This window comes from Myotis myotis, unplaced genomic scaffold, assembly GCF_014108235.1.
Source record: "Myotis myotis isolate mMyoMyo1 unplaced genomic scaffold, mMyoMyo1.p scaffold_m19_p_11, whole genome shotgun sequence".
NCBI classification, from domain to species: Eukaryota; Metazoa; Chordata; class Mammalia; order Chiroptera; family Vespertilionidae; genus Myotis; species Myotis myotis.
In genome coordinates this window covers 14,577,814-14,721,992 of record NW_023416315.1, presented here as the reverse complement: position 1 = coordinate 14,721,992, position 144,179 = coordinate 14,577,814, and the positions used below count along the sequence as shown (strand labels likewise).

Genomic DNA, 144,179 nt, shown 5'->3' with positions numbered 1-144,179 from the left:
ATGTGGGAAAGGGCCCAGGAACACTTATCTTTATACATATTTCTATATATTATATCTAATAATTCTGAGGCTAGTGGTTCATGGACCACATTTCTTTAAGTCCATTTCAGAGCTCTAAGACAATAAGTCTCAAACTTTTGGGGTTCAGGATCTTTTTTTTTTAAATCCTCATCAGAGGGTATTTTTTCCATTGATTTTTAGAGAGTGAAAGGGAGGAAGATCGGGGAGAAAGAGAAAGAAACATTTATTTGAGAGAGAAACATCACTGGTTGCCTCCTGCATGCCCCCTGACCAGGGCTGGGGATCCAACCTGTAACCAAGGTACATGCCTTTGCCCGGGTATTAAATCTGTGATCCTTCAGTCCATGGCCAGGCCTCAGAACCAATTTTTAAACTTTTAAAAAATATTGAGAATCCCCAAGAGCTTTTGTTTTTGTAGGTCATATCCATTAATATGTATTATACTAGACATTTCAAAGGAGACATTATTTTTTTTCCATCACCATTTATCCCCTCTATGCCCACTTCCACCTCCACCTACTCCCTCAGCCCACCCCCACACTCACTACACTGTTGTCCAAATCCAAGAGTTCTCTCTCTTTTTTTCTTTTTTGCTCAATCCCTCCACCCCTCTCAACACCCCTTCTCCTCACCACCAGAACTGTCTGTCTGCTCTCTATGAGTCTGTCTCTATTTTGCATGATAGTTCAGTTTGTTCATTAAATTCCACAATGAGTGAAATCATATCGTACTTGTCTTTCTCTGACTAGCTTATTTCACTTTAAATGGAGACATATAAAATATTTACTTATAAACTTATTTTAAAATAATAAATTAATTAACATATTAACATAACACATTGCTTATGAAAAATTACTATATTTTCCAAAACAAACAAACAAAATTAGTGGGAAGAGTGGCATAGTTTTACATTTTTGCAAATCTCTTTAATGACTGGTTTAATAGAAAACAGCTGGATCCTCATATCTGCTTTTGCATTCACTCTGTTGCAACATGTTGCTTTGAGTATATGAAGAAAATCTGGCTTCACACAGATACTTAGTTGGAAAAGGAGGAACTATTTTAATATTCTTTTTATATAATTGTGGATAGTCTTCTTTGACATACAACAAAACTCAACAGGAAGAAGCTTCCTTTTATTATTTTTTTCTTTGAGTTTAATCACCAGGACATGGGAAGTGGTATTAGCCAGGTTGATGGACACTAAGCTATGGCTCCTGGTGCCTTTCGAACTACCGCCCCAGCACTTGGAGCTTAGAGTGCATAGGCCCTTCAAGAACACCTGGGACTACAACAGCCCTCTGTCTCCCTCAGCCACAATCCCTGCTGGTGTTCACAGCCAGAAGTTATGGGAACTTCTCTTCCTGGCACTGAAACCCTGAGCTGGGGGACCTGATGTGGGGCTAGGACCCCTTGATCTTCAGAAGGGAACTCTGCCAGAGAACAATTCAAGCAGGACAGCAGGGGCTGCATCTGGAAATGGCTGAAGGCATTTCCCCAAACCTGAATAGGACACATTAAATTGATTTCTTGGCTGCCAGACAGCTAAAAGGCATCTTAATCTACATGTTATTGCCTCCTACTGGCCAAACACCTGAACAGCCGTAGGCTAATTCCCCCATTCTGACAATGTTACTGTATACCCTTTGATGTGTAAAACTCTGCCCCGCCTCAGGACAAATTGTGTTAATAAAAAGCATGGGGTTCTGGGGACAGGGAGAACCAAAGGCCTTAGACTTAAGATCTTAGATCTTAGCTCCTTTAGCTAAGCTCCTCTGACCCCCCAATGCCTTTCAAAATTATATTTTATCTCCGGACTTTATTAGTCTCTGGACTCTTATTTAACATCTACGCACAGCCTTCTCCAGATTTCCTGAACCCTTCTTGATCCTGGGACAAGAACCCCGGCAGACCTCCAAAGCAAAGATATCCCTCCTGATTTTTAAGTGCCACACGTGGGTGTGGGACCTCCCCATTTCTCATCTCCTCCCCTTCTACCAGTCTCCACTTGGCTTCTTCTGTATATCCTGTATTATAGGACTTTTGTTCAACTAGACTTCAGGTGGTTCTCTGCGATGATTGCTCTTTAGTTCAGTTGTAATGTTGATGTGGGCATGGGAAGATGCAAGTGCCATTTACTTCTTCTGCCATCTTAACTGGAAGCCAACAGGTAGAAGCTTCTTAAAGGTTGGTTGCAATAATAAGTCTGAAACCATATCAATGAACTCTTCATACTCTGTCACATTAAAGTCCATTGGTCTTGCTTATATTTTGAATATTGTTTTTACCCATTCCTGATTTTGTAACACCACATATTGGAAAATATTGTTTAGCTGAGTTATACATATCTTCCAAATTCTGACATATTTTACTATACAATATTTAAAAATCACACTCATTAATATCACCACCAATATTGTCATAAAAATTGTTAAGTACTGAAACGCTGTCAAGCTTATGGTGGCAGATAGAAACTTTCCAAAACTCTATAATATTCATGTAAAAGCTCAAATTTTATCACTGGCAACAAATATCTAAAGTTAGAGCCAAGATGTATTTGGTTCATTTATGCGAAGTCTAAAATGCCATATTTTATATATCAGTTGTTCAATCAAATTAAAACAGTGTTCAATGAAAAAAGTGGCTAGTTCAGCTCATAAGTCAAACAATTGTACTACTGCTTTACCTCGAGACAACCACTGGACTTTCGTGCACTGTCAGCACTTCCACCTTTGTCATGCAGATTAAAAAGATATGTTCTCAAAGATTGATTTAATAATTTTTACTGCTGCATCAGGGACATTCTTAATTGAAACCAGAGTTTGTTTGTTGAACTGCAAGTGCACAATGACTACTAGGGCAATTTGGTACCATTGCCTCGATTGGGGCTAAGGTGCTGCAGCTTGCTTTTGCAATATCAAGACAAATATCTACACTGACAAAGAAGAAATAATGTCTTAATGTTTTTATTAAACTAGTTTGACCTTGTAGACCTTCTGAAAAGGTCTCTAGGACTCCCAGGATCTGTAGGACATATTTTGAGAACCAGTGCTCTAAAAAAACAGTTTGCTGTCTCTCTCTCTCTCTCTCTCTCTCTCTCTCTCTCTATATATATATATATATATATATCCCTAATATGCAAATAGACCGAACGGCGGAACAACTGAACAACCGAACAACTGGTCGCTATGACTTGCGGTGACCACCAGGAGGCGCACGCGGAACATGGCGGGCATCAGCAGCAGGCAGCAGGGTGTGGAACATGGCGGGCATCGGCTGCAGCGGGATGGTGGAGCAGGTAGTGGGGGTGCCAGACCAAGGCGGGGTGCTGGTTGCTGTCATTGGGGCGAGCCTCTGGTGGTTACTGAAAATTCTTTGCTCCTGTGCACCATGGTCCCACTGGGTGCTCACACCTGCTGCCGGCACTGGAGCTGCTGCTTGCACCCACTGACGGTGCTGGCCCTGCTTACACCTGCAGCAGGTGCCAGAGCAACTGCTCGCACCTGCTGCTGGCGCCCAGCCCAGGTCCCAATTGCTTGGGGTGCAAGCAGCAGCAGCTGCCGGCCCCAATTGCCCCTGAGAGTTTCTCCACCTCCCCCTGCTCCTGAGGGGCAATCGGGACAGCAGTTGCTGCTCGTACCTGCTAATGATGCTGGCCCCAATCGTTCTGCACTGTCAGCGGGTGCTAGCGGGGCCAGTGCCATCAGCGCATGGGAGCTGCAACGGTGGGGGCAGGGCTGCTGGCAGACAGGGGACCAGGGGCTGTGATGGAAGAGGCCAGGCTGGAGCACAGAGGATGGGCCAAGACCCGCCCCTGTGCCTACTGCAGCCTCGTGGCCCACAATTCCTTTCAAGTTGCACAAATTCGTGCACTGGGCACCTAGTTATTTTAATATAATCCAGGCTAAAAAATAAAAACACAACTTTATAAGGCTGTCCTTATTTTTATTGTTTCATCTTTCCTCCAGGAAGTGACACAATGAGTACAATTAATTGGCCCACCATCCCCATTAAACCATCTAAATAAGCTAAGTCTTAGATACCTGTACATACATAAAAATGGAACTAGACTACTTTCTTACACCCTATATAAAATAAAGTTATAATGGATTAAAGACTTAAATGGAATGCCTGAAACCATAAAACTCCCAGAAGAAAAAATAGGCAATAAACTCTTTGATATCTCTTTTAGCAACATTAGTTTGGATATGTCTCCTCGGGCAAGGGAAACAAAAGAAAAAAATAAACAAATGTAACTACATCAAACAAAAAAGTTTCTGCACAGCAAAGGAAACTATTAATAAAATAAAAAGACAACCTACTGAATGGGAGAAGATATTTGCCAATGATACATCTGATAAAAGGTTAATTTCCAAAATATATAGAGAGCTCACACAACTTAACACCAGAAAACAAACAACCTAATTTAAAAATTGGGCCTAGGACCTGAACAGACGTTTCTCCAAAGAGGACATGCAGATGGCCAATAGACATATAAAAAGATGCTCAAGGAGCATTTGAGATCTGCTCCCTGGCATACGTCCTCATTTGGGCTCAAGTAAGCTCTTATAAAACTCAAAAAAGAAAAGATACTCAATGTCACTAATCACCAGAGAAATGCAAATTAAAGCCACACACCTGTCAGAATGGCTGTCATCGATAAATCAACAAACCACAAGTGTTGGTGAGGATGTGGGGAAAGGGGAACCTTCGTGCACTATTGGTGGGGATGCAGATTGGTGCAGCCACTATGGAAAATAGTATAGAGGTTCCTCAGAAAGTTAAAAATAAAACTACCATATGACCTAGAAATTACACTTTTGGGTATTTCCAAAACACTAATTCGAAAAAATATATGCACCCCTATGTTCATTGCAGCATTATTTACAATAGCCAAGATATGAAACAATCTAAGTGTCCATGGATTAATGAGTAGATAAAAAAGAAGTAATACATATATAGAATGGAATATTACTCAGCCATAAAAAAGAATGAAATCTTGTTATTTGCAACAACATGGATGGACCTAGGGGTAAATGAAATCAGTCAGACAGAGAAGACAAATACTATATGATTTCATTTATATGTTGAATTTAAAAGACAAACTAAATGAAAAAACAAATAGGACCAACTATAGATACAGAGAATAAACTGATGGATGCCAGGTAAGAGGAGGTTGAGAAAATGGGTGAAATAGCTGAAAGGATTAAGAAGCACAAATTCCCAGTTACAAAAACAGTGATAGGAATATAAAGTACAGCATACGGAATAGAGTCAATAATATAACTATGTTTGGTGTCAGATGGGTACTAGACTTACCAGGATGATCACTTTGTGAAGTATATATAAATGTTTAATCACAATGTTGTACATCTGAAATTAATATATTATTGTATGCCAATTGTAGTTGAAAAATAAATTATAAAAAATTTTAAAAATAAATATGTAAGTGAGGTCACAATGGCTCTTGAGGCTATTTCATCACAAAGGACAAATATTCCTTAGCTAGGCACACAATGTATACCATAAGCAACACATAAAAAACCTTCACCGTGGGCATAAGTGTTCTGAATGTTGGGGGTTGAGGGAATTGCTATTGAAAAGATAATAATGTGATGGGAGAGATAAAAATAAATTTCCCTTTGCCCCTTAGGCGTTCTTCTGCCAATGACTGGATGTTACCCTTGTATGCTTTTCTCCCTTTAGGCACAAATATGGAAAAGTGCTTCTAATTCAGAGTAAAATTTGAATAGGCCAGACATCTGCCTTCTAGCTATATAGTTATAGCTATAACTTTTGACACAGCCCAAACGGCTAAGAATCTTAGAGTCCCTTCCATGTGACACATTTTAACATAACTACTAACATTTAATGTGCATTTTAGAACCTGAGAGATGTTTAATTACTTTGCAATTAGTTTTTAGTTATTGCCTTTAGTCTGTGGGTCACTGGTTTGGAGAGACGGTAAGAGCCCTGGATATCAGTACTTTCTTATGGCCTCACTAGCTAGTTATATGGCCTCAAGCAAGCCTCAAGTTTACCATCTCATATGCATGCATAGAATCCTGGAGTTTGAAGGTCTTTGGAGAATACTATCTACTTCAATCCCCTCTTTGTTGGAGTGAAAATAGCCATTGCTAACTTACCACTTACTATAGCCAAGTGTTAACCCAAGTGTTTTGCATATATTTACTCACTGAATCATCATCAACCTTATGAAAGAGGCAGTTACTGATATTATATCTGTTCTTCTATATCCATGATATTTGTGTTCCTAAAAATCACCACTCTGTGCAAAATTATGCAATAAAGCACAGGTCTTATGCTTATGGTAAAGCGAGGCTGGGGTAGAACACTCAAGAACCTTTCAGTGGCTCATTTTAAAAAGGGGCACATAATAAAAATGGTAGCGCATATTTATAGATGTGAAATAGTTAAGAAATACATAATTACTACAATAAATACTGTATTTTACCTTGAAAAAGACCTACAGCTTGCTTGAGGGGGTGGGCACCTGCGGTCCCATGGTCTCTCCACCTGCTCCCAGCTTGCCACTCTGTGTGCAGATAACAAAAGAAATACAGGAAAAGAGTGAAGAGAGAATCAGCAAATGGAGAGATAAAATACAAAATAGGCTGAAAATAAAGAGTGAAAGTCAATGAGAGGGAAGGGTGTCTGACTGTGTGGCCCGAGTGCTTGTTATTGTGAAGTGGTGGGAGAAGGGTTATCAGAAATGGGAGGGGAGGCTCTATCTCCAGATGTGGATGGGCATGGCTTCTTGTCTGTGCCAGGTGTGTGCATGTTTGTCTATTCCACTGGGCCTTCGTGCAGCTGGGTGTAGTTTTCTGCATTCATCATGTTTCTTGTATACGCACCAGGGTATTGTACTCAACTTCTTTGAACAAATTTCCCTTTTCTCTTTTTTGTTTTAATTTATTTAACAGGTCTTATAGCAGAACCGACTGCATCTCCATCTTATCTATGAGGAATCAAAGGAGCAGAAAGTTCAAATAAATAGTTTAAGATTAGATGGCTAAAAAGAGGTAAAACCAGTACTTGAACAAAGGCATGTTCACACTCACAGTGCTACAGTGGCCTCTCAGCTCAGAGAGGCAATGACCGCTCCTACAGCCTGCGCAATTCAGTTCCTAGTCTAAGATCTCAAAGCAGGAAAGGAAACAAGAAAAGAGAAAAGATGGCAGCTGATAAATGGTTCAGAGAGAAAGAGAGAAGAAGAGTGAGAGAGAACAAGTGGTCACATAATATATAGTAAGTATATTTTTCCAAAAGTCTGTTCAGAGACCAACCCTGTGAAGCTAAGGTCCATGTTTCACATTCTCAAATGTATGTTCTAAGCCATTCTTATTCTCCTTCAGCCACAACTAAGAAATGATGGTGTGCCCTTAACAACTTGGAAGGCCATAGGAAGGACAAGCATTTTCTGTATCCCTATAGAGTATTTTCTTAGTATGGATGAGGGTGAGGGTGAGGGTGAGGGTGGGCATTCCTCAATGCACAGGGGCAGCAATATATTGAGACGGAGTGGGCAAGAGCTCTGATTTGTAGCAGTGCCAATTTGTTGGAGTAAATACTCCCATCATGGCCAATTTCAAGCTATTAAGATTTACAACCAACTTGCAAAAGTCCTGAATATTTAGCATTCAGCTCCTCCAAGCCAGTAAAAGCAGGCTGGCACAAGCATGGAAGCTCCCTGACTCCCATTGTTAATGGGAACTAGGAGCAAGGCCAGACTCCCAAACAATCAATATACCCACAGCTATAGTTATAGCCAAACCATAAAAACCAAAAGATGAATCCCAACTCCAATTGACAGATGAATACACTGAGGACCAGAGAGGTTATTTGATTTCCCATGATCACACAGTATGATGATTAGATCTCTGGTGTTTACACTCCTATTTCATTTAATAGTGAAGAGAAATTTGGGAAATAAAAAGCAGTCCAAACCAGTTGGTTTAGAGAAAGATTTTATTTTGACAACACAAGTATGAGTTCTTGGAGAGCTTGCTTATGGAGAAAGGAGGCCTGAAGGTTGAGAGGGAGGTCAGAGATGGAGATATGAATATCAGAGATAGCTATGCAATAACCATAGTTGAAACAGTGAACATTGGTGAGATTATCAAGTAAGAGAAGAAAAGGGCCAAGGAAGAACATTGAAGAAGAAATACATTAAAAGTCCTTGCCGAAACCGGTTTGGCTCAGTGGATAGAGCGTCGGCCTGCGGACTGAAGGGTCCCAGGTTCGATTCCGGTCAGGGGCATGTACCTGGGTTGCGGGCACATCCCCAGTGGGAGATGTGCAGGGGGCAGCTGATCGATGTTTCTCTCTCATCGATGTTTCCAACTCTCTGTCTCTCTCCCTTCCTCTCTGTAAAAAATCAATAAAATATATTTTAAAAAAAAGTCCAAGTAGTCTTCTTAGATGTAGGTTAAAAATGGTATCAATGGGTCACGACAATAGTATAAATTCCATACTGATCTGTTGAAAGGAAAGAAACACCGGAGAATATTTTCCAACTATGGTGGACTTTATTCACTTCTAAGTACTCAACATATTAAAAACTTTGGGTGGTGGGCAATACACATATCTTATAACAGAAATCCACACCAGAAACCTATATGATCCCATTAACCAATGTCATTCTCAATAAATAAAAATATACATATATTAAAAGGTTGTGTTATAATAGTAGTCTCTGGACAAAGAGCATGATTATCACCTTGAAAATGTTAGAAATGCAACTTCTTGGGCCCCAGTCCAGACCTAAAGTTTGCCAGTAATCTACTTAACAAGCCCTCCTGGAGATCAGGTTCCACCCTGAAGAGCAACAGTGTGTTAGGAAACAGACGATCATAATAGTTAGTACTGGTTGCAAAGGAAAAAAGAATTGTCTGATCTATGGAATGGGTTATTAGGTTATCAGAAAAAAAATCAATTTAAACATAAGGTCAAACACAGATCATGTTGATAAAATGTTCTCAAAACAGAGAATGTGTTGGTTATTTGAAAATCTAACATCAAAGCCAATGTTTATATGAACATTAGAAAGCAATGGTAATAAAAAAAAAGGACAAGGGGGTGATTGAAAGCCATTAGCTGATCATTATTCTACAAAAGCTCTATAACTGGAGAACCCTAGCTTTATCATAAGATGGCAAGCCTCATCTCCTGGACCATAATACTTGCCCAAGCATATAGTATGCCTCTAGCATATCCCGGTGAAATATAAAGCCCAAGAATTTTGGAAAACCAATTTGCCACATATAAGCTTAGAACATGGCACCTTTAAATGGGTTATATGGGAGAGACTGTCTTTCTTGTGAACACTTGGATTAAATAATTCACTTGCAGGACCTCTTTGAAAGTTTGGTAGAGAAATATAAAGCTCATCAGTCCTTCTCATATGTTGTTGCTGATTTATTATTATCAACATTTTGTATCAGATTTATTATTATCAACATTTTGCTTTTGGCTGAAAGTGAGAGAAAACCCCAACCCAGACAGCTTAAGCAGTAGGAAAATGTAACTAGGAGCTCAGGGGTAGGGCAGTTGCGCGGAGTACCCCAAGGTTCCAGCTTCCCCGCCTTCCTCTTGCATTGGCTTCATCTACAGGCTGGCAGCACAATGGCTCCAGCTGTTCCCATTATCACATCCAGGCATGACAATGCCCAAAGGAAGAAGGACCAGCTCTTTCTTGCAGCTGTCTTGTAGCAGCAAGGACACCTTTCCCAGAAACTCCCTAGCAGACTTTATCTCTTGTGTTACTGTCTAAAATTGGGTGACATGCCAATTGTGGTCTGATTGTGGACATAATTCCCGCTAGATGTCTTCAGCAGATCTGGAGACTTAGTTTATTAAGAGGAGTGGAACTAGCCAGATTCAAGGACCCCTAGCTTTCTAGGTTTCCCTGGGGTTTTTATCAAGTAGAGTTGGCATTTAGGCATTTTAATACAATTATTGGAATCTTTTTTCCTTTTTCCCTTTTTCTATTGGTAAGGATACAATCGGTTACAGTAAGGTTAAGTGTATGACCATGGCTAGCTAGCTCAGTCTAACTCTATGGGGTGCAAGAGATGTTTGAAAGGCCACCACTATTATTACTACAAATAACAATCTCAACTAACAGTATGTGTACTTTCTATTGTACATGTACTATATCATTTAAAAATAGATCCAAGGTAGTTATGCTTTTCATTTTTTTATTTTCAGGTATGTATTTTTATTAATTTCATGTTATACCTGAGGAAACAGGCTGAAGGTGGTGAATCACTTCATATTATACACCCAGTGGATGATGAGCTGGACACAAGCCTAAACACTCCTCAAAAGACCACTCTGCTATACAGAGAAAACACATTTAAAATTACTTTGTAAATTTAAATATACTATTTAAATATCAGGACTATTTTCAAGGCAAGCATGGCATAAACCTCATAAAAAAGGGAACAGGAAAGTAGGAGAGAAGAGACCAAGTAAGCATGGACTTTGTGATTTTAAATCACGGGTGGGGAACCTTTTTTCTGCCAAGGGCCATTTGGATATTTATTACATCATTCGCTCAATATAATTCACAATATAAATGTATGTTGCTATGAAAAAAGCTCCTAGATTTATTGAATTTCAAGTCCCGCCTGCCGATGCCTTGGCAGGACCAGACCAAATGATTTCTCTGGCCTTATCCAGGCCACAGTCGGACGTTCCCCACCCCTGCTTCAAATGCATCCAATATTTCAAGCTCTAAAAATTTTGCGTTAAAACATGGGAAGAATCTGTGTATATGACTTTTGTGATGTCATGGAGAAGGAAAAAAGTGCCAGAAAACTGGAGCAAAGCAAATGCCTGAATTTTCAAGGAGTGAAAAAGAGAAGATTGTAGCCCTGGCCAGGTAGTCATTTGTTTGCAGCAGTTCTCAACCTGTGGGTCGCGACCCCTTTGGTGGTCGAACGACCCTTTCACAGGGGTCGCCTAAGACCATCCTGAATATCAGATATTTACATTATGATTCATAACAGTAGCAACATTACAGTTATGAAGTAGCAACAAAAATAATTTTATGGTTGGGGGTCACAACATGAGGAACTGTATTTAAAGGGCCGGAAGGTTGAGAACCACTGGTTTAGAGCTTTGTCCTGATATGTTGTGGGTTTGATCCAAGTCTGGACACCTGCAGGAGTCAACCAATGAATGCATAAATAAGTGGAACAACAAATCAATGTTTCCTCTCTCTCTCTCTCTCTCTCTCTCTCTCTCTCTCTCTCTCTCTCCCTCTCTTTCTCTTCTCTTCTCTTCTCTTCTCTTCTCTTCTCTTCTCTTCTCTTCTCTTCTCTTCTCTTCTCTCTCTCTCTCTCTTTCTCTTCTCTCTCTCTCTCTCTCTCTCTCTCTCTCTCTCTCTCTTCCAGTCTCTCTCAAATCATCTAAAAAAACAACAACAACCCAGTGATTGTGAGCCAAATAACAGCTAACATTTATTGAGTGCTTCCTCTATGCCTGAGATTGTTCCAACAATTTTGTAATGCGGAATGATTATTCTCTGCATGTTATAGATGAAATACTGAACTCATGGGGTTTCAAAAAGGATTAAATAAGTGGTTGAATAAGTAAAGTATTTAGAATAATTCTTGGCACATAATAAAACCTTCCATAAATGTAGGCTATTATTGTTATGGAGAAATCAAAGTTCTCTTTGTGCCTATGATGACCATCTTTATTTCATTTATACTTATTTAATTTATAGCTGTTATTTTCTTTTCTAATTATTTTTCATTAGCAATATTTTCTAGCTATATTGTGTATCAAAGGAGAGTACAATGTCAGTGGATTCATTTTGCAAATAAAAGGCAAGCAGATTAAGCAACTGATGTAAGATTCTGTGACCTGTGTGGTGGTTGAGCAGGGTTAACACCACTAACATTAGGGCACTTGAAGCTCATCTGTATGACTCACCAGTGTCAACTACATCTGAATCCAGCCTCTTCAGCAGTCTGGGGCCTGGGAGCCAAATTCCTCAGCTGAGCCTAAATTGCTGATCTGTTATTTACGGAACCATTCTCTTTTTCTTCCCTTTGTCTTTCTGGCCTTTGTCTGCCAGTGGTCATAAAAGTTTCATATAATGACAGGTAAGGGACTAGGAAACGATGCAGGCATAGGAAATCTGACACTTGAAAGATGTGTTTGTTCTGGAATATGCTTCAAACAAAGCATTTTTCTGGGCATTAAGACAATAGCAATGAAAGAAACCCAGCCCTTGACAATGCTGAATTATTTTGACACAAGAGTCATTTTGTTTCACCTCATAAAAATAGCTGTGTTCGTTTCTTAGACACACTTAAATCATTAGAATACCTGACTAGTTTGAGAACTAAATTTTTTGCAAATTCTGAAATGTGCAGGCAGTGGTTTATTTGTCTATAAGTCCATCTCTCCATCCATCCATTCATCCACCCATCCATCTATCTGGAGAGGAATTTAGATCTCTTTCATTTTGGGTCTTATTAGCAAATATTTGCTCCAAATGGCTCTGAAGATTTATCCTAATAACAAGAGTGGGCCATTTCAGACTCATGGACCCCTACCTTTTGTAGGACTCATCGGGATGCTTGTCAAGTACAATTGGCATTTAGTCATTTTATAAAATTACTAAAAATTTTTACTTTTTCTATTGGGTAAGGTATTAATTCTAAATTCAATTCCTTTCTTGTCCCCTAAATCTGAAATTAATTCATCAATACTAAATGTATTTGTTTAATTATGTAATCAACAACCACTTCATAAAACAACCTGTAAAACTGATCCCCAAATATTAGAACTAGTGTGTATGTGTGTGCATGTGTCTGAAAATAACCATGATCTGGAAAATATAAAATTAAAAACATTTTAACTTTCATCCCTCAATTGAATGTATATTATTGTAAACAAAAGAGAAGATCTTTTATCAAGGAATGGAATGTTGGTTGGTCCCACTGATGGCTCTCTTCACCCCCTATCCCTTAGAACTGAAAAATCAAAGAGCTGGCTGGTATTCTAGGAGTCAAGGTAAGAGTGACCTACCCACTTCTTCAACCAATTAAATACAGGCACAAAATCCCATGGACTGTTATCTGTTATTACACCAGAGTTAAGAAATAAAGTTTTCTAATCCACCCAGGGGCCTGGAGGTGGCAAAGACTTGCAACTGACTTTCTTTATCTAGCTGGGTTAGCTCTGATTTCCACGTTTAGACACAGGACCTTACTCCTAGATTCTCGGGTAGCTCCAGTGACTTCAATTATCAGAATATTCCCCTTGGGCCCTCTCCCTGTGTCTTCTCGTCTCCCTCAAAAGTACCTGAGGCTCTATAACCATTTCTCTACCCACCCTCAAAGAGCAGACTTGTGCCCTGCTTTTGCTGATGGTGATAGTCACTCTTTATTCCGTCCAGTTCCCCTTACACACTGGGAGAAAAGGAGAGCTTCAAATCCATAAGTGAATAGGAAGACAGAAGAAACTATAAAAAAAGAGCCAACCAGAGAGTGGAAAAATCTAGCAACAATTCAGACACTTCACATCACGAAGGTTAATTCCCTCGGGACATTCCCTGAATCTAGCATGATACATTGGTGTGTGTCTCCTTCCCTTCGGTTACATTAGAAAGAGCTCCTTTCTATTCCCCATTCCCTCTCCAGGCATTGGGAAGAGCTGGGTTCTGTGCAGGGGCGGGGGGAGAGAGGGATGAAGAGTGGGAAGAGATCATCCTTCCCACAATATTATATCACTTCAGGAAACTCTACATTATCATGCACCGACTACAAAATAATTTGCTTTATTACAACATTAAATGTATGTTATACCAAACTTCTACATAAACAAACGCATATGGATAGAAGTTTTTATGTGGGAGTGTGTCCAGATTTCTTTCTCAAGTCAACCAGCAAATATCCTGTAACTTCCATACTTCCCTGCTGCCTTCAGTCTTGTGAAGAGGATGCATTTCTCTCTCACTGAGAGCAATGCTAAGTTTATTTACACAATGTAGGGCTTTAGCAAGAAGTGAAGTGGTAGGTGAGTAAAAACAAAGGTTTTTCTGCAAAGTTCAAGAAAAAATGTGACAGAGTAAATATAGAGAGAGGATAATGGAAAGTGAACTATATATCTGGATTCCTTTCCATGTCCTTTGTAAGAGGCAGGTAAGGTAAGAAGAGTACGTGTGTCTATTAAATATGCTTCATATTTTAAAAACAGCTTTATTGAAATAGAATTCACCTGTCATGCATTTCACCATTTTAAAGTGTACAAGTCAGTGGCTTTTAGCATACTCACAGTTGTGCAACACCACTATTATTTAATTTTAGAATATGTTCATCACCCAAAAAGAAACCCCAGAAATACTAATAATTCCCCATTTCTTCCTCCCCCAGCCCTTGTAACCATAATATACTTGCTATTTCTATGGATTTGCCTATTCTGGACATTTTATATAATGGAATCATATACTATGTGGCCTTTTGTTACTGGCTTCTTTCTCTTCTCATAATAGTTTCAAGGCTCTTCCATGAGGTAGCATGGATCAATATTTTATCCCTTTTTGTGACTGAATAAATATCCACTGACTAAAATACCACCTTTTATTTATCCATTCATCCACTGATGAGAATTTGTTTTTATTTTTTGGCTATTATGAACGCTGTTGCTATGAACATTCATGTACATGACATATGTTTTCAATCTCTTGGGTTTATACTTAGGAGAAAAAATGCTGGGTCATATGTTTACTCTATGTTTAACATTTTGAGAAACTGCCGATCTGCTGCACTATTTTACATTCTCACCAACAATATGTGAGGGTCCCAACCTCACCACATTTTGCCCAAACTTATTATTGTCCATGATTTAGACTATAGACATTCAAATGGTTGAGTGGTATTTCGCTGTGGTTTTGACATGCACTTCCCTAATGTCTAATGAGGTTGAACATCATTTTATGTGTTTGTTGGCCATTTGTATATTTTCTTAGGGCACTTGAAGCTCATCTGTATGACTCACCAGTGTCAACTACATCTGAATCCAGCCTCTTCAGCAGTTATTTTTAAATTGGGTTATTTGTCTTATATATTCTGGATACAAGTCCCTTGTCAGATATATGATTTGCAAATATTTTCTCCCATTCTGTGAATTGTGAAAAGCTTTCAGTGATTTGCCATTAAGTCTAATTTGTCTGTAGGTTATTTTGTAGATTCCCTTTATCAGGTTGAGAAATTCCCTTCTATTCTGTGTGTGTGTGTGTGTGTGTGTGTGTGTGTGTGTGTGTTGTGAAAGTGTTTGGAATTTTTCAAATGATTTTGCTGCATCTGTTGAAATTATCATATTGTTTTTGCCCTTTATTCTATAATATGATATATTAATGAGTTTTGTATGTGGATCCAACTTGCATTACCGGGATAAATACCAATTGGCCATGCTCTATAATCTTTTCATACAGATTCAATTTGCTAGTATTTTATTGAGAAATTTTTATATCTATTTTCTTTTTTAAAAATTTCTTTAAATTGACTTCAGAGAGGAAGGGAGAGGGAGCGAGAGATAGAAACATCACTGATGAGAAAGAGATTCATTGATCAGTGCCTCCTGCATGCCCCTTACTGGGGAACGAGCCTACAACCTGGGCATATGCCCTTGATCAGAATCGAACCCAGGACCCTTCAGTCTGCAGGCTGATGCTCTATCCACTGAGCCAAACTGGCTAGGGCTGTATCTATTTGAGAGACTGATTTGTAGCTTTGTTGTGATGTTTGTCTGGTTTAACTACCAAGATAATACTGGACTCAGAATAAGTTAGAAAGTGTGCCTCCTCTTCTACTTGTTGGAAGTTTGTTAAGAATTGGTGTTAATTCTTCTTTCAATATTTGGCAGACTTGACCAGTGAAGCTTTCTGGGCATGGGATTTTCCAGAGGGGAAGTTTTAAAATGACTAATTCAATCTCTTTGTTATATGTCTCTTCAGATTTTCTTTTTTAAGCCAATTTTAGTAATTTTTGTCTTTTAAGGAATTTGTTCATTTCATTTAAGTTATCTAATTTGTTGGCATATTCTACATGCCATGCACAGCTCCAGGCTCTAGGAATAAGGGGTGAACAAAAGAGACAACACCTTGCTTTTAGGGAGCATATATTCTCTCATAAGAAATGTGGATAAGAAGTTAAAAAATAAAAGTTATCTATCCATATAAAAGGCTAATGTGCTAAGTGTCCAACCATCTGACTAGTCGCTATGACACGCAGGATGACACATCCCGAAACCAGAGAAGAGGGAGCCCGATTCCTCGTGGGGCATGAGATTCCACCTTTGGCCGTGGGTTATGTTGTTGCTGGAGTACTGTCAGCCCTGAACCTGGTTTACTGCACACTTGTGTTTGCGTTCCACACCTTGTATGGCAGCAACTTTTCAGAGTGCCCTCTCGCACTCTGGGACCCCTGAGGGGATGTCAGAGAGCTGGTTTCAGCCCAATCCCCACAGGCCAGGTGGAGGGACCCCACCTGCTGAAGGGACCCACGCTCACTTTGCAGATGCCCTTTGAACCATGGTGCCACCCTAGGTGTGGCCAGCCAGGAAAGGACCGTGGGAGGTTGGCTCCAGGGAGTATCCGGCCTGTCTTGCCCAGTCCCGCCCCACCAGCCACCTTCTAATTAATTTATTTTCAAAGTGCATGAATCTGTGCACTGGGTAACTAGTATAATACATAATATAATGTCAGGAAGAATTTTGATTATTGAATACAGTTTATCAACCCATTGGGAATTATATTCTGATCATAATCCTATCTAACAAAAGAGAAACATGGTAATTAGGGTACGACCGCTACCCTTCCCATTGGCTAATCAGGGCGATATGCAAATTAACTGCCAGCCAAGATGGTGGCTGGAAGCCAGGCAGCTTGAAACTAACATGAGGCTTGCTGGCTTCAGTGACGGAGGAAACCAACGTTCCCCTGCCTGCCTTGCCGGCCTCTGAGCCTACAGTTTGAAACATTGTAACAAATATAGAAGCTAAACAAAACCCCAGAAACCTGCTTTCAGCCAGCCGGGATCTCAGAGCTGGAGTTATACATTGTTTCGATTATAGAACCGAAACAAACCAGATACCTGCTTTCAGGAGCGGAAGCCTAAGAGCTGGAGCCAGAGCTAAAGCTGGCTCAGAGTAAAAAAAAGAAAAAGAAAAAAAGGAGCGGTTTGGAGCTTCCGTCACCCGCCAGCCTGAAAACAGCCCTCAGCCCCTCACCCAGACTGGCCAGGCACCCCAGTGGGGACCCCCACCCTGATCCAGGACACCCTTCCGGGCAAACCAGCCGGCCCCCACCCGTGCACCAGGCCTCTATCCTATATAGTAAAAGCGTAATATGCCTCCCAGCACCGGGATCAGCGGAGCCACGAGGCCTCCCCGCACTGGGATCAGCGTGACAGGGGGCAGCGCCCAAACCCCCTGATCGCCCTGCGGCTCTGTGTGTGACAGGGGGTGGGGCCACAACCTCCCTATCGGCCCTGCTCTGTTCGTGACAGGGGAAGGCACCCCAACCCCCTGATCAGCCCTGCTCCGTGCCTGATAGGGGGGAGCTCCCCAACCCCCTGATTGCCCTGCGGCTCTGTGTGTGACAGGGTGCGGTGCCCCAACCGCCCCCCCCCCCCCCCCCCCCGCCATGGGCCCTGCTCTGTGTGTGACGTGGTAGAGCCATAACCTCCCCATCAGCCCTGCCCTGAGTGTGACAGTGGCGGCGCCCCAACACCATGATCGGCCCTGCTCTGTGGGTGATAGAGGGCAACGCCCCAACCGCCCCCCACGGGCCCTGCTCTGTGTGTGATAGGGTAGAGCCATAACCTCCCCATGGGCCGTGCCCTGAGTGTGACAGGGTGCAGCACCCCAACCCCCTGATCCTCCCTGCTCTGTGTGTGACAGGGGGTGGTGCCCCAACTGCCCTATCGGCCCTACTCTGTGAGTGACAGGGGGGAGCTCCCCAACCCCCTGATCAGCCTTGCTCTGTGCGTGACAGGGGGAGCTCCCCAACCCCTTGATGGGCCCTGCTCTGTGTGTGACAGGGGGCAGCGCCCCAACCCCCTGATTGGCCCTGCTCTGTGCATGACAGGGGGTGGCGCCACAACCTCCCCGTCGACCCTGCCTTGAGTGTGACAGGGGGGCGGTACCCCAACCCCCCAATCAGCCCTACCCTGAGCGTGACTGAGGGTGGCATCACAACCTCCCGATCCGCCCCGCTCTGTGCATGACAGGGGGCGGCACCCCAACTCCCTAATCAGCCCTGCTCTGAGCCCAACCAGGGGTTGCACCTAGGGATTGGGCCTGCCCTCTGCCACCCGGGAGCAGGCCTAAGCCAGCAGGTCGTTATCCCCCAAGGGGTCCCAGACTGCAAGAGGGCACAGGCCGGGCTGAGGGGTCCCCCCTTCCCCCCCCCCCAGTGCACAAATTTTTGTGCACCAGGCCTCTAGTAAGTTAATAAATAAATATAATGCTGATAGGATGTCTAGTAAGTTAAACAGATTCTTATCATGAGTTTCCCTTCATACATCAAACTCATATAACTAAAAAATAATTTTCATATGCATTTTTAAAAATTTAGATGTGTCCACAAAGATATTAACTGGTCAATTAAGGAAAGTAATTGAGGGGAAGGAAAATTAAAACAGCCTTCTTCTTAAGTATCTAGTTGTTTTGGTGGCACTTAATCCCATCATACAACTTATGTGAAGCAGTTTGTCAGTGGTCCAACTTCAAGTTGCTAAGAAAGATGGTCCTACATAGCTATAACCTGACTGGGTGGAAAGCTATCTACTTAATAGACTGTACATACTGTACAGCTCTAGGCAAGCCATTTGCATTGTTCATGTTGTGTCATAATGGACTATGAGTCAGACCTCACCTCAGGACCTTGGACAGCACCTGGTTAAACTCATATTAACACATACAAAAATATTAATTTTCCTTACTAAATTATGTTAAATGTTTTATGAACACAATGTCATTAACTATAATGACACTGTAAGATAGATAATATTATTTTCTTCTCTTTATAGACAAAGAAACTAAGGTTCTGAAACAAAAATCACATAGCTCAGATGAAATTTGAATACAGGAAATTTTATTCTAAGCTGATATGTTTTACCACTGTATTATCCTGCCTTGCTTATAAATAACAGAATATATATGTAAAAAGTACTTACTGTGTCAGTTACATGTAGGTAACTTCATCTTCCTCAAGTTACACTCATTAATAAAGAAATTTACATATGTAACTTATAAAAAATTAAGTTTGTGTCCACAAAGCTATTAATTGGCAGCTAAGAGTATTTAAGGGTTGGGGAAGGTAGAATAAGTAAAACAGCCATTTCAAGCTAAACCACTTCTTCCTAAACACCCATACATCGTATTCTTGCACCCATCCTCAGAGGCAGAATTTTCACAGACCTCCTGAGAAGACATGTTATGCTAGGCTTTGAGATGAATTAGGATAACAGTGAAAATAATGGGCAAAGCTCAAACACATTAGCAATTCCTAGACCTATAGATAATCTGTTGGAATTTAATAGTATCCTAACCCTCTTCAACAACGACAGCATGAAATCATCAGCTTTTCTCCATTAAAACGTATAATAAAAAAAAGATTCAAAATACTATATTCCATTACTGACAACATCTGAAAAGGGAGTAAAATCACTCCATCTCTGTGTATATGGTAGTGTTTTTTGTTTCTTTGAAGTTTCTTAGAAAACAAAGATGGGGTGGCTATGTATTTCTAGAACAGTTAAGAGCAGTCTTGCTGAAGGCCTACTGATCTATTGTTGCTCGTTACCTTTTAACAAACTCAAAGTCTCTTATAACAACAGAGGAGAGATGCTTTTCCCAGAATATTGGAAAATAGCACAGTACAAACCCTTCAGATACTATTGGTAAGCAAATGAATGCCACCTCAAGCATGAGGACTGAAACAAACTGAGCAATCTGAGGTCAGACCACTTCTTGGGATTCATATACTGAGAGGTTCAATTCCATCTCGAGCCGCGGTTCTCAACCTTCCTAATGCCGCAACCCTTTAATACAGTTCCTCATGTTGTGGTGACCCCCAACCACAAAATTATTTTTGTTGCTACTTCATAACTGTAATTTTGCTACTGTTATGAATCATAATGTAAATATCTGATAAGCAGGATGTATTTTCATTGTTACAGAATGAACATAATTAAAGCATAGTGATTAATCACAAAAACAATATGTAATTATATGTGTGTTTTCCGATGGTCTTAGGCGACCCCTGTGAAAGGGTTGTTCGATCCCCAAAGGGTCTCGACCCACAGGTTGAGAACCGCCGATCTAGAGCAAAGCAAACACTGTTTTCATCAAGTGTATTGTGCTTCTGTTACCTGTGTGACTCACAATGACCATGACAGAGGCCCTCGAGTCTTGGTTGCACTATGACAAACACATCTGATGAGCTTGTGGGGAATGTTTACAAGCACCATCAGACATTGTCTAGAGATTTACGATCACATATAAAATCAACTGTCTGGGGCACACTGATTATTTTACTTCTGGGCTGCACCACCTGTCTCCACCCAGGAATCTAAAAGATATATTCGCTATAATGTTGCAGGATCATAGTCTAAGAGGCACTATCAATGGCCCTTCAACCCCTTTTAACTAAAGCAAAATTGACATGAAAGCACTAGCCAAAGAATCTCAGAAATTAAATGACTTATTAAAATTAAATATCCTATCCATAAAAATAAGCTTTCACTAACAGGTTTAGCAAGGGGGCTGGGGTTGGGGGGTTGGAGGGAAAGGTATGCTCCATAATACCTGAAGATTAAATTAGACATGCCAATACCTACTCTGCTCATAGATTTAAGGAGATAAAATGTAAATTCTGAATGCAGTAGGACTGCCTTCCTAAATATAAGCGATACTGATTTAAAACATGACCTGAGAGCTGTCCTTACCAAATACCAATATGTTCCTTCTATGGCAGTGCCTTTAAAAATGATGCTGGGTTTAGCATTCTTTGGGTACTTTTTTCCTAAAGATAAGCCTACACCTGCATTCTGTATTTCCCAATCCCCACTGCAGTTAGGTTGGGGCCATATCACCCAATTGACCAGTGGGCTCTGAATCTGTCTCTTCTAGGCCGAGGCATGTGGGCGCTGATATGCTTTCTCCACCACTCTCTTCCCAGCGGAGGCAACCTTGGAGAGCACGCACAGATGAGATGAAGGACTGCCTGGCCAACGTTGCACTGTGATGAAAGTGAGAAACAAGCCTTTATGTGTTAACCCCCTGAGATTTCAAGGCTGTCTGTTGCAATTGATTACTCTGAATAATACAGCCACGAACATCAGATGGCACTGAGATTTCTCACTATTAAGAACAAATCTTATTTCCACTATCAACCCGAGCATAAGTCTAGAAAGAAGTTTTTTCCTTATCAAACGAGTAAGTTCTGTAGCTATTTTAGTTCTATGGTATTGCCTTTTAAAAGCATGCTGAGCACAAGGTTCTTTGGGTACTTTTTCTAAAGATCAGCCTACATCTTAATTACGTTGAGAGGTATTCAAAATAAAGATCTCTATCCAGTCATTGTTATCCTAGGCTTACTAGTAGGCGGGAAGAACAACACCTAATTCCAGTTCCCTGGACTGCCTGTCCCAACGGCTTCTATCCAAATGGTGGTAAGCCACTTCCCCTGCAAGAGCTTTCATGTCACATACTTCCTTGATCCATCTATTTGGGTTGGGCACATCATATTTACTGCCTGGACTCAAATGCAGTATGGACAGGGTGGCCAGGAAGGAAGGGCAGAGAAACCCACGCTTCTAACAAGCTGCTATCATGAACTATCTACTCATAAAGAATGACTTTTATGGAGAAATCTCATTGTTATTGCAAAAGGCATCAACCACATTATCTTAACCACAATAGGTAAAACACAATGAAGCAATCGCTTATGAGGAGTCCTGGCCATAAATTATTTTGGTGACACAGAATTACAGAATTGTAAGGCTTGTAAAAGACTGTGGTGTATGTAAGAATACTGCCTGTAGCTCATCAGAGGCAACCATCTGTGACATGTGACTCAGAAGTCTTAATCAGGAATATGTATATGTCAATTTCTTATACCAAATCTAGATGGAGAAATCTCTCTCTCTCTCTCTCTCTCTCTCTCTCTCTCTCTCTCTCTCTCTCTCTCTCTCTGAGACTAGGAGCTATATAACAAGTGAGACTCCCCTTTGTTCTCTCCTATTCCTCTCCCTCACTAGATTTTTCATATTGTCTGTTCAGAAGCAACCATCATTGTAATTTAGAACGCATCATTCCACTCAATATTTTCACATATAGTCATTCTATTTTCATCTTCTATGAATTGCCTCATGAGATCATTTGTCCAGTTTGTATTATGTTTTATTTTTCTTACAGATTTATAGGAACTTTATATTTTCTGAATTCCAAAATGTTATCTTAACATATAAGTTACAAATATCTTCCTCAACCTCTTGTTTTTGTTCATGCTAGCTTTCTTGGCATAGAATATGTTAGTTATATGGGCAAATTTATCAAACTTTTTACTTAAAGTTATGCTTTATGTGTCTTCTGTTTAAAAAAATCATCTGTGTTTTGTTTGTTTTTTTCCTGCAAACTCACGAAGACACTCTCCTGCACAGAAATCTTTATTTTAAAAGATGTCCCAAAATGTTTTCCAATTATGCACAGACTTTTTATATGCCTTCTTATTTCCATAATGGAAGCTTACTGCTGCATTAGAGTAGACAAAAAGGGATCTGTGCCTCTGTGTATGTGAAGGACCCAATATTGAACAGGGATTCAGCCATTTTACCAGGCTTGTGGGAAGTATTTAGGATATTTTCTGTATTCTTAGAATTCTGAAATTTCACAGTATTTCTAGTTGTGTCTCTTTTTTCATTCACCCTGCTCTAAATTTGGTGAGCAAATTCAATCTTAATTTAAAATAATCTACTCCAGAGTAATACTAATTTAATTTCAATATTGTATAAAACTTTCCCCAACATTTATCCCTTCCTGCATCCCTTCTTGGACTAGTATTGTCATAAAAATTACATCTTTACATGTCCTAAGTGCATCAATATAGTTTTATAATTATAACTTTAAGCAGTTATCCTTTAAAACAGTAGAAGAGAAGAATTATGAAAACAGCCATTTCAACCTAAAGATCCATGTCTCTTTAGCTCGAGAAATTTTCTTCCATTATTTCTTTGATAATCTTTCTTTTTCCCTTCTGTTTTATTTTTATGAAGCTCATACTAGTGAGATTTGCTGTCTCTGTATTATTTCCTATTATCCCAACTCTTCTATTATTTCATCAATAATGCTTTTATTGGAGAACCAACATGGCGGCATAGGTAAATGCCTCTACTTGCTGCCTCCCACAACCACATCAAAATTACAACTAAAATACAGAACAACTATCATCCAGAACCATTGGAAAGCTGGCTGAGTCTAAGTACTACAACTACAGAGGTAAAGAAGAAAGCACATTGAGACTGGTAGGAGGTGTGGATGTGCTGAACAGGCTGGTCTGGCACCCATGTGTGCCTCTTTTTTAATCAGGAGGGAGAACATATTTGTGGAAGCCACCTGGAGGAGCAAGGGGTCCAAATCCCACACCAGACCCCCAGCCCAGGGTCCCAAAGCTGGAAAAGAAGTCCCTATGGGCAGTAAGAACTACGGGCTGCAAAACCAGTGCAGATTGGGCTGCTGGATACCCAGCTGTTCCTCTTAAAAGGCTGGCATCACAAACTGAACTTACAAGGTCCCACCTCCTCTGAGCTCCAGCACTAGGGTGAGGCTCGGGAACACAGACCTATACCAGGAGGAACTGGATTGTCTGGCATTGGGGAGAAATCAGCTGACAGTCGTATTGTTGATTATATATATAATCAACAAGATTCACTTGTTGATAGTATGTATTGCTTTTACTTTCAAAAGAAGACATACAGATGACCAATAGACATATGAAAAGATGCTTAACATCACCAAGCATCAGAGCAACACAAGTTAAAGCCACAATGAGATATCACCTCACACCTGTCAGACTGGCTATCCTCAGTAAATCAACAAACAAGTGTTGGTGAGGATGTGGAGAAAAGGGAACCCTTGTGCAGTGTTGGTATGAATGCAGGTTGGTTCAGCCACTGTGAAAAGCAATATGGAGTTACTTCAAAAATAATGGTTTTACTTTCCAAGAGCTCCTTCTTGTTCTCTGGTCATTTCTTTTTTATAGTACTTTCTTTTTAATTTATGGATATATTAAATGTTATTAATCTGTTAATAGTAATGTATGTTCCTGGGGCAAAATTCAATAGATAAAAAAAAAAAAAGTAAAGTAACAAGGAAGCTCTTACTCACCCAGTTTCCAGCCCTAGACACAACCTTGTTATTAATTTCTTATGAACCATTCAGAGATATTTCATGAATTTTAAAAACATACATACGTTTAAAACATATTCTTGAATATCTTTGAAAATATATTTTTAGTTTTGCTTTTTTCCTATTGTTTTCTCTCTCCTAAATTACCTCATATTTATTGGGGATCAGATGCTGTTTTTATCTTGGACTTTTAATTTCATGATTCTGGCTTTCTTCATGTGATTTATTGTCCATTAACCTGTAAACATGGATAGATTACTCTTTACAGATAGCAAATTTGGAGTTTCTGCCATTGCAAATGTTAGCATACTTTCTTGCTCATTCTCACCCCTGAGTGGAAAAGCTGCCTAGGAGCTATGTTTATGTGTGGTGATGGTGGTAGAAAGAGGGTGGAGGGTATCAATGCAAAGGATTTGTTTTAGGATAAGTGGCTGAGAGTTGGTCCATATTGGTCAGATGAATGGGTAGAGGCCAGAGTCCGCCCAGCAGCTTCTCTCAGGCAGTTGGTTGTATGTGTTTACAAGGGCTTCCAACTAATGCCGTATTTCCTATCTCCTTGTCACTCCCACATTTACTGGCAGTTCAACTCTCTCCACAGGATTATCCTTCACATTTACACAGAACTGTTTAGGACTACAGCTTCCGCTGGTCTGTAGTAATTAGTATCTTCTACCAGATGAAATCTGTCATCTGCTAGTGGTCCGTTCCAGTACATTGTCCTTGGGAAAAGTTCCGGGCATTTGTCAATAGTGCAGTTCAAATACTCCACTCTAGCCTGTTACCACATTTGTTTAGTGACGTAGAGGGAGAGCCCGTAGTGGGGGAGGGTATTTTTCACTGTGAAGAGGTAGTCAATCTGTTCTTGTGGATTCGGAGGCCTGTCGTGGGAGGAAGAGAAGAGGGAGAAGAAACGCTATTTTTATTCATTTGTTCCTACAGTTTCCTCCACTTTCCATCTGGAAGACTGATATTTTCCTGAGACATCTGGCAGCCCTGTCTATTCCAGGGTTTCTCATTAGTTGAAAAAACAAGGAAAATACACTATAGTTCTTATTTCTTCCTTAATAAACACAGCATCTTGCACTGGCTGTAGCATTTTAGGTATCACCGTGGCTTCACCGCCCAGGGAATATTTTCCATTTCCTATTTGGAGGTGCATTGTTCTCTTCTGATAGATAGATAGGACCTTCACTCATCTAGGCTTCTAGCAACACTATAAAATTAGAAGGAAAAAAAAAAAAAAAAAAACCTCCAGAAGTTGCAAAACAGATGATTAACTGTAGTGCTGTGGCCTTATTAAGTTAAGGATCTCGTGCTGTTTATCCATTCACACATGCTTATTGATTTAATGTTTTGTAAATTTAGCTTTCTTCTGTCTCAGCTGATGTGTGGGTGCATATACCAACCAGACTGATATTTACGCCCTAAGTGAGAAATAACGTGATAATTTATGAGTGGTGAAACCCAAAGTTAAACAGGTTTTCCCTCAGGAAAGGAAGACACACATGCAGCACATTGTAGACAACTTTCTTCTTAGGGATGTTCATTTCAAGAACATATGTGCTTTCTGCTGGGATGTGCGGAGAGAGGATTATGCAATTTAGTCAGCCACCATTTTTCTTTATGAAGTGTCTCTGAGAGACACGTGCCTGCGTGATGGGTTCTTTTCTTGCTTCTGCTCTGTATCTGTGCAGAGGCTGGGCCTGCCGTGATGAGGACATTCTGAGATGTCAGTGGCCACTTGTGGGATGTCTGGGTGTGGTTACTAAGTGTCTGGCCAGGGAGAGGTCATGCTGAGGGAATAATTAGTAAAACAGGTCTCATGCATGGATGGATATGAGCAGCCCTTTTCATAGATGCCCTGTGTTTAACAAAAGAGCTATGGTTTATTTATTTTTTTCTGCCAAGGGCCATCTGGATATTTATAACATCATTCCAGGGCCATACAAAATGATCAATTTAATAATTAGCCTGCAGCCCGGCCAGCATGGTTCAGTGGTTAAGCATTGACCTATGAACCAAGAGGTCATGGTTGGATTCCCTGTCAGGACACATGCCTGGATTCCAAGCTTGATCCTCGGTCGGGGGGGGGCAATGCAGGAGGCAGCCAATCAATGATTCTCTCTCATCATTGATGTTTCTCTCCCTCTCCCTCTCTAAAAATCAATTAAAATATATTTAAAACGAAGAAGGGTGGAAATGAAGAAGAAGGAGAGAGGGGAGAGGAGGAAGGGGAGTGAGGGAATAGGTGTAAGGATGGATGGGAGGAGATTTAGGGAGGGTAAGGCGGTAAGGAAGAAGGAGCGGGGAGGGAGGAAGTACGGAAGAACGATAACAACGAAGAAGACGCTAGAACGAAAGCCAGGGGGGAGGAGGCACTTGGAGGAGGAAGTAAGGAGGGTAATGACGGACGTGCCGGGACGGAAGACTGCGTCCTGAAGTACGTGCGGCAGCAGTACGCACGGAATCCTTCACTCCCCCAATCAGAACTTGAATACTGGACTCCTTCCCCTTACATTCCTACCTATTCATGCCTACTTCCTGCTTCCGTCTTCCTTCTCCTTCCTCCCTCCCTTCCATACCTCCCTCCCTCCCTCTCCCTCCTTTCTTCCTTTCTTCTTCCCCTTCCTTCCTTCCTTCCTTCCTTCCTTCCTTCCTTCCTTCCTTCCTTCCTTCCTTCCATGCATGCTGAGAACATAAAATTATTTTTCACCCAAATAGCATCACAAAAGTTACAGGCTGTAATAATTCAACATGTATTTGACCCTCTTCACCAATTCTCCCTTTTATGTGTTCTTTCCTCTATATTTCCTACTCTCCTCAAACTAGACTTGGCCTTTAATGTCCCATAAAAAATGAGACAAAAGTAAAAAGAAAAGAAAAAGAAAAAGACAAAGCTAGTACTGGCAGTAATCATTATTTATTCAGCACTTGCTAGGTAAAAAATTCTAAGTGTTTTGTTTGTGTTGTATCCACTCATTTAATCAGAACAAGAACGTAATGAGGTAAATAAACCCATTTTAGATATTTAGAAACTAAAGCAGAGTATTTAAGTAACTTATCCAAGGTCACACAGGTAGTAAAAGGCAGGACCAGAACTCAACCCAAACAAGCTAACCATTACACTACACTACACTATAGTGCCTCAAATACGTGCTTACCAAAGAAGCTCTTTTTACTTTTAATTTGGAAGCCATTAATTTGAGAATAGTTTGCAATCTTAAGAGATTAAGAAAAAATATACCTTTATTTTCAAATCTAAAAAGTCCTAGCTCCTTTCTTCAACTTTTGCTTGAAAACTGAACAACTGCTATATTTGTTTTTTTTTAATTTCATTTTTTAAAATATATTTTCATTGATTTCACAGAGGAAGGGAAAGAAAGAGAGAGATAGAAACATCAATGATGAGAGAGAATCATTGATCGACTGCCTCCTGCATGCCTCCCACTGGGGACTGAGCCTGCAACCCAGGCATGTGCCCTTGACCAGAGTCGAACCTGGGACCCTTCAGTCCACAGGCCAATGCTCTATTCTTGAGCCAAACCAGGTAGGGCTAGTTTTCTTATTTCTGTGTAAGAAATTATCACAAACTTAAAGCAACACAAATTTATAATCTCTCAGTTTCTGTGGATCAGGAGTCCAGCATATCTTAGCTGGGTCCTCTGCTCAGGTCCTCGCAGGATGAAATCAAGGTGTCAGCCAGCTCTCCTCATCTTCAGGCTTGACTAGAGAAGATCTGTTTCCACACTCCCTTGGTTGATAGCAGAAATCATTTCCTTGGGCTGTATCACTGAGGTCCCTGTTTCTTGCTGTTTTCAGCTCTTAGCGGACACTGTCAGGTTCTTACCATATGGCCTTTTCATGGCCTGGCTCCACTTCAAATCTCTTCACATAAAGGGACAAGTCCCTTTTAAGGGCTTACCTGATTGGGTCAAGCCCACCTAGGGTAATCTTCTGATTAGCTCAAAGTTAACTGATTAGGGGCTCTAACTACATCTATAAAATTCTTTCTGCCATATAATGTAACCTAATCATGGTTGCAGCACCAAAAGGTATAGATCATGGGGCCATCTTAGAATTCTGCCTGCCCACAGTTCCTTTTTGGTTCATCTCTCTCCTCCCATTTTATTATAGGTAACTAAAAACACAAGCAGAACCACCAGCACTCTTCCTGAAACTTCCTTAGCTAGATCTTCAAATTTATTATCACATTTTCTAGTTTTCATATTCTGTTACTACATAGCAAGAGCCCTTGTTTCTCCAGCTGTCAATAATATTTCCCTTTCTTCCCTTTAGGTTCAACTGACAGCTTCTTTGGGGCCTTTTAGATTTCTGCAAACACTCTTCTCAGGTCCTTTGGGTTTTCATTAACATTTTCCTTGTGTCCATTCCAGCGGCCACCAACCATGTGGCGGCAAAGTCGATCACATTTTGGGTTTTACATATGGCAGCAGTACCCAAATTAGACACAAGTACCAAAATCTGCATCAGCTACCAACAGCAATAAAGCAAGCCACTCTAAAACTTAATGATTGAAAACAGCAAATCTGCCACGAGAATTTCAATCATAGGTGTTTATTGAACCAATTAACACATAAGATGTGATGAGCTTACACCATTAGGTAAAAATTCTCTGGTCTAAGAGTTCTACTTTTTAGCTATCAATAATTAGTTATTTGTCCTGAGCTGGTTTGGCTCAGTGAATAGAGCGTCGGCCTGGAGACTGAAGGATCCTGGGTTCGATTCCAGTCAAAGGCATGTACCTTGGTTGCAGGCTCCTCCCCTCTTTGGGGCCCATGAAGCAGGCAACCAATCAATGTTTCTCTCACATCGATATTTCTCTCTATTTTTCCCTCTCTTCCACTTTTTCTAAAAATCAATGGAAAAATATCCTTGGGTGAGGATTTAAATAAATAAATAAATAATAAATAAATAAATAGTTATTTGGACTGAATAACCCATTGAGAACTAGTAAAACTGGAAGACAGACAGACACACACACACACACACACACACACACACACACACACACCCACACACAGGAAACCCAAAGGTGAGTCTGGCATTTGGCACCACTACCCTTTCAAGAGAGATGGCATTCTTACAAGCAGTAGATAGGAAGCTGAGCAAAACTTCTATCAGACATGGGTCTAGGAGGCAAAAACTGAAGTTGAAGAGATGCCAAAGAAAAGAATTCTATTTTTAGAGGTGCATCAGGACCCCAAAAGGATATACATTTAGAGGAGTAAACTGGAAATAGACAAGCTCTGCCAGATGCTGACATTAGACTTTAAATCATTTTAATTTCTGATTGTAAGGTGACATGGAGGCCTTCACTCAAGGGCGACTTCCAGAAGTAAAAGAAAAATCTCTCTGAAGAAAGATAACATTATCCAGAGCTTCAATATCCTCTCTACATTTTATGTCTGATACCCAATCAAAAATGCCTGGGTATTTAAGAAGATGAAACTTATCTAAAAACCAAGATAAGAAAATATATGGTAAGAATTTATTGTTCTGTCTGATGCAGTTACCAGACATGAACTTCAAAATAATATCTCCAAGAAATTAAAAGGATAAAATAGAGAATTTCAGCAGAGAAATAATAAAGAAGAATGAAATAGATACTCTAGCTGATAAAGCTTAATATTATTAATAACTGATATTAAGAATTTGATGATTAATATACTTGACCTAAAAGCCATGTATAGAATAATATACTCAACAAGTGTAGAATCATTTATCAAATGTGAATATATGTTTTCTTCATCAGTTACTCTAACAAATTTCATAGGAGAGTATTTTCTTTGACCACAGTGGAAATAAGTTAGAGGTCTAAAGCAATACCACCACTAAAAAACAACAACACAAAACTAGAAAATTCCCATATGTTTAGAACTTAAATAATACAATTTTAAATAACCCACGTGACCCAGAAGAAATCATAAATTAGAAAATACTTGAACAAAATAATAATGGAAATCAGACATAAAATTTGTGTGATGAAACTAAAGCAGTGCTTAGTGGGAAATATTTAGAAGCCAAACATATATTTAAAAAGCAAAGGTGCTTAAAATCAGTGGTTTAAGTATCCATCAAGAAGTTACAAAAATAAAACCAAATGAAACCCAAAATAGAAGCAGAGAAATTTTAACTACAAAAGCAAAAATTATTTAAAACGAAAAACATGACAATTAACAAAGCCAAAAAAAAACCTTATTTTTTGGAAGAACTATGAAAATTAGTAACAACTTTGCATGACTGATCAATGAGAAAAAGAGAGAAGGCAGGAATAACAATAATAGAAATGTAAAAGGAAAATTACCATGAATTCTTTTGACAATAGGAAAGATAATATGAGGATATTAGGATTATGATCAGAGATTAGAAATTTAGTCAAAAGGAAAAATTTCCAGAAGAGCACTACAATTGACACCAAAAGGTAGAAGTTGATCAGCTGATTCTAACATTTATATAGACATAGAAAGGGCTAATAATAACAAATAATCTTGACGAAAAAGAATGGAGTTGGAGAAGCTTCACTACTGAATATCATGACTTGTCATAAAGATACTATAATTGAGGCTGTAGTATTGGTACAAGACTAGACTAACAGAGATGAAACAGAACAGAATCTAGCAAAAGACCCACCCACATACGGACACTTGATATACGTGAGAGGTTGCACAGCAGAGAAAGGGGAAGATGGTCTTGCAATGAATGGTATGGGGCCAATTGTATATCCATATTTTTTTAAAAAACCTGATCATAGAATTCAGTGGTTATCTGACTGTTCCCACAGTCACGGTAGGAAAAAAATATAGGAAAATTCTTCATAAAGTGGGGTTGGCAAAGATTTCTTAAATGGACACAAAAAACACTAGCCATAAAGGAAAAGATGAATAAATTAAAATTAGGCACTCCTGTTCCTAAGGGAAAACACACCAATAAGAGAGTGAAGGGCAAACTACAGTGTTTTTTAAATATTTGAAATTTGAAAAATATAACAAGGGGCTTGTATTCAGAAGATAAAAAAGTAATATCTCTAACAATAAGAAAAATATAGATAATTCTATATAAAGATATTCAAATGGTCAATAAACATATAAGATACTCAATTGTATTAATTATCAGGAAAATATGCAAACTAAAACCTCAACAATATACCACTACACCCCCAACAGAATGGCTAAAATTAAAAGACTGCCTATATCAAGTGTTGATTAGAATACAGAACAACTAGAACTTTTATGCACTGCTGGTGGGGATGAAATTGATGCAACCCTTCTGGGGAAAGTGTATAGTACATGTACACATATAGTAAGACCCAACCAGTCTTCTCCTAGGTTTATATTGAAGAAAAATGCTTACATATATGAACTAATAGACATGTATGAAATAGTCATGGCACCATTATTTGTAATAGCTAAAAACTTGAATAGCTAAATTAAAGATCCATTAATTGCCAAATGATAAATACTGTGTATAATAAAAGAACATGTAGCAATGACAATTAATGTGCTACTGTCACACAACATGAATCAACCTCACAAACATAATGTCAAAGTAGTCAACCCCCAAAAATATCCTATCTAATAATAGAGAAACATGGTAATTAACTGTAACTTCGCTACCCTTCCCATTGGCTAATCATCGAGATATGCAAATTAACTGCCAACCAAGATGGCGGCCGGCAGCCAGGCAGCTGAAGCAAACAGGAGGCTTGCTTGCTCCAGTGATGGAGGAAGCCAAGGTTCCCCGCCTGCTGCTGCCGGCCTCTGAGCTTGCACTCTAAGAAACAAAGTTGCAATTATAGAACCTAAACAAACCCCAGAAACCTGCTTTCAGCCATCAGAGCTGGAGCAAGCAGGACCGCAACAGTGTTACAATTATAGAACCCAAACGAAGCCAGATACCTGCTTTCAGCAGCCGAGGTCTCAGAGCAGGAGCCAAGCCTCAGAGCTAAAGCCGGCTCTCAGTTCCAGTGACAGCCAAAGAAGGTAAATTAAAAAAAAAAAGAAAGAAAAAAAGGAAAGGTTGGGAGCTTCAGTCACCCCCCAGCCTAAAAACGGCCCTCAGCCCCTCATCCAGACTGGCCAGGCACCCTAGTGGGGATCCCCACCCTGAAGGGGGTGTGACCAGCTGCAAACAGCCATCATCCCCTCATCCAGGCTGGCCAGGCACCCAAGCGGGACCCCCACCCTGATCCAGGACACCCTTCAGGGCAAACCAGCCTGCCCCCACCCGTGCACCAGGCCTCTATCCTATATAATAAAAGGGTAACATGCAAACTGACCCTAACAGCAGAACGACTGGGAATGACTGGTCACTATGACACACACTGACCACCAGGGGGCAGACGCTCAATGCAGGAGCTGCCCTCTGGTGGTCAGTGCACTCTCACATGGGAGGAGCTCTGCTCATCCACAAGCCAGGCTGATGGCTGCCAGTACAGCGGTGGTGGTGGGAGCCTCTCCTGCCTCCTCAGCAGCGCTAAGGATGTCTGACTGCAGTTTAGGCCTGCTCCCCGCTGGCAAGTGGACATCCCCCGAGGGCTGCCGGGCTGCCAGAGGGATGTCTGATTGCCATCTTAGGCCCAATCCCCCGGGGAGCGGGCCTAAGCCAGCAGGTGGTCATCCCCTGAGGGGTCCCAGACTGCGAGAGGGCACAGGCCGGGCTGAGGGACCCTCCCTGCCCCCCCCCAAAGTGCACAAATTTTTGTGCACCGGGCCTCTAGTATATATTATATAACTCCATCTATAAAAAGTTTGAAAATAGGAAAACAGGATCTTGAGTGGGTTGTTTGGTGGGGTGGGAGAAGCAGAAAGAAAGTAGAGATTGGAGGGTTGGTCTTTCCCCAGGCTCACAGAGCTTCGATTCACATATGTATACACAGGTTGCTACTCAGCCAGACTCAGGGAACCCTCTGCTAATCTCCAGAGCTTTGGACAACTTCCTCCTTTCTGATACTCTGCTCCACAAACCCTAGCTACCTTAGTCTCCCAGAACCCCCCCCGCTGAGACCCTCAGGCTCTATTTCAGTTTCCCCTTCCTGCCCTGAGGCATGGGAACAGCCTTTAGGCAGAACGCTGTAGCAACTGAAGGGCTCACCTCATTTGTTTGCCTCTTTCTGTGGATCATAGTCTTGCACAGTCTGTTACCATATGTCTAAAAACCATACTTTTATATATTTCCACTTTTCTAATAGTTTATGACAGAACTGCAGTATTAAAAGTGCAAATATTTGTTTTCCTATTTTTTTAAAGTGCAAATATTTGGATTTCATTCCTGGAAATTGTGATTCATTAAGTCCAAGATGAAGCCCAGGCATCTGCATTTGGAAAAAATATGTAAAAATGATTCTTTTACAGTTCCCCAGTTGTCTATGATGAAAAATAGGCCATCGACACTATTAATAGGTCTATGGTTCCCTATTTGAAATACTGGTGGTCACATTAATACACACACATACAGATACACAGAGTACATACTCCATTAGCATATATCATTTCAATTAGTATGTACTTATAAATATACTATTTTAACTGTATTGGGCATTGTGAACCTATAAATTTGAATTCTAAAGCAAAAATATATTCTCCATTTTAAACTACAAAGTCAAGCTGGCTTGACATGCATGTCTAACTTTTAAATATCATGTTGGATATCTCCATACAAATGACATCTTTGTTCAAGGCTTTTTATGATCTATTGATCTTTTAAGAAAATTGTTGAGGCCAATTATATTCAGCTTCTGTAATCTGTAGCAGTACTTAGATTGTGTAAACCCACACACACACACCATAATTTGCATATATATGTTTTTAAATAATATAATAGCATCAATAGTTAATATTTATTGAGCATTTGTGTGCCAAGAAATGAACTAAATTCTTGATATTGACTATGTTTTGAAAGTAAAAACCACCGTAAAATGTAGGTGTTGTCATTATCTTCTGACAAGGTGTAGAACTACAAATCAGCTCATGCTTGTGACTCCAAACACTATGCGTATAACTATGCTGAAAAATCCATGCAGAATTAGAAAAATTCCCCCAAATATTTTAAAATAAGATAATGAAACAGTGAAGAAATTTTGGACAAATTCCCAGATTACTAAGATTTTTAAATAAACCCATTTTGTAGAAAGAAGTAGAATTAAAAAATGGCAAACTGGAATTTTTCTAATGATAACCCTTTTCCTTCAAGTAAACAATGACCTTTCAAATCAATATTTACTGTTATTGATTGAAACTTAAACATACAGCAAGTTCAACTGAAAAAGGAAGTTTTGCCATATCAAAGAACTTTGATGTAGATAAAGAAGAAAATTATTAATCCTGGGGGAATCAGAACTTTGATCCCAAGTTTACTGACAGGTGAATGGCAGCAGACACTTTACCAAAGAAAAGTCCTTAAAAACAAATCAGTGACTTCAGGAATCCCTTGGATCAATCCGTTGCTCTCCTCATGTTTGTAAAAGCCCGTTTTTCTCTGTGCAATCTGGATGGATTCTGCTCAGACATTTTACAATGGCATACATTCTCTGCTCATTAAAGCCTCAAAGGCTAAACTCAAGATAGTTCAGCCATCAGATAAGGTGCTGTCCCATTCGAAATAAATATCTTATTAACTTTCATGAAAAACATTAAGGTATTAAAAACACTAAAAGATTGTCATAAAAGGAAAGAGCAGGGATCTTTATCAATTACTTGATTTTCCTGGTTGTTTTTTTTTTTAAGATACACCTACTTCCTCTACTTTGCCCTTCCACACCAGAAACATTTGCCTGTTTCATAAAACTCAGTTTAAAGAAACTTGGGGTAATGAACTCCACATGAACAGAAATGAAGTTCAGGTTTCCATAGTGAACATTAGGGTTGTTCATCTTCTCCACCTCTTATAGTAATTGCAACGTGCGAGTTATACCAGCCTGGAAGTCTAATGAGCACCTGCTTCATTTACTTGTGATATAAATTGAGCTGCTGCAAAAATTGCTTTTGCAGGAAAGATGAGAAACGATAAACAAGCTCCTCTCCCCAGAGGTACAGTAGCTTACCCATACTATCACTTCCTACATAGTTTCAAGCCAATTCTCATCTGTTAGTGTCTCGGAGGAAAGCAGTACCTGCCTTGGAAAAGGGTAGGAAAACATACACTCTGGCTCATACTGCATTGGATATGGTCCAAAAACAACCATGTGCGCACTGTGTAACCTTGGACAAGTCACTAAACCTTCGCCCCTCCGCCCCCCATGCCTCACTTCCTAATCCGAAAGGTGAGAATCACAATAGTACCTACCCAACAGGGTTGTTGCGAGGACGAGTAGGTACTTTTTTGTGATGAAATTCGGCTTTCTTTGACTGCTTCCATGGTCATTACAGGAATTCTCCCAAATATATATTAATCTTATTTGAAATAAGATAGATAATATCTTATAGAGTTAAGAAATCTCTAAATCAACCATATTTTCATATATTCTGGCTAATTTCATCCAGCCAAGACCCTTTACAAGTCCCTCCTACATACAGAATCTTCCAATAGTAGTCTTGACCAATGGACATCAGGCATATACCTCCAAATCCCTGACTTACTGTGTTTATCATATATATACACCTTTTATTTATGAGTCATCTTCCTAACAAAAGTGTGAGCTACTCAAAGGTGGGAACTTTGGTAGTTCTTTGATTCCTCCCTTACATTTAGCAGCAGCAACATTGTAGTTGTTGAGATCATCATCATCATCATCATCATCAAATCTTCTATTATTTCATCATTTTCATCATCATATCTCTTCTTATATCATCATCATTATCATCATCATCATATTTCTTCTTATCTCTTCAGTTTAAGCAGTCCTCAAAAAGAACTGACATCTTAAGACTATCTGCTGACAGCACTCCCAAGAGCTGGGGTAAAAATATTTTGTTCCTAAAGACGAACCTAGATGGTACAACAGAACATCCACTATAATATTCAAGATAGTGGTAAGCACAATAAGCATAGAAGATAGAGCCAGACCTTCCCTCACTTGGGCAGACATTTCCTAACTGTCTCTCTGTGATAGTGTTGGGTGAAAATTTTCCTAGGGGGATAGATTGAATGACCTCTGAAGGTTGACCTTGTCTATTAGATCATGAGTCAGTAGCAGTTAAGAGGCTCCCTTGGGCAAGCAACTATTGCCCCAGTCATTAGTCAACAGAGCCAAATATCAACAGTACAACGATTGAAATTTCTTTTGAGAGCCAAATTTTTTAAACTTAAACTATATAGGTAGGTACATTGTTATTAACTTAATTAGGGTACTCCTAAGGCTTAGGAAGAGCCACACTAAAGGGGCCAAAGAGCCGCAGTTTGCCGACCACTGCCCTAGTCAATCAGAACATCAATGCTAACAAAACATGGGTAACTGTTTGAGCAACCACCTTCAATTACAGGTCCAAGGAATTCCACTGATGATTGATTCCCTTCCCCAAACTGAACCTAAAAGACACTAAAGAAGAGCTCAGAGCTGGCTCCACAACTTGAAAAATAAAAAACAAAAATAACGAGAATGTCTTTAGAAATAAAAGGTGGTGGTTGAGGTGGGTAGATGATGAGACATGCTCTATAGCCCTAAGTGGGGATAAGCTGTCAGGGCATTTTCTAGTGGCGCTCTTTTCTCTCTCCTGATTGCCCTGAGCAGATCATTGCCTTCTCTTCTGTTGCCACAGTGACAAGATAACATCCTGGAAGCTGCAGAAGCTACAGAATGGACAGCATGAGTGCAAATGAGCTGTCAAGCACCTCAGCAACCTGCTTTTCTTCAACCCACCACCACAGTTGAAACAACTGCAACATCCTTGGATAAACGCAGTTCCTGGGAGGAGGGGCTGAACTCCTGGGGTGGAGAGGATGGTGCAGGGGAGGCTTAGTTTTGGATTTCAACCCAAGGCCTCTCCACCATGGAGCACTGCCCAAGAATACTTGGTATGAGTGCTTCCTATATTCTAACTCACTGGAGAAATACCATTCAAGCCCTAATAAACCTATGCCCTTCTCCCCAGGTAGATATCATGAGCATATTTGAATATTCAATCAGGGTCCTAACAGAAAATGGTGGCATACTCAAATTGATCATTTGACAAAACTTTAATAATAGACTTATTTATAATTTTGCAGGCAGCATACAGCAGAGTTAAAGTGCTAATAAGAGGATTGAGAGGCGGAGGAGTGGTAGGAGGTATCAGAATCACAGGGAGAAAGTCATTTGGAGAGGTCTATCTTGACAGGAGTTCTGATCTATATTCAAGGATGATATCAACACCCTCGGGAGTAAACTGAGAGAATAAATGCCCTCACATTCTTCTTTTCCACCATTCTCCTGCTGGGTCTCCCTGTGGGCTGAACCCAACAGGCAGCCAGAAGACAAGGAAGCCAGTTGATGTCACTGGTACAGGTCAGGCTTCAGGGAGCCTGAGCAGGGTGGGGAAGGTGGAAAATGAATCAAGACATTTCCACTATAAAATTTAAATAAATAGTGAAAAACTTGCCTCTCCAAAAGCAGTCTTAATGTAACAGATAAAAATTTAAAATGAATAAATAAAGAACATTCATAGATATGAGTAGATATATTAGAAACACGAAGCAGAGGAAAGCAATTATGACAAATAGGCAATAGAACATACACCAAATGGATTTAATAGCAGAATGATTACCGTCAAAGAACAAATCAGTGGGTTGGAAGATCAGGTCAAGGAACTCTCCCAGAAGGTATTAGGAAGGGATAAAGAGATGAAGAGAATGAAAGAGAAGTAAAAAACATGAAAAAGAGATCAGCATTTATCTAGTGGGAACCCCAGATGCAGATAAGGATTAAATGAAAAAAACAACATATTTAAGGAAGTAATAACCAAAAGTCTCCCAGAATTAAAGAAAGAACCAAAACTCCAGGATTTAAACTGTTGAATAGGGCACACAAGAAAAAACTCTAAACACATTATAGTGAAATTCTAAAACATCAAAGAAAAAGAAAAGCAGATTTCTCAACAGCAAAACTGTATAGAAAACAGATATATAATCTCTTTCAAGCATTGAAGGATAACAACGTTCAACCTTGAACTTTATAATCAAGTAATTTGTCATTTAAATGTAATAATGGAATAAAAATACTGTCAGGTATTACATGTCTCAGAAAGTTGGCCACACTAAGTCTCTCTTCCAAAGAGCTCTTGGAGTATGTATTCTATCAAGAAGGAACATTAATATAGGAGGAAGCAATAAGATATGAGGAAAAAGGGTGAATAAAGAACATAGTAAATTTATTTTTGTTTAGTTAAGCCTTGGCCAAGACAAATAAAATGTATATTCATAATAATTCAGAACTAGAATTTAGCTGATGCCTATAGGATGAGGAAGAGGGTTGTGTGTGTGATGGGTGGGAGGTGTCAAGGAGAAGGAAATTATAGTACTCTAAAATTCCTTTTTTTTTTTGGTTTCTTTATTACTTCATAGTTTTCCTACATAGTAATGGAGAAAAATAAGCATAAGTGAGGATTTAATAAATTAGAATAAACTATCATAAAAATAGTAATAGTTGTTTAATTCAATAATGACTTGTTGAATGTCCAGTTATTTCCCTGGACCTCAGTTTACCACCTATAAACTTTAGGCATTGAACAAAGCAACTCAATAAACATAATTACAAATAGTGAAAAGTGCTCTGAAGGATATGAATGGGGTACTATAATAGGAGAACATACCAGTGTGTGTTTCAGGGGAGGGCTTACACTGAGTTGTTAGAACAGGCCTCTAACAATTCAGCTACAACCTACAGTTTGAGAAAGAGATTTGCATTTAAAGTTCTTTCTAGGGCCTCAGGGGTGGGGAACATCTCACCAGCAGACCATATAAGGCCCATGAAATCATTTGGTCTGTCCCTGCCAAGGCATTAGGGTGAGTGCCGGGGTCCAACCCCAGCAGGTCCAGGGGTCCCCAAAGGTGTGGATGGAGTCAGCGAAGAAGGAATGACACAGAGACAGCGTTCAGTTGATCAGCAGCCTAGCCAGGATCTCTAGCCAGGATCTCCAGCCAAGTTCTGGTCTGGATCTCCAGAGAGGTTCTGGTTCGGATCTCCAGCCAGGTTCTGTGTCCATGGTCTCTTGCTAGGTTCTCCAGCCAGGTTCTGTCCAGGTTCTCCAGCCAGGTTCAGTTACTAGGGTCTAGTCAGGTTCTCTTGCCAATTTCTGTAGTCAGGTTCAGTCCAGGATCTTTTGCCATGTTCTCTCGCTAGGTTCTGTCTCTAGGTTCTGAGGCCAGTTTCTGTCCAGGAACTTTTGCCATGTTCTCTCCAGCGAAGTTCTTCTGTCTCTAGAGAACGTTCTGTGTAGGTTCTGTGCCTAGGTTCTGTCTCTCTTGGTTCTGTCTTCTTACATCTGTATTTATACCAGTTGATTCAATCCTATCAATCTCTATTACAAAGGTTAGGGCGTTTCTTATCTTCATTCCAGGGAGTAAAGATTATGTAGCTTAAGCATGATTGTTTGTAGTGATTAACTACCCGCCTGGCACTTAGTTAAGGAGTTTCATCCCCTCCCTGACTTCAGGGGAAAATCCCTACCTGGGGAAACAACCTTTCTCAGAGACCTTGGTTAAAACACATAGTGCCAAGAAGGTGAGCAAACATATTAAGAACAGTATGCCATATATGCCAGGTCTCTTGAAACAGCAAGCATGGACTGGCTCCCGGCAATTCCCCCTTTTTTATTTTTTAAAAGCAGGCATTAAAAAGAAAAAACCCCAAATGCTCTCTTGTATCCATTTTAAGAGTAGGATTGGTGCTTTCCGCTATTACCTGAGTCCTGATCTATCACCCCAGGGAGAGCTTGCCAATCCTGCACTTTCCCGGGGTGGAAAGGCTGCAGTGGGGTTAAGGATAAGGCTCCTTGGGCCTACCTTCTCCCATGCCTTTACATTTACCTTTCCTTCCTCAGAAAAGCATGGACATACTTCTTGTATAAAACATTTTGTCTGACTGGGCGTAACCTTAACTCCTCTGCTAGCAAGCATATGTGTTAAAATATCAATACAGAGTCTTTTTTCTTTAGACTCAGTATGGCACATCTTCTTAATCTAAAGATCAATACAGAGTCTTCTTTGGACTCAGTATGGCACATCTTCTCAATCTAAGTTCTGTACTATCCACCTTCTTACCCTACTTATTCTTTATAGGGGGGTCTGTAGCACCCTGGTGGAGTCCTATCCGTCCCGAATGTAGGGGTTCTCAATGGGGGGGGGGGGGGGGGGCTTACCTATGGGAATCCTGTTCCAGGAGTTCCCAAAGGTGTGGACGGAGTCGGCGAAGACTATCCACCCTCTTCCTACGGTGGAGTCCGATCTGTCCCGATTGTGGGGCAAAGACTATCCACCCTCTTCCTACGGTGGAGTCCTATCCATCCTGAGTGCGGGGCGCTTACCTAGGTGTCCCTGTTCGGGCGCCAGATGCTGGGGTCCAACCCCAGCGGGTCCAGGGGTCCCCAAAGGTGTAGACGGAGTCGGCGAAGAAGGAAGGACACGGAGACAGTGTTCAGTTGATCAGCAGCCTCGCCAGGATCTCTAGCCAGGATCTCTAGCCAGGATCTCCAGCGAAGTTCTGCTTAGGATCTCCAGCCAGGTTCTGTGTCCATGTTCTCTTGCTAGGTTCTCCAGCCAGGTTCTGTTCAGGTTCTCCAGCCAGGTTCTGTAGCCATGTTCCCTCGCTAGGTTTTCCAGCCAGGTTCTGTCCAGGTTCTCCAGCCAGGTTCAGTCACCAGGTTCTAGTCAGGTTCTCTTGCCAATTTCTGTAGTCAGGTTCAGTCCAGGATCTTTTGCCATGTTCTCTCACTAGGTTCTGTCTCTAGGTTCAGAGGCCAGTTTCTGTCCAGGATCTTTTGCCATGTTCTCTCCAGCGAAGTTCTTCTGTCTCTAGAGAACGTTCTGTGTAGGTTCTGTGCCTAGGTTCTGTCTCTCTTGGTTCTGTCTGCTAAGTTCTGTGTTCTAAGTTCTGTGTTCTAAGTTCTGTGTCTTGCTGTCTTGTTGCATCTGTATTTATACCAGTTGATTCAATCCTATCAATCTCTATTACAAAGGTTAGGGCGTTTCTTATCTTCATTCCAGGGAGTAAAGATTATGTAGCTTAAGCACGATTGTTCGTAGTTAAAGTGATTAATTACCCGCCTGGCACTTAGTTAAGAGGTTTTATTCCCTCCCTAACTTCAGGGGAAAATCCCTACCTGGGGAAACAACCTTTCTCAGAGAGGAGACCTTGGTTAAAACACATAGTGCCAAGAAGGTGAGCAAACATATTAAGAACAATATGCCATATATGCCAGGTCCCTTGAAACAGCAAGGATGGACCGGCTCCCGGCAGGTGAGTTCATTAAATGTTTGACCAAATATAGGAGACTAATTTTTAAAAATTACTTATTTATTTATCTTTATTGTTGAGATTATTACAGATGTCCCTCTTGTTTTCTCCCATCGCCCGCCTCCACCCAGTCCCCACCCTATCCCAGGCCTTCACCACCCGCTTGTCTGTGTCCATAGGTAATGCATATATGCATATAAGATCTTTGTTTAATCTCTTCCCACCTCCCCACCTCCTTTCCCTCTGAGAATCATCAGTCTGTTCCATGCCTCTGATTCTATTTTATTGATCAGTTTATTCTGTTCATTAGATTTCTTATTTGTTTATTTTTATTTTTAGATTCAATTGTTGATAGTATTTGCTGCCATTTTTTTGTTCATATCTTTTATCTTTTCTTTTTCTTCTTCCTCTTAAAGAATACCCTTCAACATTTTATAAAATACTGGTTTCGTGGTGATGAACTCCTTTAGCTTTTTCTTTTCTGTGAAGCTCTTTATCAGACCTTCAATTCTAAATGTAGGTCCTTGCTATTCATCACTTGGAATATTTCTTGCCACTCCCTTCTGGCCTGCATAGTTTCTATTGAGAAATCAGCTGACAGTCATATGGGCATTCCCTTGTAGATAACTGTTTTTCTCTTGCTGCTTTTAAGATTCTCTCTTTGTCTTTAGCCCTTGGCATTTTAATTATGATGTGTCTTGGTGTGATCCTCTTTGGGTTCCTCTTGTTTGGGACTTTCTGTGCTTCCTGGACTTGTAAGTCTATTTCTTTCATCAGGTAGGGGAAGTTTTCTGTCATTATTTCTTCAAATAGGTTTTCAGTATCTTGCTCTTTCTCTTCTTCTGGCACCCTCATAATGTAATACAAAGAAGAGGAATCTTCAGATCTCTCTGTAGCTCCTGCTGGGTGGCCCCAGACAGTGGCTGACTTTGCACCTCCCTGGAGACCCAAGAGCCAGTGTACCCAATGGTCAGTGTCAGACCATACCAGATTACAACTCTACACATCCATAAGTGACACACTCAAGGGGCAGTCTCAGTGAGCATCAAAGCCCCACTGAAGCAAGTCGTGCTCCATGGGGGTGTCTCCTGCAGAGCAGCTCTCCCACTGTTGTTGCAGCTGGTCCTCACAGCCAATTGACCTGGAGGTCAATTCCTCCCAGTGACACCAACAGCAATCAAGTCTCAACTACAAGACTGTGCTCACAGCCCACAAAGGGGTGCACCTAGAGTTCCCAGCTCAGGTGACTGGGGAGGCTGAGCCACTGGGCCCTATAGGACACCTACTACACAAGACCACTCTACCAATCAAGGAGACATAGTAGCTCTACCCAATACATAGAAACAAACACAGGGAAGTAGCCAAAATGTGGAGACAAAGAAACATGTCACAAATGAAATAAATGGAAGAAAGCAAACTATTGGATATAGAGTTTAAAAACACGGTTATAAGGTTACTCAAGAATTTTCTAGAAACCTCCGAAAAAGAAAAAAAAATGAGTTAAGAATTTAAATGGACAGTTCTCCAAAGAAGATGTACAAATGGTCAATAAACACAAGAAAATATAGTCAAACTCATTAATTATTAGGAAAACACGCATCAAAACAACGAGATACTATTTCAGACATGTTAGGATGGCTATCATTAAAAAGATGGACAATTCCAAGTGTTGAAGATGTGGAGAAACTGAAACCCCATATATTCCTGGTAGAAATGTAAAATGGTTCAGCTGCTTTGGAAAACAGTTGGGAAGTTTCTCAAAATATTAAACATAGACTTAACATATGTCCCAGTAATTAAACTCCTAGGTAGAGACTTAAGAGAATTGAAAATGTGCCCACAAAAATTTGCATATGAATGTTCACAACAACATTATTCATAATAGCCTCAAAGTGGAATAAACCCGAACGTCCATCAGCTGATGAATGAAAAAATGAAACATGGCATGTCCATGGAATATTATGGAGCTATAAAAAGAGCAAAGTACTGATCTATGTTACAACGTGGATGAACCTTGAAAACACAATGCTAAAAGAAAGAAGCCTGATACAAAAGGCTATATATTGTATGATTCTATTTATATGAAGTGTCCAGAATAGGCAAATCCATAGAAATAAGAAGTGGACTAGGAGAAAGGAGAATGAGGAGTGACTGCTAATGGGTAAAGGTTTCTTTGGGGGAGTGAGAAAATGTTATGGAATTAGATAGCAGTGATGGGTGCACGACCTTGTAAATAAACTAAAACCACTGAATTGTACCCCTTAAAAGGGTGAGTTTATGATATGTGAATTATAACTATAACAACATTTAAAAAATCTTTCCTGATATAATGCATATATATCAACTTCTCACACACCCTAACCCTGGTGTTCTTCAACTTGCCTCACTCTCTAAGAGACCTCCCACCTTCTATCACCATCATCATGGGATATATAATAGGGTAATCATGTTTTTAAAAAATCCTACTTCCTGGTCCACATCTATTGGTCCCTGTAAATCTCTAATAATCAGGATCCTTCTCTAGGATTCCAAACCTGGGAATGATAAATAAGTAGTAAATTCTTTATCAGTGTGAGAAGTGATTAGACTTAAACCTAAGTTGAAATCATAAGTTGTTACATACCATGATAAGAAAGCTAGTCCACAGTGAAAGGCAAATTTAGCTGATCTCAGAAGGAAGCAGGAATGAAAAACAAAAAAGCTTGTTCTGGGGACATCCCAGTCCTGATTCCAGAGGTCCTAGACACCTGATACATCTGAGACCTTCCCACAGTTTTGGGTGTCCAACTTCCTTGGGTTCCATGAATCAATAAGTTGTCTCTCTGCTTTAGTTAGCTCTATCACTGGCTGCCACACTGATATATCTTAACACTGCAAAGCTTATTGTGAATAACAAATGAATGTAGTCAGGAAAAAGAAAATGGTACTGAGAGCTAACATTTATGGAGGCCTTACTCTGTGTCAGGCACCATTTAAGGCAGGGGTGGGCAAACTTTTTGACTCGAGGGCCACAATGGGTTCTTAAACTGGACCGAGGGCCGGAACAAAAGCATGGATGGAGTGTTTGTGTGAACTAATATATATTCAAAGTAAACATCGTTACATAAAAGGGTACCGCCTTTTGTTTTTTTAGTTTTATTCATTTCAAACGGGCCGGATCCGGCCTGCGGGCCGTAGTTTGCCCACGGCTGATTTAAGGGCTTCAAGTGTCTTAACAAATTAGTCCTCACAAGATTCTTAGGAGTTAGGTGCTACTGTTATTCTAATTTACAGATGAGGAAACCAAGGCACAGAGGGCTAAAAATTTTATTCAAGTTCACACAGGTAGTAATTAGCAATGTCATATTCCTAATCACTGCACTATGTTGCCTTATATAGAGTAAAACACTGTATGTATGAAAAGCATTCTTGTTATTTGGAAGAAATCAACATAGGGAGTTTCCATGTTATTGTGATTAAATAACTATTCTAAGATGTGGGTTTCTTTTAGAAAGCAGTATCTCATATAGAAACTTTCAAGGACTATTCATACATTTGGTACTTCTAACCTATGATCTTAGTTCTCTGCTTTTATTTTTTTAAATTTCTTTACTGATTATTACATATGTGTCCTTATCCCCACATTACCCCCATCCTCCCTTCTCATGCCCTCACCTCCCTGTTGTCTGTGTCCATTGGTCAGGCCTATATACTTGCATATAAGTCTTTTGGTTGATCTCTCCCCCATATCCCCACCCTCCCCTACTTTCCCTCTGAGGTTTGACGGTCTGATCAATGCTTCTCTGTCTCTAGATCTGTTTGTTTTTTTTTTTAAATCAGTTTATGTTGTTCATTATATTCCATAAATGAGTGAGGTCATGTGATATTTATCTTTCTCTGACTGGCTTATTTCGCTTAGCATAATGTTCTCCAGCTCCATCCATGCTGTTGCAAATACTTCTATTATCTGAGTCCAAACTAACTTTTATAGTGGCTCTGGTTATTACGGATGGTTGATAATGGTATTTTGGCTTATACAGTCACAGAGCTGCCTCAGTGTCCATCTCTCTGTTATGCTCCCTAAGAAAGAAATGTTCATATTCTGGTGTTATTATCAGGAGAATCAGTAAGTGATCTACGCAGAGTTTACACTAGAGCCTTACAGTTTGATAGAATATGATCACATCATCTGAAAGGCATTCAGCGTCTGCTGTTGCAGCTGTCAGTCAAAAAGATGACATGTGTGCTGCCTGGTTCTCCTAGCAAGAGCATCTCTACATTCATACTAAACTTATAAGCTGCTTTCTCAAGATGATTAGAAGATCCGATTCTAGTGAATCCCAAAGCTTACCCAATTTATCCCTGGCCGAAGTTGGAAAGTTGTACATTAAACTTTACCTCTCCTTCCCCTCAGCCTTTCTTGCTGAAGGATGTGCCTACGATTTGTTAAAGGAAGCACTCAAGGGACAGAGGCTTTTTCCTCCAGGCTCTTCAGTCCCCTGTGTCTGTTTCCTACAGAGTGCTAATTATTGATGGAAACTTGTTAGATGGAGTTTGTGCATCAGGCATCTTTGTACAAGCAACAGGAAATGAAATTACCACTTCATTTCACATAAATACCAAGTTGTCACCAAGAAGGCAACAACCAGAGCCAACTTCAGATATGAACTGGGGATCCCCTGGAAGCACGATGAGTCTAGATTCAAGTTAAAAAGGGTGCTGAGATGGGTGAGGAAACGAAGCTGGCCAGAAAATGCTTTATCTCTTGCAGGAAGAAATACCTGAAATTCCATGGTTTGTGTCTCAATCCTCAGTTTAAGACTTTGCTAGGTTATTGAATTGCAATTAATCTAAGGGGACATTTTCAATCTTATCAATGCTTGTGTCTTATTGTGATCAATTTTTAGGTCCTACCCTGAGAGTATGTTTTAGGGATAGAAAGAAGAATAACACCACACCCCAGGAAGGAGAGATATGGAACAGGAGCTTAGAACAAAACCGATTTTGTCCAAGTCATGCCTCATAGTACCATCTCTGACTGACTGACTGGTCAGTGTCTCACTGGTTCACTTAGTCACTGAACCAAAGAGAAATCAGAGGGCCTGGGCATCCCCCAGGAGGAATTGGGAAGAATTCTTTTATAACAAGGAAATCATAATAGACCTCAAGTCAAAAGAAAAGGAAAAGGGAGACCCTGATGACATTGTGTTGTGGTTGCTAATAATCAGGTAGGTCATAAGTCAACATATTTGATTAACCATAATAAAGTAATGGCTTTGGGCAAAATTCTACTTAAAAATAGTGAAGGAATAAAAATAAAATGAAACAGAAATAGAAGAACTAGGTACCCTTATCCTTTGAAAACCCAGTAAGAAAAATCACATAGACACACAAAATAAATAACAGCAATTCAAAGCAGCATGTCTATTAGTACAAATTAGTAAAATGGAGAGTAAGTGAAAATTGAATATGAGCAGGATTGATCAGAGAACACATCCTGCTCTCTGAAACCAAGATAGAGACATAGGTAAACATGGTACTCATATCCACCCACAACCACATCAAAGTTACAACTAAAATACAAAATAACCATCATTCAGAACCATCTGAAATATGGCTGAATAGAAGTCCTACAACTAGAGAATTAAAGAAGAAAGCACATTGAGACTGGTAGTAGGGGTGGAGGTGCAGAACAGGCTTGTTCGACATCCACGCGTGGTGTGTTTTTAATTGGAAGAGATATCTTAGCTGAGGAGACCTCCCATAAGGAACTAGAGGTCCTAACCCCACACTAGGCCCCCAGCCGAGGGTTCCAGTGCCAGAAAGATAAGTTGCAATAACTTTGGGCTGTAAAACCAGCGGGAATTGTGGCTGAGTGACTTGTAGGCTGCTGGAGACCCAGGCAGTTCCTCTTAAAGGGCCAGCACACAGATTTACTCAGATTCACTCCCTCTGAGCTCCAGAGCTGGGTCAGCAGCTTGAAAGGATTCAAAGATATACGGGGAGAAACTAATTGTCTGGCATCAGGGCAAGAATGCAGGGGCAGCTTTCTTCCAGACAAAAGCAATGATTTCAAGGTTGGTCCATGCTGTAGAACAAGCATGTCAAACTCAAAGGCTAGCACAGGCCAAATAAATGAGGTTTGTAGCCTGAAGGCCTTGAGTTTGACATGCTTGCCATAGAATGCATCAGCACTCTATTTCTTTTCATAGTTGAATACTCCATTTAATGAATATACAATATTGTGTCTATCCATTCATCAGTCGATGGATATTTGGATTGATTCTACATTTTGGCTATTATGAATAATATTGCTATAAACATTCATGCACAAATTTTTGTGTGAACATGTTTTCAACTCCCTTTAGTCTATACCTAGGAGTGTAATTGCATGGATCTAACTCTATGTTTAATCTTTTGAAGAACTTCCAAACTGTTTTCCAAAGCAGAAGAACCTTTTTACATTCTCACCAACACAGTATGGGGGTTCCAGTTTCTCCATATCTTCAACAATACTTATGATTGTCCATGCTTTGATCTGAAACCCCCTAATGCCTATGAAGTGGTATCTTATTGTGCTTTTGATGTGCACTTACCTAATGACAACAATACTGAGAATCTTTTTATTTACTCCTTTGGAGAACTGCCCATTCAAAAGCTTTACTCATTATAATAGTAGGTTATTTATACTTTATTTTTTGAGCTGCAAGTGTTCCTTATCTATTCTGGTTATCAACCCTTATCAGATATATTATATGTAAATATTTTATCCCATTCTGTGAGTTGTATTTTCATTTTCTTGAAGTAAAAAAGTTTTCAATTTTGACAATGTTCAATATATTTTTTCTTTTATTATTTATTCTTTTGGTACCATATCTAAGAAACAATTGCCTAATCCAAGGTCATAAATATTTAGTTCTATGTTTTCTTTTAAGGGTTTCATACTTTTTGCTCTTACATTGTAGTCTAATTTTGGATTAATTTTTGTATATGGCATAAAGAAGGGGTTCAGCTTTATTTATTTATTTATTTATTTATGCCATGGACATCCAGTTGACCCAGTATCATTTGTTGAAAATACTATTTTTTCTCCCACCGAATTCTCTGGATACCCTTGTTAAAAATCAGTTGACCATTAATGTATGGGTTGTTTCTGGACTGTCAATTTTATTCCATTGACCTATATGTCTAAACATATGCTATTTTTTTGCTAGTCTTGATTATTGTAGCTTTACAATAAGTTTTGAAATTGGTAAGTATGTGTCCTCCAACACTACTCTTCTTTTTCAATTGTTTTGGCTATTCTGGGTCCCCTTTATTTCATATCAATATTTACATCAGCTTGTCAATTTCTACAAAAAAGGTATAGAGTTTTGATAGACATTGTGTTTAATAGTTTTAAAAAAGTTACAAAGAGTGACTTTTAGGTGGTAAGCTTTTCTAAGCAAAGAGGACAATCACTTTTAACTATTTTAATTGTTTGAAAGGACTAAATGTGGGGTATTTATTCCTGTTTTTAAATAGCTTCATTCATTTTGAAGAAACATGACATTAAGTAGATGCAAAACTGAATTTCAAAGGGTATTCATGAATAAAGATTTGTGCTTCTAAGTAATCTTCAGCACTCTTACCAAGAACCAGTGCTCTTTAATCAGCAACTTTAAAAAAAGATAATTTTGCAAGGGATATTTTTCCCTTTTGAAGAAATCTGATTGCTAATTATTAAAGAGAGTACTACAAACCTCCAATAACTAAGTGAGGAACAGACTGAAAGATGAATTTTCAGCAAATGAAAATTCAAAAAGCAATAACCACACTTCAATCTGTTGCTGTAAGCTCTTAAATACTACTTTCTGGAAGTCTGATTGCCTAGGATTTCAGTTAGTGATACTGTCATAGAAAAAGATTTTTAAATGCTTCCCACATGAGTTTGCATGCCAAACCCTTGCAGTTGATTTTCATCACTGCTTATTCTCTTCCTCAAGGCCCTCATCATTACCCACATCTCTTTACCAAGTGCTTCCTTCTTGGGGGAATTTCACATGTGGATTTTAAAAAGTATACTAAAATAAAGTTAAGATATAATATTAGATAAATAATTGATTTTCTGACATCCAGGGCACTACTGGCAATCTATAACAAACTATCTTTGTTACATCCTGAAAAGTAGCAGGGACTGGGCTGGGGAGAGAATGGATCAATTCAGGTGAGTGTGCACGTGAATAACATGATATGATGCTATTCACATTCCACTGACTCTAGGTGCAAAATTTCCTAATAAAATAATTCTGATCCTTCTAAAGCAAATTCATCTTCAATAGGACTCAAGGTTGACTAGACAAATTCATTTTTCTCTTTTGCAAATACTACATAATAGAATAAAAATAATATTCAAATATATATATCATTAATGTGAATTTTGCCAGATGCAAAAAATCTTATAAAATGTCTAATTTATGGATTATATGAGGCATAATTTTTTTTAATCCTCACCCTAGAATATGTTTTATTGAGTTTTAGAGAGAAAGGACTGGAGAGAGGGGAGAGAGAAACATCAATGTATGAGAGAAACATCCATTGGTTGCCTTCCGTACTCTCCCCTACTGGGGATCGAACCCGAAACCTAGGTATGTGCTCTGACTGGGAATAGAACCCTAACCTTTTGGTGTACTGGACGATGCTTCAACCAATTGAATCACCCAGCCAGGGCACATGAGGCAAATTTTAATCTCAAAGTGGCAATTTTCAATCACTCAGTTTGCTTCTAAATCACCCACTTTTCTCCAATGTCAGAGATTCTATGTTCAGAGAAAGAAATTCATTTTAATACAACTACATAGAAAATATAACCAGTGAAGTAAATCTAGAAAGAAAACTCAAGCATTATATTTCAAAAGGAATACACGTGATATTTTTCTTATCTAGTATTTTTAATTCAATGATCTACTTAGCTTCCCATGAATTTTCCTAAATTACCAAAAGAAGAACATATGTAGATTTAACATGACTGGGCTTCAAAGGGTGACACGTATTAAGTTCAATACCCATACCCACTTATACACAGATATATTCACACACAGATATATTCACCCTCACCCGTTTTACTGAAAGGTTTAACCTGCCAGTTAGGTGCGTTTCTGAGAATATCCTTATTTAGTCTGCTTTTAAACAACTCAAACCTGGGCTCTCCCTACTACAAAATTCTTGTGGAAAATTATTATAATAAAGTACACTTTTCCAGAGAATTGGGATTTTAATGCGTTCATTTTTTAACTTGTTATTATTCAAGAATGTACATCTTTTTTGACCCTGGCTCACATAAAAAAATATACATTGCAACTTAATCTACCCAACTGATTTCACAACTTAGTGATGGTTCCCAACCTGCGGTTTGATAAATGCTCTTCAAAGACAGTCTTACCAGATGGCAGTAATCCAAGAATTGGACCTGATAACCCCAGCTTTGACTCAGCTGCTACCCTACTTCCAGCGACTAAGGCGGCTTATATTCTTTCCTGTTTTCTTTCTTCTGTGATAGTCTCAGATGCCAGGTACTGTAGGTAAATACAAACATTTAAAGAGATAAGACCCAACAATCTTGTAGCATCAGTCATACGCTTTTTAAAAAACCCTCATCTTGAACAAAGCAGTCTCTAAAATTGGTGATTATGTAATCAGCAATCAAGAGAGGGGCACATATTGAAGGAGAAATAGTCACACAAAAGCAAAACACATACAGTGTTAATGCTCTGCAATCTGCCTTTCTCTAGACTCATTTTTTATCCTTTGTCCTCCCTACTGTCAATTTTTTTGCTCAGTAAGTAGAATACGGTTGCCTTCTTTGCCCTAATGTCTGCTTTCTTTCCCAGAAAGTTCTTTTCTGTTGGACTTATGGCAGCCTTCCATGCAGTCTCTCCCCATCCTTCTCTTGCACTCTCTGAATAATGGAAGCTCTTTTATTCCAGCCAGGGCACTAGTTCTCACTTGACTCCTCACCCACTAATAAATCACTCATTGCTCAAGGATTCCCAGTAAACTCTGGCTCCCCTGTTTCCCCGGCCAGAACATCTTTGTAAGCTTTCATCAAACAAAGGCACATGATTACATAGCCAACCTAGATAAAAATACCACAAAAGAGGGGTTTGAAAAATTATTTCATTACAGACATCATCGTCGTCTATTAGGTAGATATTAGTCATTGTATCTTCCCAGCATAAGATAAGCATTTTATTTGATTTACCCAGGGATTAGGTGACATTAACTGACCCATAGGGAATTCCCTGCTCCAGCTCTGGCCAGAGGAAAATTCCCTTTAGTAGTTCAGCCTTTCTGTTTCACTGCACATATCACCTTATTAGTGAGGCGGCCTCACTTTTAATCTTCCATTTCATCAGTTGTGGGTTTTGTTAATTACTTTAACTTTTCCTACAATGAATCGTTCTTTGCTTGTTACTTAGTGAAACTAAACATGAATTAAACTTGAAACCTACAGTGGAGTAGCTCTGTTAAAAAATGTTTTAGCATCTGCCGTATCATCTTTTTGGAAGTCATATTTTGTTATTCCATCTAAAAAAAAGATGATCTAGGTAATATTTAATACCATGTGGCAAAGCTCAATAAAAAAATAACTTACTTGACTCTTTTTACTCTATTACTTTTGCTCTGATTTTAACTAATAAATATCCATATATAATTTTTCTAGTATTATATAAAGGTATAAAAATAAAAGTGAATGTCAACCATCATTCCACCACCTAGAAATAATCACTGACAATGTGGTTATTTGGTACATATCCATGGAGGCTTTTCTCATATACACGTCACACACACACATGCACTTGCACACATACACACACACACACACACACACACACACACACTAATACAGTATTTTTTAAAAATCTCAAAAGCAGCTGCCTTTAGGTGATTGGATTAGGGATAATTCTTGTCCTACTCCTTTACATCTTTCTCTCCTTTCCACACTTTTTATAATGTCCATACATTGGTTACAAGTTGCAAAAAAAGAAAATAAAAAACTAAAAAGACTAATCGAGGGGCCATGGTGATGAGAAGCCATGAGACCCGCAGAGGTAGCCCCAGGGATAGGCAGGGTGAGTGGGATGGGGAGGGAGTGCTGGTGGGACTGGGGAAAAGTCTGCAAAGGAAGGACGTTTCAACTAGTCATACCTAAATCTCCATTCCCACTGCTGTTTTCTCAGAACTTGCACACTTGGACACCTTCGCTGTCACTTTCACATGTTTATATTTTCCAGGACTTTGCTAATAAGAGTTGATGCAAAGAAAATTACCTAGATCTTTTGTCAATGTCAAGAAGTGAGGAATAATTTATAAGTATTTCCTTAGCTTCTGCTGGTTGGATCGTTATGAAAAATCCTGCTCCTAAATAGGATGTAGCTGGCAGGAGAGATGTGATTATTATCTGTGTCCTCCATCAGGCTCGGAGAGGAGGAAGTGCACACATCTCAGCAGGGCTAGCACTGACTCCCCATAGGCCACTATTTCAATTCAACTCTGCTAAATTACACTCCCTCGCCAATCCCAGGAAACTCCCCTCTTTCCCTAATGAAGCATTTATCACCCTCTCCACAGTGAATCTACAGCCTGTTCCCTCTCCTGCACCTTCATATCTCGGCCCATCCATCTCCTCCCTTTGTTTTACTTTAGGAGGGAGGCTTGTTATATATTGCTTGTATAATGCTTTAATCATGGATTATGAGTTGCTTTACAGCTCCCTGAATGCCTTGGCAAGGTCTCTATATAAGTAAAATTATTATTATTAAAGTCAATTAATCAGAGGCACAATTCACTTCTCAGTGTCTGACATCCTGAAAGCTTACTGATGTAGAAAAGCCTTTTGGTTTCCTTCCAGTGTAACAACATTTTGGGGAATCAAAAATATAGGACGTGGCACTACTAAGGTCCTTAATTAAATTGTAATTTGTACATACATATGGATGCATTTCTTTTTGTTGACCTGTTAAGGATCAATGATTGATTAGCAGTGAAATAAGATATGGTGCTGAGTAATTATGCTTAGGAAGTACTGGTGAGACTTGTCATATAATTTGCAAGCTATTTTAATTTATACTCAGCCAAAGAAAGAAGGGGAGAAGCAGCTCCTTGTATAATTGGAATTTTGCATCCACCTAAATTTCTTTTGAGAGGTTTACTGACTGGAGTAGTTAATTATTTGATTTTTCTTTTTAGTAAACTTTTTATTGCAGCATACATAAATACATACAGAAAAGTGTGCAAATCATAAGTATACAGCTCAATAATTTTCACAATGGAAGCAGAAAATGTACCACTCAGATTAAGCAGCACAACATCACCACTCCTCAGAGGCCGCTCACACCACCTCCCATTATTACCCAAAATTACCCGTTATTACTCAAAAGTCATCCTGGCCTGGCCAGGGTGGCTCAGTGGTTGAGCATTGAACCACAAACCAAGAGATCGTGGTCCGATTCCCGGTCAGGGCACATGCCCGGGTTGCTAGCTCCATCCCCAGTGTGGGGTGTGCAGGAGGCACCCAATCAAGGATTCTCTCTCATCATTGATGTTTCTATCTCTCACTCCCTCTCCCTTCCTCTCTGAAATTAATTAAAACATATTTTTTTTAAAAAAGTCATCCTGACTCCCTACCCCAGATTAGTTTTGCCTATTTTGGAATTTTCTATACATGCAGTCACACAGGTTGTATTTTGTTGTTGCTGTTATTCCTCACTTCAGTATATTTTCCCCATTGATTGAGAGACAGAGAAACATCAATGTGAGAGAGACACATCAGTTGGTTGCCTCCCACACGTGCCTGACCAGGGCCAGATATCAAGCCTAGAACCAAGGTATGTGCCCTTGACCAGAATCAAACCCAGGACCCTTCAAGTCCAAGGGCCAACACTCTATCCACAGGGCCAAACCAGCTAGGGCAGACAGGCTGTATTCTTGTGTCTACTCAAAGATTTGGCTTCAGTGGTACTTAGGTTTATAATTTATTTATTAAATACCTTCCATGAGGCAGGAATTTGAAGGGCTTATTAGAGACAGTACCCGCCCCTGATAGTCTTTCACTGGGGGGTGAGGGCACAGATGTGCAGAGAGACGGGGGCAGGTGCTTGTTAGTGGTTCTGTGAAGGAAGACAGTGGGTCTCAAGGCCAATGGAGCTCTGTCCCACTCGGGCTCAGGAGGTAAAATAAAAAGGCTTCTTAGGTTTCTTGATACCTATTGTACATTTTTAAATTATCTAAGGACTTGGAAAAAGAGCAGGAAGGCATGATAGTGCTGTTTGGACATATTATTCTGGAGAGACTTTCTGGGTTGTTTCTGGGGCCCTTCCCTTTCAGTTCATTCCATTCTCCTCCTTTTTAAACTTTATCTATCCCTGTCCTCCTATACATCCCCTCCCCCTCTGGATTCTCCTCTCCCTCTCCCCTCTTTCTTAGTCTCCCCCACATCTGCTCTGGATCCTTCTCTCCTGGGTGATCCTTGCTTCCAGGGTGAGAGGAAACAAAAGCATAAAGCTTCTGTGCTCTCGATGCTCACCTGCTCTGCCCACTCACCTTCCCCTGTGCCTTCCTTAGGGTTAGTGGGCTCACAGCACTCCCAGGAGCCGAGCCGATGGCTGATGGCCAAGCAGGTGGAAGGGAATTTAAAAGGAAGGATAGACGTGGCTGGAGGATGAACAGAAGAGACTGGCAAACCCATTTCAATCAATTCTATTTCCTTTCCCACTTTACGTCCTGTGGTCAATTGAATTGGGTTTAGCTGATTTAATATTTATTGTGTTCCTTGTTCTATCACCAAGCCCTATTCAGTTTCGGTGTTGAGGTGTGGATAGAGTTTTGTTTTGCTTTGCGTCCTATAAATCCACCCTTCTCTCTGAAAACCCAAAAGGTGGATTGTGGTGATTGCTGGTCCACAGAGGGGAGGCTGCTCTTGTGTCTCCTGCCAGAGGGAAGCTCAATGCTCAGCGTCAATGAGAGACCATTTACAATACCAGCAAGGGACCGGACCTCCTACTTCATCATGATGGAAGAAGCCCCAGCCTGTGTTTTTTTCATCTGATTCCGACAGGGTGGTTTTTGTATCTTTCCCACTGGCTGCCTAAATTGGAGACTTGGCTGAAAATGAACTGGCTTAAGTTCAACCCAGTCAAAATGAATGCCCAGGACTGGTCAACTATAGAAGCTGGGAGAGACAGCCTCACACAGATTTCCTCCAGCTGCAGTTTCAGAGGACAGAAGGTGACTATCGTGCGGCAGAGCATGGAGATGGCAAACTTCAAAGGGCTCTGGATCAAACCATCTGAGTTCAAATCCTGGCTGCATTGAGTAGCTGGGTGACCCTAGGCAAGCCGTCTAATCTCGGAGGCTGCTCACCAGTCTTACACTTGGGATGGTAGAACAGGCCTCGCAGGTGCTTGGCTGGAATCGGTGCGATAATGTGCGTGAAAGACTTGGCGCCTGGCCTGGCACAGCTCCCACAGTGAGCTGTGTCTTTATCTCCCTGGATAGGATTCTGTTTTTAAACCAGAGGATGCTCTGGGACTACATGCAGAAGCCTGCTGATGTCAGGCCCTATGAAAAAAGGCAGGTTTTGGAAGAGGCCAGATTTCAGGTCCCATTGGAGGTTGCAGCTCTCTGGTTTGCATGTCTGATGAACAGACCATATGGAAGGTCAGAGGTCCCATTACCTCAACAGATAGAGTCTAAGGATCTTTCGGCCTTACCAAGCTGTCACCAGGACCCAGACCTTGAATGATAGAGAAGTGCCGCTAAAAGAAGCATCTCCTTGTGCTTCTTTGAGCTGGAAATTTCAATAAAAATCAGAAATAATAACTTAGCCAATACAGCAGCTCACACTGCTTACACTCCCACAGGGAAGTAAAACCCATTGAATAAGAATAAATATCACGTAAATACTGCCTGGCCAGCATGGCTCAGTGGTTGAGCGTCAACCTATGAACCAGGAGGTCACAGTTCGATTCCTGGTCAGGGCACATTGCCAGGTTGTGGGCTCTATCCCCAGTGTGGGGTGTGCAGGAGGCAGCCGATCAATGATTCCCTCTCATCACTGATATTTCCATCTCTCTCTTCCTCTCTGAAATCCATGAAAATATATTTTGAAAGTATCATATGGATACTGATGTAGATACTTAATAGATAGTAATAATAGAGTGCTTGGGTTTTTTGATGATTATTGTCTCAAAGGATGTATGGGAGAATTACATGCATGTATCTTGTGCATAAATAAAAGCTTAATATCTTTTTTGTTATAAAACACTTATTTAGAGCCTGTACCTGGAATCATGTCTTATGTTGTTAGATATGGGAAAAGACAACCTCTTCCCAAAAGGAGCCACAATCCAGTGTTCGAATTCAGGGATATTTCTCTGAGGAAGTGCAGCTCTGAGGGTGCAATGGTAGGAAAAAAGATTTGAGACTAAAACAATTGATTTCTCTTTTTCTCTTATACACTACATCCCTTAAGTCAGGAAATCCTGTTACCTCTACCACAAAAATATAACTAGAATCTACCATTTCTCTGCACTTCTCCTCTACCATCGAGACCAAACCATCATCATCATCTCTCACTTGGAATAACCTCCTAACTGGTGTCCCATCACATGATTCTAAACACAGCAGACTGGGTGGCCCTATGCCACTCCTATGCACAGGCTTTATGCTCTATGGCTTCCTACTTCACTCAGAGTAAAAGACAAGGTCCTCACAGTGGCCCTAATAGACCTGGGATCCCATTCCCTCTCCGACCTCGTCTCCTATCACCTTCCTTTGACCTCTCTTGCTCTACTACTCCTTGTTGCTCCTTCACCCATCATCCCAGCTACCTTCCCCCAAAGTCTTTGCACAGGTTCATCCCTCAGTCTGGACCATTGTTCCCCATAAAGCCATGTGACGAACCCTTCATGATCTTCAAACTTTTATTCAAATGTCACCTACTCTATGAGGCTTAACCTTATCACAGTATTTTTAATCATGACTCTCTCTCTCACCACCCCCCCCCCCCCCCACACACACACACCATCATCAACAACAACAACTCTAGCACTCTGGTACACATAACTTACATTTCTATCATTTACTTACTGCTCTATATTTGTGTGATTTGCTCACTTATTATTGTTTATTCTTCATTTTCCTCCACCAGAATGTAAATTACACTTTTGCTATTCACTACTGTATTTTAAGTACCTGGAACACTTAACAATGAATATTTATTAAATGGATGAATTAATCACATAATCAGGGTAGGAAGATACTTTAGAAATAATCTGGCCTCTCCCACCTCATACCTCAGACTTCTCAGGATGTATCTAATACACAAACTGAGGACAGTCTGTACTTCTATGCTCAAAATTCAGTGCTGCTAAGACTGCACTCCTGAGCAATGGATTTAATCACATAGTTCAACCTGATGTCAACCAGTGCTTCTAAAATTCTCTGCAGTGCAGAAACTTTAAAAAAAATTCTAATCTCCAATAGACCATTACTTTTATACATTACAACAAAAATTAAATACTAGAAATGAATTTTTTAAATAGACATAATAAGAAATTAATAAAATATAGGACAGTATAACAGGGATCAATGGGAACACAATTACTCTGTCAAGTTGCTATAAAAATTTCCAACACTTACTCTTAACTTCTACCCTCATGTCATGGTATCGATGTAACAACAGTTGGAGAGACACACTTTGAGGAGCACCAGTCTAGACCCTGCTTCAGAATTTACTCCTCTCTCCTGCCCCTCCCAAGCTTTCAGCATGCTCCCCCTCTCAAGCCCGCAGGCACAGTAGATTAGCCAACGTGTTTTGGAACCTCTGACCACAATGTCTTCCTGGGAAGGCCTCTAGAGGCCTGCTATGGAATCCTTGAAAATTCTAGTTTAACGAAATCCAGTGAATTGACCTTGAAATGTGGGACAAAGCCTTATCTTTCTAAAATCGTTTACTCTTCTATTGGGGAGTGGCAAAGCCACATTTAAAAGATTATCTTACATTTTATTATGCTGTTAATAAAAACATTTCCTAAAATGCAACATGCCTAATACAGTTTGTGTATATGGTACCTGGAATCATTCAAAAATAAATTTAAAATTTTATCCATATGTATAAATATAGTGAACAATATATTTCCCTTATTACACAGTAGTGAATAGTCTATTGTCTGGAAACAGTAATAATATGAATTGCATCCATAAAAAAGATGTGACCATTTAAAAACTGAATATGTTTTGAGAGAGTAAGTTGAAATATAATTTTGAAAATAAAAAGGCAGTGAACTCATATTTCTCTAGACATTTAAAAAATATGACACATGCAACAGAATTCATATTTCAGTGTACTGTGCTTTCTCCTCTTAACAATACCCTGATTGAGCTTTTGTAGTTACCAGGCATTTGTTTTCAGTGTACGTACAGGATTTCTCTATGGAGATACGTCCATAACATGAAGGCATCCAATATAGAAAATGACATGCAATGCCTTTATTCTTCCAGTTTAAATAATGCCATGACAGCCACTTGGCAGACTGCAGTGGAGAGGAGGTCTCTCCAGGGAGCTGCAGGTTATAACCAGTAAGGGAAGTGTCAAACTGTTCCTGGGATACAGCGTATCAAAACCTGCTCTTAAATGTGCAGCATCACCTGAGATAAATTCCAAGGAGAACAAGCAACTTGAAGAATTGGGTTGTTTAGTTGAACAAAGAAGAAAGTTGATAATGGTAGAAGTTGTCATTTTTGATGCACTTCTAACTTCTAGAAAATAGATTCCCACCTTTAAAAAAATCCTAATCCCTATCCAAATCTTTTTTATTTTGCTGATCTATCCACATTTGAAAAATTAAAACCTGGGAAAAGTTGGACTTGGAGCACTGCACCATCACTTCCTCATGGGTTTCCCAAGACAAGCCTTCCTGGAATTCCTGGTCTGGCTAGAGCCCTGTGTGAGCCCTTCTCACGCCACGCACCTCAGCGCTTCTTACCCACTGTGGCCTAGCGCCGGAGCTGGGCTGTTCCCCGGAAGACAGAATGGCTGAATGCAGACGTGCATCTCACCTAAAGCAGAACTACCTGAGGGACTAAGTGTTCCAGGAAGTTGACGTTTAGAAGACAAAGCTGTAGCACAGAGAGGACTGAGAATGGGAGGAAAAATAATACTGAAAATAAGAGTTAAAAAGGTCAACAGAGGAGGCAGCTTAACACAAGAGAACAGCTCCCTGGGGCACAGTGACACAAGCTGTTAAGAAACAGTACAGGGAGGTCAAAACCAGGGGACTAGGTCATCTCACTTCAGGAGCCTTGAGCCAAGTGCTGTGATCCCAGTTATGCGAGGCTCCTCTGCCAGCCAGGCGCTTCCCCCACTCTTCCTAAAGAAAGTGTTCCTTGCCTCCCGGCTTTGTTCCACTGGTTCTTCTCCGTAACATCTGGCCAGTTCTTCAGTGCCCAGACCACATGCCACTGTCTCCCCTACATGCTGTCCCCACGTAATGAACTGTCTCTATGTTGTTCAGCTGGGTGAACTGCCTTCCCACTCCTCCACCCTTTGTGTGTCTATCGCAGCACTTACACCAACCAGGTGCAAGGTCTACCCTGTCCCCCAAGTGAATGTGACCTTTTTGTCTCCTGAGCCCCTCAGCACTTTCCTAGGTCGTGACATAATTTGGTGTGTGCATCCTGGTCCCATTGCCCTTAGTAGATGAAATTCCGCAAAGGCAAGAATGAGGTCCCATTCATTTGTGTATGCCCTGCAGTGCCTGGCTAAAGAAATGGGTGCTTGATGAATATCTGTATACGGTAATATAGCTACTTTTCTCCTTAACAGAGAAGAGTTCACATAATAGCTCATAATAGACAGGTAGGAGAGAGACATATGAGTGGAGTTTCTCCTCTCCCAGGTCTGCACAATGAAGGTGGATTTCTTCCATCTCTTGCCCTGCCCTCAATTTTTCTTGTGAACACCTGGATAAGAGCCTGTGAATGCATGGAAATTCACACCTTGTGTCTGGATCTCCCAGGAATTCTAACTCTCATAACAGACCACACTCAATCTTCAGCAATTTGTTAAGACTGTTAGCTGTATTATTTTTACCAGCTTATTTGACACCCAGCATCTGATGCAGGTTAAGCAACTGCTCATGTTCTGGTCTTTCCAAGATCTCAAGCGACTTGGTTGCTCTGCCTCCTGAGCTTTCTAATGGGCTCGAGATGTCATTTTTTTGTAGACTAGTTTTTCTCTTGTTGTAAGGCTGAAATGCTCTTTCTTCATACACAGCTTTTGATGTAGCAAATGCATTTTTTCAATACCCATCAGGAAGGAGAAACACATGCATTTCTGATTTATATATAATGGACAATTAATAAGAATTTCAGGGCTATGCTAATTCTCCTGCTCTGTTACAATATATCCAAAGGGACCTGAACCATCTGGATATTACATAAAACATATTGGTCCACTGTTTGATGACATGGTTATTAATTAGGCCTATTAAGCAAGAATTGCAAGGAATCTGGATGCCTTGGTATGACAATACATGTCTCCAGGTGCTGGATAGGAAATAAGCCTCATGACAATTCAGAAGCCTTCCACATTGGTGCAGCTGGTGATCTGCGACATGATGTGACATCCCATCCAAAGGTAAATTATTGTAAGTGTATCTCCTATTGCTACATATAGGCTTCTTCAGATTCTGGAGGCAACGTATACTCTTCCTACTCATTTATAAGTGATATGAAGGGCTGCTATTTCTGAGTGGGGAGCAGAGCAGGAAAGAAATCTGTAGTGGATCTAGGCTGTGGTACATGCAACACTATTTCATGGGCTATACCACCCCGTAGACCCCATAGTAATAAGAGACGTATGAGAGAGAAGGAGGCTGTCTGTCAAGTTCCAATAGCAGACGTGTAGCAAAGTCTCCCTTTGCTGAAACAAATAGCTCTTGGCATGCTACACTGTCTTGGTAAAAGCTAAGCATCTAACCATGGGACATCAAGTGTCACATGGCCAAAATTATCCATTGTGATGAACTGGGTACTCTCTGACCCATCAATTCACAAACACCTATTCATTTTTAAATGGAAGTGATACATCAGAAATCAATCTCAAATAGGTCCAGAAAGCATAAGAAACCACAGGAACAGTGGCCCAGACCACTGCTGCAATGTCTCTCCCTCAGGTCATGCCTATGACTTCAGGGTGGGTTTCCCCAGGATCAATTGATGCAAGACAAAAACGCTGGTTTTGTTTCATGGATGGGTAAGCTCTATATGTTGCTGCAAGTTGAAAATAGACTGTTTTTTATTTTCACTAGAGCCCTACTCAGTGGATGTAAAAGGTGGTGGTGAATGAAATCCTCCCAGTGTACAGTTTTGAGTGGTCAGAGAGAAGACCCAGGTGTAAGTAAGGTTACAGTCAGACTTAGGGGCAGTGGTGAATGGCTTGGCTAGTTGGTCAGAAGCCTACAAGGTACAAGATTAGAAACTCAAGGACAAGAAGGTCTGCAAAAAGAGTTATGTGGACAGCCCTATGAGAATGAGCACAGCCTGTGAGGATCTTCTGCACCCACTGCAAAAGATGCACTAATTCACCAAATGAAAAGAAAGACTGGGTCAGACGATGTCAGCTAGCATCTGTCCTCAGCTTTCCAGTGCCTGCATAATATGCTCATGAATAACAGAGAGTCCAGCTATGCCTGGGCCTAACAATATGGGTGGAAGGAGAGGAAAAGAATCCTAGGAGACCGAGTTCAAATTAGAAGCGACTGAGTCAATCTTGAATTAGCCTGTTAGTTTCTACCATCAACAGAAGTGGGGGCTCAAAAGTTAATTTAGTTATAAATAATAAAGCATGTAAATTTTTGCTTGGATTGCTTACTTCAAACCAATATCTTACATAGCTAACTTTGTGGTTTCCACTTGGTATTTTGCAAACTTTAAAAGAAATTTACTCTAGTGTCAACACATTTGTAGGAAACAGCCTCTTTTGATGATCTCTCAGAAAGCATGGCTATTGCATGCAACTGTTACACAAAATTTAAAGGTTCTAACAAATGGTCACATCTTGAATTGTAAAGCAGTAAGCTAAAATTTCTGCTTGGCTATACCACCTACCCATACAGTAGCCCAGGCCATTTGGCACTCTTTCCCTGATCCTCAGAATAAAAAAAGAAATGATTATTTTGTTATACAGGAGAGTTTATCGATCTTTCTGCTGCCTTACTTCTTCCAAGGAACTCTGATGATCTCATCTTCCTCCTCAACTTGTCCTCCTAACTACCCATCAAGCTTTTACTTCCCTAAAAGGCATTCTGCTGTCAATGATTGGGTGAATACTTTTTTTAAAATCCAAACTATGTAAGCATTAGACAGAATATACTAGTATGTGAATTGTCTACTACAGTGCCAGACACTATGCAGTAGACAACTGTACAATTGGTCCAAGTGGTAGTTATAATTATCACTATCATATAGTTTTAGCAGTGAGAAATGAGGAAAAGGAAAAGCAATTTCCATCTCAAAGGACAATATGTGTCCAGTAATCTAACTTTTCTCCTCATCTTCCTTACACAGGCAGCTCTTATTTACTGTACGATAATGATGGAACCATACTGATAGTTTTAATCTTTATACAGGGCTGTCCATTGCACTCTGTTCTGCCTCCTACAGCTGTCTTGCTAATAACGGCCACTGTTCACAAAGGAAATTTAAAACAGTGCCAAGCAATCCAACATCTGGAGCCAAAACTCCAAGCATGTCCTCTACTGAGTGTGGTTCAGTGGTGAATGTGTCATGATTAGGGTAAAAATACAAAAGATAGATGTCTGATTCCTGGGGAAGGGGGGGAGAGTTAGTTACTAATAACCAAATAATACTCACTTAGATCTATCTAGAAAAAACTTTTATATATAAAATGGAAAAATTCAGCATATAAACTTATTTATTTATTCTGAAAGGGAAAGTAAATGTAGTAAGAACAGCTTTAAAACAATGACTTTTGAAATTTAAATAGCGTATTTTATCTGTCAATTCAGTATTTAGAGGCCATTTTTGTGCAGCGTGGGCATGATTAAACTGTTCTATCTAAATCTATGACACACTCAGTCCTTTCCTGTCATTTTTCTTTTTAATATTTCAAGGACCAGTTGAAATTTTTGCAATAAAAATTTAGTATTTGAAATTTTAGTATTTAAGCGAAGCCCATCCTCCCACAGAAAAGATTGACCAAGGTTCCTTATGGTTTAGCAGCAACCTGGGGGCAGGAGCTCAGCCAGCGAAGAGGAAAAATGTTCTAATCCACAGGAGCCAACCATACTTCCTTTATATACACTGTTCCATTACATGCTTCCATTTAGATGCTGACAACCCCACACTGATATCTGCAGCCTGGACTTCTACCCTGAACTTCATTTTTGTCTATCTAACTGCCTCCTTGACATCTCCACTTAGATATTTAGTAATTTCCAATTTACCAAGTCCACACCTGAACCCCTGATCTTTTCTCCCCTCCAGTATTCCAGATGTTCAGGTCAAAAGCCCTGAAGTCTACCTTGGCTCTTTCTTTCACAGTCAATATCCAATTAATTAGTACATACTATAGATATTTCTTTCAAATTATATCCTGAATCTAACAACTTCTCACCACCTCCACTGTTAATACCCTTACTGAACCACCATTATCTTTCATTTGGATTATTTTAATAGCCTTCTCAATGCTCTTCCTCCCTCTACCCTCATCTCCCCAAAAGCCTATCTCAGTGTAGCACTCAGTGAGCCAGATCACAGATCCAATCAAAACCAGATCACGTGGCTTCTATGCTCAAAACTCTCTCCATCTCACACAGAATAATAACCAAGGCAGTAAAACATCAGACATTTCTTTTAGAAATATTTTTTTCTGATATATCACCTCAGGCAAGGAAAACAAAAGAAAAAACAAACAAATGAGATTACATCAAACTAAAAAGTTTTTGCACGGCAAAGGAAACCATCAACAAAATGAAAAAACAACCCACTGAATGGGGGAATATATTCACCAGTGATACCTCCGATATGGGTTAACATCCAAATTTTATAAAGAACTTATAAAACTCAACACCAAAAAAAACCAATCAATTTAAAAAATGGTCAAAGGACCTAAATAGACACTTCTCCAAAGAGGACATGCAGATGGCCAATAGACATATAAAAAGATGCCCAATGTCACTAATCATTAGAGAAATGAAACGAAAACCACAATATCACCTCATACCTGTGAGAATGGCTACCTTCAATAAATCAACAAACAAGTGCTGGCAAGCATGTGGAGAAAAGGGAACTCTAGTGCAATGTTGGTGGGGATGCAGATTGGTGCAGCCACTGTGGAAAGCAGTATGGAGTTACCTCAGTACTAGGAATATATCCAAAGAAACAAAAACACTGATTTGAAAGAATATATGTACCCCTATGTTCATTGCAGTATTATTTAAAATAGCCAAGATTTGGAAGCAGCCCAAGTGCCTATCTGTAGATGAGTAGATAAAAAGTTGTGGTATATTTACAGAATGGAATACTACTCAGCTGCAAAAAAGGAAATCTTATCCTTTGCAACAGTATGGACTTGGAGAACACAATGCTAAGCTGAAATATGCCAGAGAAGGACAAGTACCGTTTGATTTAACTCAGATGTGGAATCTAATGAACAAAATGAAGTAACAAAATAGAAACAGACTCATAGATAGAGAACAGATGACAGCTGTCAGAGTGGAGGGGGATTTGGGGCTGGGTGAAAAAGGTGAAGGGATTGAGCAAAAAACAAACAAACAAACAAATACCCTATAGATACAGACAACAGTATGGTGACTGCCAGGGAGAAGGGGAGGTGGGGGGAGGCAGAAGAGGATAAAGGCGGGTAAATGGCGATGGAAGGAGACTTGACTTGGGGTGGTGAACACACAACACAATATACAGATGATGTATTATAGAACTATACACCTGGAACCTATATAATTTGATTGATGAATGTCACCCCAATAAATTCATGTAAGTGTAATTTACTAAAAAAACAAAATAAAAAAAAGAACCAAGGTTCTTCAATTCCTGCAAGGCCACACATGGCCTGGCCCCCATTACCTCTCTGACCCCATCTCCTACCACAGTTGCTTTTGCTTCTCGTGCTCCAATGACATGGACTTTCTTATAGCCACAGCTCCTGAGCTTTAGGAAGGAAGCAGAGATGCTTGGTAGGGTAGAAGGACAACCAGCGGTCACTGCCACACCAATTCAAATTTTGAAATGACATAAAATATATTCCATCTATAGCACATGAAAGTATTATTTTCAGCCTATATGTCCTGTATGGTGATTTAAATCATGTTTGCAAATTCTTTGACACTCCTTCTATAGACAGGTGGGTCTAATTCCCTTCCCTTTCAATATAACTAGGCCACAATCACTGCCTTAAACACAGTGCAGCCAAAGTGATGCTATGTAACTTCTGGTGCTACATTAGACATGGCCATGCAGTATCTGCCGGTTTCTCTTGGGATGCTGGCTTTCTGAATCTAGTCATCATACCAAGAGGAAGTGGAGAGAGCACAGGGAGACCACACATTGGTGTTCCAGGTGAGAGGCACCAGTCAGCATCAGCCTCCAGACATGAGCCAGCCTTCATGTCATGATTCCAATTCCATTGTCAAGTTTCTGTTTGGAGCCACGTCCTGCCCAAACTGCAGTTTCATGATCAAAATAAATGATTGTTGTTTTTAGGCCATTAAGAGTGGGGTGGTTTGTTATTCAGCAACAGATAAATGGAACATTCTGCTTCCGTGCTATCTTGATTCAAATTTCTGTAAGTTAGCATCTATTTCACTGTCCTCCTCCTTTCATACTTCAATTTTTTTGACTCTCTTTCCTCACTTTAGAGTTTCTTTTGTTCTTCCGCCTGTTTTATTACCATGATAAGCATTTCTTTAAAAAACACATATTGGCCACACATATTTGTTTTTTGATTAGTTTTTTGATTAGAATTAGTTTTTGATGTTTTTCATTATGTTGATGTAGTTTCACATTTCAACTACTTGTATATAAATGACTTTTTAAAAAACTTTATTCACTCTAAACATTTTTGGTGAAACTTCAATCTTAATTCTCCTACTAATCCTATTTCACAGGCTGCTATGGTTGCCACTGGACCCCCCCTGACCTGTCTTCTCTTTCTCAGTATGAAAGACAATTATATTTCTCTTTAAATTACAAGAACAATATAGTAACTAGAAGTAAATATGCCAAAACTTGCACTAATACGTAGTCAACATTTTTCAATTAAAGAACGACTGATATAGAAACAGCAGGAGTTCTATTTTAGCATCCTTTCTCATGGACGTTTACGGGGTTAGTGCATCTCAGTTCCTCTGAGGCTCTCTTCATTGCCAAGTGAATAAGTCCCATTACGTGAATCTAAAGAGAGTTAAGAAATTCCAGAAACACCTGAGCCAGAGTAACATCTCTATTACAGTTAACCCTTGAACAACGCAGGGTTAGGAGACAGTAATTCCCTACTCCCATTCCATGCAGCTGACAATCCACACATACCTTTTGACTCCCCAAAACTTAAGTAGTAATAGCCTACTGTTGACTGGAAGCCTTATCAATAACATAAACAGTAGATTAACATATTTTTGTTATGTGTATTATATAATGTATTTTTACAATAAAGTAAGCTAAAGAAAATGTTATTGAGACAACCATAAGGAAGAGAAAATGTGGACCTATATTTTATGCACTTATGACATATCTAACTTTTCCTTAATTTTTTCAATATTTCTAGGCTGTGCAGTTTGTCTGCAAGTTTTTTTTCTCAAATGGTTGCAAATCTCCAGAAACTTTTCCAATATATTGAAAAAAATCCACAAATAAGTGGACCTGTGCAATTTAAACCCATTTTGTTCAAAGGTCAACTGTACTTTGAAAGTCAGCCCAAAGTGATGAAATTGTGTTTGGATCTAACATTCTCCACAGAACTAAAACTCGAAGTGGGCTTGGTTTTTCGTTTTAAGACCATATAGTACATGGCACCTAGCCCAGGTTGGTCTCTTACTGCGGCTTCATGCACTGAAGTGAATTGTTACTTTAAAATTTTAAGTTAACTTTCAGTTGAAGTGCAATAGTTATAACCACCTTATATATATTTCCTTTCAATTATTTCCAGATGATTTCTCCCTCACCACGTCATGGACATTATAAGAACTAAGACCTTTAACTCACTAAATGGCCACCTCTATTCTGATGACTCCTAGTTTATACTTCGTAGTAACTCTGATCTCTAACCTAAATCCAACCACCTATTTAATATTATTACTTGAATAACTCACAATTCAAGTATGAGGCAAAATGTCTAAAGTTGAACTCATGGTCTTCCTCACGCCATAGACGTAACTTCTCCCCCAGGATTTCCCATCTCTAGGAATGGCTGTACCAATGCTGATAATACCTGTTGTCCAGGCCAGAAATCTGTATCTCCTAAATCCAACGCAATGCCTGGCTCACAGCCAGTACTTAGTATTTGTTGAAAGATTATTGAATACTTGTATGGAAACTGCAGTTAAATCAGACTCTCAACTCCTTCACAGACCAAGGAAATGAATAATGATTTATCCAAAACCCAAGCTGATCTTTACTGGCTTTAAAAATCCAAGCTCTTTCCATCATGCCAAAGCCACCAGTATTTACTCAAACAGTTGAATGCCTTCTAAAATTCCCATGATTACTGTGCATCAACATGCAGTTAAATGAATGAATTGATTATAATTTTCTCTGCTCTACCAAATTTCTAGTCCTCATACTGTGCTTCTTGAATGTGTCACTGCTGAAAAATGAACACTAACTGTGTATTCAGGGCATTTAATGGCAAATTTGAGTGAAATGTTGCTATCCTGATAGAAAAGATTTCTTTGAGCTCTACTAAAAATTTTGTGTCAGCAGACTGAAATTACATGCAAAATTATCTAAACTATTCACATATGATAGGCAGTCACACTTAGTAGCAGATGAAGCCTTCAAGAAGGTAGGAAATGAAGCTGAATAATATCAACCTCTGGTCTAATTACCTCCAAGTCTCTGTTCATAACTGAAGGCATAAAATGCAAAAAATTATGGTACACAATAGTGTGCGGCATCAGGTAGCAAGGGAGGACACTAGCATAGCCCTGACTGCACACATGGGCAGTTGCTGCACTTCATCTACTATTTTAGAGAACTACTAAGTACTTAATGCGATAAAGGATCATTATTCCTGGATTTGGTTCATTACTTTTCTTTGTGTAGTAAAGTTGAGTGGTGCAGACTTTGGAGGGGCTAAGGAGGCTTCCTCTCACTGAGGATTCATGCCCCAAACCACCTTAATTACAATAAATCCATTGGAGGTACATCACTAATTATCTAGACATCATACCTGAGGGCAAACAATGTAATTCTTCAGTCACCTGTTCTTTGATTCAATCATTCTCAGATGAGGTTTTTGACTATTCAACAAGATCCTGAAAAAGAAGTAATGAAATCTGCATATGGATTAGAACCCACTACATAATCCTTCCATTCCAAAAATAACAATACCAAGCACTATATCGATTTAAATAATTCCAAAATTGCTCTCTCTCCTGTTGGCGATAGATTGGTTAAAGATGGGATCCACTGAAGAAGAAAGACCTGGCTCTTCAGCACCCTGTGCGCTAACCCAGAAGTGTTATTTGAAAGCATCTGCTGCAGATTGCCTAACCCAGTGGGCTTGGATTTGGACACTCTCAGTAGGAATGGTTACAGGCTAACAGGACTATAAAGGCAGAGATGATGCTAGTTGATAGATCCTGTAGTTCAACTTCATCCCAGATAGAAGCTGGATTCATCTGATATCAGAGAAATGAAATTTCTGGAGACCAAAACTAGATTTGAGTTTCTTTCTAGAAACTTCTTTCCCAGCCTTGAAACTCTTGGGTGCCATGAGTCCTGGATACACAAGAGATGATGACATTTTTATTTTTATGTATGAAGGTGGAAGCTGACTTTTCTCACTGGAAATGATTTGTAGAATCAACTGGCAAAAACATGAGGATTTCTTTTATCCTCTGAAGGTTCTTTGCTAGATTGTAAACTTCATGAAAGCAGGATAAAATGGTGATGGGAAAAAACAAAAGTTCTTAAAAAAACGTAAAAAAAATAATTCCAAAATTTTAAACAAGAAATGATTTTTATAGGTACAGTTAGGTAAGAGTACTTCTTCTTTTTAGTTGAAATGTTACCACATTCTCACATTCATTCTAGGCCACAAATAAATGTTTCATAACAATATCTAACATTTATTAAGCACTTACTATGTCAGTTACCTTATTTCAGAATTTCTTGACCTCAGCACTGTTGACACTGTCCTGATAATTCCGTTGTGGGATATGCATTTAAGAGGTTTAGCTACATCCCAGGCCTCTAACCTCCCCACTTGCACCTACTTGTGACAAAAATGTCTCCAGAAATTGTAAATGTTCCCTGGATGACAAATTGCCCCTAGTTGAGAACTATTGCCTTAAATAGATAATTTATTCAATCCTCTAGACAACCCCACGAAGTAGTTCTATCCTCCACTGTACAGGTGAGAAGACAGACACAGAGATTCAATAACTTGTCTAAAGTCACACAGCCTGTAGGAGATACAACCAGGATTTGACCCAAGTGAGTCTGACTCCAAGAGCCCTCTTAACTGCTGCCCTGGGAACTTGATCCCTTTCTGACTTTAGGGCTTAAAAAGAAGCTTTTTAGTTCACAATCCCTCCAGAGTTATTAAAAAGGAATTGCTTCAGCGGTGAATTCAGGGATTGAAATTGACCCAATAAAGGGAAGAGGAAGCAATGTCTCCACCTCACTACGTATGCCTGGGTCATGGTAATTGAAAGAAGACATTTTAAAAAGGATTAACCACGTACAAAAAAAAAAATCTAAAAACCCACAGCTTGGTAACCTTCTTCTTCTACTACCTCAGTCACTTTCAGCTAGGTAGAATAGATGCCCAGTATAATTTAAGAACTTCCTCCCTTAAAGGAAATATCTGACCCACCCACCAGCATAATTCCCATAGAGAATTCATTTGCAGATGACCCTTGTAAAATGCTAATATCCATATTATGTTCTTTTAGTCTTCATTTAAATAAATTAATCAAATTAGTGAGTTATTTAGCAGCCATTAGAAGTAAATTACAAAACAGCAAAGTTCTGAGTGGGCCTAGTCAGGGGCAGAGGAAATCTGGTTGCAAGGTATTTTGCAGTGTAGCTCAGTGTGGGGCATACGGGATAGGCAATGTGCTAGGCAGTGGACAGGTGGCCAAAAGTGAGGAAAAGCCACGGAGAGTCACAAGAAACTGCCTTTCTGTCCTCCCTAGTTCTCCATTTGACAATCTCTGCCCCTCCCCGCATCCTGATATTCTATGGGGACCAGTCCCAGCCTATCCAAAAAGTCTGCACAGCAGACCTACCACTTTATAGCAAACTATGAGGGCTGAACACTTTCCCAATGGCATTGCTTGCTCTTTCTGGAATCAGCTACCCAAACTGTTAACCAAGCATAAATGAATCTGACTTTGCTAAAATTAAAAACGGCAAAATTTTATTTAAGGATTTGCAAATTGGAAACACTACCAGGTAATGCCCAGAGTGTTATCAGTGGAAGTGGAGGATCCCTTTCCCCACTGGGTGTAGGGGGTTGGGTTTTTATGGGACCTTGAAAAAAATTATTTTTAAGTCTCACACGGGAGAATAAATGATTTTTATTTGCAAGTAGTTATATCCCATGGTTTCCAAAGTCCCATTTACCTTAATCCAGTCCCGGAAGAGGTGCAGCTGGGAATCCAGCAGAACTAAACACAAAGCCAGTGTTCAGAGTTTCCTTTCCATGGTGGAGAGTCTGGCAGAGCACTAGGCTAATTCCAGTCCATCAGTCCATTATGTGTGGGGTCCACAAGGCTGTAGGCCGTTGGGCAAGTGAAGAGCTTTAACAGCCCTGCAAGCCAGGAGTCAGGCGTCAGCAGCAAGAGCCAGACGGAACCTCTTTGTTTAGGAGTTTAAATATTAAATCTTCCGGCCCTTGCAGTGCCATGCCTATATGCCTACTCTTGCCAATGCTCTGTTCCCAGGTATGACTGACAAGCACCCTCTCCCCTTTAGATTTTATTGGGCAAGCATATAATATTCGGCCTTCCCTCTCTTCCTTTCCAGTTAATTAATAACTGGGTTAAATTATAACGATATCAAGAGTGTTTCAAAGAAAAGAGAAAAATTGAGAGCTCTTAACAGTAAAAAGTATATTCTTGAGAAAGAAAAAAAAAAAATCAGTCCTGTATTCTTAGCTCTGGATTGGTCCGAGATGGTAATCTTCGTCTGGTGGTCTGGATAATGGATGTCAGGTGATTGGATAACAGGTGTCAGGCGGTCTGGATACATGAACATTCTTTCCTAAGTTCTTCAGAGAATGATCTACAGGCTATATATATATATATATAGATAGATAGATAGATAGATAGATAGACTACTAAAAAATTCAAATTTTAAGTCCGCAGGCTAGTTAAAACAAGGATACAATCATTTTCTCTTGCCTCAACCTACTTCATTTTAGTAATTTAGCAGCTTGACTATAATGACTCCATTTTATTTCTTGACTCTTTTCTCACTACTTTAATGACACATGGATTTCTATGTGCAGGAAATCTACGCCTGCATTTGCAATGCACATGGCTTTGCCCTGATTCTGGCTTCTCTAAACATCTTGTGGAACACAAAATTTCACCATCTTCTGGGGAACCAGAGACTCAGGGTGTGGGTGCTCTATCACTCATTGTGGATGTCATCTTTTGGGCAAGAAAGCCTACCCTTGCTGTCTTATGTAGGGAGACACAAAGGAAGTCCAGTTTTTCCCCCTCTATTCATTACCACTAAATAAATGTAAGTAGACAACTACTTCTTTTCTTTGATTCAGAAAGTGTCAGATAACCACTACATTTTTAAAAGGCTTCCTATCTGGGAGTGCTCACTGTGAGCCTTTTTCTTCATGAAAGGAATGAGCCGGAACCGGTTTGGCTCAGTGGATAGAGCCTCGGCCTGCGGACTGAAAGGTCCCGGGTTCGATTCCGGTCAAGGGCATGTACCTGGGTTGCGGGCACATCCCCAGTGGGAGATGTGCGGGAGGCAGCTGATCGATGTTTCTCTCTCATCGATGTTTCTAACTCTCTATCTCTCTTCCTTCCTCTCTGTAAAAAATCAATAAAATATGTGTGTATATATATATATAAATAAAAGAAAGGAATGAGAGAGTAAAATGCCACAAAAATTTAAACTAGGCTCTGCAATTAGGCACTTTAAATCTGCGTAAAACAATTCAAATATTCAAATGCTAACAGAAAGCTTCTTTAAGAATATAAACAGACAAAAAAATCAGCCCTAAGGTTCATTGATGCAATAGGGAAAAAATGTATTGTGGAACTTTAAAGTTCAATGATTAAAAAAAGAAAACTATCATGAGTATTTAAAAAGCTAGGCTGGGTGGTTAATTGCAAGAATGACCAGATAAACCTCATACAAGCACCCTAGTTAAAGTAGGCTTAGAGATGGAAAGCTGGCCTAGATCTGATCAAACTACCTTGGCCTTTTGAGAAAAGCAGGGTGAAAGACACGCACATACAAGCTTGTTGTTTTTTTTAAAGCACGCCTCTATTTATTATATTTTGCAACTATGATCTTTTAAAACAGTGGCCTTAGGAAAATCTGCTCTGGCAAGCAACTGCAGAGGCTCCTGTGGAGAGGAAGTGGAAAGACTGGGCTTATATACAAGGGCTGCTGGCACCTTCAAAGCGCAGGGGATGGTTCACAGCAAAATGTAGTCCTAAGTAAATGGGTTTCAGGCAATTTCAGTGTTAAGATAACATCATTAAGAGCAGAACAGATTGTGCTCAAACCCTGCTGTTTATAATTAACACATTGCTTCCAAATACTCCAGGGCCCCTGGTAAACAGTCTTCTGCTCACATCCACCCAGACCAATCAGAGTATTTTCATCAGATTCCATGCTGGGCCAGCACCTGTCTGGACAAATCCAGTAGAGCCAAAGAACTCCTCTCCCTGGCCAGCTAAGTAGTTGGATGAACACAGCTTGGCTTAGTCATTGTCACAGTGTCCATATGGCTCTGAAGCTTGTTTTCACAAGAAATCATACAAGTATTTTATTATGTCAAAGTTCACCGTCCTATAAACAAAAACAGATAATAGGTTAGCATCCTCACCCCCAGACTGCTCTGCTCAGCTTTACATGTATGATTCTGGGAAGCACATGCAAAATAATTCACAACTGATGGTGAATAATTCTATGGTGCTGTCAAAAGCACCATGAAGGAATTGACATTAGTTTTTCAAAATGTTACTAGGAAAAGAGATTCTTTAAAAAGTTCATTTTCCCTCTCATAAGTTTGCTTTTCTAAAAAAAGGAAATGAAGTTAGAACTATTCAACATTCTGCATTTCAATTATACTACAGAAAGTTTAGCTTTCATTGGAAAGCTATTTGCTTTTTGTCTAATAACCAGAATAAAGTAATTAGAGATGCAAAAGTATTTAAATCTTCTTTGCTTTTGAATACTGTTTATCTTCCAAAACACCTGTTTTATCATTACAGAATGCATAGCTCATCTGTCCCCATTTGTAGTTTTCATTCTTTTCAATCTTTTAACACTGGCTGACCTGTGTGTGTATTGTAACTAAATCTGTATGATCCAAGAATACGCTACAACAGACGATGTGAATGTATATTTTTGTACTCTGGTAGCAGGCAGAATAAAACAGCAGAAAGAGAAAGACATATAATTATTTTCCTTTCTCCAAACTCATTCTTCACTATAAATATTCAGACTTAGAGGTTTATTATTTGAATAAATGGTCAAAATAATTAGATATAATGATCTAGCAAAGAGTATAAAATTAAAGCCTTAAAGTATTCAATTCTGCAAAAATAACCATCCGTGTGAGAATAGCCTTCTAAAGATTCACTAATTGCATGCTCTTATTTATTAAATCACCAATTAATGTTTTTGTCTATCATTTTATAATATACTTTCTAAAAATGTTTCTAAGCAAATGACTGACATATCAAATATTTTTAAAAATTTGGAATGTGGAATTATAGATACTGCTTATGAAAACACATTTAAAAATAGCTGAAATGAGATTCTATGGATATTGTGGTACCTAATGGTGGACTGAAAAATACCTTAATTGTCTTATTACAACTGTGCCTCTCTGAAGAATACTTAACCTTTCCAAATGCATAAAAACACTGCCAAAACAATTTTATTATAACTAGCAGTAATAAAACAACTAAAAATAGGTACTAAAGTTTTTTAAATCTTATCTCAGGCATAAAAACACAAAAGATATAGTTATATATCATAAAAGCTATTTTAGTTTTATGTGTTTTTCTTTCATTCAGTTCTAGAACACCTTCAACCCCTACCTCCGTCAAAATTACTAGCAACAAGGTACCACTAACAAATCACTTTTTTTTTTTAATCATGGTATTGGTTGAAAAGATGTGTTTCAGAGGATCTTAGAAGAAAACATAGTAGCTATTTTTAACCACAGGTAAAAAGGGGAGTGAAATTTGTACATCTCTCAAGCACCATTCCCCGTAACAACTGGGTCTTAAGGTTATAAACCTTAAGTGATAAGGTAAACTTAATGCTGTTTTAATGTCCTTTTTCTTTGGCATTGGGTGAAAAATAAAGTTTAGAAGAAGCTAAAGATTAAAATAATTTAACTTCCAATACTATGGGATTAGAAGACATTTGGTAGAATATTACATAGCCATACAAAATAATCAATATGAAGAGATACCTACAATACGAGGGGAAAGGAGAACAGAGAATTGTACTATGTTGTGAAAGCTAAGGATAATTGTTTGTATAATGGACTAAAACTAGAAGAGAACATAAACAAATTAAAATATTTGTTACTGGTAGGACTCCTTATTTTACTTAGTAATCTATTTGTGTAACTACAACATAGTTTGTGCAATAAAATTTTTTCTAATAGAATGAATGAACTGATTTAAAAATACTAAGCATTTAAATGTATTCATTTATAAAAGCTGCATTATATTCTTCTCTGCTTTGCCACTGGGAAGTAGTCAAGCAAATTGAATAACACAGTTAAAAACTTTTTATTAAAAACTAAATCAATCAGGAAAAGGATATGTAAGATCATTCCTTTAAAAAACATTTGCTGCTCAACATGTATGACTACCTTGTCTCTATCGTCCCACCATCCCCCAATATAAACAGATCACTTGGCAACTGATCCCCACATATATTATTCTAAGACATGGAAGAATTTGATAGAATAGCCTCAAGGGCAACATCGAAAATTATGTAACATATTCCAAAGATAACTTTGTGCTTTAAGGACTTGGAGACAAACAATTCACATTAAAGAAAGTTTGTTTGCTTTTTAAAAATATAATTATATTGATTTCAGAGAGGAAAAGAGGGTGAGATAGAAACATCAATGATGAGAATTATTGATCGGCTGCCTCCTGCATGCCCCCTACTGGGGATTGCACCCACAACCCCGGCACGTGGGGTTGAAGGTCACCGCTCAACCACAGAGCCCCACCAGCTGGCCTAAAGAAAGCTTTAACTTACAAAGGGAGTTATGTACTCTGCAAGTACTTTCTCTCGTTTTTCATGGTTTCAGATGTATATTAGATTCATATAAAGACATTTTTAAGATTTTGGGATAATTTTTATATACTACAGGAGATTCTTTCATAGAATCCAAATTAATTATTCTCTAAAGTAAGCATCTAAAAGGAAACAGGATAAACACAAACAGTGTTGGTGACAATTAGCCTAGGAGTAATTCTTAAATCAGAATTTGCAATATTTTAATACAAGTTAATTACATGGTATACAGCTATGGATTTAATTTAGCCTTTATCCTTTCATTTCATTTTGTTGATTCTTTTATAACACCAAAATACTTCTTTCTATTTTATTTCCTTTTACTTTGGTGGGCAGTTCAATTCCTTTCTAGTTTGGTTCTTCTGACACTTTGCAACTGTACAACTTCAATTTGTAATCTTAAATTATCTTGTTGTGCCTTCACACTGACTATGGAGGAAAAACAAACGGGAAACCTAGAACTACCGTTCATATTAGGAACAGTCCAAGGACAACATTTAATAAGTTTCTCAGTCATCTATCTTCCCCCATACTCTACCTCTGTATCCTGGTCTCCCTTTCTAGGACCAGTCTCTTATTGCTTCTCTGTCCAAATCTTTCCACTATTCCTTGGTCAATAAAGTTCTCTATGACCTCTATCTCTTCCATGGATTTTTTTTTTTTTTCCTCTTCTGGGCTAGCTAAACTGGCTCCTCATGAGAACCAACCCTTTTCTTTAGCTCTTCCCAATGAGGTTTAGTTTAGACTCTCTCCTGCACCCCAGGTAGTCCTGTTAGGTGGGGTTAAGTCCTTGTACAAAAAAGCTCTACTTCTCCGACACTCAGACCATTCCATTCACTATCCTTTAGCTCAGCGGCTCTCAACCTGTGGGTCGCTAACAATGAAAATACATCCTGCATATCAGATATTTACATTACGATTCATAACAGTAGCAAAATTACAGTTATGAAGTAGCAACAAAAATAATTTTATGGTTGGGGGTCACCACAACATGAGGAACTGTATTAAAGGGTCACGGCATTAGGAAGGTTGAGAACCACTGCCAGCCCCTTTATCATCATTCTTACTCAATGAATAATGTAGCATCCAGTTTAGACTACCTTTCCATCCCAAGATCTACATGAGCCTTAATGACTGCACTGCACACTTGTCTTTTTTAACCTTCAATGGTCTTCTAGGATCCATGATCAAACTGAGATGTTCTTCTCTAAGAACATATTTGTACATTCTACCCTCAGACCTCCAAACTCTTCCTTTAAGCTCTCTGGAACACCTATCAGAAAACCAGTTCATAAACCCCTTTATTTTCTCCTGATCAACAAATACTGAGTATCTACGTGCCAGGCCCTTAGCCCTCTAGTAGCTTTACTTTCTTCCTCCCTCCCTCTCCTAGCGTAGACTCCATGGTTTGCCACTTCAAGTGTTCACCAGCTAGCACTCGCTGAAATCACCTGGCAAAACCCCAATCTTATGTGATTTCAATTATATTCTTTTGCTGTCCCGTACCCAGCATATTTCTGGAAGCTGTTGGAGAAGATCACAAGTTTCACAGATCGGTGCCACTGTAAATTCAAGGTCAGGAACCGCAACTGGGGCCTCAACGCTCTCAGCAAGTTTCTTTCCATTCCATTCCCCACAGCAGCTATTCGAAATATCTATATTCCTCTCAAACTGCTACCACTTCTGGATTTAGCCTGAATTTCCCCCTTCCTTTACAGGTAAAATAGGAACCTCAGATCAGAATTCCCTCAACTTTTTACTGCCAAAGGGTGACACTCAACTCTATCTGAATACACTTTTCCTCTTGTTTTAATGCAAAAGGATTCTCCTCCTCAGCTAAGGCTATTTCTTCCTAAACCCCATGCTTCTATACCATTCCAAGGACTTTATGATGCTTTAAATTAATCTCTCTTTGATGTTATTAACTTTCCTTCCTTAGCAGTCCTTTCCCATCACCATCTAAATATGCTCAAATCTTTAAAAAATAATGACCCTCTCACAATACCTTTAATAGGTAATAATCCTCTCTCTTCCTCTTTATGGCAAAACATTCTAGAATATAAGCTCATAGGGATAGAACAGAGATCTGTTATACTTGTTGCTATATCCCCAAAGCCTAGCACAATGATTATAACACAATAAATGTTAAATAAAGATATCCTCTCTATTTGCTGCTTCTACTTTCTTATAAGTACTGTTTAAATACACTATAATCTGACATCCACTCACTGTATTTCTGAAAGTTTCCCTGATAAAGACACAAATGACTGCTGTATTGTTAAATTGGATAGACTCCACTTTATTTCTTGGTAGCAACTGACAATTTTGACGATCATTCTGTTCCCTTAGGTTTTCCTTGTATATACTTTATAAATAACTGCTTTATCCACTTCAGCTCATATTTAACCATTTAACTCCATGTTTTTATCCTTGAAAAGCATGATTTTTAATAACAACATAGTGTTTTTTTAAGTACGAATTTACAATAAATTACTGATCCATTCCCTTATTTTGGACGTTTAGGTTGTGTCCTGTGATCTAATTGTTGCTTCTTTGCCACAGGTGTCTGGATATGGGCCTACCTACCTCTCCTTTGGTAACTATACTTGGGATCTCTTTTCTCCACCAGGCCTCGAATATGGAATGAGACTTTGCCTCTTGCTGCTCCCAAAAGGCAAGCCCACAATGGTCCCCTTTCATCTGAAGTTTTATTGCTAATCACTATAGGAAAACATGCAAAATTTATATATTTAGCATATACTAAGTTTAAAGCATTGTGCTGGGTTTGAAGTAAAGCGGGGGTTGACACAAACACAGTCTGTTTGAGCTTTGTGTACTTATACTGGAGAAAGATGAATTCTCATTATTAAGCTAATTAGTTAAAATTATTAGTATTAGAACATGACAATGGGAGCTGTACAACTGTGGGGGGCTGGAGGTTGGATGGTTGTCATGGTATACTTGAGGCTTCTTCAGCCATTAGCTAAAGGAGAGGAGGAGTTGGATTCCCATCTTCACCACATATATGCAAAGATGGGGATCACAAAGTGAATATGAAGAACTGAAAAAGCCAGACAGGTTGAAGTACAAATACCTTAAAAAGAAGCCATGTGTGCTAGACATGGCAGGGCACAAAGCCAGGGCCAGATCACTGGGACCTTGTAGGCTATTTCAAAGATTTTGTTTTTATTCCTATTTAGAGTTATGTAAAACTATTAAAGACTTAAGTAGGAGGGTGACATTAAATTTTTATAAGGTCATTTTGGCTATAGTGTGGACAACAAATTAAAGTAGATAGGAGGCTAATTAAGAGTTACTAGAGAAGAGATGGTGGTGGCTTGGTCTAGAGTCGAGGGTAACAGTACAAGTGGTAAAAGTGAATGACTTTGAGATCAGTAGGTGGGACTTCTAGGCTCAGCAGGACTAATGCTTGGATATGCAGAGTGTGAGAGAGAGAGAGCAATGTCAAGAATCCCTGATTTCAGCCTGTGCAACATGGCAGACTACAGTGCTGATCGCTGAAATAAGGACATGGGAGGAAAGCTGGATCATTACGTTTTTGTTGGCCGGAGGAAGCAGAGATTAGAATTTCTGAGTTCAGTTTTGGAAATGTATTAATGTAACTGGGAAACATCCAATAAAGGTAAGGAATATTAGAAGAAAAGTCTGGCCTTTGACAATTAGGGAATTATTAATCTATAGATGGTGTTGAAGTCATGAGTATACTAAAACTGACTAGGAAAAAAGGATATGAAAAAAGAGCCAAGCCTCAAGGACCAGCCACATTTAAGGTAGGGTGGATAGGATAAACTAACAAATGTGCCTTATAAAAAAAACAAAAAACAAACCAACAGCCAAAGAATAAAGAGACTGGAACCATGGGCTGTAAGAGAAGATCGTTTTAAGAAAGAGAGAACAGTGTTAGATGCCCCAGAGTGGACAAAGAGCCTGAGGAAGCAAAAGTGTCCCGGGGAAACAGGGAGAGCAGAAGTGGAAGAATCCCCTCAGAGAAGAAGAGACCCACCTGCTGAAGAAAGAAGATTGGCACCAACGCAGGCAGTTGAAGGAGTTCTCAACTGCTGGTCTTAATTTGTTCTGTGAAACACAGTGAATGCTGAACAAAGTGAATACAGATGTTAGCATCTGTGGTCTGAATAGAGTCAAGAATCTAGGTTGAAAAGAAGTCTGTGAACCATGTGCTCCTGTCTTCAATACATGAGGTGGAATGGCTGGGAGGTTGTTGATAATCATCAACCATAGGACAAGAGGGAAATAGAGCCAGATTGCATGAGTCTCAAAAAAGCCCACATTTTTATAAGAATTTGGGGTTAGTAACAATCTGGAAGTGGCAACAAGGAAAAAGGATGGCTCAGTGGATAGAGCATCAGCCTGTGGACTCAAGGGTCCCAGGTTCGATTCCAGTCAAGGGCATGTACCTTTGTTGCAGGCACATACCCAGTAGGGAGTGTGCAGGAGACAGCTCATCGATATTTCTAACTCTCTACCCCTCTCCCTTCCTCACTGTAAAAAACCCAATAAATTAAAAAAAAAAAGTGCCTGCAGCCCTGGTTGGGGTTTGGGAAATAAATAGCTACCACTACAGAGAACTCTGGGGGAAGGAACATCCCAGGTAATAATCAGGTTTTCATTATGGCAGAATGTTAGGAGAGTGGAAGGGTGCGATGTGGGAAGACAGAGGTAGTTACTCTTTGGATACTGTCCATAGAAAGTGAGGAAGAATAAGAAAACAAAGGTAACAAAGCAAATTACAGAGTTGCCAAGTTCTCTGGCAAAATTCCTGCTCCCTTCTGAAGTGGAAAACAAAAGTGCATTTCTCGGGCTGGGTCTAACGTCACTGACACTGTGGATTAAGTAATGCCCAATTCAGTTTGGTTCACTGACATTCTCCATACTGAGCACTAACAAACCTCTGTCCTGTTCATTATGCTGGGGCACGACCCAACACATTTAAAACAATGACAAAATTGCTGAAATAAAGGTGCTGCATCAAAAGTTATGCCTTTGATATAGGCTCTTAGATATAGAATTATTAATATCATTGTTTGGAAAAAGAAAGTTATAGCCTTATGGTCATACTGAATACAGTCAAAAAATATTTTCCTCAATTTCTTCTGTGTAAAAATTTGCCCAATTTTTTTGTAACAACACATTTAAAAACCTTATTTTATTTTTTAGAGTATACATGCCATCAAAATATTTCAAATACCTGCATCATATGATCACAGATCTTTTAATTCAGAAGAGACTTCAGAGTACAGGCTGCTAACCTGTACACTTCAGAACTTGAATTCATTAGAGATCTGCAGATCTATAATGTCAAGCACTGTTTTTAGCCTGAATAAATAATGTTTCATGTCTATGTGTTATTAATTCGAAATAAATGTACATATTCTCATGATTAATTTTAAAAGTATATTAAAATAAAATTTTCATATTCAAAAAGGCTGGGAAGCACTGTTTTATGGATTATCTTTTGCCACATGCCAGTCTACATTCACATTACCCCTTCCACTACAAGTCCTAACAGGTTGTTATCCAGCTGCAACCATGAGATGAAGTAATTTACTCATATAAAATGGCTGGAACATTTTCCCTAAGAGCAAATACACCTCTTTATGAGAACGCGGTACATTTTTAGACAGCTCTCATTTCGACAAACAGTTCTTTCCTAGAACTTCTAATGTTCTACGATTGCTCAGAATTAGTTCCATCCATTTTGTACATGACAACCCCTGAAATACTTGAGACGATTACCCTATCCGTCATAAGGTTTTTTCTCACACCCTGTCCCTCAGTCAGACATGGTTCTCCTCATTTTACCACTGTCCTCCTGCCCTCTCCTCAGCATATACCCATTTGTTAACGCCCCTCTTAGAACTCCAAGCACAGCACACCAGATTTGGCCTGCCTAAGGCAACACAGAGTAGACAGACCTATTACATCTCTTAAATGAGACACCAGGATTTTTAAAACCATGTAGTCAGCTCAAATACCCAGAAGTTAAGCCAAGTCTCTCCCACCTTGTTTTATTACATAGGAGAGTTTTTTTAACTGTCCGTTAAATCTGACCTTGCTACTATGGGACCATTTTTCCATTCTGTTGTCTTTCAGAATCTTAATTTTTGCTATCCAACATCATAGCTAATTCTCCCAATTTTATGCCATTTGGAAATGTGATGAGAGGGTTCATTCTACAGTGAAACTTAATCACTCGTGGTACTTAAATAATCTTTCCTTGCTTAAATGACTAATGACATTATATTAATTTTTATATTTAGTATATAATTTACATAATTCAAGACATTTTATGTTCACAATTACTCTATGCTTACCTAGCGATAGCTCTGATGAAGTCTAGAGATACTGTGCATTTGTACTTTGGTCCATCAAGCTGGTCATCATGGCCAACCAGGGTTAATAGCTGCAGGGTCACTAGAGAGGTAATCTAAATGTAAGAAAGCATTTTTATGAGAAAATGTAGCAATGAATACATCATGTCGTTATTTCTAAAACACTTTATAGTTACTTTGAGAAAAACATATAACTGAATTTACAAGAGTATGTACGAAGAATGTTACTACTTTGAAATGTATAATAGTATACACAAATCTGTAGATATGCTTAATGTCCTAGCTAACCAAACTAACAGTCAATCACTAAGGATTCCATGAGAGACAGCTTTGTTCCATTAATAAGTCATATACAGCTGTTAACCTTTAAAAAACTACCAAAAAAATCACATTCCTTCTCTCTACTTAAGAATTTTATGGAGTTTCTAAATACCTCAGAATATAAAATGTACACTCCCTTGAGAATCGAATTATGTAGATATGGATCTTTTTCAGAGTTGGGTAGCTGGTTAGACAAGCAATAAGAAATACATCCTTCCGACCTGGGCTTAGTCTTGCTTTAAAAACTGATCACCAATTAAATAGTCAGGAAAATACCAGAAGGATTACCCCAAACTAAAAACAACCAAAGGTTTGCTATCACAAGATCCCTACTCAAGGAAATTCCTAAACTGTACCTTCAAGAGAAAGAGATACCACTTAGAAGGTCTGAAATGTAAGGAATGAAGAATAAAGTAGTATATATGGTGGTATATCTAAATAAATTTTCCTGTGTAGCTAATAACAATAATTATGTATTATGGGTTTAAAAATAGGATAGCCCAGCCAGTATGGCTCAGTGGCTGAGTGTCAACCCAGGAATCAAGAGGTCACCGGTTTGATTACTGGTCAGGGCACTATGCCCAGGTTTCGGGCTCAATCCCCAAGTAAGGGGTGTGCAAGAGGCAGCCGATCTATGTTTCTCTCTCATTGATGTCTCTTTCTCTCAATTCCTCTCCTTTCCCCTCTCTCTAAAAAAATAAGTAAAAACAGGATAAATACACAATACCAGTAATATATAAATTAGAAGTGGAGAAAATAAAATAGAAATGTTCTAAGGTCTTGTGGCATCTGAGAGAAAAACAGAAGTATTCATTAACTTTCAACTTTGGTAATTCAAGTATGAATATGCATTTATATTATAATTTTTTTACGTAGCAAGTAAGAGTAGAAACAAGAATATGTACATCTAAATTAGTAGAGTGGGGGAAAACTAAATTATAAAGATTATCAATCTGAAGAAAATTAAAAGAAAATAAAAACAGGTAGGACAAATAAAAAGTATAAAACAAGATAATATAAACAAAATTACAATAGTAATTAGAAGTAAACTAATGAAATACTACAAATAAGAGAAAAAGATTGATTGATTGAAAAAATAAACCAAACTATATACTGCTTAGAAGAGATACATCTAGAACAGAAGACTATAAGAAGGTTAAAAGTCAAAGGACAGAATAGACACATCAAATACTAACAAAAAGAAAAATGAAGATATATTAAAACAGACTTTAAAAGAGGTTTAAAGAAAGGCCCTGAGCTCATATCTCTTACAATATGAGTTGCTTGAGACCGTTAGTATGAAGGGATGAGACAGAACAGAATGGGGAGCCAAGGGATACTGGAGTCTTTGGGGGAAAGAAAGTATTGCTGAAAGTCAAGACAACCTCGTATCCCTCCCAGTTTAGAAACAGGTAGGAATCATGATAAAAGTAGGCCTGAAATTGTAATAAGTAAGAGATACAGAAAAGAGTTTATAATAGTCTACTATGGCAAAATATATTCATTAACTTCTATCCATTTGCTAAATAAAGTAGGTTAGTAATAGCATTTGAAACTCATATATTAATCTCCCTTTATTATTATTTTTAAATATATGTTTATTGATTTCAGAGAGGGAGAGGGAAAGATAGAAATATCAATGATGAGAAAGACGCATTGATCAGCTGCCTCCTGCACACCCCTACTGGGGGTCAAGCCCACAACCCGGACATGTGCCCTTGACCAGAATTTAACCTGGGACCTTTCAGTCCACAGACCAACGCTCTACCCACTGAGCCAAACCAGGTAGGGCTCCCTTTATTAACTAGAGGCCTGGTGCACAAATTCATGCACCAGTGGGGTCCAGTCGGCCCCAGGTTGATTGGGCCAGGCTGGCCAGGGGGTGGGGCCCTTGACGGTTGGCAGGCTGGCCCCACCTCCTGGACAAACTCCGGTTGAACTCCCAGTAGAGGAGACAATCTGCATATTCCCCTTTTATTACATAGGATGGCAGGTTTCTTTAGTTCTTTTTCTTTTAATATAAAAGAAATTACTGATTACCTTTTACTTTGCCAAGGCATTTATTTATAACTAGAGGCCTGATGCACAAAATTCGTGCAAGAGTAGGCCTTCCTTCCCCCAGCTGCCTGCACCTGGGACCCGGGCTTCCCTCTGGCTGCCTGCACCCGGGACCCGGGCTTCCCTCTGGCTGCCAGCACCCAGGACCTGGGCTTCCCTCCGGCTGCCAGCACCTAGGACTGGGGCTTCCCTCGCAGAGGGAGGCCCTGCCCACCTGTTGCAGACTGCTGGTTGGTGGCCTGGGCTTCCCTCTACAGGGTGATTGTGGAGCCCCCGGATTGATTGCCCTACCGGCCATTTGCCTGGGCCTCCCTCTGCGGGGCAATCATGGGGTGATGGCTGGGCTCCTGACCAATCGGATTGTACCTGCCTTGGCTGGCCTGGTGCCAGTGGGTGTCATAGCGTGGTCCCGGATGGTTGTCCAGATGGTTGTTGTTATTCTGCTGTTCAGCTGTTCAGTCAATTTGCATATTATGCTTTTATTATATAGGATAGTATTATAACTTCTACTTTCCTGTGCTCCAAATACCCTGATATATTTGATCAATTCTTTAACTTGAATAATATACTACATTACTCTACTTTCATACTTGTCAAAAACACAAAATCTGCCCTTGAGTTAAAATTTCAAGAATATTTTCAGGTACCTTACAGTACTATATTACTTTAACCACATTAGTTACAACAAATTTCCAAAGGCAGTAAGTTGAACCAGAGAGCTCCTTAAAGTCACTCAGTTCTACCAGGATTTCATGGATAAATTAATCATGTAAATTGTGCAAAAAATACAGTATCATTTCAAGATGTAGCAGTCAAAAGGCATTTCCAAAATATTAAGATAATTGCTCAACTTGGGGGGAAGGGATCTGATCTAGGAAAAGCTAGTACAAAAAAAATTTAAGCCAAAACGGAGTAAATTAGGTTGTGATTTTTCACATTAAAAAATACCAATTTCAAAGATTTGTTTTGTTATTCCCTGACATTATCATATGAACACAAAAACAAAATGCAAAGTTTAGGAGAACATTCCACAATGCACTGTACAAATGCATCAACAATTTATTTATTTATTTTTTATATATCTTTATTGATTTCAGAGAAGGGAGAGGGAAAGAGAGATAGAAACATCATTGATGAGAGAGAATCATTGACTGCCTGCCTCCTGCACGCCCCCTACTGGGGATCTCGCCTGCAACCCGGGCATGTGCCCTTGACTGGAATCAAACCTGGGCCCCCTCAGTCCTCAGGCGGACACTCTACCCTCGGAGCCAAACCAGCTAGGGCTAAACAATTTTTTAAAATATGGTAGGCTAAACAATTCACCATAGCTAAGATTTGGAAACAGCCTAAGTGCCCATCAGCAGATGAGTGGATTAAAAAACTGTGGTACATCTACACAATGGAATACTATGCTGCGGTAAAAAAAAAAAAGGAACTCTTGCCTTTTGCAACAGCATGGATGGAACTGGAGAGCATTATGCTAAGTGAAATAAGCCAGTCAGAGAAAGATAAATACCACATGATCTCTCTCATTTGTAGAATATAGAAAACAACATAGACTGATGAAAAGGGACAGATCCAAAGACAGAGAAACAGCGATCAGACTATCAATCCCCAGAGGGAAAGTAGGGGAGGGTGGGGGTAAGGGGAAGAGATTAACCAAAGGACTTGTATGTATGCATATAAGCCAAACCAATGGACACGGACAACAGGGGGATGAGAGCATGGGGGGGGGGGGAGGATGAGGACACATTTGTAATACCTTAACCAATAAAGAAATTTTTTTAAAAAATGGTAGGCTGAGTCTTACTGCTCAGTGTTACAAAGTGTAGATTCTGTGGTGCATTACTATTAAGTAAGATATGGCAAGGCTATGTTGTCAAGCCATGATTGGATAGAGTATTATTAATCAGCAAAAGGGTAAAGCCCTCTCTCACCTAATCCTGTCCCCCAGATGCACTCCATGTAGATTTGTAGTAAAAAACACTTTAACGAGGGGAGCAGCTGTCTTTCCTCTCCCTGCCCTGCACTCTCACTTGCATCTTAATGCAACACCTTGGGAAGGAAGCCCTGGAAATGACCTTCCTTTCCTGTTTGATGGAAGCGTCAAAGGTGAAGTACAGCAAAAGACGTGAACAAAACAAATGTGTTTGTGGAGTGTGGGGAGAGAGGACGTGTTTACTGTGCTGAGAGATCTGTACCAACAATTTAAAAGTACTTTGCCAGTTTATTAAAATATTGCTAGAGAAAAACTGAAAAAATCAAGTACAAAGATTAACTTATTCACCAACACTGTGAATCTGACATATTACTTTATACCTAAATAAGAAGTTCTGGAAAAATATATACAACTTTGGGAAAATTATTTCTATGCATGTAGAAGTTCAAGAATATCCACCTTCTCCATTATTCTATTCTTATTTTTTTTTGCAATTGCATATTCATTAAACTCTTGAGGACTTGCACTAGGTACTGTGCATTCAAAGATGAATAAGATCACAGAAAATACTGATTTATTTCCTTGCCCAAATTTAAATGTTCATGACAAAATGATGAAGTCATATCTCCCCACTGGCATTAGTACCTAAATAGCTTGATATGGTCAGTGGGCAAATGACAGAAGTCTCAGTCAGTGAAGGTATTCATGGCCCAGATTCGTAGTGGTGTCTCGGTTTTGTATACATGCATGTGCATGTACAATGTGGAGATGGGACCAGAGTCTTTCCCATCTGCTGCAGTAGCCATTCCTGTTGTTAGGGTCCCAAGTGCAGAAAGTGATTTAGAGTAAGGCTCTAGTTCCGGCAAAGAATAAATTGAAATATATATTTTTAAATTTATCTTTATTGTTTCAAGTATTACAGATGTCTCCTTTTCCCCCCATTAACCTCCCTCCACCCTGCTCCCGCCCCCTCCCCAGGCCTTCACCATACTATTGTCTGTGTCCATGGCTTATACATACTAAATTGAAATATTTTATAGCCGTAAAATTAATGTCTTAGACTAACAATTTTGTTGGAGAAAAGCTCTCTAAATAATGGTAAAATATACTTGAATATGCTGAAATCTTTTTTGGCACTAAGTTACAGAAGGCTTCTCATGCAATTGAGCTTTGAATTACTCTAGGACCATGGTTGGCAAACCGCGGCTTGCGAGCCCCATGCAGCTCTTTGGCCCCTTGAGTGTGGCTCTTCCACAAAATACCTCGTGCGGGCGCGCATGTACAGTGCAATTGAAACTTCATGGCCCATGCGCAGAAGTCAGTATTTTGTGGAAGAGCCACACTCAAGGGGCCAAAGAGCCGCGTGTGGCTTGTGAGCCGCGGTTTGCCGAGCCACAGTTTGCTGACCACTGCAAAGATACTTCATCAAAAAATGCTAACAGTAAACCTAAACAGAATGTTTAGAAAGAATAAAAAAACACAGGAGAACTTTTTCTCCAAACAAGATGACATAGATTCATATTTATTGTTCTTCCCTGCTAAGGACAACTATAAACCCCGGAACTAACATAAGAGACAACCCAAGGAGGACTGCACAAGGTAGAAAGAGGAAGGTAAACTGCACAGGGATGCAAAACTGGATGAACAATATAGGGGCAAGGAATATTCTGACTCCCCACCCAACAGCAGAAGATAACCGGGACCCTGTATCCTCCAATCCCCAATCCAGAAAAGAAAGCTATCTGGATAAGTTTATTCTTCCCCTGAACTGAACAGGAACAGTGTCAAAAAGAAATGGAAATTGTGAATTCTGCTTTTCAAAAAACTATCCTTTATGAATAATGTAGAGAAAAACAATGGTCAAGTGAGAAAAAAAAAAGAATTTGTCACTAGCAGACTTACCTAAAGGAAGTTCTTCAAACAAAAAGGAAATGATAAAAGAACCTTAAACATTAAGAAGGAAGTCAGATTGGTCGGAAGAGTAGAAATATAGATAAATCAAATAGGCTATCTCCTCATAATTTTTCTAAATCATATTTGATTAAAAATTATACCACTTCCCGATACTCAAAGACAATGACATTTAAAAAGTGTAAAAGTAAAGGAATCTAAATGGAAATAAGGTTACCATACTTTACTGAAAGTGCTAAAATATTGATACCACTTATAAAACTAAACATGCAATTGCCATATTACCCTCGAGTATTTATCCCAAAGAAGTGCATGTTCACACAAAAATCTGTACATGAATCTTCACAGTAGCTTTATTTGTAAGAGTCAAAAAACTGAAAAGAACCCAGATGTCCTTCAATGGGTGAAAGGTTAACCAAACTGTGCTACGTTCATATTATGAATACTTACTCAGCAATAAAAAATAATAAGCTATTAGCATACACAATAATTTGGATGAATCTCAAGGACTTAATTATACTGAGAAAACATCAACCTCAAATTTTACTTACTATATAATTTTACTTATATGAATTCTTGAAATGACAAAATTTTAAAGGTGGTGATTAATGGCTGCCAGGGATTGAGGGAAGGGGCAGGAGGAAAGTGGGTATGGTTATCAAAGCAGGGGTCCTGGAGATGACGGTACCGGTCTGTATCATGACTGGTGGAAAATATACAAACTTACACATGGACTAAAATTTCACATAACCAAATACGCACAAACACAAATGAATACATGTAAAAGTAGGAAGTTTGAATAAGATCTATGGATTGTATAAACTCTGATTTCCCGGTTGTGATATTGTACTACAGTTTTGCAGTTATTGGGGAAAACTGAGTAAAGGGCACATAGGAAGAGATAGCCCATATATTTCTTAAAATTGCATGTGAATTTACAACTACCCCAAAAATGTTTAGTTAAAAAATAAATACACAAGAAAAAATTTGTAACTATATATGGTTATGGAGGTTAACCAGACTTACTGAAATGATCATTTCACAATATAAAAAATCTGGAATCGTTATGTTACACACTTGAAACTAACAATGCTATGTCAATTATACCTCAATAAAAACATAAATAAACTGATAAAATACACAGCACTTTCAGAAAGACCTTATAAACTGCCAGAATAAATTTTATCTCAAAATGTTTAAGTACGTATGAAGTTACAAAAATCTACGTCTAGAAATAAAAACATTTTTTACCCTTATTTACAGGAATTTTAAAGAAAGTACTTGATAAAATATTGCTTAAAGCAGGCAAATTAGATAATTATTATTAGAGAATTATTTTCTATTGATATGCTACTGGGGTGAGGTGATATGGGTTTTTAAAAGTTTATAGATTTTACAGATTTTCTTATTAAAAAGTCAGACGATTACTTCTGATTTATGGTTCAGCTACAAGAGGGATTTGTAGCTGCTGTTTCATGTTGAGTCCAAAAGGTTGCTACAAACATGTGCCTTGTACAGCTTATTACATCTATAGAATAGAATAGAATTATAGCAAAACTATTATATAAATATAACCTAAGTATTCTACATTTTCCCAAATGCTACTTTTTATTTTTAAATGGTGAAAGTTTTATTTTTGTTTATGGGCTACAGAAACAAACTGCACTCATTTATTGAAAACTACAATGTCCCAATGTAAAAATTATTACAAAATAAAATTCAGAGCTAGCCTACCAGGATTGAAAATCAATGCCTCATTTTATGGATGAGAAAACACACATCATAAAAGGATGAATGACATTATCAGTCCCTCGTCAGTCACCCCAAATAAATAGGTTGAGGCACACTTAAACAGATGCTTCAAAATTATTTAATCCAAAAGTCCCCAGGAAAAATATAGCACATTCACCGTGTTAGAGGTCTACAAGAAAACATTTTGCAGTTATAACAACAAATTTTAAATTAAAGTCTTAATCTTCAGAATGTTTAACATATTAAAAATCTTTAGCCAAAATAATACCTCATTTTGGGTGGTGATAAATATCAAAGGTGGTCTGCCAAGACAATTAACTATTGGAATGAAGACTTTTGTCAGTGCTTTTATCTCTTCTTCTACTGCCCTTCAAAATTCAGGAGGATGACACATATGTAATCTGGTATTCACTCCTTCCCTCAGGTTCTAGCAGAGGATATGGACAAAATTTGAGAGAGGGAGTAAAGAGCTATGGGAACTAGTTAATATCAGTGATATAGAGATATGTTACATTAGTGGTATCGAGACTGGAACTTATTATTTAATCCAGGCTCTATAGAGCAGATATAGACGTTGATAGAGCTCTATCTATAGATCATAGATATAGACATGTGCTTGTAGGCATGTTAGCTGACCCTAGAACATGGGTTTGAATTGCGCAGGTCCACTTATATACAAATCTTTTTCAGTAAATATGTACAATACATGTATTTTCTCTTCCTTATGATTTTCTAAACATTTTCTTTTCTCTAGCTTACTTTCTTATAATATAGTATATAATACATATAGCACACAAAATGTGTTAATCAACTGTTTATGGTATCAGTAAGGCTTCCAGTCAACAGTAGGCTACTAGTAGCTAAGTTTTGAGGAGTCAAGTTACATGCGTTTTAATGGGGGGGGGGGCGGGGGGGGGGGGCTTGGGGTGTATTTGTGTGAGGATCCATGCTCCTAAACCCCTGCATTGTTCAAGCATCATCACCTGTAATTTCTTCAATCCTCATAACAACCCTGCCGTGAGTTAGGTACTATAAAAATAAACCTCTTTTTCCAGATGATGCAACAACTTCAGAGAGGTTAGTAAATATTCATGGTCACTGAGCTAACAGCAGCTCTGGATTTAAATACAATTTAAAATCAAAGCCCATATTCCTCACAATACCCCAAACAGGGAGCTGCAGCACTCAAGGAAGAGTTGGGAGAGACTAAAGAAAGCTTTATGGAAGAAGTGAGTAAAATGACAACTCTGGAAATATTCGACACTGAAAGGGGGTATCATGAATATGCTGGAGGTTAGAAATCCAGCAGCAAAGAAGACAGAGAAAAAAAATTAAATAAAATTGCAGCAAAAAGGAAAAAAGAAGTATTGCAATATAGGCACATGTCCTGTCCAGGGACAACCCTGTGAACAAAATTATCAGATGTGATGAGTCTGATGTCACCAAAGTAAAATATTAATGTGGAATTTATTAACCTAAAGATTGATTAACTTCATAAATCAGGTTATATATTATATTACACATAAAATTACTGTTTTTAAGGTTTAACTTTTAAGAGATAAATAATTCGAGGTGGGGGGCAAAGGCATGATTTTTTAAAATCTGAAATTAGAAAACACTGAAAATAGTCTCCCAATGCAAAACTTCTTATGCATTTGTGGATTAAAGGTCATTTGCAAAAAAAATTCATGACTATAAATCATAGACAATGTATTAATAGTTAAACAAACTGAGGATAAACATTAACATTTTAAAAGGCAAAAACACTGCTTTAGGTCATTCCTAAAACACTGGAATAATTTTAATTATTTAAATAAATTTAAGATTTTGTGGAAAAATTACTACTGCCCTTCTTGGTTTCTGTCACCTATGAAGATATAATCTTTTGCCAATAATTTTCAGATTTTAGGGGGTATATATACTCTTTTCCACAGCTGCTTTCTTGTCTATTATGCCAAATTCAAGTTCAAATGAATGAAACTCAAATGAATAAAAAAGTAGCCCAGAGTGTAGATGTTCTTTTTCAAAGTCAGGATTTAGAGTTTGTGCTAGGAAAATCCGAATGAAGTTTTTTGTGCTTTATAAAAGCTGTACTAAAAGTCAGTGTCTTCACCTCTAAAATTTAGTTATGCTTCCACTGGTGTTTTCCCTCAAAATAAAAATTCTAAATTTTTAGTTCTTGGTTTGAAAATAAACTCCAAAAAACCTGAAGCATCTTGTTATCAAGAGAATGATACTTCCCTAGCTTTCAATATTACCAGCATATTGACACTAACTAAAAGATTTCATTTTACTTTAACTTAAAATAATCAATCTAATTCAAAGCCAAAGAATTTTCCCCTGATTAGCTCCTAAGGCATGACATGATATTTTTAATTTACCTCTTAAATGGGGTTGGCAATATTTGCTTAATCTTTGTTCTGTGTACTATTATGTTCTTTGTTCTCATCCATGTGGGGGATGAGCTGATTATTTATGTCCTAACAATAGGAGTTCATGTACCATGGTGAGGATTTTTTTTCCTTAATCTGAGAGGCAGTCACTAACAAGCTTCAGCTGGAAGTGCTTAATGTTAAAACAGTGTGAACCTGTTCCCAGGCTAATACACTACGTTCTTTCTGCCAACAAAAGAAAATCAATTTACAACTGTAATTAATTTTTAACATGCTCATTATTTTTATACTTTCACAGGCTGGTATATATGTTAACTGATTCATGAAATAGCCTATCCTGCTTGCCCTGGAAAAGCTTTACAATCTGAAACATATAAAATTATTTAAATAAAAAAGCTTAACAAGTGGTATGTCAGTGTATGAGGTTCACACCCAACAAGCACTACATTTGATCTGATTTCAGGCGATGTGATAGTTCCTGAGCACGTGGCATATAACAACCAAGTTCAACGGACCTTTTTACACACACAAGGTGATGAGTGCAGCAATGGAAGAGAGGCAAATGCCGTCAAAGCTATTCAACTTAAAATCATCACCTCTAGAAATTTCTATTTCCCAAAAAAAGGCAGGAAGTGGATTGAAAGTCTTCAAATATACTCAGATAGACAAAAAGTGAAATGTGTATTTATACAAAGAGGACCTAAAGATAGCTCCTCTCCTCTCTAGAACCTTGTGGTACAAAAATGACTGCAAGCCTCTATCTAGTATCCAGAGAGACCGTAACTGCATGGGTAGGGGAATAGAAATTCATTGAGTGAGTGAATCCTATGTTCAAGGCACTGTGCCTGAATCACAAAAATGAAAGGACAAGGTTTTTGCCCTCAAAGAGTTCAAGGTACTGGGGAGACAAACACACAATAAAATGGTAACAACACAATATGAGAGCTATGCTAGTGATATGTATAAATGCAATTATCTGATTCAGAGAAGGGAATAACCAAGAAGAAGGGAAGCAAATGTAAATTCATTGAAAAATGACATTTGGGGGATAAACCAAGAAGCATAAAAGAGAGCACAACAGTGATAGAGAAACAACACATGTAACGATACAAAAGAAAAATTGGTGTGCTTTTAGGGAACAGCTTATTGTGAATGGTGCACAGGGTGAATGGAGGAAGTGGTAGAAAACGGGGCCAGTTTGTAAAGAACCTCACAAGAAATGTTATGGAATGTAGACATGCTTTTATAGATAATGTAATTCATTTAAAAAGTATAAGCAGAAAATGAGACCAACTTTTTAAAAATGATTTATACTGATAACTGTATGGAAGATGAATTTGAAAGTTATCTGTTGACAGGAAAAGCAGTTAAGGACGCGACAAGCATGTCAAACTCGCAGCCATTAGGCCGCATGACTCGTTTATATAAATGAAGCAGCCCTGACTGGTTTTGCTCAGTGGATAGAGCGTCAGCCTGTGGACTAAAGGGTCCCGGGTTTGGTTCTAGTCAAGGGTGCATGCCTGGGTTGCAGGCTCAACCTCCAGTGGTGGGTGTGTGAGAGGCAGCCGATCAATGATTCTCTCTCACCACTGATGTTTCTATTTCTCTTTCCCTTCTCCCTTCCTCTCTGAAATCAATAAAAATATATTAAAATAAAATAAAATAAACGAAGCATGCAGCTCACCAGCTGTGAGTTTGACATGCTGGGCCTAAGAAATAATGAAGTTATGAATTTAAGGCATTTGGCAGTGGGGGTGGAAAAAAATAAGTTCAAGAGACATTTGTATTTAGGAGGAAAAATAGATTGGATTTGTTGACCAACTAAATGAAGTAAAAACAAAAAAGAAGGTACTGAGATAATTTCTCCACTAACTAAAAAACTAGAAACCATATATTATCTTTGTTTAATCTTTATTATTTAAAGTACTAGAGGCCTGGTGCACAAATTCATACACAGGTGAGGTCCAGCCAGCCGGGCGGGGGAGGGGGGCGGGGGGGGGGGATGGAGGTGGGGCCAGCCGGGGGGAAGGGACTACGGACAGTTCACTGGCTGGCCCCGCACTCTGGTCGAACTCCCAGGCAAACTCCCAGTCAAGGGGACAATTTGCATATTAGCCTTTTATTATATAGGATTACAGAAGTCCCCTTTTTTCTAGAGTCTACCATTGTACATGCCACAAAGTATGTGCTTATTAAAGAATGAGTAATAAATGGCCGAAACCGGTTTGGCTCAGTGGATAGAGCATCGGCCTGCAGACTGAAGGGTCCCAGGTTCGATTCCGGTCAGGGGCATGTACCTGGGTTGCGGGCACATCCCCAGTAGGAGATGTGCAGGAGGCAGCTGATTGATGTTTCTCTCTCATCGATGTTTCTAACTCTCTATCCCTCTACCTTCCTCTCTGTAAAAAATCAATAAAATATATATTAAAAAATAAATAAATAAAGAATGAGTAATAAATGAATTAGTTTTAAAATCTGAAAAAAGGGGAAAAGGTTTAGGGAATAATTTGGTTTGGGATATATTTTAGTATGTGATGCATATGACATATTCAAGTATTACTGTTCAGTTGGCAATTTGGGTCCAGAGATAGACACAGGCTAGAATAAAGAATTCGAAAGATATTAGCATACACAGAGTATTTGAAGCAAGGGAAGTCAATAAGGCAGTTTCAGATAAGCCAAGTTTGCTTTCTTATTCCTAACTACATGGACATGATTACTTCCTATTCTAAGAACTCAGCTCTCTATCACTGGCGTACCCAAGGTGAGGGAGCAATCCAGTTCCATAGTGACACTGGGACTGAGGACCCAAATTTCTCATCTAGGGGAAATGACAAGAGCATTTCTGCAATACCAGTTTCTGAAATGTTTGTGTATAAGCAGGTGAGGCCAATCTCCTCCAAAAAACTCCAATTAATTGTGAGCTAACAAGGAATCAAAATAATTTTTCATTGGAAACCATTCCCTTAAGCATCAACATTTGTTTTAATAATCACACCTCCATGCCGAAACCGGTTTGGCTCAGTGGATAGAGCGTCGGCCTGCGGACTGAAAGGTCCCAGGTTCGATTCCGGTCAAGGGCATGTGCCTTGGTTGTGGGCACATCCCCAGTGGGGGGTGTGCAGGAGGCAGCTGATCGATGTTTCTCTCTCATCGATGTTTCTAACTCTCTATCTCTATCCCTTCCTCTCTGTAAAAAAATCAATAAAATATATTTTAAAAAAAAGAAAAAAAAAAATCACACCTCCATGATGCAGATTTTTCCAAATCATTTATCACCCTAACTCATTTTGTTAAAACTCCTCTTCTAGTCATAACGCTATAGCTAAGGTGTGCATTTGCCTCTTATTTACTATATGTTGATAGTATATATTTTCCTCAATAGGCACGAGCAAGCACATCCACACATACTTTTTTTGTGTTTTCAGCAAAAGATCTGCCAAGTCAAATAAAATGTACCGGTACCAAATACATTTCCTCAAAAACGTTAATAAAAGGTATACATTTGGTATATTTTTTTAGAAGCAATAGTAACTTTAAGAAAGGTAGTTATAAAATATTGCCTACAAAAATAAGATATCAGTGTACTATTTATTCAAAAGTCAAAAGCCTAATTTATGCATTTTTCTAGAGTTCAATAAAAATGCCTATTGCTAGGCTGATAAGACTCACAAAAACAAAGTGGTAAAACTGAAGAAACTTAACACCACCAGATTTGGGGAAGGTAAGAAAAGAGTAGGGGTAAACACTATTCTTTTAAAAATGAAAAGACGACAACTTTTTATCCTTACTGTAGGCAAATGAGTAAAATATACCCTCCTTTTTATTATCTTTGGTAATCCTATCTAAGAAAGAGGGAATATGCTAATCGACCCTCATGCCATTGCAAAGATGGCGGTGCCAACAGCCAATAATGGAATATGATAATTGACTGACCCACCCTCAAAGATGGCGGCGCCCAGTCCCTTCAGCCCTACAGGGGCAGCAGGCGTGTGGCAATTCCCCTCAGCACCCCAGCTGCCCAGGACCAGCCCGAGGTGCAAGGAACCAGGGCCAGCCGAGGCTTGCGCTGCCGGCAGGGGCAGCAGCAGAGGTGTGATGGCGTGTCGCCTTCCCCTGATCGCCGGGTCGCCTCCCACCCCTGAGGGCTCCCAAACTGTGAGAGGGGGCAGGCCGGGCTGAGGGATCCCCCCTCCAGTGCATGATTTTTCATGCACCAGCCCACTACTGATTAATATTAATATCCTTTACAACAAAAGTGAATTAGGGAAAAACTATAGATCAACTTTACTCTTTTCAAATATAAAGCATCCCAAAACAGTGTTTAAAAATCTCCTGTAACAGGTACCTGCTGCATAGTGACAAGATGGCAGAATAGTAATGCATCCACACCAGGGACAGTAGGAGGTTTGAGAATCTAATTTACTGCCCCAGAGGAGACTAAGCATCATGGCTTTTGCTGCTAGAAAAGGGCTGCCTCTGTTAAACAGCACCCTTGCTAACCTATTTGTCAGCGAAGTAGGTATTAAGTAAAGCTTCCTTATCACCTTTGGAATGGAATGCCTCACAGTTGCAGTTGTGGTTAGGAAAAAACATAGTAGGATTATTAGAAAATGTTAGCATTCAAGATATTTTCTGTGATTTACATAATTTACTTTAATAGCATCAAGCATTTAAGTTGGATATTATAGACACACTGGAATGCTGGCACAAACCTAATAAAGCATAAAGAAATTGAAAAAGAAGAAATAGCTTTTCACATTTTCTAATATTCTAGTATCCAAGAAATTTATTTTTAGGAAAACTGTCCCATTTGTTCACCAACTTTAATATCTATAAAGATAATCCTCATATCCAAATCACTTTATATGAATATATTATAGCTAGATTTTAGGATGTTACACACTTTGTGTTTATGAGATTCAAATTCATATGCACTGGGTAGTATTTCATCATCAACTATGATTTCTGATGCAATATAACTAGCATTTGATAAATGTTATTACTCTACTATAAAACTAGAGGCCCGGTGCACGAATTCTTGCATGGGTGGGGTCCCTCGGCCTGGCCAGCGATTGGAGTCAATGGGGAGGGGGGCAGCTGGCCTGGGGGAGGGACCATGGGAGGTTGGCCGGCCACAGGAGGTTGGCTGTGGGAGCACACTGACCACCAGGGGGCAGCTCCTGTGCTGAGCATCTGCCCCCTGGTGGTCAGTGCGCTTCATAGCAACTGGTCAACCAGTCGTTGGGTCGCTTAGGCTTTTATATATACAGATATAAATCAACCATAATATTATGTATTATAATAATTTTTAAGGCAAAGAGGTTTTATAATTATAAATGAAATCTGTAAAATCAGTTATTTGGTTAAAGTACTTTTGGTTAAAAATCAAAAGTAGTTTGAAATATTGTGTATGAAAGAGTGCTATAATGAATATAACATTTAATCATAAAGTATTTGAAATATAGTAAAACCTCAATATAACTAATTCGGGCAAGGGGGTGGGTATCTGTTAAAGCCAAAAGTTATATAATAAAGTAGATATTCCTAATGTGTACATTAAAATATTGACAAATCAGTTGGTTTGTTTTTACTTAGATACATTTGTGTAATTAAAATTAAGTATGGAATACAAGTTTCATGTCACAGAAGTTTTCTATATGATTTACTGTTATTTTTAATTTATACTGAATAGACCTAGTAAATGCATGCATTCACCAGTCACCTCGAGTACACAGCTGGGGTGTGGCTTAGCACACATGGGTACATCGCCAGCTCACATTAAAAACTGATGCAGAAAGTCACACCACTTGACAACAGAACCAATTACCGCAAGTGATGTGGCATGAACACTTGCTAATCATTTGCAGAACATTGTTTATGAGAAGTGACTTTTGGGTTTAAATATGTAGACTAGAGTTGTAGATATGTAATATTTATATTGGTGAAATGACTACAGTGTTTTTCCAACATAAGGCCTATTCACTAAAATTTGTTAAAAATAACAAAAAATAACGTGTTAATTTAATTATAAGCAAATCTTAGTTAAAACCATTTTAAAATTAACAGGGTGTCAATTTTCACACATGACATATGGACCGGAAATTTTATCCATTAAATCTGAAGTCCATTAAATCGAGGTCTGCAAAATCTAGGGCTTACTGTATAGTCATGTAACTATGTAAAAGTCACTTAGTTTATAACAGGCCACGCACAATACACTCCTTATTTGTCCATAACTTAAGTTCTTAATTAAGATACCAATAAACATAGCTAACTAGAATTAAATATAATGGATAATTAGCATAATTTAGCTATGACATAGGTATCAAACGATAATGCTCCATCCACAACACTAAGTTCAAGACATGTCAGAAGGAAACATTCAACAAAAAGGTTATTTTACTCAGAAGACGACACGTAAATACCTATATTATTAAATAACAGGAAATACCAATGAGAAAAATCCTACTTCTATTTATTCACTTTAAGTTTTAGCTTTCACTTAAGTATTCAAAACAGTTCCTTCAGCATATATGTCCTCCTAGTAAATACACACACGCACTACTAACAACTCTAGTATAAGCTAGAACCTGGCAACCACCCCAATACAAATGAAGGGCAGTAGAAGCCACAGACTGACTGTAAGGTCCTTGAGGGAGGAACTGCATTCTCCTCACTCTTGTACAGGCAGTCCTCAGATTACGTCGGACTTGACATACGTCCTTTCATGGTTACGTCACCATCTCCCATTTATTTATTAAAAAAAAAAAAAGTCGTCATTTCAAGGTATGTACATATGTGCTTTATGTTTTTTAATATTTCTTTACCACAAATAAAGGTCAGGAATTATTATCTTTCTTTTAATTTTTTTTTTACTTTTTCACTTTATTACTGCTGTGTATGTGCTCCATGTGAGCGACGTTGGTGCTTATATAGGCGGGTTCCGACTTACGGCGAAAATCATATTACGTCACGCTGTAGGAATGGATCTCCGACGTAACCCAAGGACCTACTGTACTCTCTTTACTCAACACAGAGCCTGGAACATAGTAGACCCTTAATAAGTATCTTTTAAATAAAATTTTAAGCACAGAAACAAAAATTTAATTCCAATTAGAGAAAAAGGTTAAGTAATGACTTTGAATTTTGAAGCTTGAATTAGACTAAAATATTTTATATTAAAACAGTTTTGAATTAAATAATATTCACAAAATCGCTTCTTTTAAAAAATTGAAAGTATATAAATTTAATATACATCTACCTATATTTAAAGAAAAAAATGGCAAAACCCTGTTTTTTATGTTGAATAAAAGTTTGGCTGCCCTTAGCACAACAAAAACATCTTCCTACAGCTATGGTAGAGATGAAGCACCTGCTTAAAAAACCCTCCTAGATAAAATAACAAAATTATTCTTTCTGACTGATGATAAATTGTTTGAAAAAATAAAAATAATTCATTTAAATAAATATATACTGTATGGCTCATAAACCAACATCCAAATGAGTACAGGTTATCTAAATGCAACCTTTTAGAATTAATGCAACCTTTTTAAGAAAAGATCAAGTCAATTCATGACTGAAAATTAAACGGATATAACAAAAACAGTCCAAATATATTCCAATATCACGATTTAAGTTCAAGAGCAGAGAAATTATAAATGGAAATGTATATTTAAAAAAAACATATTTGTATACTATAATTTAATCCAAAATTATTTTATACTTCTAAAAAATGATATTTAATTTTTCCATATTAAATTATGTACAACTAAATATGAAGCCATTCACAAACTAGACATTAATTACTAAACAGTGCAAATTGTCAATATAGTATGAAGAACTATTTTTTAAAGATACTACACTCCTCTTCCTCCCGCTATTTTTAATATTAATTCCATGAACACTGTTTCTGATAGTATCATAACTATACTATTTTAAAACTTCTAAATTATAGAATTTCAATGAATTGCTTTCAAAAAATAATTCTTCAAAATACTAACTGATCAAATGCAACAATTACATGATATACATACATGTAATTAAATGTCCCTAATTTTTTTAAAAGATAATTCTCCTTTTCAAAGTCACTTTAGAAACTTATAGCAATTATCTTAGAAATAAACTCTTTACAATTTTATCATCTGGGAGAAGATAAAGCATTATGGCTTAATATTTTAAAATAAGTGATATACTTGATAACAGTCTTAAAGAACTGAATCTTCTACTGCCTTCATGTAGAACTACAAGACTATGGAGGGGGTAGGCAAGGATAAGTAAGTGAAAATCACACAAATAGAATAGGTCAACCAAAGGTTTGTAAACAAATTTCTTAAAGAAATTCAATAGTATTTCTTTTAAAGATGATAAATGGTCTTCAATAACATATCTGATCAAAGTGTTTTGAAAGTAATAATCTTTGCCATTTCCTGAATGTAAATGGTATAGCTTATATATTCTATCCATGCTGAGAGGAAAAACTAAATAACTGGAAATACCAGAATTAAAGCTTTGTCATTCACAAAGTTCATGTGTAGATGGCACTACATTTATTTTATTTGAATGAAAAATTTAAAAACAACCCATGATTATGACTGCAAAACTGTAGTAAATTGCATAAGGCTAAATTCTCTTACAAATCTAAGAAAATTTAAAAACCGTATTTCAATTTAATAAATATGAGCATTATTCTAATGTAAAATGTTAAATGTACTAATACTTTTACTCATCTTGAGACTAAAGTTAATGAGTAGAATCTTATTCAAAATTTAATAAAAAATATTGAAATTCGGAAGAATACCAACTACATACTATTACTGTTGTTAATTTGATTATTATTCTCAATTACAATTTTAATAACTTTAAAGATTCCTTAAACTACTATTTTTATAACTTTATTACAGAATAGATTTAAATGAAATGCAATGGAAATAAACTTTTGCTTCAAGAGAACTTTGAACATATATAAAACATCTGATCAAACTGTTATGTGAAAAATTATAAATAATTATGTAACTGGTAAATCAAGCTATACAATAGCATATCACTAAAAAATAAAGCCTTAAAACAGGTGATATAAAGTAAATAAATAGAAAAAATAATCATTGCATATAAACACATTACAGCCAGTAAGAAGAAATTTACTTCCACATGGAAAACACTCATCCTATATAACAAAAGGGTAATATGCAAATAGACCGAACAGCAGAACCAACCAACCAAAGCGTAATATGCTAATGATATGCTAAGGCTGCTCAACTGCTTGCTATTATGTGCACTGATCATCAGAGGGCAGAAGTCAACTGGTCGACCAGTCGCTATGATGTGCACTGACCACCAGGGGGCAGATGCTCTGACCGATAGGTTAGCTTGCTGCTGGGGTCCTGCTGATTGGGACTGAGATGGGCTGGACACACCCTGGACCCCTCTCATGGTTGCTCCCTGACCCGATAGTGCACCGGTGGGGTTCCTCAGCCTGGCCTGCACCCTCTCGCAATCCAGCACCCCTTGGGGGATGTCAGAGAGCCGGTTTCAGCTTGATCCCACAGGCCACTCCCCTTGGGAGGGCACCAGATGCAAGGCTCATGGTTGGCGAGCGCTGCTGCGGCAGCACGAGCCTCTTCTGATTGGGACTGATTGGGCACGAGCCAGCGGCAGGCACAGTAGTGCTGGGATAAGCAGGAGCGGCAGGTAGGAGCTGCAGGTGGCATTGAACTGTGGGTTTCAGCCTGATCCCTGCAGGCCACCCAGAGGAACCCCACCCACGAATTCATGCACTGGGCCTTTAGTGCAGTGGTTCTCAAGCTTCCTAATGCCACGACCCTTTAATACAGTTCCTCACGTTGTGGTGACCCCCAATTTTATTGTTACAAATGGAACATAATTAAAGCATAGTGATTAATCACAAAAACAATATGTAATTATATATGTTTTCCGATGGTCTTAGGCAACCCCTGTGAAAGGGTCGTTTGACCCCTAAAGGGGTCGCGACCCACAGGTTGAGAACCACTGCTCTCGTGTAACATAATACCTTACCAATTTTATTTATTTATTTATTCATGAAAGCATGTACAGCATGCACATGTATACCATTAAATATCTCCAGATAATTTTTATTATATTCAAATAAACCAATTTGTTAAATTAACAAACAGCTTTCTCTAAATATCAAAAACAGTATTAACAGGTTGTTTCTTAGTTTATCTTAAAGCTGTAATGTAACAATATTGCCATCTAGTGTTCATATCAAATAAGCACTTCCAATACAAGTCATACTTTTGTTTTTCACTTAAAAAATTATATGTGCATAGGTTAAATACAAATTGTCATTCCTACGGACAAGAGTAGTTTACATGGATGCATAAAAGGAGAGAAAAACAGAAAAAGTCACTGAGAGTCAATGGAAAGAAAAAGAAAAGGCATATGGGAGAATTACCCTTCCTATGATGTGATTTCTGTCACATTTTGTTCTTACACACAGTATATATGTAACCTGACTGTGTTAGATATTTTAGGGTCAGATGCATCATCCATTTTTAGCACCCCACCCTTTGTATCACAAATGGAAATAAAGCAATATCAAGTCCTAAGTGATTTGACATCAAATGGACACAAATTCATTTAAGCCATGTTTTAAATATACAAAATTTATCATTTTGATTACCGGTAATAAGAAGATGAATAAAAATTGTTTTAAGTTTATGGCTGAAAAGAATTTCATAGTTGTTAAGGTGGAAAACAATTTAACTTGGTTAAAAAATAAAGATGCATTTGGGCTACATTGTTTCTCTAATCAAAGCCTGTTGCTGGAAAAATCTTCTTCAAGTCTGGATGCTACCAGTGATTTGCTATGTGGCCTTGGGCAGATCTCTTAGGCATTCTGAGCTTCAGTTCCTTTTCTTTAAAGATTAACTTAGTAAGTGACAAGACTATAAAATGTAAAATGCCCTGCCAATGTAAGATACCAAAAGGCAAGGTAAGATGGATGATGTGGCAGTAGTACTAGTTACTAGATTGTTAACAATGACTGCTACCACTACCACAATATAATCCACTTTCAACTAAACCAGTGTGCAGGTCACAAAGATTTTGTGGGTTTTCTTAGTCCTCTCCCTTTGGTCATATTACCTGCCCATCATAAATTTCTCGTCTACTAAACTCTATCCGCTAGAAATAAGGTGTCAGCTAATTTTATCTATTATTTCTCCTTTTTATTTACCCATTTTTCTCATTTCTGTACAATAAAAATGGATCACTATGTAGATTAGAAATATTTAAAGAAAAAAAATCCTACTCATTCTCTATAACCCAGCTCCATTTTTCACCTTTTTTATGAAGTCATCTTCCTATATTCATGCCCAACCCAGAAGTGATCTCTCTCTGCTGTAAATTTCTCAGCAGCACTAGCATTCATTTACAGCTATACATTATTTTTATGTACATTTGTACCACACCCCCCCCCCCAAATAAATTATAAGCTCGCTAAAAGGGAAAACCACTGATCATCCTTCTTTGTATCTTCCACAAAGGTAATTTTGGGGTACCTGAGGTACAATTACATGTGATCAAATGCCTTCCTGCTCTATTTAGAAGTACCTCACTTCCCCAGGCTTTAGTTCTCAAAGAATTATATGTGTCACATTGATTGGCAACAACACTTAACCTCTCTAAGCCTCAATTCCTTAAGATAAAGATCATAATACAGTGATGGCGAATCTATGACATTTTTTTGGTTGATTTTTCTTTGTTAAATGGGCATTTAAATATATAAAATAAATATCAAAAATATACATCATTGTTTTACAATGGTTGCAAATATCAAAAAATTTCTATATGTGACACGGCACCAGAGTTAAGTTAGGGTTTTTCAAAATGCTGACACGCCGAGCTCAAAAGGTTCGCCATCACTGTCATAATACCTATTTTATAGTTATTGCAGCAGCAAAAATAAACATAAAATGTATTGTATGTAGAAAGCTATTAATAAAATCTAAAGTTTGATTAAAATTACTTTATTTTCAGACAAAGCATTTCTAAAACATATATTGGAAAAAATTCCCTGCAATACAGATTAAAACTGAATTGGATTTTTTAAACTATTGGCATTAGGGCTGCCAATCTACTTACCTATTTAGCTAGTTATATGCACAGCCTAATAACTGACTACATTACCTTTCTTCAAGAACACAGTAAAGGTATATAAAATTTTTTATAAATGCTGACATAAAAATTATCTAACTTAAATGTTGAGTTAAATGAGAACATATAGGTTCTCAAAGGCTTCTTTGAGTGAAGAATTAAAAGTTTCCACCAGATATTGATTACAAAGTCTAACATCCATTCAGGAACCAAATTTATTTGCAGTGAATAAAAATGTAAATGCTATTATTTACAGATTTCTCAACCTAAAAACTTATACATGAAACAACATTGCAACATTGCAACAAAGTCAGGTGACTTTGTTTTTCAATAAATACTAGTCACATTCTTTTTCTCCTCTACCCGTTCATATCCATGAGATCAAGATTGTCTTTCTGGGCCATATAAGAAATGTACTATGACTATATTTTTAATAATTAAGTTTTTTTTTAAATGGCAACTAAAAAATCTTAACTTTATTAAATATGTCATGGTTCCTATTTTTAATGCTACTGCTGCCATCTAGTGAAAAATCTGAGAACTTAATCATTCTGAAGATAAGAGCATTTTTGTAAAAATGCATGTCAACCTAAAAGGTCTATTTGAGGAATAGGAATAATTTTACTTATTTGCAAATAAAATTTTAATATTTTTGTTTTCATTAAATTATATTTTTATATTATACTTCATCAATAATCATGAAGCCTTTTGTTTAATCATCAAGATCATTATAATTGCTTAATTTAAAAATTCTGTAATTAAAAAAAGAAAAAAATAGAAAATTAAACTGTTTTGATCATGCGGTTATACCTGTATGCAAATTCAGTGATATCCTTAAAGATTTGGAATTTTCAATTACTCACCTAGACCAAATTACTTACTCATGCTGATCAAACCTCTAAATGCCGGGAACTCTACCAACTATTCTACTTGAAAAATTCCATAAAGATAAAGATGATAGATAAGAGCCTATCACAAAGCTTACCTGGGAAAATATATTTGCTGTTGGAGCAACTCTGCTGTCCACGATACTATATAATATTGCTAATAATCTATCAAGTGGAAACAGTTTTGGTCCGAGGAGATGATTGCTTGTCTGTAAGAAAAAAGAAAATGGATTTTCTTCTTAAAGCAGAGGACTCACTCTGTGTACTATAAATTCCCAGTATCACAATATTTACAGTTCCCCAAAGATGCTAACAAATCCAACTTGCAGTCTCTACACAAAAACTTTACCTGATATAATCATGATTTTTCCTTTAATATTTTCTTCAAGATTTTCTGACTTAACATCAACAAATATTAAAGGATTCACAAGTCATCCAGCCTCGTCCTAAATATTACCCCTTTTTTACTGTTGTAACCAGATGATAAGCGACAGCCAAACATTTGTCAAGATTGTACATAACCAAAAGCAGGGTCGTGGTCCTAACTCCTAGCCTAGAAATTATCACTTATATCTCACCATTCCTCTTTGTGCCACAGACTAGAAAATGTATTTCTTCGACATTAATAGCTCTAAAAATATTACTTACAGTTCACATTTTAAAACAACATGAATGAAAGACAAAAGAGGCTACTACTATAAAAGTCAAAGTCAAATCTCTAAGAATAACATCAGAAGAACTAGAGTTCATCCAGAACTAGAGACATCATGATGGCAACTGCTCTCTCAGCACCGTCCTTTTCCTAGATTTGCACAAACCCACTCATTCCACAAAGATGGTCTAAAGTGCCAGCTCGTTCACAGTCCTCTCATCAGCAGGACTCATATATATCTCCCTTCTCAAATTTCTTAATTGATTTTGTCTAAAAAATAAAATTCTTAGCTTTTTGTTCATTCTTTGATTTTCTTCATTCACTCATTAAATTTGTTCATTTTTAAAATAAGCATCTATCAAATATCACCAAGTGCTGAGATACAGAGGTGAATGGATGTGCTTCCTTCCCTTAGGGAACTGGTGAGTGAGGATATTCCTCCACAATCCCAGACACACCACAGTGAAACTTTAAAAACACTAAAGGAAAAGGAAAAAAGAATTTAAAGCAGCTAGAGAAAATATAAATTTAAAACACAGACTTTTTCATCTCTAGGACCAGTTCCCTTGAATGTGCCCATCAATCACTGTATTCATCATAACAGAATATTAGTACAATATTATAATGGTACCATACCAATAAAAGTAACTTCTTATATCCACATGACTAATAAAGGTATGAATTTATCCACTTCCCATAGTGTCCTAAATTCATGAGTTTTTCCCTTTAGAGAAATTAAAATGAAAATACCTTTTCATGTTTCTTTAGAAAATTGGTTTTCTTGATTTTCCCATGATGCTGCAATTAAGGAAAATAATTTTTAAGATTAAAATAAAGACAGTATTCCATAAAAACAGAAAATATAATTTGTTTAAAACATGGCACAGATAACACTAATTTATGTATCTTAGGCTTTTTTTTTTTATTTTATTCTACTTGCCCACCTAAAATATCACTTTAAAATATCAACATATTTTAGCCTTGATTTGACTTAGATTTCATACGTATAGATTACTTTGGTATGTAAAGAAGAAGCTTTTAAAATAAAATAGTGATACTTCCTAAAAGAAGTTAATGTGGTCCTTGTCCTCATGAAACAAAAGACTGGAGGGAAAGGTAGGCAAAAATAAATATATGAAAGCTTATTACAAGTACATTTAATAATAAATAAAATTGCATATTATATTTTTTCAAAAAGAACGTAATTCTAAAATGGGATTTATTCAGTTAATGTATATGCAGAAGAGGTTCCTGAATATCCTAGATAATGATGTATGACACTACCACAGGAGCTTAAGAACAACAAAGAAGTCAGTATCCTTAAAATTATTCCCATCTCTCATACTTTAAACAAATCATAATGCATTTTTAAAATATAGAATTATCACCTATGATATACCTGAGCTCTTCCTTGAAACTATTTTTCCCACTCGGGTTTTGATCTTAATTTAAAGCCTTAGAGGATGAATCCTAAATACATATTTAGCAATCTCTTATTCTAATCTCTGACCCTTAGAAATTTAGATATTGAGAAATTTCAAACTATTCGTGGGATCTTCAAAAATAAAGTAAAAAGAAGTAATTATTACCTTAAGGAAGAACCTCTTGTCAGTTCTTGATGGATTATATGAAGCAAGGTATGCAGCAATTAAAATAAACTTAGAGTAATAAGGAAGTTCCACATGAGTATATGCTGAGAGACCTACACAACAAAAAACTTTCATGAAGGTATTTAACAGGCTACCATTAGATTTTAAGTATCTCTTTTATTTTCATCTCTTATCTTTTTACTTTCATACCACATTATCTAGTCAAAATGACCTACTCCTTGAGCGTAAAGTGCCATGATAATGGTGGTGGTGGTAGTAAACATTATCATCAATATGCTTTGCTCATTCTATTACAGTGGCGCCTTGACTTACGAGTGTCCCGACTAACGAGTTTTTTGAGATACCAGCTGTCTCTCGGCCAATTTTTTGCATTGAGATGATAGAGTACTTTGAGTTATCAAGCTCCTTAACGAGCTCAGTCTCGGAACGAATTAAACTTGTAAGTCAAGGCCCCACTGTATTTTTGTTTGGCTCCTCCTATTCTGGTCTAAATGCTACCCAACCTGCCCTTCAAAGCCACACTCTCCATTAAACATTCCCTTGATGCTCCTCTATCACACCAAAATAGAAAAACCTCTCTACTCTGAATTCCTAGTTTGTGGGTTGTTTTTCCCACTTATGGCCCACATAACTTTATATCTATAATCATTACTTATAATTACACTAGAGGCCCAGTGCACAAAATTCGTGCACTTGGGGGCAAGGTGTTCCCCTCAGCCCCGCCTGTGCCCTCTCGCAGTCCAGGATCCCTCGGGGGATGTCCGCCTGCCAGTTTGTGCCTGGATGGCCTTCTGCTGCTGCAGAGCCTGCTGCTTGAGCTTCAGCAGCTGCTGCATGTGCACAGGCTGGGCCACCACGGTCTGTCCTGTGAACACCATCGAATGGATGAGTCAAGCGCCGGGCCAGGTTCACCCTGAGTTCTCTGCGCTTCCCTAAGTCACTGAGTTATTCAGACTGACTGCCTTCTACAGAGAACGGCACCGGAATCAGGCCTAAGCCGACAGGCAGACATCCCTCTCGCAGTCTGGGATCCCTTGGGGGGATGTAGCAGTGCACCAAGTGGCAGGCGGACAGGGAGGAGCCTGAATAGGGGTCAGGCGCCACTCGGGCTCATCCCGGCTCGCTGGCACCTGTGGCTATAGCTCGGTAGTGCTGCCGTGGAGTTGGGAAAGGCTCCCGCCATAGCAGCTGCACTCGCCAGACGTGAGCCGGCTTCTGGCTGAGCAGCACACCCCCCATGGGAGTGCACTGACCACCAAGGGGCAGCTCCTGCATTGAGCGTCTGCCCCCTGGTGGTCAGTGAGCATCATAGCAACCGGTCATTCGCCGTGATGGTCTCTTAGGTTTTTATTATATAGACTAGAGGCCCGATGCACGAAATTCATGAATGGGTAGGCAATCAGGGCCAATCTGTGGGGGGAGGCCTTCCCCCGCTGCTGGCACCCTCCTTGGCTGGCCTAGAGTCTGTGGGCTGGGGGCAGCTCCTGCGTTAAGTGCCTGCCCCCTGGTGGTCAGTGCACATCATAGCAACCGGTCGTTCCACCAGTAGTTCTGCCATTTGGTCGATTTGCATATTGGGCTTTTATAATATAGGATTGAACAGTTAATTATACTAAAATTATATTTCTTACCAAGCTATATTGTTCACTGAAAGAACCATGTCTAATTTTTCCTTTTTTTTTTCTTTTTGTATCTGAGTGCCTTTCACAAATGAAATAATTGAATGAATGGATAAATAAAACAACTGGGTCACTCAGGCAGCACTGATTTTTACAAGGAAATAAGGAATCTGATAGTTAATGAAAATACAGTATATGTCAGACACTGTGCTAGGTACTTTACTTAAGCATCTCTGAATTTGCTATAACTTAAAGCTAGATATTCTTCCCATTTTTTAGATGAGGACACTAAGTTGGACTCAAGATCACACAGTTAGGGAGTAGTGTCAACCAATTAGAATAGATTTTCTAACTCTAACATCTATTTCTTTCCATTAAAACATACAACTGAAAATCACTTGTATAGCATCAGGAGCACTGAGAAACCAAAACAGACAAAGCAGAATCTCAGCACCATTTCATTTCATACCAGTTCCCCCAACTACTAGGCACTGATCTATTTTTAAAATAATATTTTAGGTATCTGTTTATTTTTTAAGTAAAAGCTGTTCTATTGGGATAAATCCAAAGTAATAATTTCTTTAAAGAAAACAAAAGCACAAAGCTTTTAAAACATAGTCAACTGAAATGTATCCTACAAACTGGGTTAACTAAAATTGAATTTTATTCATTAAAACTCATGAAATACATACATACTGAGATGAAATTATGTAATGTAATTGTTTTAACAAAAGCATTTAATAAAATAAAAACTGCTTGATTTTCACATGATACAATCCAACATTCAGAAAACTGGTATACAAACTTTAGTTCCTCATATTAGAGTTTCACTTAAAGGAAAATCAATTAAAATATCACTATAGCTTAAAGAGTAAATTTATTTTTATAACACTACTGACTAATGTTATCTGTGGCATTAACTTTAGTATCTTAATTATTAGTAATAAAATAGGGTTTCTGGTAACTGTCTCAATATTTCCTAGATACCTTCCAGTTGTTCTGGATCTGTGTCATCTTTCTGTAGCTTTTCCCATTGTGAACTGAAAGAAAATAGAAATTAAGAGTTTAAAAAAATACTACATCAAAATACCATACTTAATATAGAGCCCTAGAAAAACTAAAATTTATTAGATTCAATTTCCCTATAAACAAGACAAGATATATATATATGCAATATACATGTTTATACTCTATGGAATCATGAAGTATATATCAGAACAATGTATCTTATATATCAACTAGAGGCCCAGTGCACGAAATTCAAGCACAGGTAGGGTCCCTAGGCCTGGCTAATGATCAGGGCCACCGGGGTCTCCCTTCCCTGGAATCCAGCTGCCGGCAAGTGCCTCACCTCATTCTGTGCCACCCCCTGGTGGTCAGTGCACATCATAGAGAGCTATTGAACTCCCGGTCAAACTCCCAAGGGGACAATTTACATATTAGGCTTTTATATATATGAGAGAGAGAGAGAGAGAGTGAGAGAGAGAGAGAGAGAGAGAGAGAGAGAGAGGGAGAGTGAGTGTGAGAGAGATATCCAAATGTTAATTTTCTTAAGTCTCTTTTCCTCTGATCACAATTGTAAAGCTATCAAAAAGTACCAACAAATAAATAATATCATCTGTCATTCCATAAAACTCCCAATGTTCCAATTACCATATGAGATAAAATTGTTATACACCATTTCTAAACTCAGTAACAATCTCTTAATAAATTGTGGGCCAGTAGTTTTATTGCTAGCTTTACCCAGGGGCCAGATAAGTTTCTATTGAACGAGTACAATGGGATGTTAAATCCACGCTTTAAAATTAAATGCCCATTGCATTTTGAAGTTATTTATTACATGTTCTTATAAGATAATATCTTTTTAAAGAATTCTTGTGCCTAACTGGTTTGGCTCAGTGGGTAGAGCGTTGGCCTGCGGACTGAATGGTCCCAGGTTCGATTCTAGTCAAAAGCATGTACCTTGGTTGCGGGCACATCCCCAGTAGGGGGTTGCAGGAGGCAGCTGATCCATGTTTCTCTCTCATCGATATTTATAACTATCTATCCCTCTCCCTTCCTCTCTGTAAAAACTCAGTAAAATATATCTATATAATAAAAGCCTAAGTGACCATTACGGAAGAATGACCAGAATGATTGGTCGCTATGATGCGCAATGCAGGAGCTGCCCCTGATGGTCAGTGCGCTCCCATAGGGGGAGCGCCACTCAGCCAGAAGCCAGGCTCACGGCTGGCGAGCACAGCTGAGGTGGTGGGAGCCTCTTCCACCTCCGTGGCAGTGCTTACGAGCAGCGAGCCAAGTGGTAAGCCAAGCGGTAAGGAGTGAAGGATGCCAGACTGTGAGAGGGATATCCGACTGCAGGCTTAGGCCTGATCCCCAGGGGTATCGGGTCTAAGCTGGCAGGCGGACATCCCCCAAGTGGTCCCAGACTGGAGAGGGTTCAGGCCAGTCTGAGGGACCCCTCTGTCCCCAGTGCACGAATTTCGTGCACCAGGCCTCTAATATATATATATATATATATACACACACACACACACACACACACACACACACACACACACACATATAAAAAAAGAATTCTCGTGACTGGCCACAAGCCTTAGAACAGAAAACATGCAAATTCTCATGATCTGTCCGCAATGTGTTAAAATAAGTATCACTGTATCAGAAAACCGAGGCCTACAAGTTAAGTTGCCCCAGGATACCCAATCAGTCAGCACTGGAGCTAAGAACTGAATCCTTGTAGATGTCTGCAGAGTTCATGATATTTCAGCAGTCCCACTCTGATCTTACTTGTAATGAAAACTATTCAACAGCCCCAAATATTAAGACTATGAAGTAATTATGATAAGTCAAATCAAATTCATAAGGAACACACCATAGTGTAAAGACTGTCCTGGAAGACCAAAGTTTTAGCTGTATGACCTTGAATAAATCAATAATCTTCTCATCAAAAAATAAGGCAATTAGCCCTGGTCAGTGTGGCTCAGTTGATTGGAGTGTCGTGCCATACACCAAAAGGTACCAGTTTGATCCCCAGTTGGGGAGTGTGTGGGAGGCAATCTATCCATCTCTTTCTCTTGCTCTCCCTCCCTTCCCCCTTAACAAAAAAAAAAAAAAAAAAAAAAAAAAAAAAGCATGTTCTCAGGTGACAAAAAAAATAAGGTAATTAGATGCAATGATCTGTAAGGACCCTCACCAGCTCTAAGTCTCTTAAAAAGCTCTTAAAATGCTAATTTAAAAGTAAATGCCAGATCAGAACAATTAAATATATTAAATCAAAATATATAGTTTTTCAAATCTATAAGCATAGTTGAAAATTCTGGGAATACAGCAAGTAGGAAATTTTGATAGGCTACTAGTAACCTATGGGCAGAGCAAACCTAGTCTAACAAGCTGACTTTCAAAATAGAGCATTTCTTCCACCTTAGAGTTGATGGTGCTTCAGATTAGAAGGCATATTCACATTCCTTTGAGATAGTTTAAAGTCATAAGGTTTTTCTTATATAGTAATTACCCGTTTAATGTTATTATTTAACTCTCAAAGAACAACCAGGGAAAAACTGACCACCTTTAATGGGAAAAGAAGAGACTATAATATTTACTAAATGTTTACTACTATGAACCATATCCCTTAACATATCCCTTTTACTACTCATAAACTGTATTTCTTTTCTTTTTTTTACAAATGGCAAAACTGAGTCAAAGAGGTTAACTAATTTGCAAAGGCTGCAAGCCTCTAAGTCAGCAGTTCTCAACCTGTGGGTCGCGACCCCTTTGGCGGTCGAACGACCCTTTCACAGGGGTCGCCTAAGACCATCCTGCATATCAGATATTTACACTATAATTCATAACAATAGCAACATTATAGCTATGAAGTAGCAACGAAAATAATTTTATGGTTGGGTCACAACATGAGGAACTGTATTTAAAGGGCCAGAAGGTTAAGAACCACTGCTCTAAGTGGTGGAACCAACGTTTCAATTGAGATCTGCCTGACTAAAACGTCCTTCCATGTTCTAAATAAATATCAATTTCCAGAAATGAGTCAGAGTCACAGTAGTTGTATTAATTGCCACAGAATAGGCTAGAATTTTAAGATAAACCAGGTTGAATTCATAGTTCGTAATTATACAAACTGCTTATAAAAGTTATATAAAACTAACATACATTTCAACAAAAACAGCTTAAGTCCGGATCTAGCCTTCTATGACTTTATTCTGCTTATCCGAAGTATTTAATCTCAATTAGGAAATATGATATATGTGATTATTATTTTTTAATTTAGTAAAATTTACTTTACATGGATGAAGGGGGTCAAGGATATTGGAGGGGGGAGAAATGAACGAGTCATTTAACTTGTAGCAATTTGAGCACTTTCAAATGGATAAGTAGATATCACCAATCTTAGAATGCTATTTCTCTACTATACTATTGCAAAGTCTTACTGGTCCTTTATGCCACATTGTGAGAAAAAAGGGAGGACATCTATCTATATTATATAAGGCCTGTGGCCCTAACGCTGTAATGACCAAAGACTGGTGCGGGTGGGTGGGGCTGCGAGCACGGTGAGGCCACGCTAGTGGGCGGGGACACGTGATTGCGCGCACTGGGCTTCTAGTCCTATATAATAAAAACCCAGCGCCCAAACAGTGTAACGACCAGAACGACCAGTCAACCAGTTGCTATGACGCACACTGACCACCAAGGGGCAGATGCTCAATGCAGGAGCTGCCCCCTGGTGGTCAGTGCGCTCCCACACTGGGGGCACCCCTCAACTAACTGGTATGAGTGGTTGCTTCCGCAGCGGGCCAATCCCCTAGGCCACACCCCCCATCAGTGCAGGAATCCCATGCACTGGGCCTCTAGTATATATGTAAAAGCCTAAGCAATTGTTCGACCAGTAGCTATGATGTGCAATGACCACCAGGGGGCAGACACTCTGACTGGGAGCTAAGACCACACTGACCACCAAGGTGAAGATGCTCAACGCAGGAGCTGCAGAGCTGCGGTGACTTTGCAGCTGTGGTTCTTGGGTGATGCACCAGAACCAGAAAGGAGAGAGCCCGATTCCGGGGTGTGTCACACAAGAACCACCCTTTCACAATCTGGAATCCTCGGGGGATGTCAGAGAGCTGGTTTTGGCCCGATCCCCGCAGGCCAGGCCGAGGAACCGCACCGGTGCATGAATCCGTGCACCGGGCCTCTAGTTATATATAATATGACTAGAAAAGTAACCACCTGGAGTAAAAATGCAAACTATCCTAACAACCAACAATTTTTTTCAAAAATGACAAAGAAAATGATTACTAAAGGAATTTAGCAAATTAACACGACAAAGCTAATAAAACAAATATACTTTATATCAATAAATACAAATGGGTGTAAGTCACTCATTAAAGAAAAAGGTTTTCAAAATGCTTCAGTTAGGCAGGAGGTCAGATTAGCAATGCTTATTTCTGTGCTCTACACCTTTCTGTGAAAAAAAACATATGACAGACAATATATTAATTGCAAAGAGAAGTAGCTGCCTTTGCATATATATAACTATGTATGTACATATTTGAAAAATTTTTTTAAAGATACAGAGAAATAAATACACACACACACACACACACACACACACACACACAACACACACTCTCTCACACAGGATAGACCAGAAATTCTATGTGATTAGAAAGAGTGAAAAGGGTAAAGATGGGTGTGAGACCGGAAATCAAACCATGACCATGCCCAGCCATACTGGCTGGGCAGGACTGGCATTTTTAAGTGACTTGCTCAGACCCCATAAGACAAAAAATGGCTGAGCTGGAAATCAAAACCATGTACTTCCCACTATACTATGTGCCACCTTATCACCTAAGGAGTTTCATTACTATGAAATTCTAATAAAAGACAAATGTAGATTTATGACTTGATTTACATATTTCTTTAATAATCAAATTTTCATGATACCATTCAAATATCTCACATAAACATATTTTCAAAAGGCTAAAATTGATTTTGCTGTACCTACCCAGATATTTTACATTTTGCAATTGTTTCAAAGTGTGTAGCATACTGGTTAAAAATTGTCTGTCCTTCCCCAAAACACAAAAAGTAATTCAAACCTCTAGTTTTTTCCAATGTGAAGAAAGTAAAGGAAAACTGTACAATAAGTAACCAAATAAAAGATATAAACATATTAAACAAAAAATTACCTTGATATTTCCCTGAGATAAACAGTCTGCATGGCTTTCTTCAAATGAGGTTCGATATTTCTCCAGAGTTTGCGAGTATCACGTTCACCTGCTACCCAAAATGAAGAAAATTTCAATAATTTAGAGCTTATAAAAAGCTTTTTAAAGTTAATAGATAAAATTATATAGTTACCTTCTCCTTTAACCACGGGTTCACAATATTTAGGAAAATTAAGTACTGCCTAGAAACAAAGAAAAATAGTAGTTATCTACCACAATTATGAATTATTTTTCAGGTAAAAATCTTAAACTATTCAAGCAATTTTACTGTGAATTAATTTCTCAGGTAAAATGTTATTAAAGCTTATTACTACAACTAGAGGCCCGGTACATGAAATTCATGCACTGGGAGACGGGGAGGGGATGGGGAAGTCCCTCCGCCCAGATTGCGAGAGGGCGCAGGCAAGGCGGAGGGACCCACTGGTGCATGATTGGGGTCAGGGAAGGATGCGAGAGGTTAGCCAGCAGGGGATCGGCCGTGCCCCAGCAGCAAGCTAAACTACCGGTCAGAGCGTCTGCCCCCTGGTGGTCAGTGCCCATAATAGCAAGCAGTTGAGTGGCCTTAGCATACCATTAGCATATTACACCTTGATTGGTTAAATGACCGACCAGATGACCAGACACAGCATATTAGGCTTTTATTATGTAGGATAATAAAACAGCAAATATCAATAATAGCAGTAAAACAATATGAAAAATATTCCTTAATTGGCTAAATCCTGCCTATTAGCCCCTAGATATAAAGTAATACAACAAAGCAAAATTTGTAATTTTAAGTCATAATAATGTTACAAAGGAACATAAAACACAAATAAAATACCCCTAGCCCAAAGAATTAACCTGTTAACTTCCAAAGTCTGATCATTCTCACAAATTAAACCTCTAGTGCAGTACAACTCAAACTATTTCGAATGCCAGCACTGCCTGAGATTGTTACAAATCCAAGTTCTTAGCATCCTCCCAGGCACACTTGGTCAGAATCCTGAGGATGAGACCCAAGAATCTATGTTTTAACAATCTCACTAGGAATTCCATGTATCTTAAAGTCTGAGAAGCAATGATTAATCATAATCACTTAGTAGTTTTCCATGAATCAACATTGAATTCTACTGAAAGGTAGTTTAAGCAAATTGAGTACATGTAACTGTCCAAACACAGTCTCTATATTTAACTACACCTACAAAAGTGAGCCCTTACTAAGAAGTGGAATTTTAAAAACAAAATATTTGTCAAATACGAAATACTTTTCACAACTTTGACTATTAACATTCAAATATGCTCTCCAATATTATGCCCACTTCTCCTATGTTAATCCTCAAATACAGGCAAATTCCCACTTAATTGTATTGGAGTTATACACAACAAATCTAAATTCAAGCCCACTGGTATTTTAAACTACCCAGAGAGTAAAAATACATATAAAGGCTACTAACAAAATCACAAAAATAATTCCAAAGCCCAAGCAAAAATAATTTTAGATGAATTTTTTATATTATAAATTTTCACAACCATTGTACATTCTTCCATATAACTTCCCATTATTCATTACCATTTAAGTATATAATTTACTCTTAACTAATCTCATCAATGTAAAGGGAAGGGAGGAGAGCCATAACTTTATTAAAAAAATGACCAATTGCTCAGGGAACACTAGTATTCCTAATAATAACAGAAGGAGCGTAATTAACAACAGCTAATTCTAACCATCTGTTACCTCATTCAAGACAACTAAACTTTCATTATGCCCATTTATCAGCTGAAGGAAGAGAAGAAAAATATAATTTGCCTACAGGCACACAGAGATTCCACTGCCTAAATTTATGACTGTGGATCTGAGATGTTCTGGGAATTTGCTTCCAAACCAATAAGGATGCCATGTCATCAAAGCCTGATTCTGGTGAAACAGAAAATACACACATCCCTAGTTTTATTGCACTTCACAGGTGGTGTGATTTTTAGAAATTGAAGGTAAGACCCTCTACCAGCAAAAAAGTTACAACTTGACTTATCGTGATACTTGCTTTACTGCAATACTTAATTACTAGAGGCCCAATGCACGAAATTTGTGCACGGGGGGAGGGTGTGTGTGTGTGTGTGTGTGTGTGTGTGTGTGTGTGTCCTTACACCCAGCCTGCACCCTCTCCAATCTTGGACCGTTGCTGGCTCCCAACCGCTCACCTGCCTGCCTGATTGCCCCTAACTGCTTCTGCCTGCCAACCTGATCACCCCCTAACTACTCCCTTGCCAGCCTGATCAACACCGAACTGCTCCCCTGCTGGCCCGATCGCCCCTAACTGCCCTCCTCTGCTGGCCTGGTCACCCCCAACTGACCTCCCCTGCTGGCATGGTCACCCACAACTGCCCTCTCCTGCCAGCCATCTTGTGTCCACATGGGGGTGGCCATCTTGTGTGTTGGAGTGATGGTCAATTTGCGTATTACCTCTTTATTAGATAGGATGGTGATCTGAAACCCAACCTGTGTACCTGTATTTCGCTTATACAGCAAAGAAAAACTTGCATTACTTCAAGAAACAAAAGAATCTACGATGAATATTGAATAGGTTGCCACAAAATAGGATAGGCAATTTGGGAAGCTTTTCTAACTTCTCAGTGAGATTTTCAGAAAAACTTCACTGCTGTATTTGAAATAATTTGTTAGAAAATAACCTGATACATGTACATTGTAATAAGCAGAATTGTAAGATACACCCCAAGACTCCTGGCCGCTAGAGTACACACACCTCTGTTATTCAGTGGAACACTAATTTAGGCACTGCTGTGAAGGGATTTTGTAGATGCAATTAATTCCCTAAAAACTATACTATTTATGGGAGAGTTAAAGTAAGGAGATGATCAGATAAGTCTGACCTATCACAGGAACCCTTTAAAAGCAAAGTTTCCTCTGGCTGGTCAAAGAAGTCAAGAGATTCGGTATAAAAGGATTCAACATGCCCTTGCTGGCAGGTAGATGGAGAGGGCCACGTGGAAAAAAAAATGTGGGTGGGCTCTAGGAGGCCTGAGAGAGACAAACAAGGAAACTTGGGACCTCACTGTTACAACCAAGAGGAACTCAATTCCATCAACAACCTAAAAGAGCTTGGAAGTGGTTTTTCCCCAGAGGCTCGAGATGAGAATTTAGTTCAACCAGAACTTTAATTTAGCCTTGTGATATCCTCAGCACAGAAGCCAGCAACACAGTGTCTGGATTTCTGACCTACAGAACTATGAGATAATAAATTTGTGCTGTTGTAAGCCACTAAATCAGTGGTACTTTATTTTGCAGCAATAGAAAACTAATACATACAATGAAGTATAAGTATAAAAACATATTCCATGGCCAAGTACAAGTAATTTCTAAACTTTTCTGCCTTTTTTAGAATACCTACATTTTATTTCAAAAACATTAGCAGGACAAAGATCAGAACTGAGGACATTTACATTAACATTAATTTATAGACATTTTCATCAAGCAATGAGGCCTTACTCTGTGCCAGATCTTACTATTCTAAGTGCTCTATATGCATTAATTTATTCAATCCTTCAAATGATGTTATGAAGTAGACATTATTATTCCCATTTTACAGAAAAGTTAAAGCTTTAAATATCTGATTTCCATTTCTTTAATCAGCCAGAGAAAACTCGCCCTTCTAAAGGACTCGTGTGATTAGATGAGAACCACCTTGATGTTGCTGTCTTAGGATATCCTGAAGCCAGATGATATGAAAAAATAAATAAGTTAAAATTCAGATGAGGAATAAGATATTTACAAGGATTCAAAGTGCCTCCACACAAAATACACATTAATTACCAAGGGCACACCACCTTAATCAAACAATCAAAGGGAACATTATCAGTAATGAGATAAAATCAAATCTTGTAACCTGACAGGATGCAATGAGAACACTGCATCATTTCTGTGATATTTCTGTCAGATACTCAACCTAAATCTATTCATGAAGAAACAGTAAAAAAATTGAACAAATAGCCTACAATCTTCAAAGGTCTTAAGATCATGCAAGTCAAAGAGTGAGAAACTATTCCAGATGAAAGTTCAAGAGCAATGACAACTAATTGCAATATGTGACTCTGAACTGAATTATTTTGCTCTGAAGTACATTATTGGAATAACTGGCCAATCTTGATAGGGTCTGAGTATCAGATTGAAGAAATAAATCAATTTTCTAATTCTGATAGTTGTACTGTGGTTTTGTAAAAGAATGTCTTTGCAGAAACTGCCCACTAAGATTCAGGGTGATCAAGTCACAAACTTACTCTCAAGTGTTTGGGAGGAGAAAAGGAAAAGTTCACTATATTTGCAATTTTTCTATAAATTAAAATTGCTTCAAAAATCTACACTAATAAAAGAGAAAGATGCAAATTGACCATACCTTTGCAACACCTACCAGCCAATCAGGAGTATTCAAATTAACCCAACAAAGATGGTGGGTTAATTTGCATACACAGGCACGAAGCGGCCGGGGGTGGGGCGGGACGCTTGCCTTCAGCACTGCCCCAGCTGCTCTGGGCCTCTGGGCAGCATGGGAAGGTGGAAAGGCGGCTCCGGGCCAAATGAAGTCGGTGCAGGCAGCCAGGGGAAGGAAGGCCCATTCCTGCACGAGTCTTCATGCATTGTGCCTCTAGTTTTAAAATAAAATTTAAAAACATCCAATACTCTCACCTTCTTGTAAATACCACATATAAAAAAATAATCAGAACTATTAGCATGTCAGTACCAATAAATGTGACTGTGATACAAAAAGAATTCTTAATTATCCAAGGCCATAAGTAAAAGCACCCTGTAAAAGCTGTCTTAAACACCACTTTCTGTTTTTCCCATGTCTACAGACTATGTAACTTTTAAGAATATGCCACAGCTACATTTAACATGGATGAATATACCAAGTAAAATGTTGGGCAAAAGTACATAGATTTAAAAAAAAAAAAAGAACACATTCTGTATGTTTTCATTTAAAGAAAATTAAAAAACAAACAAACCTAATCTTTGAAATTAGAAGTAAGAACAGTGATTACTTCAGAAGGAAAGAAGAGGCAGAAATTGGGAGGAAGCATGAAGTAGGCTCCTGAGATGCTGGTAATTTTCTACTGTTTGACCTGGATTATATTTACAGAAGTGTTTTCACTCTGTGATAATATTTATGGTTTCTGTGCTTTTCTTTAGGTATAGTGTACTTTAATCAAAGCTAATAAAAAATAAAAGAAATACAAAGCTAACTAGATTATTTGTCCTAATTAAACACTCCACCTCTCCCTTAAGTACCCATAACCAAAGAACAGCTCTTATCTGTGAAAAAGTCATCCTCATCCATAAAGCAATCAGTTTCTATCTATATATATAAAAGCCTAATATGCAAAGTGTCCCCTCAGGAATTTGACCAACTGGGAGTTCAATCACTCACTATGATGTGTGCTGACCACCAGGGGGCGGCACAGAATGAAGGAAGGCCCTGGAGGGCAGCCAGCAGCAGGGGAAGGGAGGCCAGCAGCCAGCAGCCACTAGAGAACCTACCCGTGCATGAATTTTGTGCACTGGGCCTCCTAAGGATATAAAAGATTGGTGAAGGACACCATTCACCCAGCTATCTGTCAGATTAACTCTGACAGTCAATAGGATGACAACTCTTCTGCCTCAGACTTCATATGACTTCAATCTCTGATATAAACCTACAGTAGGTATTAGCAGTCTCCATACTTGGGCTCTGGTTTATGTTCTTGCAGATCTCAATCTATTTTTAAGCCCATAAACTTTTGCTCAGCAGAAGAAAGCAAACTAATATTAACAGATCACCAACAGGTTATCAGGCATTTTACATGTATTCCTTTCTTTTTACTTCACAAAATTCCTTTGAAGTAAGTATTATATATACTTAACACAAGAGAAAACTCATGTTCAAAAAGGTTAGGTAATTTGGTCAAGATCACAGAGCTGGCAAAGGAAGAAGTTTCTTCATCTGTAAAATGAGGATTCATGACAGTACCTTCCTTCATAGGGTTGTTGTAAAAATTAATTAATTGAACTAATAATAGTAAAAAAGGTTCATAACAGTGCCTGGCACACAGGATGTACTCAATCAAGGCTGGATCTTATTTAAGAAGTAAAATAGTATAATAGTTGTGAACATATGCTATCGAGCCAGACACCATGGTTCTTTATTCATAAAATGTTACAATCTTTTAAATTTTATTTCTCAGGGGCCATTTTTTCCTATTATACAATCACATGGCAAATAAGCAAAAATAACTACTATGTACCAAAACACATATTATATACTGTCTTTATGAATCCACTGATAGCTGAAGGACAGATATGCAACCATTTCAGAACAATCTCTTCCTCATCAAAAAACAGTTTAAAAATACATGAAAAAATCTGAAATCTAAGAATGTCATGATGCCATTTGAAGTAGTCAGAGATTACCTTGAGTTGGTCAGTTGCATGTGAGAGAGCTAAGTTATGAGTGAGGCATCAAAAGTCTTCCTGTACATTATGCAGCTTTTCTGTGCCAGATCCTTCTCTGCCCTGCTGCCTAATACCCACTCTTCCCATTCTTCAACATCCAGGAGCCATCAACCTAGCCCCATGCTAAAAAATAAAATCAAAACCCCAGAAAATGCTGGGTCCTGGCTACAAAAAGCAGCTATGCTACTTTATTAAAATAATTCGCCAATTATCAATGATCCTCTCAGAAATTATTTGTATTTTAAAAGAATATTTATTCGCCCGGCTGGCGTGGCTCAGTGGTGTGTCGACCTATGAACCAGGAAGTCACGGTTCAACTCCGGGTCAGGGCACATGCCTGGGTTGCAGGCTTGATGCTCAGTAGGGGCTTGCAGGAGGCAGCCAATCAATGATTCTCTCATCACTGATGTTCCTATCTGTCTCTCCCTTTCCTTTCCTCTCTGAAATCAATAAAAAAAATTTAAGTGTTTGTTAAGTTTTTATACCTTTCATTTACTCTTCATTTTTATTTTAACAGAGTTCTAAATTTTCTACAATTAGAAAAAAAAAGGGGGGGGGGGACACTCACGAGGCCAAGTGAAAAGACCTAAGTAAAGATAAATGAAAGTTTTCTAATCGGTTCAAAATGTGTACTAATCCATAGATTTCTTCCATTTTATGGTGTATTAGCCTCAAAGGGCCAAATCAAAATTTCCATAATAAATTGTCAGCTTCCAACCTATCCTACATCATTTCTACATGGAAAAATATTAAAAGGCATACTTTTTTTTTTTTAAGCAGAATGCTCACTCACCAGATGTCTGAGCTCTTTCAAATCCCGGCAGACAGTGTAGAAAACTCCAAGAAGAATATTAATGTAAGCAGCATAGAAATCAGCTGAGTATTCTGGAGGATGATCGTGGGACAGGATCTTTTGAAGGTTCCCTGTTCCCAGGACACAAATGAATGTAGAATGATTAATACAGCACCCTACTTATAGCTTCCAACATTTTATAACAAAGGCTTAAAATAGCAATAATTAAAGAATAAAACTCATTACAAGATTTTAAAAGTAATACAAAAGTTGAAACTGAGGTAAAAACAATTATAAATCTAATGTTCTAAAAAAATTAAATGTTGCTTAACACAAATATTAAACAATGACATCTAAAGAAAATTTCAAGATCCTTATTACTGGCAAAATCATTATCAGAGACAAAAAATAACATAGATTCTATTTTCTTTTCCTGCCTATTAAATATATCAACTTGCAAAAACAAAAAGGGGCACTACATAAACTAAGGCTACTACCACCACACTGGAAAATGCTCAGTTTTTTATAAATTAAAAGAATTTATAAGTATTTTAATGAAAGTCATCATACTTTGTCATTCCCCTTTTGAAAAAACGTTTTCTTCCTACAATCTTGGCATCTTTATTTCTCTTCTACCTTAAAGTCTTTATACAATATCATATATTTAGAGTCCCTAAACTTATATTTAATCTTGCTAGAAATATCGTATTGTAGAAACAGTCATAGAGAAACAATCACCTATTATTCAAAATTTCCCAGTTACAGTAATGAATCCTTATTGCAATCCCCTCTGACTTCTTGGTGCAATGGTTTCTTTACACGTCTCAGTTAAGAGCCTTTTGAATATGACTTATACTTTAAACATAGTTCCACAGGGTTCAAGACTTTTGCAATACTTACAAGTAAGAACTCTTTTAGGATGTTCTGATCATGTCAATTTCCTTATTTAACGTTCTGATTAAATGAGCATTTTTACCATAGCTACTACGACATTTAACAACAGCTCCTGCCTTTAAGCACTCTCTTATTCTCTTGTTCCTCACAATAAGTTAGATACAGGTATGAGATCAAACAATTTATGTGGATTATCAACAGATGTTCATAAACAGAAATTTAGAAGTAGCTATATCCAGGGGATCTTTTAAACAGGGCAGTTTATCCAAAAAAATATTTTTTTCAAAGTCTAGTTTAAGGTTTAGAATATTATCATTAACAGGTTCCAGACGGAAGACGGTTACTTGATTTGCATTTTTATGTCACAACTACCAAAAAAAAAAAAAAAAGTCAAAACTTGACTTTGGAGTCTATGTATTTTTATAATCTAATAGCAAAATTTAAATGAAATGTCACTAAGCTTTTTTTTTTTTAAACTATGCATGAGAAAATATTTGATATACAGAAAATGTACAAAGGTGCAAACTTGGAGATAAAGATATTTTTATATGAAAGTAACCAAATAACTGGATAGATGGAAGGAAGGCAGGAAAGAAAGGATAAATTGTCAGATAGATGAACATACTTAGGCAAAAAAGACTGTCTATACATATATGGATAAGGAAATTTGGAAAACAATGAAGTCTCCAGTCCTGATGAAAGTCTGAAAAGAATTAGAATTCTTACTGTGTTTCTGTAAAAGTAAACCAGCTGCTCAGTTACAGACTACAGACAAAATCCCAGAGTGCAACTCTAAGTAAGCCATGCCAGCTCAAAAGATCAAGACTCGTCAAATTTATTAAAAAATATTTCATCTCCACAGGATGCTAAAAACTGCATTAAGAGGTAGTAAATAAAGGAAATGAAAAATCTTTGACTGGTTTTCTGGTGCCTTAAAATTTCGCTATCAAAGTATGAACTAATACTCAAGAACTCAAGAGGAACTTCTGCTCCCAGTCATGAGAAAGTACGAGGATTCAGAAATACTACCCACTAATAAATTAACTAAAACCTAGACAAAATATAGAAAACAACTATTTTTAGACATCATATAATAGGCACTATAGGGCGTGATACCTGAGAAAAGGGAACCAAATGAGTCCCATCGTCAGCCAGTCTTTCTAGCTAGAGGTAATTTTATTAGAGTTTCAAAAGAAGTCCATTCATCTCACTGAGTTAAAGAGACAGAGATGAGAGTAGAAGGAGCTAAGGCAGCTAGCATTTGCAGGGCAGAGTACATAAGAGAGCTATGTAAGAAAGAGCTCCAGAAATCTGCATAGGGGTTCCCGTTGAGTCTTGGCTGAATACCAATCTGTATATGCAAAGAGTAATACCCCCTAAGGACAAGAACAACTTCTGGGGGAAAACAATTATTGGAGAGCTGCAAGTCAAACAGTTCCCAGAGTACACACATGTGAATCATTCATGCTGCCACCTATAGAAGGGAAAAACTCTGCTGAATACATGGGGCATTTAGCAGAGATCCCAGAAGGGCTATATCTTAAAAAATGGAGCTAAAATTAGCAGTGGAATAAAGGCTATTCAAGATCCTATCTCCAAAAAAAGCTTTAGAATGGCCTTAAAAGCATCAAATATAGATAGCTTCAAGTTTAAATGCTTACCAGAAAAAAGTCCAACATGCAATAAAAAACACAATATCAATCAAAAATTCCTAAACACATGAAGAAGCATAAGGAATACCCATAATAGAGAAAAATCAGTCAAGAGAAACAAACCCAAAATAAATGAGGTAATAGAATTAGTAGACAAGGGCATTCAAACTATTATAAATATGCTCATATGCTCAAGGATATAAAGGAAAACAAAAGTATAATGAGATATGAAAAGAATGAATGGTATTAACTGCAGATCTGACACACGAAAAAAAAGATCAGTGAACTTTTAAAGACACAGAAACAAAAACTATCCCAAATAAAACAGAGAAAACATATTTAAAATTTTAAAAAATAGAAATTCAGTTGGGCCCTGGCCAGTATTGCTAAGTGGTTGGGCCTGAACACTAGAGGGTCGCAGTTCAATTCTCTGTCAAGGGCACATACATGGGCTGCAGGCTGAATACCCGACCGGGGCTGGGCATGTACGGAAGGCAACCAATCAATGTCTCTCTCACACACAATGATGATTTTTTCTCTCTCTCTCCTCTCTCTTGCTCTCCCCTTACTCCCTTCCTTTCATTCGCACTAAAAATCAATGAAAGCCCTAGCTGGTTTGGCTCAGCGGATAGCTGTCAGCCTGGGGACCAAAGGGTCCCAGGTTTGATTCCAGTCAAGGGCACGTACCTCGGTTGCAGGCTCCTCCCTGGCCCAGGCCCTGGTCGGGGCACATGCAGGAGGCAACCAGTCAACGTGTTTCCCTCACCTCAATGTTTATCTGTCTTTCCCTCTCTCTTACACTTTCCCTAAAAATCAATGGAAAAATATCCTCGGGTGAGGATTAATAAAAAATAAAGTAAAAAATAAAAATAAATAAAAATCAATGAAAAAATATCCTCCAGTTAGGATAAAAAATTCAGTTGGACAAAATCAAGTGGTCTAAGATACATATAGTTCAATCCCAGAAAAAAGGAAGAATGGCTAAGTTTTTTAAGAACTAATGGCTGAAAAATTTCCTAAATTGATGAAACTATACATTTATATATCCAAGAAGCTCAATAAATCTCAAGTAAAATAAACAACAAAAGACATTTTTCCTAGTCTTCTTATTTCTTTGAAGCCCAAATAATAAAGTATTATTGAGATTATAGTAAATATAGAAGAAAAATATTGGACAATAATGGCATAAAGGTGGTGAGAAAATTATGTCACTGAGATTTTCAAATTGTTATTATTAAAACATAACTTATGCTGATACAATAACTAAACCAAAAACCTGATCAACTGCATTATAATCTGCCTGAAGAAAGGATAAAATGCATTTCCATGAATAATATTCATGTGACAGAGATCAAAAAACAACAATTCCAAATTGTGACCCAGTGTCACTGCTGAGTGGAGAGGGTGCCCTCAATATCAGACACCATATTCCTAAAGATGACAATATGTATCAAATCATAACTAGATGATTTAACCACTAAGATTATCTTCCTGCCCTGGTTCCATGCTTACTCATTTTAACTCCAATTTGACTTATCAATTAATGCTTCCTTTCTGAAAGCCTTTTTGTGTGATTATGGTATTTTTGCTTAAAAAAAAATTCAATGTACTGGTAAAAGGCACTTGAATTTAATAATCAGATTAAATTTAGCTCTAGTTTTTATATATTTTCAAAAATCTATTATCTCACACTTTCTAAAATTGTTAAAATCACTTTAGTTCAGGTGGTTCTCAACCTGCTGGCCCTTTAAATACAGTTCCTCATGTTGTGACCCCAACCATAAAATTATTTTCGTTGCTACTTCATAACTGTAATTTTGCTACTGTTATAAATCGTAATGTAAATATCTGATATGCATGATGGTCTTAGGCGACCCCTGTGAAAGGGTTGTTCGACTGCCAAAGGGTTCGCGACCCACAGGTTAAGAACCACTACTTTAGTTAATTATGTCCTTAAATTATCTCCATCTATGCTACTTTGTATCTTTTCATGTTTTAAAATTTTAATTAAATTCTATAATTCATTATACCATACTTTAATCCAACTTCACTACAATGTAGAAAACCAGGATTTTTTTATAATCTTAAATTTCTAAATAATTTTTCAATACTGAAGGCTAAAATGGGTCATGAAAACATTTAACTTCAGTGATGACATAGCTACAAAGAAAACTTTTTAATTAAATCCTTTGATTTATTCTTTTCTTCCTACCCATTTCTTTTCTCCTTATTTTGTAATTTTCATGAAAGAGAACCTATTGAAAATAAGGACTCCTTGCATCTATTTTGGGGTTCTTTTAAAAAATATATTTTTATTGATTTCAGAGAGGAAGGGAGAGGGAGAAACATCAATGATGAGAGAGAATCATTGATTGGCTGCCTCCTGCATGCCTCACATTGGGGATCAAACTCACAATTGAACCATGACCTCCTGGTTCATAGGTCAATGCTCAACCACAGAGCCAGCCAGCCTATTTTGGGTTTCTTTAAAAATAAATAAATAAATAAATAATATATATATATATATATCAGTTAATTAGTTAACACTGGAGGTGTTTTTTTGTGGGTTTTTTTTTTATTGCCGTTCTTGTGAAAATAAGCAAAAATGTGTTGATTTTAACAATGAATATTTACAGCTGATTAGTTCAGAAGGATAGTGTTGATGAGACCAAAGTCAAGGAATGCTATTTTTTCAGAGCGTGCTAACCACCTTATGCTTCACAGTTACAATCTCTGAATCAGAAATATTGACTCTGTATAGTGACATCACAGTATTAATCTATAAAAGTATTCAAGAATACAAAAAGCTTTTATTTTCTTCCAAAGATAAAACCATTAGGATCTATGAAGTTTAAGATTAAAGATAAACCAATAAGAAATAAACACAAGGGCTAGTAATTGGTACTCCAAGAGTTACAGTAATAAAAATGAGATTTACAAAATCAAAAAATACATCTCACACTGTACTTAAGGCAACTTCATGGTAAATAAAGATTTCAATACAATTTTAATGTGCTTTGCCAACCTAGTCTGATTCTTGAATGGATGCTACAAATGCAATAGATACATCTGTTTTGTTGTTGTAAATTCTCACCCAAGGATGTTTTTCCATTGATATTTAGAGAGTGGAAGGGAGGGGGAGAGACAGAGAGAGAGAAACATCAATGTGAGAGACACACATAGATTGGTTGCCTCCCACACATGCCCTGACCAGGGCCAGGGATTGAGCCTGCAACCAAGGCACAGGCCCTTGAATCGAACCTGGGACCCTTCAGTCCACGAACTATCCACTGAGCCAAACCTGCTAGGACAATATATACATCATAATGTACTAGCTAAAAATGTAAAAACAAACCACTAGCACAAATATGTGAGAAGTGCTTATTAAAAAAATATTAGTAATTACAGAAAAATAACTCCTCCGAGTTCCAAAATAAAACCTCTATAAATGCAGAAAGACAAGCAACATTTTGAGATTGGATGTAAACTTTAACAGATTAAGACTTGGGAGTATTCCCATTTAAACATGCTAGCTTAATCTTCCACAGACTATTTTACTGAATATCACTTGTCAAAACAATGTTTTAAAATTTACCTATGCTATAATCAGGGAAATACAAGACAAATGGTTCAAAGCATCCAGTATTTGGACGGAATTTTTCCCAAATAATTTCACTGAGAAAGATAACAGTCACATTTCTGTCAGTCTGTAAAAGAAAAAAGTAATAAAATTAACTTGGCATTTAAAAATCTTAATCAGAGCAATTCCATTTGAATCTTTCTTTCAAATAAATCGGACAAAGTTCCAACATGTAACAAATTATTTGCATATTAACACACCATATTTAGAAAACCTAATCAAGGAGTTCATCTACTTGCAAATTTTTATACATAATTACATGGGAATTTCCATAAAACTTTTAGGTTAATCAGCATTTCAGTTATCCATGAATGCTAGGACTTATTTTATAGAAATTAAGAAACATACGCATAAATAGTTAAGACAAAACCTTTTTATGGGAATTTTCAAAGAAATCATTAGCTTTCAATTAATAAACAATCAAAAAAAGGCAAAACTTAACATCTCTCATCATTAAAATGGCTACAGTAATTCAGAAAAAAGAAATATGAGTTGAAGAAAAACAGATTAAGCCATATTATGTAACCACATATTATTGTTAGAAAAACTTAAAAGTTGTTTTAAAGAATATTTTCACACAAATTACTAAAATTGACTTTGCATATACATTAAAAACACAAATAACTCTGATCTAAAACACCACTGTTAAGTAAACAGATATCTTTTGAAGTATATTTAGAAATTATAACTAGTATACAAAAAGAACATTGAGAACAGCCCACTGTGACTGTTATCCTTCTACAAAGGGGCCAGAAACGCCCTATGCATGCTCGCTAGAACTTATCTGTAGATACCTCTGCATTCTCAACACCAATTTTAATTTTTCCCACATTCTTTTTGACATCTCCCAAGTTGACAAGCAGCTTCAACATCAATTCTCTTTTCTGGTAGAGTGGAAATTGCTGTGCATCTTTTATTTTCTTCAGTTTCCATAATTAAAACTAAAACAAAAGTGAACGCTGTTTTGTTCTATAACTATTCTTAGAACACTATCTCACAAATTATACTATACTTTGATAGTGATTTACTTTTTATTGATGCCTATATTCCCTCCTCCCCCGTTAATCCTCACCTGAGGATATTTTCCCATTGATTTTTAGAGAGACTGGAAGGGGGAAGAGTTAGAGAAGAGAGAAACATCTATGTGAGAGAAACACATCGATTGGTTGCCTCCCGCACGTGCCCTGACCAGGGCTGGGGAAAAAGCCTGCAACAGAAGTACCTACCCTGATCGGAATTAAACCCAGGACCCTTCCATGACACTCTATCCACTGAGCCAAACTGGCTAAGGCTTGATTCCTATCTTATGTATAATCTTATATTCCAATTTTCATTATTTAGAAAAAATCATTTTGGCTAACAAAAGCAGCTAAGTTCAATAAATTAATAATTCCACAAAAATTTAGCATGTTTATGAAAGAAAGAAAAATATTTTTACTTTCAAATGCTATTTTTATCTTATAAATGCATTAATTTTTAAGAATCCTTGAATTTATTTCTATAGGGATAAAAAAGCATGCTCTAAACACAATCTTGATTCAAAGCATTGAGTTGTTTTTGCTTTAAAATGATTATTCAAAAACATTTTATAAAATCAGTTAAAAAGCATTTCATAAAATCAGTTTAAAATATTGAGATTAAAGAATTGTATTTGTCAGCATGAAAGGATTTTAAGTTGGTAATGTTCTCATCTGTTCATCTGAAAGTACTTCAATATACAATACCCATTCATTTTACTCAAATATTTAATATAAAAACTGGGAAATGCTTTTGCTATATTTCTCTGAAATTAAATACATTTTTTTTTTAAAATCAAGCATGTTTTCAGAAATGTCAAATAGCGATCTTTTCTGATAGATGAACATTACTGTGCATCTTTTCATTTCCTTCAGTTTATATAATTAAAACTAAAACAAAAGTGAAAGGCCTACTGCTGTAAAGGGGAAGCGTAATCACCATTACTGAACATGAGGGGGAAAATGGGGTAAGCTATACTGGAAAGGCAAGAGACAGCAGGAATGCACTCTGGATACCAGACAGGGAGTTCTAGACCAAAGCAATGGGAAATAGTGGATGTGGATGCAAACACAACAAAATAGTTGAAGACAGGAGACATCTGCTCACACAGGATGGGTCCCTGATCTCAGTGGTAAAACGCCAAGAATTAATCAAACTGGGAAAGGCTGGACTGTGTGAGGAAACTTCCAGGATAGGCCACCAAGAACTATAGTTATTTTCTTCCTGTCCTCTCCAGATTGGCCCCAGAATACTATTACTAACTGTGAATTTCAGGATTCAGCCTTAGGCACACAATTTCAGTGGCATTTGGAAAGTTTCTCTGTACTTCTAGCAGTTTCTCAAATGTGAGTAATGTATTTAACTTTTCAAGGCGGAAATGCTCTAAGCACTATCTCCCCAAATATTTACTTAATTTTCGTTATAATGTTACTTAATACTTAAATAATACAGATATAAAACTAGGTAAATATAAACTATTTATGCTCAAAGCACTTAGAAAAATATAAAATCAGCCTGGCCGGTGTAGCTCAGTGGTTGAGCACGAACCAGGAGATCATGCTTGGTTTGATTCCCCATCAGGGCACATGCCAGTGTTGTGGGCTCGATCCTCAGCAGGGAGTGTGCAGGAGACAGCCGATCAATGATTCTCTCTCATCATTGATATTTCTATCCCTCTCCCTTCCTCTCTCTGAAATCAATAAAAACATTAGAAAAAAGGAAAATATAAAATCAACATAAATGTGTAAGTTAGTGAAAAATTTAGAAAAGCAAAAAAATTTAAATTGACATTAACTGAATATGATAAATAATACTGTTTGTTCAAACTAAATCTTTGCTCACTTTGTGAACACAATTCCAATAGGAATCAGCAAGTTCTTCTGAGTTGAGCATTCCTATATAACTGGTATTGGTGAACAATGAATTTTCTCACCAATTTTCCTTACTTAAACTATTATAAAATCCTGTTTTTTGCAATACTATTTGGCTTTCACCCGACACATATGCACATGAAAAAAGATGCCTGCTCTTTATGTAGGCCATGACCCTTACTATTACTATTCAGTGACAACATAATTGTAAATTAAAATACAAAGCTGGTTCTAACACTGAGTGACCATGATACTGAACTCAAGGTGATCCAGACTAGACGTAGAATTCTTTTTTTAAATTACTGAAATGAAAAGAAACTTTTAAAATTCTTGCAGGAAGTTCCAAGTTAAGTCCACTGCCATTTAGTCTAGCAAACACCTAAAATCTTTTACTAGAAGGCAGTGTTAGTCACAATTACAAATAAAAAGCTGAAAGTGAAGTTATCAAGTCACAAGTTGCTTTAACTTTGAAAAAACATTAATTTCACTCATAATAGAGAAATGCAAATTAATATATTAAGACTAGAGGCCTGGCGCACAAATTTGTGCACAGGTGGGGTTCCTCAGCCTGGCCGGCGATTGGGGCCAATGGGGGAGATGAGGGGGCCGGATGGCCAGAGGGAGGGACCACGGGAGGTTGGCCAGCCAGGGGGAGGGTCCACAGGAGGTTGGCTGGCCACAGGGGTTAGGGACCACGAGAGGTTGGCCAGCCTGAGGGGGGAGGTAGAGCAGGGACCATGGGAGGTTGGTCAGATGGAGGGGGGGGAGGGGGGGACTGGAAGGTAGGGATCATGGGAGGTTGGCTGTAGGAGTGCACTGACCACTTGAGGGCAGCTCCTGCATTGAGCATCTGCCATCTGGTGGTCAATGTGCATCATAGCAACTGGTCAACCGGTCATTTGGTTGCTTAGGCTTTTATATATATAGACTAGAGGCCTGGTGCACAAAAATTTGTGCACTCGGGGGGGCGAGGGGGGGTCCCTCAGCCCGGCCTGTGCCCTCTCGCAGTCTGGGACCCCTCGGGAGATAACGACCTGCTGGCTTAGGCCTGCTCCCGGGTAGCAGAGGGCAGGCCCAATCCCTAGGTGCAGCCCCTGGTTGGGCTCAGAGCAGGGCTGATTGGGGAGTTGGGGCACCGCCCCCTGTCATGCACAGAGCAGGGTGGATTGGGAGGTTGTGATGCCACCCTCAGTCACACTCAGGGTAGGGCCGATTGGGGGGTTGGGGCACCGCCCCCTGTCATGCACAGAGCAGGGTCGATGGGGAGGTTGCGGCGCCACCCCGTCACGCACAGAGCAGGGCCAATCAGGGGGTTGGGGTACTGCCCCGTCACGCACAGAGCAGGGCCGATCAGGGGGTTGAGGAGCTCCCCCGTCACTCACAGAGTAGGGCCGATAGCGGAGTTGGGGCACCGCCCCCTGTCACACACAGAGCAGGGCAGATCAGGGGGTTGGGGCACTGCCCTCTATCACCCACAGAGCAGGGCCAATCAGGGGGTTGGGGCGCCGCCACTGTCACACTCAGGGCAGGGCCGATGGGGAGGTTATGGCTCTACCCCATCACACACAGAGCAGGGCCTGTGGGGTGGGGGTTGGGGCGCTGCCTGGATCAGGGTGGGGGTCCCCACTGGGGTGCCTGGCCAGCCTGGGTGAGGGGATGATGGCTGTTTGCAGCTGGTCACACACCCTTCAGGGTGGGGGTCCCCACTGGGGTGCCTGGCCAGTCTGGGTGAGGGGCTGAGGGCTGTTTTCAGGCTGGTGGGTGACTGAAGCTCCCAACCGCTCCTTTTTTTCTTTTTTTTATTCTGGGCCAGCTTTAGCTTTGAGGCTTGGCTCCAGCTCTTAGGCCTCTGCTGCTGAAAGCAGGTTTCTGGCCTTTGTTTACCTTCTGTATTTGAAACAATGTTGCGATCCTGCTGGCTGAAGCCCGACGGACTAAAGCAGGTTTCTGGGGTTTTGTTTAGCTTCTATATTTGTAACATAGTTGCTTAGAGTTGCAGCTCAGAGGCCTGCAGCGGCAGGCAGGGAACGTTGGAGTCCTCCGTCACTGAAGCAAGCAAGCCTCATGTTAGTTTCAAGATGCCTGGCTGCCGGCCGCCATCTTGGCTGGCAGTTAATTTGCATATTGCCCTGATTAGCCAATGGGAAGGGTAGCGGCCGTACACTAATTACCATGTTTCTCTTTTATTAGATAGGATGCCATTTCTCACCTATCAGATTGGCAAAAGGAAAAAAGTTGACAATACAGTCTATTGATTAGGCAATAGAGGAAAAAGATCTCAAACATTACTTACCAATTCTTGTAACCTAAGAAACCCAGGCAAAATATTCGCTTCCATATCTCTTAGATATTCTGCTTTATCTAGAACCTTATAAAAAAAAAAATGCAGGATCAATCAATTTGCAAAGCCCTTTAGAAAACATTTACCATTATGTTACACATATTATAAAGATTGATAATATACAATTCAAGACTTGAACTTGCCATGTTGAAAAGAAAAAACTTAATTTTTGCTATTTACATTTGTGGAAGACATTTTAAATAGGTAAAATAAGTTTAAAAAAATGGACTATTTATAACATATTTTAACTCAAATTTCTAAATAGAAAATGAGTCATTTTGACCTACATTGAAAAGGTTTATTTTACAGGTATACTATAAAAAAAGATAAGGATGCAAGATGCTCTAAGGACATTTTCTTAGGTTTCTAAGAAATACAATCATGTGCATTTTTTATTCCATTTAATAAAAAGATAAATGTCTACCATGAAGCAAAAACTACAGCTATTTCTGACCCAAGCAAGGGAGAGACAGAAAATTCTGAATTTCATCATGGAAAACTTCTTTCTTTCCCAATATATTTTTATTTCAGAGAGGAAGGGAGTGGGAGAGAGATAGAAACATCAGTGATAACAGAAAATCATTGATTGGCTGCCTCCTGCACACCTCACACTGAGGATTGAGCCTGCAACCTGGGCATGTGCCCTGACCGGGAATTGAACCCTGACCTCCTGGTTCATAGGTTGATGCTCAATCACTGAGCCACCTCAGCCGGGCTATCATGTGAAATTTTTATTGCTTGAACTTTAACTGCATGCTAAATCCTGTTTAACTGGCAAACGGATCATGTTAAAAAAGATAAAATTTAATCAGTGTGAAGACAATGCTATTGGGACTGGTTTTTCTTTAAGGTACTTATTTTTTAGAGATATATAGTATATACACTATATAGAGAGAAAAGTACATGTATAAAGTTTTAAGAATGACATATATGTGATATACATATATAGTAGGTATATGTAAAATAGATATAGTATATATATGTATTTTCATGGAGAACATGAAAATAAGAGATGATATAATGGACTTAAATACTTACAATATATACAGTCTGATCCTTGAGACTTTTAGCCTTGGTTACTTGTTTAAACAAGCGAACAAAGTCATTAAATGTGTCACAGGTTATTTGAGTAGAACATCCATCCTCTGAAGAACTAAGGTAATTCAACCGGTTTAAAATTTGTTCCAAAAGCAGCTTCAACGTAAAACATTCAACACAATTCACAAAGACATGTGGGAGCTGAAAACAAACAAAAAAGCGTAAATAGAAAAGAAAACACATACACAAGTATGGCTTTGCTAGATATTTCCCATTTACCCTTCAGAACCAATATCCCATAATCTTCCAACCTACTCTGTGACCCAGGAGTCTGAACATTACACACTGTATCGCCCAGACTCTCTCTTCTTTTCTAGCACCGACTGGATTCAGCCAATAGGAAGAACCAGCAAGAAACTGAAAGAAGTAGAGGAGTAAGAGAGAGAAGATGAATATTTATTCCTTTGATTCCCAGCCCCACGCCTCAGAGGCCCACAATTTGACAGTGGCTATGACCTCCTATCAAAGGCCACAGTCCCAGTTGGGCAGCTCATATTCAAAGGCTACAGTTCTTGCTGGGGTCTGGTAACAACTCCTTTCTCTGGCTAGTTCAGGTCTGGGAGGGGTAAAGACTATCACTGCTTCACCATTCCTTATTGGTTCCTTAACATTTCTTCAACCTTTGTAAAATAGTCTCTTTATTAAACTTAATTATTTAAGTTTGCCCTTTGTTTCCTACAGGGATTCAAAGTAAACTTGTATTTTCTTCTACAGAATTCTTATAAAGAAACCCAAGTACATTTGAATGTGAAAATTTTTAGTAGAAATTTCACATTTAGAATTTTAGATAATGTCCTTAATGCTGAATGAACCTAGATTTTTTTTAAAAAAAGGATTTTGAGTTAGAAACCATAGTAACCCTCCTAGAGCAGCGGTCACCAACCTTTCGGACCTCACGGACCACCAGTGGTCCACAGACCACTGGTTGGCGACCACTGTTCCAAAGGTTTCCTTAAACCAGAGGTCGCCAACCTTTCAGACCTCATGGAACTGAATTAGTTATGGCTATGATTAAAGGTAGATGAAGTCAAGACATTAATAATGTAGAATGAATAGAACACATTTACCAGTTCAATTTACTGAAAGAGTGAGGATGAGTAAGGAATAAAGGGAAAGTTTTTTGACAACTATGTTAATATTGAGACCATTCACTCTGATAGACAATATGGGGAAAAAGGCAGGGTAAAGGAGATATAGTAGGTTTTGTATATGTGAAGATTCAGAATTATCAGTATCAATATTATAAAAACAACAATGGAAAGGAAACATTTTAATATTTTTTGAAGAATTTTTCTTCATGTGTGTTTTCCCCCAAATATTATCAGCCAATGAAAGTTAAAAATAAAAAATAATTAACATCAAGGCTCAAGTTATCTAACAATCCCTTCTGAAGTTTACAGTCTTTGAAGGTATTCAAACAAAAGTTGGTCAAAAATGTTTTATGTAGATGACAAGTGCCCCAGTGCACAGATCTGTGCACATTGAAAGGAAATTAATTAGAAGGTGGCTGGCGGGGCAGGACTGGGCAGGGTGGGACTGGGCAAGATGGGCTGGACATGCGCTGGAGCCAACCTCCCGAGGTCCCTCCCCAGCCAGCCGCACCTGGGGTGGCGCTGCGGCTCAAAGGTCATAGGTGCAGTGAGCAAGGTCCCTCCAGCAGGTGGGGTCCATTGACCTGGCCTGCAGGGATGGGGCCGAAACCGGCTCTCCGACACCTCCCAAGGGGTCCCAGATTGTGAGGGCGGTTCTTGGGTGACACACCCCGGAATCGGGCTCCCTCCTCTCTGGTTCCAGGTGCATCACTAGAGAGCTGTCGCTGCCAAGTCACTGCAGCTCAGCAGCTCCTGTGTTGAGCATCTGCTCCCTGGTGGTCAGTGCGCATCATATCTATCTACCAGCAGGTCAGATGGTCCCTTAGCCTTTTATATATAGAATAGAGGCCCGGTGCACAAAAATTTGTGCACTTGGGGGGAAGGGGAGGCCCCTCAGCCCAGCCTGTGCCCTCATGCAGTCTGGGACCCCTCAGGGGATGACCACCTGTAGCTTAGGCCCGCTCCCGGGGGGATTGGGCCTAAGATGGCAATCAGACATCCCTCTGGCAGCCCGGCAGCCCTCTTGCCAGCAGGGAGCAGGCCTAAACTACAATCGGACATCCTTAGAGCTGCTGAGGAGGCAGGAGAGGCTCCCACCACCACCGCTGTACTGGTAGCCATCAGCCTGGCTTCTGGCTAAGAAGAGCTCCTCCCATGTGAGAGCGCCCTGACCACCAGAGGGCAGCTCCTGCATTGAGCATCTGCCCCCTGGTGGTCAGTGTGTGTCATAGTGACCAGTCATTCCCAGTCTTTCTGCTGTTAGGGTCAGTTTTCATATTACCCTTTTACTATATAGGATAGAGGCCTGGTGCATGGGTGGGGGCCGGCTGGTTTTCCCTGAAGGGTGTCCTGGATCAGGGTGGGGGTCCCCACTGGGGTGCCTGGCCAGCCTGGATGAGGGGATGATGGCTGTTTGCAGCTGGTCACACACCCTTCAGGGTGGGGGTCCCCACTGGGGTGCCTGGCCAGTCTGGGTGAGGGGCTGAGGGCCGTTTTCAGGCTGGCGGGTGACTGAAGCTCCCAACCTCTCCTTTTTTTCTTTCTTTCTTTTTTTTTTTTTTTTTTTATTCTGGGATTTATTTACCTTCTATGGCTGTCACTGGAACTGAGAGCCAGCTTTAGCTCTGAGGCTCGGCTCCAGCTCTGAGACCTCGGCTGCTGAAAGCAGGTATCTGGGTTTGTTTGGGTTCTATAATTGTAACACTGTTGCGGTCCTGCTTGCTCCAGCTCTGAGGGCTGAAAGCAGGTTTCTGGGGTTTGTTTAGCTTCTATAATTGCAACATTGTTTCTTACAGTGCAAGCTCAGAGGCCGGCAGCGGCAGGCAGGGAACCTTGGCTTCCTCCATCACTGAAGCAAGCAAGCCTGGCTTGCTTCAGCTGCCTGGCTGCCGGCCGCCATCTTGGTTGGCAGTTAATTTGCATATCTCACTGATTAGCCAATGGGAAGGGTAGCGAAGTTACGGTTAATTACCATGTTTCTCTATTATTAGATAGGATAGATAGATATTCCTTCAGAGAAAGGTAAACTGGACTAAATAATCTCCCAGATCCCTTCCATTTCTAAGACTGTGAGCACAAATCAATTAACACGTAGTTTGGGGTTATTCTTTTTTGGGGGGAGAGGGGATTTATTCTTACCTCTAAAGTTTTTAACAAAGTTTGTGTGACATAGGTCTTTCCACTGGCAGTATGTCCATAAATAAAAATGGATGGAAAGCTGAAATGATGTCTCTAGAGAAGAAAAGATGATTATCAGACTGTACATACAAAACAGAAAATAAACATTTATTAGCTCGCAAGAAAGTTTTATGTGGTAAAGTAAAATATTCAATTCAAATTATTTTAGCAGTGAGCATAAAGTGGTGTCATCACCATACTTCGAATTTACTTGCATTCAAGTCTAAGCACTTTCTCTGTTAAGAAATTAAAATTTCTGAAAAATTATATTTGGCTTATTATATACTACATATACTCATACTTTTTATATTATTATATATATAATAAAAACTCTTATATTTTCAAAGGAGATTTTATAGGATATTTAAGAGATTTTTCAAGGATAATTTTGACCACATTAAGGTGAGAGCAAAACATCCATTAGCTGCCTCCTGCATGCCCCACACTTGGAATCGGCCTGCAACCCCGGCATGTGCTTGGCATGAACCCACCATCTTGGGATACACAGGACAATGACCAACCAACTGAGCCACCCAGCCAGGCTATCCATTTTTATCTAATTCCTTTTATAAAGACTACTAGAGGCCCAGTGCACGAAATTCATGCATGAGGGAGGGGGTCCCCTCAGCCCAGCCTACACCCTCTCCAATCCAGGACCCCTTGGGGATGTCCGACTGCCGGTTTAGGCCTGATCTTGAGGATCGGGCCTAAACCGGCAGTCGGACATCCCTCTCACAATCCTGGTCGGCTGACTCCTAATCGCTCACCTGCCTGCCTGCCTGATCACCCCTAACTGCACCCCCCCCCCCGCCAGCCTGATTGCCCCTAACTCCCCCTCTGCCAGCCTAGTCGCCCCCAACTGCCCTCCTCTGCCAGCCTGGTTGCCCCTAACTGGCCCCCCCTCCCCCCCACCAGCCTGGTCTCCCCATGCAGCCTGCTTGTTCAGTCATTTGGTCATCCCTCACTAAGCCCCCTGCCGGCCTAGTCACCCCATGCAGCCTGCTTGTTCAGTCGTTTGGTCATCCTTCACTAACCCCCCCTGCCGGCCTGGTCATAGGCAGCCATCTTGTGAGGGTGTGAGGGTCAATTTGCATATCACCTCTTTATTATATAGGATAAGATAATCCCACATAAGCTGCAACTTCATTATACATTTTAAAGCTTCGAAACTAAACAAATGTAATCACTGGGTTAGAATAACATCAAGGGTCCTCTCTTAAAAAAAACTTACAGGATACTTTCAAGTTATGCATATTAAACTTACCTCATCAAAAAAGATAAAATTTACATAGCATACATTTCAAAATACATATTTCCAAGATTCTCCTGCAGGACATTAAGAGTCAACTGCCTAGCAAAAAGTAATACTACAAATATATTTCAGTGATAAAATGAATATTTATTAGAAACCTTTTAAATGCTGAAAACAATGATGCACTGAAGAGTATAAATATCAGTTAAAGCCCTGACCAGTTTGGCTCCGTGGCTAGAGCGTCGGCCTGCGGACTGAAGGGTCCTGGGTTTGATTCCAGTCAAGGGCATGTACCTTGGTTGTGGGCACATCCCCAGTGGGGGGTGTGCAGGAGGCAGCTGGTTGATGTTTCTCTCTCTCATCGATGTTTCTAACTCTCTATCCCTCTCCCTTCCTCTCTGTGAAAAATCAATAAAATATATTTTAAATAAGTAAATAAATAAATATCAGTTAAAGCCAAAATCTGCTTTGGAGAAGTTTAGAGTCTAGTGAGAAGACATACATTTTAAAAAAAATTACAAGAAAACTGGATGATGCCATTTTCATGAGTCTCTATGATCATCATGTAACACTACAATAGTCATAAAAAACATTTATTATACTAGAGACCCAGTGCATGGCATTCGTGCTCTGGGGGTGGGGGTGGAGGAATAGGGGCGGGGGTTAGGGGCATATGTCCCTCAACTAGACCTGCGACCTCTTGCAGCCCGGGACCCCTTGGGGGATGTCCACCTGTTGGGTCCTTAGCGCTGCCACAGAAGCAAGAGAGGCTCCTGCCACTGGCCGTGGCACTCGACAGCCGTGAGCCCGGCTTCTGGCTGAGCAGTGCTCCCCCTGTGGGAGCACACTGACCACCAGGGGGCAGCTCCTGTGTTGAGCATCTACCCCCTGGGAGTCAGTGCCCGTCATAGTGACTGGTCATTCCACCGTTCGGTCGATTTGCATATTAGGGTTTTATTATATAGGATTCTAGCCACTAAGTTATACATTTCCTTTTGCAAGACAAATTGAAAATCAGATGTATACAGAAAAATAATTTCTAAATAAACTAAAAATTGATATTTTAATATATTAATCCCTTTTTAATAATGTATCAAACAATCTTGTAAATTAACTGGCTCAAAAATTCTGTCCCAGCCCTAGCCAGTTTTGCTCAGAGCATCAGCCTGCAAACTGAAAGGTCCCAGGTTCGATTCCGGTCAAGGGCACATGCCTGGGTTGTGGGCTCAATCCCCAGTGGGGGACTTGCAGGAGGCAGCCGATCCATGATTCTCTCTCATCATGGATGTTTCTATCTGTCTCTCTCCCTCTTCCTTCCTCTCTGAAATCAATAAAAATATATTAAAAAAAAAATCCTGTCCCAATAATTAAACACACACTTGCTGAGAATTGTCACTATACAAACAATGCCAGAAGCCAATTCCAGCATGTCATAATTGCAAGAGTTTCATCAAAAGGTTGATGGAACGTGGGGACCCAACAAGGGCTGAGTCACATATGTTGTCACCTGTTGGGAATGGCTTAGGGCATTTCCCCAAACCTGAAAAGGGATGATTGCTTGCTGCCAGATAGCTCAGGGCATCTTAAGCTACATGTTATTGCCTCCTACTGGCCAAACACCTGAACAGCCGTAGGCAAATTCATCCAATAATGGATTCTGTACCTAACCCTACCCTTTCAAGTGTATAACTCCACCTTGCCTTAGGACAATTTGTGTTAATAAATAGCAAGGGGTCCTGAGACAAGGAGATCTTAGTTTCTTTAGCTAGGCTCCTCTGACTCCCTATAATGCCTTTCAAAATTATATTTCGTCTCTGGACTCTTTATTAAGTTACACACAGCCCTTCTCCAGATTGCTGAACCCTTCTAGAGGCTGGAACAAGAACCCTGTCAAATACTATATTTCACCTTTAAAGAAAAGGAATCAAATCCAAGCCTGATTCATTACTGTCTACAGGATGCGTAGAAATCGAAAGGCCTCCCCAAAGGTGAGCACATAATAAAAAATAGATGAAGTCCTGTACTGGTGACTGCTACCTCCTGCCTATGAAAAGGACTCCCCTGGCTGGGTCCCCCCAAGAGAAGACGACACTTAACCTCTTCTGTCCGACAGCATCTGCCCGCTAGCCTGCCAGGGTAGCCCCGGCCTCCTCGGGGCTGGTACCATCCTGGAAAAGCCGCTGAGCTTTCGAACCAGAAGCACCGCCTGGCCCCTCGGGGATCTACCCACACCAGACTTACACCGAGTGCCCCACTGGAACGTGCGAACTTGCACTGGAGTAACTGACACTCTGCAAACGCTCCTGTTCAGGTGGAGAAGATAGCACCCTGCTCAGCGGCGGGGAGATAAGCAGCAGCTGCTCGCCCTACCCGGTTTGGCTCAGTGGCTAGAGCATCGGCCTGCGGACTTAACGGTCCCAGGTTCGATTCAGGTCAAGGGCATTTACCTTGGTTGCAGGCACATCCCCAGTGGGGGGTGGGCGGGGGTACAGGAGGCAGCTGATCGATGTTTCTCTCTCATCGATGTTTCTAACTCTCTACCCCACTCCCTTCCTCTCTGTAAAAAATCAATAAAATATACTTAAAAAAAAAAAAAAGAAGCAACTGCTCCTGGCTACTCTGAGTTCTCCCGAGGGTGGCGCGTGGGAATGCACTGGTCCCGCACCCACATCCTGCCGCGCAGGCCGGTCCTTCCGGTGCAGTTTTCTCGAGTAAAAGGGTCCAACACAAGTTCTTTAGTGCGAAGGGAAAGGGGGGGACGGACAACACGCCCTATCTCAACGCAACCGACGGTCTATTCACCCTCGATCCACACGCGGAATGTGTTTTAAAAAGAAACACATCGCAAGACCACGGAAACGTTTGCCTCCGGGACTTGGACAACAGAGCTTGAGCACAATACCTCTCCGAACAGGGACTGCAACGTGGACACTTGGGACTCGCGACAAAGCACCACGTTTTCCACGTGCGACATTCTGGCGGCTGCCGGGGACGGCGCAGCCCGCGGCCAGCGGGTCTCACGGAGCAAACCGCGGTGTCACCTCCACACCGCGGCTCCGCTCCCGCCGGAAAACCCGCGGTCGGGTTGTGGGCGGGGCCGGCGCGCGCGTGCGTCCTCCTGACGTCAGCGCGCGCGCGTAGTTTGGCCCCGCCTTAGGCTCCCGTGCGGTTTCCTGCGGGAGGGTTTCGCTGAGGCTCAGGCTGCTTGGGGTGCGCGTTTCTACCCGCGACCCTTGCCATCCGAAAGGCCGAGGAGAGGACGCGGGGGTGGGCGAACAGAGATGGGACTGAAAGAGCGCAGGGGGCTCTGTGGGCTCCCCGCGGTCCGCGGAACCCTGGCTTCCATTGTCCCTGCTTGAGGCCCCAAATTTA

The 144,179-nt window shown here is 39.0% G+C and overlaps 1 protein-coding gene across 6 annotated transcripts; it reads right to left on the bottom strand.

The window, feature by feature from the left end:
- Positions 1-51,314: 51,314 nt before the first annotated feature.
- ORC5 (origin recognition complex subunit 5) lies at positions 51,315-143,892 on the bottom strand. Of its 6 annotated transcripts, none has more exons than XM_036327591.1 (14): positions 143,710-143,892; positions 139,517-139,609; positions 136,227-136,427; positions 135,141-135,215; positions 129,915-130,026; positions 123,774-123,904; positions 116,636-116,684; positions 116,464-116,554; positions 111,248-111,300; positions 108,621-108,733; positions 107,782-107,829; positions 106,478-106,588; positions 82,963-83,075; positions 51,315-51,390 (listed from the first exon to the last, which is right to left on the bottom strand). In XM_036327591.1, exons 1-14 carry the CDS (start codon positions 143,779-143,781, stop codon positions 51,330-51,332), a joined length of 1,323 nt encoding a protein of 440 aa, XP_036183484.1. In that variant the 5' UTR covers positions 143,782-143,892; the 3' UTR covers positions 51,315-51,329. The 6 variants fall into 6 exon arrangements, 5 of the variants coding, with proteins under 5 accessions (XP_036183484.1, XP_036183489.1, XP_036183485.1 ...); XM_036327596.1 differs by lacking the exon at positions 51,315-51,390 and adding an exon at positions 71,664-72,371; XM_036327592.1 differs by lacking the exon at positions 51,315-51,390 and adding an exon at positions 71,664-72,364.
- Between the last annotated feature and the right edge of the window lie 287 nt (positions 143,893-144,179).

Bases quoted from the DNA above. Each gene is read 5' to 3' on its own strand.
- ORC5 (XM_036327591.1), bottom strand. From the start codon at position 143,781: ATGTCGCACGTGGAAAACGTGGTGCTTTGTCGCGAGTCCCAAGTGTCC. The intron at 135,216-136,226 runs GTAAGTATTTAA...TTTTTTTATAAG, and splicing joins AGGATCAGACTGTATATATT to GTTCTAGATAAAGCAGAATA. The intron at 107,830-108,620 runs GTAATAATTACT...CCTTAATTGCAG, and splicing joins ACAAGAGGTTCTTCCTTAAG to CATCATGGGAAAATCAAGAA.